At 33.9% G+C, this 105431-nt stretch overlaps 10 protein-coding genes, 2 long non-coding RNA genes, 1 other non-coding gene and 2 pseudogenes across 21 annotated transcripts; 4 read left to right on the top strand and 11 right to left on the bottom strand.

The window, feature by feature from the left end:
* Positions 1-6265: 6265 nt before the first annotated feature.
* On the bottom strand, positions 6266-7097 carry LOC118052190 (zinc finger protein ZAT12). Its single transcript, XM_035063052.2, has one exon. The coding sequence runs from the start codon at positions 6976-6978 to the stop codon at positions 6445-6447; it is 534 nt and encodes a 177-aa protein (XP_034918943.1). The 5' UTR covers positions 6979-7097; the 3' UTR covers positions 6266-6444.
* A 7938-nt stretch (positions 7098-15035) lies between these two features.
* On the bottom strand, positions 15036-15801 carry LOC118052191 (uncharacterized). Its single transcript, XM_035063054.2, has 2 exons — positions 15575-15801; positions 15036-15438 (listed from the first exon to the last, which is right to left on the bottom strand). The coding sequence occupies exons 1-2, from the start codon at positions 15662-15664 to the stop codon at positions 15349-15351; spliced, it is 180 nt and encodes a 59-aa protein (XP_034918945.1). The 5' UTR covers positions 15665-15801; the 3' UTR covers positions 15036-15348.
* A 614-nt stretch (positions 15802-16415) lies between these two features.
* LOC118052192 (protein ALP1-like) lies at positions 16416-20966 on the bottom strand. The gene is made up of 2 exons (XM_035063055.2): positions 20316-20966; positions 16416-17729 (listed from the first exon to the last, which is right to left on the bottom strand). Exons 1-2 carry the CDS (start codon positions 20473-20475, stop codon positions 16672-16674), a joined length of 1218 nt encoding a protein of 405 aa, XP_034918946.1. The 5' UTR covers positions 20476-20966; the 3' UTR covers positions 16416-16671.
* Positions 20967-24600: 3634 nt separating this feature from the next.
* On the bottom strand, positions 24601-26133 carry LOC118052193 (protein SOSEKI 5). Its single transcript, XM_035063056.2, has 3 exons — positions 25675-26133; positions 25437-25506; positions 24601-25288 (listed from the first exon to the last, which is right to left on the bottom strand). The coding sequence occupies exons 1-3, from the start codon at positions 25892-25894 to the stop codon at positions 24685-24687; spliced, it is 894 nt and encodes a 297-aa protein (XP_034918947.1). The 5' UTR covers positions 25895-26133; the 3' UTR covers positions 24601-24684.
* A 5844-nt stretch (positions 26134-31977) lies between these two features.
* Positions 31978-35666, top strand: LOC118052194 (F-box protein At2g39490). Its single transcript, XM_035063057.2, has 4 exons — positions 31978-32194; positions 33628-34438; positions 34548-34709; positions 35119-35666. The coding sequence occupies exons 2-4, from the start codon at positions 33650-33652 to the stop codon at positions 35479-35481; spliced, it is 1314 nt and encodes a 437-aa protein (XP_034918948.1). The 5' UTR covers positions 31978-32194; positions 33628-33649; the 3' UTR covers positions 35482-35666.
* A 2044-nt stretch (positions 35667-37710) lies between these two features.
* Positions 37711-39170, bottom strand: LOC118052196 (aquaporin TIP1-2). Of its 2 annotated transcripts, XM_035063059.2 has the most exons (4): positions 38933-39170; positions 38408-38658; positions 37945-38281; positions 37711-37781 (listed from the first exon to the last, which is right to left on the bottom strand). In XM_035063059.2, exons 1-4 carry the CDS (start codon positions 39063-39065, stop codon positions 37714-37716), a joined length of 789 nt encoding a protein of 262 aa, XP_034918950.1. In that variant the 5' UTR covers positions 39066-39170; the 3' UTR covers positions 37711-37713. The 2 variants fall into 2 exon arrangements, with proteins under 2 accessions (XP_034918950.1, XP_034918949.1); XM_035063058.2 differs by having other exon boundaries at positions 37711-38281; positions 38933-39169.
* A 1065-nt stretch (positions 39171-40235) lies between these two features.
* Positions 40236-45427, top strand: LOC118052198 (uncharacterized). The gene is made up of 4 exons (XR_004688148.1): positions 40236-40491; positions 43673-43756; positions 43852-44671; positions 44872-45427. It is a non-coding gene; the product is annotated as an uncharacterized lncRNA (long non-coding RNA).
* A 3-nt stretch (positions 45428-45430) lies between these two features.
* LOC118052197 (ABC transporter B family member 20) lies at positions 45431-54209 on the bottom strand. Its single transcript, XM_035063060.2, has 11 exons — positions 53334-54209; positions 52091-52145; positions 51809-51984; positions 51514-51714; positions 50499-50758; positions 50112-50422; positions 49792-50012; positions 49356-49696; positions 48407-49191; positions 48037-48278; positions 45431-47416 (listed from the first exon to the last, which is right to left on the bottom strand). Exons 1-11 carry the CDS (start codon positions 53715-53717, stop codon positions 46187-46189), a joined length of 4206 nt encoding a protein of 1401 aa, XP_034918951.1. The 5' UTR covers positions 53718-54209; the 3' UTR covers positions 45431-46186.
* Positions 54210-54758: 549 nt separating this feature from the next.
* Positions 54759-57876, top strand: LOC118052391 (uncharacterized). Of its 4 annotated transcripts, XR_012170583.1 has the most exons (8): positions 54763-55315; positions 55523-55860; positions 55945-56048; positions 56521-56601; positions 56758-56830; positions 56991-57092; positions 57220-57271; positions 57487-57876. It is a non-coding gene; the product is annotated as an uncharacterized lncRNA (long non-coding RNA). The 4 variants fall into 4 exon arrangements; XR_012170584.1 differs by having other exon boundaries at positions 54759-55020; positions 56991-57876; XR_012170585.1 differs by having other exon boundaries at positions 54759-55315; positions 56525-56601; positions 56991-57876.
* A 673-nt stretch (positions 57877-58549) lies between these two features.
* Positions 58550-60561, bottom strand: LOC118052200 (large ribosomal subunit protein uL23). Its single transcript, XM_035063061.2, has 4 exons — positions 60462-60561; positions 60141-60187; positions 59136-59496; positions 58550-58769 (listed from the first exon to the last, which is right to left on the bottom strand). Exons 2-4 carry the CDS (start codon positions 60154-60156, stop codon positions 58685-58687), a joined length of 462 nt encoding a protein of 153 aa, XP_034918952.1. The 5' UTR covers positions 60157-60187; positions 60462-60561; the 3' UTR covers positions 58550-58684.
* Positions 60562-63068: 2507 nt separating this feature from the next.
* Positions 63069-64390, bottom strand: LOC118052201 (uncharacterized; annotated as a pseudogene).
* A 613-nt stretch (positions 64391-65003) lies between these two features.
* LOC118052392 (uncharacterized) lies at positions 65004-65934 on the bottom strand (annotated as a pseudogene).
* Positions 65935-69243: 3309 nt separating this feature from the next.
* On the bottom strand, positions 69244-73919 carry LOC118052202 (protein-tyrosine-phosphatase MKP1). 2 transcript variants are annotated; one of them, XM_073410916.1, is made up of 4 exons: positions 73677-73919; positions 70903-73547; positions 69869-70051; positions 69244-69445 (listed from the first exon to the last, which is right to left on the bottom strand). In XM_073410916.1, exons 2-3 carry the CDS (start codon positions 73390-73392, stop codon positions 69995-69997), a joined length of 2547 nt encoding a protein of 848 aa, XP_073267017.1. In that variant the 5' UTR covers positions 73393-73547; positions 73677-73919; the 3' UTR covers positions 69244-69445; positions 69869-69994. The 2 variants fall into 2 exon arrangements, with proteins under 2 accessions (XP_073267017.1, XP_034918953.1); XM_035063062.2 differs by having other exon boundaries at positions 73748-73919.
* A 9587-nt stretch (positions 73920-83506) lies between these two features.
* Positions 83507-83578, top strand: TRNAH-GUG (transfer RNA histidin (anticodon GUG)). Its single transcript has one exon. It is a non-coding gene; the product is annotated as a tRNA-His (tRNA).
* Positions 83579-84570: 992 nt separating this feature from the next.
* LOC118052203 (protein transport protein SEC24 A) lies at positions 84571-95065 on the bottom strand. 4 transcript variants are annotated; one of them, XM_073410852.1, is made up of 14 exons: positions 94803-95065; positions 91944-93076; positions 91697-91835; positions 90772-90962; positions 89954-90061; positions 89652-89855; positions 88886-89117; positions 88094-88243; positions 87793-87949; positions 87108-87235; positions 86686-87008; positions 86415-86603; positions 85816-86090; positions 84571-84978 (listed from the first exon to the last, which is right to left on the bottom strand). In XM_073410852.1, the coding sequence occupies exons 2-13, from the start codon at positions 93018-93020 to the stop codon at positions 85857-85859; spliced, it is 3132 nt and encodes a 1043-aa protein (XP_073266953.1). In that variant the 5' UTR covers positions 93021-93076; positions 94803-95065; the 3' UTR covers positions 84571-84978; positions 85816-85856. The 4 variants fall into 4 exon arrangements, with proteins under 4 accessions (XP_073266953.1, XP_073266951.1, XP_034918955.1 ...); XM_073410850.1 differs by having other exon boundaries at positions 84571-84970; XM_035063064.2 differs by lacking the exon at positions 84571-84978 and adding an exon at positions 85062-85519.
* Positions 95066-105431: the final 10366 nt, after the last annotated feature.

Raw genomic sequence — 105431 nt, 5'->3', positions numbered from 1 at the left:
AATAATGACTTGTAAGGAATAAAATCTCTTTGTTGGATACCCAAAACAGTTGATTCACTCACCTCACCTGGCTGTGTATTTAGATAGTCTTTGATTATTAATGCAGGATAAGATAAAAGAGATAAAGATTAAAAAAACAAATATTTTTATATTTTATATTTTTAAAATATAAAAGTTTATTTAAAATTAATTACAAAAATATATTTCTTTTATATATTTATTTTTTAATTAAATTTATTTTCATTTTTGCCGTTTTTATCTTTTTTATAATTAGAGTTGTTTTTAGATTATAATGAATTTGTTTGTATTAATTAACGAGGGGCACTATATAAGTTTTATGGATTATAATGAATTTGTCTTGTATTAGTCAATGAATGGCACCATATACCGTGGCAGGTAGTCAATTTGGTTAAATTCTAACCGAGTATAAACCACGTGTTTTTATTGATAATTGAGTTTGAGTCACTTTAATTATTATTATTATTATTATATTAATATAGATATTTGGATTATTTTGTGTGCATTTTAATTAATTTTTTAAATTTTAAAATTAATGATAATGTAAGTTTTTAGTGACCTTGAAATTTATAAACTCAAATTAATAATCTCTAAAAATTAAACTTAAAACATAATTAATTGAGTTACATTCTTGAGAATTTACTTTAACTATTATTAATTAATAGGATGAATGTGTTTTCACATAAAAACAAACAAATAAATAAAAGTATCTAGTATTATTTCTTTTGGCTCCAATGGTTAAAAAATCACTACTCCGATCACTTTCTTATGCTCATGCCAGCTCTTTTCTTTTATTTTTTTACACGAGCTCTGCGATTTCAATGTGCTGCCATGTTTTCGAAGAGACTTATCTAAGTATAATCAGAGGACATGTTTATCACCCTCCATGGCGTTGAAATAATATATTTCCAGATGCTGTTGAGATAAGTTTTTCTTTATGGCATGATTAATTATTTTTTGAATTTCACTACCCATCAATTTTATGAATCCCGTTGTCCAGACCAGGAAAGAGATAAATAAGTAACTCAACTGTGATGTTTATGGATATTCTTTAACATTTGAATAGGAAGATGTTTATTTTTTGCACAAACCAGACATTGTTTGGCATTGTGTTTGTACCTGCGTTTCATCAAAATTTTGAAATATATTTTTTTTTTTTTTTGCTAAAATTGAGTGCAGTTTGTACTTTTTGAATCGTTTTGATGTGCTGATATCAAAAATGATTTTTAAAAAATAAAAAAACATCATTTGCATGTATTTCAACACAAAAAACTATTTAAAAAGCAACCGTTATTACATTACCAAACACGCTCTAGATGTGATTTGAGCTCAGGTAATGTATCTGAACCCAAGTGTAGGGTAAGTATCCATTATATCATGCGCTCAAGCTTTGCTCCCAAACCCAGTGCTGGGCGAGTGCCGAGAACTGTGGGCTCTGTCTTGATTTTAAACCCAATAACATGGCCCAAGTTTTACGAGTCCACAGAGTGTTTCAAGCCCAGTCACTTTCCCCTCATTAGTATGTATAAGGAATATATATCATCATGAGTAATAAATACCTTCTTAAACTATCTAGGCAAGCGGTGAAAGATTTCACATTAAAAAACACGTTTATATTTAATACAAAACAATATGATTCTTAGAATTTCATGTTCTCTAACATATTTATTATTTTTTATATATAAAAACTATTGACTTTATTGCATTATTAAATCCTAAAAAAAAGGATTTTTTTTATAGGTATTTAAAGATTTTCATTAAAATATATATTTTTTATTTGAATGAATATTTAATTAATTCATAATCCAATCACCAATATAATCTTATTTTATAGCTGATCGAATTGTCAAAACATCATCAAATTGCTGCCAATCGCGTGTTAAAATCACGCACATTCATTTGAATTTAGTAATATAAATTTTAGAAATATAATCAAACATGACAAGACTTCGGATAGTAATTAGTATATATTGAAAGACAAAATTGCTGTATATGTTTACCAAGAGGTTATTTCTCGGTTTTGATATATTTCACTATTTTGGATAATATTTCAAGGAAAGAATTCGAGAAAGATTTTATTTTTTTTCACTAATGCACCGAGTAAATTTGGACGGTCTATCTAAAACTAGCTGGAAAACAAAAACAGTTTTATACACGAAAGTTGATCACAAAATATTTTGACTAGTAAAATAAAAAAAAATATATTGGTTAGGAAAATGTTTATGTTTTTTTTTCTTTACATTACCAGGTTCGGTTCAAGGTCTAGGTTCTAGGTTTTAATTAGGTTACCAGATTGTCTTGGTTAATTTTTTTTTTAAATCAATACAATGTTTTAGTTAAAAAACAAATAAAAATCAACGAATTGCAACCGGGTTTTAACAGGGTATTGTCAACTCAACCCGTTGAGTAACACCAAATTTTTTCTTTTCATATTATTTTTTCAATTCAATTTAATTCCAGTTCTAGATATCATTTCAACTCACCAGACCATATTTTAAAATTATACATTGAACATATCATCCGGTCACTTTCCAGGCAGCAATTTCATGCTTGTTATCAAGGGTACAATTAACCATTTTTTATGTTTTGAAAAGAAAAGTAAAAAAAAAAAAAACTCACCCTCATATTTAGTTATCAAAACTAGGCGTGGGATCTTCATAGATCCAAGTACAAGAAACCTAATAATTAGTTTATTTGAAAAATCTATTTCTTGTTCCTATTTTTAGCATCTGCTTTACCGTCTTTTCTATCCAGATTTATTTTCAAAACCACCACTACATCTAAGCTTCAGCTATAACCAAATTCATAATTCGATCTTTAAGTTAAAACTGAACCCTAAGAATGATATGCTTCATGGGCCTCCCAAATTCAATTTTTTTTTGTTAATTTCATAATCATATCTACCTGGCAAAAATCTAAGATAATATTTACCAATCTCAATTAAAAAATTAAAAGCTTATCTCACTTGTCATGCCTTTGATTTGTGCGTTGAGGTTTGTTCAATGATAAAACTACAAGCAACGTAAACTGCTATATAAAAATAATAAATGTATTTATTTTTATAATTGAAATCGAGGTTGAGTATCACTTAATTATGTATAAAATTCAACCATAAAAAAACTATTTTTTATTTAATTTATTTTGGTGCATAAACCTTAATTTAAATTACAGTAAATCAATAATTAAAGGAAGAGTTGATATGGGACTTTAACCACCCAAAAAATCTCATTAAATTTGATGTTGAAGTAGTAGTTTCTCAAAAAGTATTATTTTTTTTCCTTAGACTTTCTAATATTAACTTATAGCTTCTAAACTAAAAACAAATAAGAAATAATTATATCTTAAAAGCAGCAAAGCCAATCAGACAACATTTCTATGCTATATACGCATCCCAAACATTATAGTTACTTTTTTTCAAAAGCTTGCTGAATTTAAAAGAAGATGACAACCATCAAGACACGGATTATGGAGTCGAGCGTAAAACTTTTTTTTTAAAAAAAAAAAAAAAATCCCATCTAATTGGAGGGGAGTATCATATTTTTCTTCAAATCCTGTTCTCAAGTTTTATTCGGACTTTTTTTTTTTCAATTAATATAGATATTTGAGTTAACTTGTGTATATCTCGACTAATTTCACGAGTCTTAAAATTAACAATCATATAAATTTTTAATTACTTTGAGATTTATAAAATTTAAATTAATAATTTTTTAAAAAATAAATTTAAAAACTGATCAATTAAATTATATTTTTCTAAAATTATTAAGATAGTATCTTGTCCTCTCGTCTGGTTGTTGATGCGAAAAGAAAAATGTTATAGAAGTCGCATTTAAACTCCAGATTACTCAGCAAATGAGAGCCTGCTTAAAAAACATGTGGATCGGTAACGTTTGACTACTGATGGAAAGCCACAAGGTCGTATCTAAATCTAATATCTTCGCTGTTACACGTCTAGGGCTTAATGATTTGGAATCTCGAACATGGTCAAGCCCATCCATTACGGTCTTCTTTAGATGCTGGCATGGAGTCCGGGACATCCCTCAATGACAGAGTCTTTTTCTTTTTTTTAAATGACAATCAAATGGAGATTAAGATTCGATGAACCGCTCTCCATGTGCAAGACACGGCGCAATAGGCGCTGGTTTTTGTTATTTTCCGACATAAATATTGTTTGATGATTTCTCTATTTAATTTCAGAAACTCGTTTTAAAACAAGGTTGAAAACAATTACGTGAAATTCATTTTAATGGTGAATTATGCTACAGGCTTTTTAAAAAAAATTGTATTTAATGATTATTTATGGAGAGTTGATGAAACTTATTTCCTTCCTATATTTTTTATTGAAAAAAATATTTAATTCGCATCTTCTAAAAAAAAAATATCGTCCATTGCCAGACGAGTGACGACTCTCGAGCTTTTAAGCATCGGTTTTATATATTTATGACTGCAGCATGTCTCAAGCCAATAATATTCAACAGCATGCTGCCTTTCGATGGAGGGATCCCAGAATCATTTATTGTTGCACACCAAATTGGCCTTTGATAGGATATAACGAAGTTAAAGCTTAGCTTTTTATAAAATTAGATTCGTGTCATTATTATATAATAATAATAATAATAATAATAATAATAATAATAAACAATTGCAGCTTATGAACTGACAGCTATATGAATTGAGACTTAATTAATCTTCTGATGAATCCATTCATCATATCAATTAATTAAAAGTAGAATATGAAACAAGCCATCATATAGGCTCCAAGGCCATAAAATCAGATCACTAGACCAATTGCAAAGATTAAAAAGTCCATTACGGAATAACAGTTATATTTAAATTGAATTGAAAATAGATGATGATTAAAATGAGCTTTTATTGGTGATCACCTTTGAAGTCGTGTTTTAAAGTGTATTAGTGATTGTTTTTTAAAATATTTTTTATTTAAAAATATATAAAAATAATATTTTTTATTTATTAAAAATTATTTTTAATATCAGCATATCAAAACGATTAAAAAACATTAAAAAAAACAATCTCAAGCAAATTTTTTTCATAAGTTATTAAATACAATTTCAACCGTAAAAAACAAACCGCTTATAAATAACTCTAGCGAAATAATGTTTAAATTTTTGCCATCTTAAATATTTCCTTAAAAAGTTTATTGTAGAAGCCAACTACTCATTTGGTAAATATATTATGTGATTGGATTTTTTATTCGGGTCCTATTTCTTTTGCGTTTCAAAAGCTCTTTTGAAAAAATTTGAATTTTTTTATTTTTTTTTTTGTGTTTTTAGATTATTTTAATTTACTAATTTCAAAAAATATTTTTAAAAAATATATTATTTTAATATATTTTTAAATAAAAAACATTATAAAAAGTAACCGCAACCATATTCTAGAATATACTCTTTTAACCTAATCTAGACAATCAATCATGATGAATCATTGACACGATTTTGTGGTAATGATTCACTACGAAAAGGAAGTTTTAGGGAAGCTACACATACACATTGAATCTATGCATTTTAGATATACATGAATGGACTTCAAGTTAAGTTTATCAGGCTATCAAGAAAAGTTCCCAGCTGACTCTTCAATATAGACAATCAATGCCATAAAAATCGCATAGCAAGAGAAAGAAATTTAATCAACAACAAGACAATCTCTCAGCTCCCTTTCTGTATCTTCCTCTTCTTTTTCAATTTTGAGAACTACAATTTTACATATGCAAGATGGATTTTCCTTCTCCCCCTTTTTTTCTCCTTAAAATACTCATAAAAAAAAATTTATGTACCAAAACCTAATTTAATTATCTAATATACAATCACCAACGAAGGGTATCTGCACTTCTGTTTATGTGCGGTTATGTTTTCCTAAAGGCATCGGATTTGAGAGCTTCATTTTAGGTTACAAATTAAAATCACCCCCATAACTAAACGTACGTCCTCTCATTTTTCCAGATAATTAAATTTGAGTTTTCCTAATCTGAAATCTCAAACTAATTTTAGCCACTGGACCAGCTCTTTGAGAGAGTGATCATCACTTCTCATCTGTAAAGTTTTCCTCTTTCCAATTAATTAGGAACATGTAAGAACGAAAGCTATATCTCTTAATCAATTATAGTAATAATGCTTGACAATTAATTATAATCACCACTCATCAGAAGTTTAATTATCACGGTACACATCATCCTTGCCTCATGATGACGTAGTAATAAAGCTTGATTATTTAGAGTAATTGAGTGGAAAGGAGGTTAATACCATGAGCTAGCTTCTCATTGCAGGTCTATGAACAAATGAACAAATATAAATACAAGATGGCAAGTATGTTCCTATATTCAGAGGGAAAAAAAAGGAAGCAGAAAATGAGAAAACCTATAGGTCTAGCATATCATGATGAGACTACACATGCAAGATCTAAAAGAAACAATAATCAACTATATATAGGAGCTGCCTTTCCTAGCTTGAACAACTCCATATCATTCTCATTAGGAGTCAAATTCAAATCCAAACACAAAAACCTCCTACTGTTAGATTTCTTCACGATAGGAACTACTTGCTGATGATCAGAACTAGGAGGGCTCAAAGGACCCGCCAGCTGGTTTTGATCATTCAAGGCAGCTCTATGTCTCCTCATATGACCACCCAAAGCTTGCCCTATTGCAAACTCTAGCCCACAAATAGAGCACTCGTGTGTTTTAGGCTTCGCCGGCGATGGAGACTCGAAGCTCCCTTCTCCGCCCATCAACTTAGGCTTCTTGTGACTTGCACGGTGACCACCCAAGGCTTGAAATGATGGGAATTTCCTGTTGCATGTTTTGCACTCAAAAACACGACTCGGAGAATTATTGTTGATGGCGTGATCAAAGGAAGGGAAAGAATACGATTCCCTTCCTTTAGATAGAAACACCAAGCAATTTGCCATGGTTATGCTATCAATCTCTCTCGCATACAAACTTCTCTTCATGGTTACCCAGATATAGAAATGTGAGCTATGAGGATTTTGCTGCTATGGTTTCAAATGTGAAAAGGATATTGGATCGCTTTGGGAGAAAGTAATGGAACTATGTAGGTGTCTTATCGGTGTCGTATTTATAAGGTGGTTTGGTTCGTGTAACTAATTGTGTGAGCTGTACAACTATACATGCTTTGACTTTTATAGTTGACTTTCATTTGAATGACATTTGTGCCCTTGACTCGACGGATACGAAAGTGAAAGAGGGATGGGGTTTCGGGGGATAAAAAAAAAACTCAATCGACTCAGAGGAGGACTAATTAATTGTGAAAATGAGCCGGCTAGGGGAACGTAAGCATGACTGAGAGGCTGAGCCAACAGCCCAGAGAACGAGTCATGAGTAAGTGAGTCATCCCTGGAATCTTCAGTTTTCTAGAAGATTCTCAAGGTTTTGGTCTTGGTCTCTGCTAGTAGTGTGAAGGAGGAAGCAACAGAGCTAGTGAGTAGATAAAAAATTGGGCTGTACTTTTTGGACCAATACAAAAATTTCGGCAAGTGGTAATCATATTTTTTTTAAAATTATTGGGTGGTGGGTATATATAGGCATCCAGTAAGAAGGAAATTTCACTACATGCATTGCTTTATCTATGTACAATAAAATTTCCAATTTTATCATGTATAAGAAATTAAGTGCTTATTTTTTTTTAAGATCATTGATTAATATATACATATTCATTTTATTTTAGTTATAAACCAAGGGTTTTAAGTTAAAGTCATGTGAGTTGATACAATTATTTTTGTGTATAGCATGCATTGTGTTAATTTTTACCGTTATGATTTACAAAACATAGATTTAAGAAAAACATTTTTTGTTGTCATTTTAAAAAACTAGACTAAAAAATAAACGTGGGTTAAAACTAATGTGTTGTATATTTTTTTTTTATATAAAATAAATGAAAAGTCGTATCTTTATGAATAAAAAATATGTTATTTTAGATTCTATAAAGTTAAGGCTTGAAACGCATTTATATGTATGAAGCCGGTGCAATTAAAAAACATAAGCCATTCGGCTATTCAAACCATTTTTTTTTATGATAATAAATGTGAAACTGTATAAAAGAAGAAAAAGAAGAAGAAGAAAAGATATATATATATTGACGTGTTTTTCTTCATTTTTTTGTGCGTGTAATTAATATAGTGATTTTATTAGAGAATTTTGGAGAAATATACGGGTCTGCGCACATAAAGTCTTATATATAATGATGCAATGTCTTCAATCTAAAAATCTAAACTAATAATTTACAAGTTGGTATTATTTATAAACATTTTATTTATTTAATATGAGATATTTAACATTTACATGCACACTCAATAATTTCCAATTATAATATTTACGATAATCTGGTACACGTGTTAAGTAACAGGCAGAAGTCACGCAAGCCGTCCCTAGCAAGTAAATAGGGACCATAACAGTAATCACTTTGTAGTGGACTTTTAACTTTGAAGTAGGAGATACGAAGGGTTATTTTATATATGTATATATATATATATATATTATGTTTTAATATCTAGATTATTACATAGAAATCTGTTAGAAAAATAATATGAATGATATTTTTGAATCTTATTTAACACTTTGAGTTATTGAATTAAGATAATTTTTTAATATGATATCAAAGCCTTGATTATCAAATGATCACGAGTTCAAATCTCATTATTTCTATTTATTAGATAAAAAATAAGCATAAAATAATGTAGATTTGTACAAGTTTCAAGCGCAAAGAGCTTTCAATTGAGAAAATATGTTACAGAAATAATATAAATCATATATTGAGACTTCATCTAATAGTTTAAATTATTGAGTTGAGGTGATTTTTTTTTGATAAATTCTATATAAATTTCTCTTTTTATCAACACCAATACAAAGTAGTTGTGGGTTGTTAGCTAGTTTATATGAACTAGACTTTTTGCTGGAAAAGAAAATTTAAAAGGGATGATGCATGTACGTACGTTTGGTATTTTTTTGATGTTGGAATATTGATTATTTCTTCTTCTTCTTCGGGGTTTGGTGTACGGTAGTTCAACAATGTTGCTATAGTCAAACACTGTTTCATTCGCTATGAAACTTGGGATTTGTTATTAATTAGCTTCTTCTTTTTTTTAAATTACTTTGCATTAATTAGTTTTCAAAAGCACAAAAAAATTGACTTTTCTAGAGGCCAGCTAGAGCCACTGCAAACCAGCTGCACTTCTTGAACAAGTTTTGAATTCATAGTATTTCTTCATTTTAATTTTTGTCAAACTTTATACCGTGCGTATTTTCTCTTTTATTTTCCAAGAGAGGAAAAATAATCATGATCACATATAGCGCTCATCTCATGAAGGGTTTCGTACTCCTTAATTCTTTATATGACGAAAATACATGGGACTTCAATACCACCCAACATTCCCCCCTTCAATTATCATTTTATTTTTTAAATAAAAAAATATAATTTTGAAATAATTTTTATTTTAAAAAATAAATTAATCAAGTCGAGTCTTATTTGAGTTTGACCAAGTTATGTATTAATTGAAATTAATTAAAATTTGATTTGAATTAATCCATTCCATGAAATGGATTATCATGTTAACCATATATTTAATAACTGTATTTGTTTTTAATTTATAATCTATTGCTTCTTCACGTAGCCCATACGTTTGTCGCATAGAAAATGCACTATTTTTTTTTTTTTTTTCATTCTAGGAATAATAATGGAGGTATTCCGACATGTGAAGCAGATACGGAAACAAAAACAATTTGCGTCTTGAACCGGATACGGAAACAAAGACTTGTCACAGAGGTAGAAAGCGTGGCTTGTATGGTTAATTAACGTCATGAAAGCACTTCTTCTGCCCGCTGGTGTGACTATAATACACGTCAAGCGTGTTTCTTCTAGACCACGGTTCTAGATGTGATTTCCGATTTGCACTGCCGTGCGGTTCAAGACACAGTACTTTTTCCCCTTTCATAGGAAAGTGTTATTTATAATTTTCAGACAACTACATGTTCTTATAGAAAAGATTAATTTTGCAGCAATTTCAAACGGTATTTTACTTGGTGTTCATAGTATAGTAATTATTGTTTTTTAAGGTATGTTTTATATAAAAATACATTAAAATAATATATTTTATATTTTTAAAATTATTTTTAACATTAATATATTAAAATGATCAAAACACACTAAAAAAATATTAATTTAAAACAAAAAAAAAATATAAAAACAAACAAGTTCCTCAATTTTATTCAAGTTTTGACCACTGATAAAATTAGCTAGTTAACCCTAAACCCACCAACAAATTAATTAATCAATTGGGTGGACTGGGAAAAGTTCATAGAAATCATTTATTGAACAAAATATTATCATTTTTTTGGTCCTAAATGGGAAAGCGACTTCTCTTCTTGTTTACTACTGCTAGCCAGATGGACGGCTGGCTAGCTTAGAAAATATGATACAATTAACTAGTACTGACTTTGTTGAATACTAACGGGATTAAAATCAGATTTATTGCCATCAGCAGCGACGTCAATTTTAGCCGTCAGGATCGTCATTACTCACACTACTCAAGATTCGAAATCTTGCAGCGTGCATGGAAAGCTTACCGCTCGTGTCCAACCATGGCTCGGCTCATAGGAAATCAGAGTTCAGTAAACTTGAGCCGTGATCTTAAGCACTCTACTCTGCTTCATGCTGTCTTGTAGTCTCGAAAGGGACAGCGCAGTAATTAAAAATTGAAATTCATAAAAGTATTATTTATACATGGTGATGGATTTTTTTTTAGTTATCCCTTTAAACAAATAAATAAAGATTAGGAGGATAACCCATTATATTTATACTCAGTCAAATATTAAGTTCAAATTATGATGAGTTAGACAACCAATTAAATTTATTATCTCTGAATTAAGTTAAATGCTGAGTTTATATTTATATGAATCTCGTAAATTGTCAAATTTATGACAGATATTTGATTGATATAAAATATTTTTTTATTTTATAAAGGGGAGGGATCTTATGAGCTATAAAAGTGACCAATATAAGCCTTTAGAGGGAGAGAGAGCTTTTTTTTATAAGCCAAACAACTTTTCTCTCCTATGACATTGAATTAACTATTGAAGAGTCCCAAACTAAAAAAAAAATAAGCCTTTTTATAGGTATGAGTATAATCCACCAACCATTTCATTAAAAAAAATAGACCAAATTATTAGAATAAAAAAATTAATAATTTAATAATCCGAATTATCTGGATTATTCAAGCCCATGATATAAAATTAGGTTTCATCCCATGGTTTAGCCAATTATAAAATTTTGCACAAAACCACAAAGTGTACTATATAAATATATAATTGGATGTCTAACGCTTATCAACAATGATAAAGGTTTTCATCCCCCCCCCCCCCAAAAAAAAAAAAAAAAAATAAAAAAGAAAAAAAGAAAGAAAGAGGATAAAGTTTATATATCTATTCAAACAAAAGGTCGGTTTACAATTTTAATGTGCTGGTGAAAACTTGATTGTCACCCAAATTGTTAGGGATTAGTATAAAAAAAATTCGATTTTAATGGTAAGATGATGAATTTTGTTGGGTTACTTTGAGATCTAATTACACTAATTTAATTACTGGATCAAGTTCTGGTTGGTTTTTGATAATATCGATTTTAATGTCTAACCGATCAATTTTGTTGGCTAAGCTGGCGAAGAAACTCTATCTGCCTCGACTCTGTTTCTTATCGTGTGACTAGATCCAACACACACACACTTGCCGGAAAGGTTGGCCATTAATTATTTCTAGAGATATTTCTGACAGAAAAGTATTAAGATAGCAACTAAATAACTACTACTAAATGTCTATGTATGGGACCGGTTCCCGGTTCCCTGACCCAAAAACTGGTTGAAATTGACTGCAACTCCTGTGGTTCGATAGGTTCACTACAGGAAATTACACCGCGATTTGCACAAAGACTTGCCTCGTAGCGTTAAAGCAGGCAAAGCTCTCTTTCAAACAACACTCATTTTCAGGATATGGAGGTAGGTGGGGAGAATTGGCCAGCTGAGAGCGTTTGCAATCTGGAACGCACGGAAAATTCTTGGTTTTTTGGTTTGAAATTTTCCCGGAAAAAGATTCCTTGCGCCAGTTTATCCTTAATGAATTCAAAGGTGTGCGTTCAGACATTACGAATGTCGCTAATTTATTCTGCGTCAGCTCAAGAAATTCCGTTTTTCTCATCCTTAGAATGGAAGAAATTGAGGGGGGTTTCTTAGAACTTCGCCTAACTCTGCTTAAACTTTTGGGTAACATGGTTACTTAACATTTCTCTCCTTTTTGTTAACCAGCCATTAGAAAAACTAATCACGTCAATACAGAGTATATATATATATAAAAGTAGAAGCAAGCATCAGTATTCCCAGTAAAGCTGATTAATTAAATACCATAATCTGAAATGCGCGCTCCAATATTTTCTGAAGAAAAACAACACGATATGTGTTACACGAAAATACAAATACATGATGTGTGAAAGGAAGAAATAATTGCAAAATATGACAAAAGTCATACCATGCGAACTCCAAGTTCAAAACTTGATTATCGTTTCGATCATGAATGTACAAGTCAGTGCTTACACCTACCTTGAAGGGATATGATAGGATTAAACAACGCAGCAGCGTACGAGATCAAGTAAGTGGTGACGTTTAGAATTTAGATAGAGAATTTCTGTTAGTTGCCAAGGCCGCAAGAAACCCAGCTGGGGGTGTGGGCGTGTAAACACACCGCCACTGCACATCCTGTCATTGTCTAGAGCAATTTCTTTTCAATTTCACGTTCGAATTGTACCACAGAATCAAAAACGAAAAAAGAGACTTAAAAGCATATCAAGAAATCATTTGAGAAGTCAAAGAAATGCCTTTAAAGTCAGTACAATGTTCAACGAAAGTGCTACCAGGAATGATCGGGCTGGTTCTAATTTCAGACTGTTGGTTAGAGGATTATTGACTTGGAATAGGATGGTGACTAGATAGCAACCAAGAGTAAATTAGAGTGTTGTTGTTTTTTTAATCAGGGCGATTCACAATTTTCATTGTTTAATCATAACTTTATTCACTGGACTGACTATATTGGCAATTTGCAAGCAGCAACCACAATATATATTTACTACCATGGGTTTTCAGGTGCCTCATGAATCACATTTTCACGATAGAAACAAAGCGGGGTTGCGTTCATGAACCACGAAGTCAAACATGGAAGAAGAGCACTAAAATAATTTTAAAAAATCATCATACCTATTGCCATAAATGATATTTAAATCAGCAGCCACCCAGCTGCATGTTCAAACAAGTTTTTCCTTTAATTTTTGGTGCTCATATTCAAAACAGTTGAGCTGGGACTAGAAGGGTCAAATTTAGTGGTAGCAATTTGGTTTATAAGAACATACCCGCGATAATATTTTTCTACTTGCTCCTTGCACAGGTTTCTTCACAAGCAGCTCTGGCTTTCCACAGTTCCACCACACCTCAAGCAATTGTCTGTCAATAAGAAAATAACTTCTAAATAATGAAGAAATATTTTAACTGAAAATCCTGCTTCGATCTAGGATTTTCATGAGCATATTGCCTCCAGAAGGTCCCTAAGCTTTGAAAATTACAACGTACATGGTATACGCAAAACAGCAGCCTAAAGAGGCTGGACACAATAAATTACAAAGCAAATCTTGGTCCAATTTATGGTCTTCAAGACAAAACTTGCCTTGTTAATGCGAACAGCATAGTAATCATGATACATGGATTTCAGTCTTTTAAGCATGTGTGGGTAAACGAAGCTTGGCTCTGAACAAAATAAAACAGAGAAAAAGAGTTCAGGTAACCGACCCCAACTATCTAGTTATAAAGACGTAAAGCATATTCACCAGCCTCGAGTGAAACAACAGGTTACCTGATGAAATTCCTCATGTAACTTCCAATTTGGTCGGGACTCATAAATTAAGACCCCTTTGCTGCATTAAGATACATCAGAACTATGCTAATTCTAGAATTCTAATACCCTATTCTCCTATTTGACTCTGGCTTAAAATGACAAAACAAAAGGTAATGTTAGGCTGCCAAATCACGGTAATAAACAAGGCTTACGTGTGCTAATGGTACATGATTTTCCATAAGTAGAAACTAAAACTTTGAACTTCCTGTCAAAAATTAATGGCCTTTTTCGGCTGGCAGTTCTGAAAAGCCCGCTAACCTTATCTTCTTCATACCCAAATACCTTTGACACTCGACCATAATTGTGCCTGAAGTTTGATTAATATTATATTATAAGGCAGCTCCTACCAGTTCCAGCGCTGTAGAGAGTCAGAGACTATTTTCCAAGAATTTGATAACTGGGAAAAAAACATGAAATCATGAGCTAGTCTTAGTGAGTGCTAGTACCTTTGTAGCAACACCAGAGCACTGTTATATTTTAATAATTATCCACCTTTTGTAATCACTCCTGTATTAGAAAGCAATCAAAGAAGATCATTCCAAGCAGTTGAAGGGAAAGAAAATAAAAGCTAATACACCACAGACAGCAACCTTGGACCCAGACAGTCGCATGCCTATGTCAATCCAAGAAAACCACACAGTCTCACAGATCACCTTGTGAACACTCCAATTAGAAGGAAAACAACCATATAGTTTAATCAAAATGCCCATCTATTAATTCAACTTAAAAACAACTCAAGATTCTACTTGTGACGTAACAAGCAAGGAGCTCAAAGACAACAAAACTGTGAACTGCAACCATGCAATTTCCTCCAGCCAATTAAAGCACTTCTTTGAAGAAAAAGCATAATCCACTAAACTCAAAATACTTATTAGCAGCTTGATCACCCCTTCAAAATCTACGAAACGACTTCTATTGAATCAAAATTCCATGTCAATTACGGCAACTACTTTGACTATGCAGTTTCCTAAACCCACTGAATGAAATTAATGTCAAAAGAAAATCATAGCAATACAAAACCTACAAAGAATGCAATCAGAAAAAAAAGAATACTAAAAGGACAGAGAACTCAATCAACTTTTAAGTCATCAAATTGCTTCTGAGTACCAATCAAGATACATGATGTTGTAATTTCCTTGATCTATATTCCCTCCCACTCAGAAAGAAGAGTCCTCTAATTTGAAAAATTACAACACAACTTACCACAAGTTCATCTATATCATTGTTATTCAACAATCAGATAACCTAAGCCACGAACTACATTGCCATTTGCCAACCCACTCAAGCAAAATCCGGAATCCAAAGATCTCGTTTCTTTACAAGCACGAAATATTTAATCTTCAAATTTCTAAAAGCAAATTTGAAAACCAACTAATCGTGGGTCACTCTTGGGCAACATCACTATTATCTTCGTTTAATGTTCCAAACTTCTGCTTGAAAGAGTCCTGTCTCTGCAACCACATCATGTGACCCTTCAAAACTCAAAAGAACGGGAACCGATTAATAAAATGAATCCATAAAGCAAACTAAAAACCCAAAAGCAAAAAAAAAAAACGTGTTTCTATGTTTATGCCAGTATGCGTCTGTATGCAAACGTTGTTTATTTACCTGGAGAGCAGCAGCCCAGGCAATCAAAAAAGAAGCAAACCATAATCTCTTGTCCTTGAGGAGTTTCTTTGCTTCCAATTTGTTAATCATTTTACCAAATAACTTAAACCCTAGAGGTTCTTCAGGGGTTTTGATTCGGGTAGGAGGGGGGAGGGGGTTTGTAGTTGGTGTTGGGGTTCTGGTTTTCTCCGATTTGTTATCCCTACAGTGTTTTACAGTTCAAATTGAACCGTGATTAGGGTCGGATCTATTTTGGGCTTTTGGCCCAAACTCCATCGATCTAACGTTCTAAGCTCTAACTCGAAAATTTAATTTGCTTTATGAAGTTTTTTTGTTTACATTTTTCCTTACTCTTCCCTTCCATTCCCCTTCATTGGTTTTCCTCGAAAGAGAAACAAGACTCTTGGACCTTGATCCTTAATAATTATTTAGCACAACTATTATTTAAACATTGCATGATGAATACGGTGCAATACATGTTTATATTTATGAAAAGACAGAATCTCGTATAACTTATGTAAATAAATTCAAAATGAGTCAGATTCATGTAATAATTTCTTATCAATGCATCATTGAGTTGCAATCAATTCAGATGAGGTTTCTAATTATAGTTTTATAGTTTTTTTTGAAAGTGTGATTATAAAGTAATTTTTATTTAGAAACAAATGACTTAAATCACCTTTCAACACAAGATAGCAAAATCCATACACTTTCAGGAGCTCCAAGAGATGGTTTGCAATTCAGGGAATTTTGTCTCCTACAGAACAATAGGCTGTTACATACCACATAAGCACATAAGATGTCTTTGACGAGGCAAACATAATGTAAAAAAGATCAGGAATGCAGCAATTCAACTTGTATTATCAATGGTTGTTAATCATACTATGCAAGCTAAGAGAAACTATCTGAGACATGGTTTCACGAGAATCAAAACTGTTTATGTAAATAATTATTCGAACTTATTAACTTCTGAATACAACTCGAACTGGTTACCCTATAGGAATAAACATCACAGGATTCACAAGAGCTTTTGTTAAACAAATTAGGCAAAGGGCATCCAGCTCTGTCTACATGGGCCAGTAAATAATAACCACTATTTAGGAAGAAAGAGTAGAAGGTGATAATTTTCCTGAAAAGAAGAGAGAAAGGTTATCTCTCACAGCAATGCCTGTCTTGTTGACAGTCTCACAAATTTGTTGCCGGTAATCTGTGTCATGTTGATGAGACGAAGGAAGCTCATCAACCCCTTTATCCTCCATGTCAATAACAATATTGTGCAACAAGCAGCAAACAAAAATAATCCTTGGCAATCTATTCTTATCAGGCAGCCACATTACTCCATGGATTATCCTCCACATTTCCTTCAGCCTTGCTAATGCAATCTGTGCTACAACTTGAGTTTCAGAATGTCGCTTGTTGAACTCAGCCTGATGGTCTGAGAGTGCATTTTGATAAGGAGTAAGAAGCCACGACAATAGGGGAAAACCTGAATCCCCAATTATATACTCCCCCAATTCCATTCCTTCCTGAAGCTCTATTTTCTTCCCATTTAGCCTTTTCCCTTCCTCGGATAGCTTGAAGAAACTTGAGTTCTGAAGCACAAGTGCATCACTTAAACTTCCTGGGTACCCAACAATTACATCACGGAATCTCATGTCAGGGTCCACTATTGCTTGCAAGAGCATGCTATGGTTCTTCTCACGATCAATCCATACATCATTTGATCGGTCCACTGTAGGCAGAGTCATGACGATATGGGTAGTGTCGATTGAACCACAGCAATTAGGCAGGCCACATATTTTCTCAAAATTGGACTTAATCTCTTCCATCTCTGCTTCAGTGGAAGGCCAACAAAGATGGTGCAGGCCTCTTTCTTCCATTGCTTCCACAAATCGCCAGGTTATTTGAGAAACAGTTGATTGGTTGATCCCCAACAAATCGCCGATGTTTGACAATGATTCGCCAGAGCTGAGCCTCCTAAGAGCCACAGCTACTTGGTCAGTTACAGACAATGGCTTCCCATTTGAACCAGTGAAATTTGATTGCCTGGCCTTCAGGTCTTCCTTCACAAGGGAGCAGATATAGTTGAACGTCTTTCTCGATATTTTGAAAAAAGATTCAAATTTCTTCGAGTTATTTGATTCAGAAGAGGGACCTAAAAGTGGAGATAGAGAAATCAGTTATCCAAGTGATTTTCCAATCATCATGCATCAAAATTTCCAAAAGAACAATAAACTCATGAGATTTTTAGGCCAATTTGCCAAATGAACAGATGTTCCAACTGTAGCATGCTCAAGAAGTACTGAATCAAACACATGGTAAAGCAATAAACTCAGATAAATGGAGAACACATCTACAGTCAGAAGAGCAAGTTGAACGTAATTTTGTCCATGTGCAAGAAGCTTCACGTGCACAAGTATCATGTCTGCCAAAAATTAAACTTCTTGTAAATTAATTGATCTCACCTATTCAACTCTGGGCATTTCAGGGTTACAAGTATTTAAAATTACCGAATCCCTGACATCATGCTGAAAAACTTATAATGACATATTGAGGCTTATGGTGGACGTGAACACCCCTAACAAAAATGCATAGTGCCAAATGCCAAGTGCTGAGCAACTTTTGAACATAGACTGGAATTCACGTAATTTCAAAGTGCTTGTAAAACATCAGGTGCAACCATCTTGATATGTTAAGAGGATAAAGATATTGTTAATATCCATCTAGAGGCTAGACATAAATACATATCCTTTAACTACAGATTTAGGATTATGTTGGTGATAAACTTCATAATCTTCTCTGCCTCGTCAGATCACTTTTAGCAGCACCCCTTCCTATGAGGCTGGTTTTAATGATATCTTTAGCAGAAAGTCGGTGAAATAATAATAAATGTTTCAGAAAAAGATACAGGCATAGAACTTATGAACTCCGGTCGGGATATTCCACTGAAAACATCGTGATAGTTGTTGAAGGGCACCCTCTCATAAAACATCTGAACAGAAAAATCACAGATCATGTTCATGTGTATGCAGTAAGCAAAGGTTTTCTTGGTTGGGTTGTTGTTGTACCCTTAACAAGGGCTTCAATCAACTTTCTTGTTCCATGTTTTTTTTTTGCAAACATGAACTCAGGATTACTAGAAGAGGTACTTTTCACTGTAAATCATCGCATTTTATGAGGGCAGTACATGCCATGGCTCATTTGATATTTCACAGTAATTTCTCCCACTTAAGGATGTATTCATGATACAAGAGACACCATATAATGATTTTATAGCATTGCATCATCTAAAATCATCTTCTTCCTTGAGGATCAAGAATGTGGTTGTAAGTGTGGAATGCACAACTATATGGTTAATTGCCGACTACCTTATTTACCGCACCTCAAATTCGCAGTTTAGCTCTATCCAGCCTGTGTCCTAACATAGAGAATTTCTCTCTATGGTTTGCATCACAATTTTAACATAGATTTGCTTTTGGCCTTTTTTATTTCTAAAATGCAGTCATTTACAAAGTCAACCCCTCGGTTCTAACAGCTCAGGCTAGTGTAGGGGCTGGGATTGGACAAGTTTTAAATTAAAAAATCATTAAGCAAGTAAAATAGGTTCACTTATTGATACGGATCATTCTTGGTACATGAAATAAACCAAGTAGCATCAGACTTTCAAAATGCCCTTTCTAAGTAGACCCAAAAAGAAGTCGATAATCTGCATTTCACGTGGAAGCAAGTTGTTATAGACTGTATGATACCCAAGCAAGTACATAGAACGGAATTCCTACTTTGGGAAAATTATGAATAGCATTTCAACAGATACAAGAAATAAAAATGAAGACGAAGAAGCATGAGCATCATCACAAACTAGAGCATTCACATTAGCAGCTTAGCTATGCAGCCTGGATGAATAAAGTTTGGGTTGATTGGGAAAGATCCTAGGTTCTTGTTGTTTAATAACGAAAGAGGGTGCATATGCACACGCGAATATTGGAATTAATCTCATCCCTATATACTGGATCGACCCATTTCCAGTGATCCTACCAAAAGCAGATAAACCTAACCTCCAAAACGCTAAAACCCAGCTCACACCTTGAGACTGCAAGCATTGCATAGACTAAACTGAGGCTCAATAGGAATCACATTGAAGGAGAATTGCACGATAGTAAATGTGTGTGTGTTTTCCAGCAACTCACTTAAAGAAGAGAGTATTTCATCTTCATTACAAGAACCCTTTTAAATTGTCACTCGTCCAACTAACAATCAAATCATTGAGAACTGGACATGATCAATGAACTAAAATTCTCGCAAAAACAGCGAGCAACCTAAATATTATACTTAGAGACACCAGTACATCCAGAACAAGCAACATCAACGTCAGAACAACAAAAGCTTAACACAGCAAGTAATCTATACAAGGAAATAACAGTAAAACACATATTTAGTAGCAATACATTCTAAACAAAATACAAGCACACCAATTAGTAAAATAATGCACAATACATACATCCATCAGTGGGCAACATTATTATCAGCCAAATTACCTTAAACTAAATTTGACCCATGTCATAAAAATTCAGAAATGCAATAAAACCTGAACAGCAAACCCATAAACAGCACCCTGATATACCAATGAATAGATAGATATATGAAAAGCTACATACGGAAACAATCACGATAAATAAACGAAGGTGAAAGGAAAGGAATAAGAAAAAACATAGCAAAAATATAAAGAATGTGTTGTGTGTACCAGTAATCCTTTTAGAGAAATCGTCATCCCACCAATCTAAAGGGCGTTGAGATTGGGGCTGCAGTGAAGACAAAGCAGAAGCAGAAGCAGCATCGAAGACATTCTGGTCAACCTTCTTCTCTGCTTTCTTTCTTCTCTTGAAGCCTCTAATGGGTCCCATTAAGAAAACCAAACAAGGAATAATAAAGAAAAGAAGAAGCAAAGTTTCAAAGAATTAACATAAGGGATTATACAGATGGATGCTGAAAACAAAAACAAAACAAAAAAAAGGTTTGTTCAAAGCATGCAATATTGATATATTGAAGAGAAGGAAAGGGAAAAAAGAAAAGATGGTGGTGAAAACACAAGGAAATAGGCTTTCGATGAAAGAAAGGCAGCCCGGCCAATCTGAGTATAGAGTGACAGACGTGGGGGCTGAATCTTTTTTGGTTTTGGTTTTGGGTTTTGGTTTTAGAGGAAAGACAATGTAGCAAACAGCAATACAAGTTACAAGGCGTCCCTCACTGCTTTCTCTCCTCTCTGTCTCCCTCTCCCTCCCTCTCTCTCTCTCTCTCCGCTTCTATTTTCTTTTCTTTTCTTTTCCTTTCCTAATATTTATTCTTTACGATTCTCTTTTTATAGTCCATTGTATTTTCGGTTTGATTGATTTTACCACCTCGGCATTGATTAAATATTCTATGTATTGGGTTTTGGACAAAACATAGTATTTCGGGCACTGCTTATTTAATGTTGTTTCGACTTTCAAACCCAATTCTATAACAGAAATGTTTGAGTCGACATTTTTTTCTTAAAATAATAATAAAAAAAAAGCTCTTCATCCTTTGTGGCAGATGATCAAAATAGGCATCTGCTCATGATAATCTCCCCAATAATTGGTGAATCAAGATATAGGGCTTTTTTTTTTATATATCTTTTATGAAGAAAAATATTTGTATTATTATTATTATTGAAAGGGTTATTTGTAACTCAAACCGTAAAATAGCACCGTTATTAGTTCCTTAATGAAGTTACTAATCTATATATTTTTTATTTTTTTCGGAGAAAAGGTTCGAACACAGAATCTTTTGAAAGGAAAGAATTCTATTGCGAGTCAAGGCACACATACTGGCTACCAATCTACATTTAATTAGTAGATTTACACGGAAATCTAAATCTTTTTGGCCAAATATCTAAATAGACTGTGATATCAAACGTATTATCTCCGGCCATGTGTACGTCCAACTTATCCAGACCTCCACTTCATAGATATCATGACAGCTAACTTCATCGACCGAGTTAGATTAGGATCATAAATAAACACGAGTTGATCGCCATGAAGAAAAGCGAGTAAAATAGAATTCGGACAGAGGTTAGTTTGGTAAACTCGATCCATAAAAATTTAATTCTATTATCTGTGAATTTGGATCCATTAACCGTAGCATCGAGCTGTTGATAGGAAACATAAATCACTTCTGCCTCTGGCGGCTTGTTCTGTGTTAAAACACGAAGTCACAGTGATATGGTCGATGAGTTATGCAGATGTAAACAATGAAACATTGAAATGTCGGGACAAAAACTAATCGAAGAAAAAAGAGCACCATGAGAGGTCCACCGAGCTAGTTTATATAATTGACGGAGTTTGTCATTCGAAGACATTTCAAAGAGAGCGACTGATCGGACTTGCCCGTTTGGCATTGCGGCCAAACCGGTTTTTTGAAAAAATTTAAATTTTTCTTTTTTTTGCTAAAATTGAGTGTGGTTTGTACTTTTTTGTTTTTGATGTGTTGATGTCAAAAATAATTTTTAAAAAATGAAAAAATATTATTGACATGCTTTTCGGCATGAAAAGCTATTTGAAAAGCAATCGTTACCACACTCCCAAACACCCTATAAAATGATACTGGCCACAGCCCGCGGGAGACGACGAGGGACATTTCTAGTTTTTTATTTTCTACTTTCTCGAACCACTTGACCTTTCTCTCGGGTTGTGACTTTTATATGTTGTTTGGAAAATCAAGATTCCATTAGAAAATGAAATGATTTTAACGTTATTTACATAAATTTAGTATTTCAAAAGCATTAAGTAATATAAATAAATTATATAACTAAATGGGTAATTTATTTTAGATTTTTACCTCTTAAAAATTGATCTCCCTAGCTGCCTTATTTCACTCTTAGCTTGAAATAAGTTTTTTTTTTTTTTTTTGAAAAAAAAAATACGAGGACAAGTTGGATAGATGATATATTTTTATTAATTTAAGTCAAGTGAATTATATAATTTTAAAACTTGTCTCCAATATGTAAAAGAATTCAATTAACAGATCAAATAAATTCAATCTACTTAAATAGTTTAAATTATTTTTAGTATAAAATTAGTCCCAACAAGTTGTTAGCCAAATGATTTCAACCGGGGAAAAAAAACCAAGAAATACACTTGACTATATACAAAAAGGGAAGTACTTCTAAAAAGACAGTATTTTTTTTTTTTTTGTCTTTAAACTTCGAGAAGAACATAGTTTTCTAGAAAGCATGGTCAAATTAAATTGAGTTTGATAAAACCATTCGAGGTAACTAGCCGTATGAGACTAGATAGTTTAATATATTTTTTCTTGATTTAGGCCGTGATTATTTTTGTATTAGTATTTTTGAAGAAAAAAATTTATTTTTTTTATTTTAAATTAATATTTTCTTGGTATTTTCAAATTATTTTGATATGCTGATGTCAAAAATAATTTTTAAAAATAAAAAAATAAATATTATTTTAATGCATTTCCGAATAAAAAATACTTTGAAAAGCAACTACATTCTCAAACACGCTATAGGTGGTTAAGTTACATTATAAGCCAAATTAAATTTTTTTTTAATATTAAAAAGGAATATTCAATCAAATAATAATCTAATATAACTCGAATTAAATTTACTAAAACACATTCTAAAATTTAAGACTGCAACAACTCGCAAAAAGAACAGTAAAGATAAATTGTAAAGCTCAAGACTTATTAATCTAATGTCAAGGATGAAAACAAAAAAATTAATGTCAAAGAAGAAAATTAGGGTCAACTCGGGTTAATTTGATGAACTCACAACACATAATATGAGACCAGGATAAAAAATAATTCAAAAGAAGGACCAGGTAAGAAAAGACCAAAGCTCAATTAAAAAAAAAAAAACATGAAAAAAACTTGAGTTAACTTTACTAACCCACCCTCAGAATAACCAGACATGAAGAAAAGTGAATAAAAATAACAAAACTCAAGGTCAACTTATTTAATGCAAAAAGATGAAAATGAAAAAAAATAAAAGTCATGAAAAAATAAAGGAAAACAAAAATATGATTCAATTCGTGTTAACTCGACTAATCTATTATTCATGACATGAAACTAGAAAAAAAAATAAATTTTCAAAAGAAAAACCTAATAAAAAAGATCAAAGTTAAATAAAAAAAAAAAAAAATACAAGTTAATTCAAGCTAACTTGATTAATTTGTATACTCGAGATAACCCAGTAAAAAAAAAGTAAAAAATTATATATCTTAAGAGTAAACTTAACATTCAATAATGAAATTTTATAAAAATATTAAAAAACTATAATTAGCTGGAATAACTTTTATTAGAAATATAAAATCAGGATAACTAAAAAAAGGGGGGGGGGGATAAGGCAGGTGCCTCGATTATTATTTGGTTAAGAGAAGGCCAATGTTCTGCAATTATTTTAGAAAAAAACATTTATCTCTGGCCAGTCAAGAGCCAGTAAGTAATTTGATGGGAAAGGAATGACCATAAGAAAAAATAAAATAAAAATTGCCACTTGCATATGGAAATTGCCGAAATTTAGTTGGAAGGTATAATCTGTGGATACTGCCTGCCTCTTCGCGAGTAAAGCATGAAAGAAATGGGAAAACTGGGCATCAAAAATCAAGAATTCACGTGAATACCCCATGTGGAAAAGGAGTGTATAGATCCTCACACGTTCTTAATGATTAAGGAAGTATATGTTCTTTTTTTTAAAAAAAAAAAAATTTTCATGCTTAGAATTTAGAATTAATATTAAAAAATTATTAAATCCATATGAACATATCGTATCAATTATTATGAGATGTGCAATTTTAAAATTTGACAGAAATTCCCTTCCCTTCCCTCTCCAGTCCATTCAATTCCTCTTGCTGAGAAAATAAAAATAAAAATAAAAATAAAAACCAATTCCTCTAAATTTGAACAATTTAATTGTTTGGATTTATCATTTATCTGTAAGATCTACCTTTTCGACGTATGAGATTATTTGGAAAATGAATTTGAAAAACTGGTCGTACAAATTTAGCATTTCTTTACTTTAAATAGATGAAAATTGAATCGGAAATATCTCCATAAAAAGGGGAAAAAATTACAAGCCATTAATTCTTATTTGAGAACCTCTTTGATCCGCATCCCACCAACTTCATCAGAACCACAGATGGCTTCATTCTTCCACTCGGACAATCATTTCCTGCTTTCTCATTTTTAATAGTCGCCGCCGGCCCATTTTCCTCCACAGACCTTACTTCCAAACTCTCGACGGCTTTTGAACTAGATTTGAGTGATGGTTTAGAAGCCTCCTCCTTACTTCCCAACATGGTGCTAGGCCCTCTGTGCCCTATTTCTCTAGTACCATCAATTTTCACTCTTCTATTATCATCTGTCTGTGTTGACACGTTATGAGTACCCTCGCTAGCAATTTCTCCAGTGATTTTGGCCTTGTAAACTTTGTATTCTTCAAGGTCATCGAATGTAGTCCATGAACGGTTTTTCCGTCTAATGGCTGGAGGATTCGAGTCCTCGCTTGAGCTGCTAACAATGTCCGAGAAAACTTTGGAGGTTCTTGATGATGTTGTATCGTAACGAAAGCTCTGAGAGGTTTCTAAGAGTAATGATCCTTTGAGAATGTATTCATGACCACCACAAGGGTGTATAGAGTCGGTTTCGGACAAGTCCTGCCACACAAATCCATTTTTGTACCTCCTAAAAATGAATCAGCACAAGCATGCATTATTGCTGGGAAAATGAATGCGACCAAGCGAACCAGAAGTCTTAACACATCGATATAGTTGTTTTATTAGTTTTCTTACAATTAACTAACCGAGAATGTTTGAAAGAACGATCAAGTTACCTTTTGGAGGACCAGGAATACATCCTAGCCATGCCTTGACCTCGGAGATGGTTTAGCCTATCTGTCACATCTGAAAAATTGGGCTGGAATTAATTCATACAACACACACGTAGCAGTATACGTTCAACATTAATGTGCTAAAGGGATCTTCAACTTTCAAAATTCCAAGAAAAAATCTTTTCATAAACACAAACACAAACACACACTGTGTGTGCTTTTCTATGAATGGATATACCACCTTTGAGTTGAAGTCCTTGGGGAGAAGACAGAGGGACTTCCATGAAATGAGGATGCTCAAATTGGCCATTCCGTGTGAGATAGTAAACCACAGCTACTTTCAGCTCAGATTTTGATTTTGGCAGGATCGTCATCTTGGTTCTGTCAGGACTTGTTTCCCTGTCTCGATACTTGTTTGCCATTGATAACTCTCCTCTATCTGTGGGATTGGTGGCAGCCATTACGGGGATCAAGAGAAGCAACTCTGACAGTTGAAAGGTTTAGGCAACAACAGAATCTGATATAAGATGGAGAAGAGTTATTGATCAGTGTAAGGTATTCAATGGTTTTTACTTTCGAGTACTAGAGGCTTCGAAAATCTTGAGCTGGGAAAGAGAGACGTAGAAGTCTTGTTCAATTGAGGGAACAGATTGGAGGAAAGAATGGAAGTTTGTATAGCTCGAAGGTCTTCGAAGTTTGGATGGAGACAATTTGACCACCTTGCTAGCAAACAGAGATGGGAATATCATTAATGCTGTCCTATTATATGTAGATGAGGCAATGAGTACATGCCACTAGAATTAGGAAAAGTCTCTGGATAATAAATGAAAATAGTATAGAGCGATTTCACGAGACAATTAGTCATTAAATTTAGGGCCCAGTGTAAAAATGTTTCCTAAGAGCACTATCCCTAGCAATCTGGTCACGGACGACGTTGAACTTTACAAGATCCTATTTTCGATATTCACAAGTCAAAGCCTAGCCCGTGAAAACATGAAATGCTTAACAGGGGGACAAAACTTAACAGTTTACTACAAGTTCCAAACCGAAAGCCTGGACATACGGAGGCCAGTATAGAATCTTCTAGCTTCAAGCAAGAAATATACCCTGACTTGCAAGTCACTCTCACCTCAGCCTCACATATTATATCTACAGTTCATCCTATGTAGTTGAAGGTCCTTAGAGACCACATGCTAGATTTGTGCTGGAAATGCCATGGTTTGTGCTTCAAGATCAGGATGCTCCAACCATACCTGGTTTTCCCAAATATGCTGGAGGGATTTGGGAAGCCAGACCTGCAGGAGGCAGGGTGCCGCAGGTCGCTTCTGTAGAACTTGATTACGCACAATAAATAGAAGCCTGTTTTAAGACACCAGAGTAAAGATGTTCACATTGTCCGCAGTTTCAAACACAAGACAGAGAACTGCTCGTGCATCAACAAAATGAACCTGCCGTGTATTGCAGATCAAGCTGGAGTTTCTGATGCGCTTCCTGCTAGTCGACAGCAATGCTAAGGATCTTTACTCTTGAACCAGGCGGCATTCAACTGACATTAGATCTGACTATTTCCAATCTTGTTGGGAGTTGAGACAGAGAAAGGACTTTCCATGCAGTTAAGAAAAGAGAAACGAATTTTGATTTTGAATTAATAAAAATATCCAAGTTATGATCCAGTGCATTCAATTCAACTGATTTAACAGATTAACTTGGAATACAACAATATAACAACTAGTGCCTGTGACTGGTCCAAGACAGATTATACTGGAATTCATAGAGACTCCAACAGAAATATAAAGTAAGCAAATCTCTCTGCCTAGGTGAGTAAATCAGAAAAGAAAAACAAATTTAGAAAACCACTTATTTAACTTGTATTGGAATCTCTTGGATCAGTAGTTTGCTTCTTTGGGCAAGCCGTAGAAACGTGCCCCTTTTCAGTTTTCACCACATTCATAGCAGGTCCTCCTCTTCATCTTGCCACTGCTAATGCTCGGACACCATCATTGACTTCATCACACTCGTAGCCATAGGCAGAGCACCTGATTTGATGTTTGCTTCTGCAACTAATAGGCTTTCGACTCCCTGGAGTTTTGCTCCCTTTAAGGAACCACACAACTTATCTTGATGGGTCTCCCACAGAAAATCTGCTGATCCAACTTTAGTGCCTTCATCAATGAGGCATTTTTAGAAAAATCAACATGAACATAACCACGGAACGCCCCCTGTTTCCAAAACGTATAGATGATATTTTGCAATCCGAGAAACATTTCCTCTGGCCATCTTCAGTTATATCCCATGACAAGTTTCCAACATAGATCCTGTTGAAACCCTCCACAATTCCTGGGGAAAATTTGGCACCTTTGTTGGCTCTAGTTTTCCTGCAAGGCTGAATTTTCAGATAAAATCCGCCCCTGAGAAGTATTACAAGTTTTATAAGCATGTTGAGGGGGTAGGCCGTGGGCGAACACAAATAATTGACAGGTTAGTAAAATGTTGTTTTTTAGTTACTCGCATGTCAAATCCATCAAAAGCCAAGGCCCGTTTGGCAGCAGCTTCAGTCTGCATGGAAGAATTGCAGTAGAATCAATAAAAGAAATCAACCTAGTTAGGAGAGAAGTTTCAAATTTTCACAGTTCAAAATATTGGAACTTCATTTCAGTACATCTTAACATCTATGTGCCTCTCCTAGAATCAACTTAATCAAAGAGTTATCTTAGCATTGCTCTGATTCTATCCATGTTTTATGCTTTAGCAGTGACTCCTTCACAGTAACCCACCAGTTCCTTTTTTTTTTTTTTTATCAATTTCCAGCATTTTGGCCAGCGACTATGATAAATCGGACAAAATTTGATTCATGGTAATCGCTTAGTTTTATAGGGAAGCAGATTTTCCTGCCATCAAATTTTCAGCTTTTCAAACCCAGAAAAGAAGTGAAGATCTTTTATTGAAGAACAGTGCTAAGATTTTAGTGTTGTTTAAATCTTGATAATTGTAGATACCTTGAAACTAATGATGGCAATTACTCTAAATTTTCCACTGTCGGGAAATGGGTCTAATTTTTGGCCCATTTCTATACAATTTTGGGCTTATGTAGAGCACATGGGCCCAGATATCAGGGTGGGCTCATGTTGACGCCCGAACCCGTCACAGTGCAACAACCATTTGTTCAGATATGGTTTGTGAAAATAAGTTATGGTATTATTATGTCTTTAATTTCAAGGTCCACAAATCATAGTACAAGAAGCTGTAGAAATCCAAGCGGATTCAAAGCCTAGCCAGACACGAGATTCTGAGCAAAGTTTTGATGAATCTCATTATATTTTCGCCCTGCAATTTGATCACCTTGAGGAGCACTTGACATGTTCTTGGGACGTGTTATGCCATGGTCATATAATTTTTTTAACCTTGAGAAAAATAAGATATTAGAAAGTATAAAATTTGATATACACTGATTTTTCAAATATTAAACTAGAGATATGTTGAGAGATTATTTAAAAAAAAAATATTGAGACAAAACATCTTAGCTTGACACAGGCTAATTATTATCAACCTACATAACTAGTAGTCTAATGTATGAGACCGTAATAATATTATGAAACTCAAATTAAAATAAATAAATAAAAAGAATCTAATTCTAACCAGCCAAATATTAAAGGCTAAAAATAAAAAGAAAAAACATTCCTTTAAAAAAAAGGACAAAAAATGGTATTTTTAAGCGAAAAAAAATATCATGAAGTGAACATAACACATTTATATTTAAAAAATTGATTTAATTTTTTAAAAAAGCTCGATTTAACAAAAAACAATAAATATAAAGACTTGAGATAACTCGAGTTATTTTTAAAATTAGTAGAAAATCTTATAAAAAACAAAAAATAAACAATGGAGCTTAGTCTCCAATTAAATAAAACGCTAAATGATAAAATTAAAAAACACACAAGCTTAAAAAAATGGTAAAAAAAAAAAAAACAAATGAACTCGGGCAAATTGCAACCCGTTAAATCTCTAACCTAATCTCAATCAAAAAACTTAATTCATTGTTGAATGATTAAATCTAGAAAGAAAATATATCAATTTTTTTTTTAAAAAAAAAAATGAAAGTAAGGAAATAGCAAGAAAAAATGGAGAATGGAATCACAAAAAAAAAAAATCAATTTTAAAAATGATTTCAAGTAAAATAAATAGAAATAAAAAACTAAATACGATTGATTAAAAAAAAATTAAAGAATGATGAAATTAAAAACAAATTTTAATTGTATGAAATAATTAAAAAACTATCATTAAAATAACAAGGATTAGATTCAAAGGAAAAATAAATTGAAGGGCTGTTGTGAATTTTTGAAAAGTAAAACATGAAAATTGAGGATAAAAGATAAGGAAAAAAAAAAAAACAAATCGGTGCCAAGCTAGAAGGAATTATGTTACATGTGCCGTCTAAAGAGGTAAACCCCGTTATGACAAATCGAAAAACACTAAAAATGCCTATGTTTTTGCAACTAAAGCAAATTAGTAAGGATTTTTTTTTTATTTTAAGGGAAATAAAATCATTTTTTTGTATATTGTGGAAAGTCAAATATCAAAAAAAGCCCCCTAGATCCTTCTTTTTTTTGTTTTTAAAAAACAATTAAGTAATTATATTGTTCAAAGAAAAATATAGAAAGGCAAAGTTACTTCCAATCAGCATGAATAAGTCTAAGAGACAAAAAGTAAGGAAATCTTAATTTTAAGGGTTATGAGGTCATTTTATTATGTTGTGAAAAGTAAAATATTAAAAAAGCTCTTAGATCCAAGTGAAATATTTTTTTTTAAAGTAATTCATTAATTATATTTTATAAAATACATGAAAAGACCGAGTTGCTCCTGATAAGTACGAATAAGCTCTCGAAGGCAAAGTAAGGAAATCTTGATTTTAAGGACAACAAATCCATTTTATTGTGTTGTAAAAAGTGAAATATTGAGAAATCTTCCAAACCCAAGTTAAATAATATTTTAATTTTAAAAATAATTAAGTAATTATACTGTAAAAAAAGAGAGAGAGAGAGATGGAAGTCTAAAGACTAATTGGCTATGTAAAAATATTCAATTACCTCTAAAAAAAAACTTAATTTTTTTAAAACAACAAATTAACAATCCCATTATTTTAATCCATAATGAATCAAGATATTTCTACACTACTTTTTCCACGTGCTTTAGATTTTTGTTAATGTGAAAATGAACAATTAACCTCAAAATACTCTGTAAAAAAAGAAAGACGAATAAAAAAAATCAAAGTCACGTGGCCTTTCATCTCAAATGTCTCCTTTCTAACTTGAGTAATTTCTATGAAATCTTCTCCTGAACAGAGCTGGAATAATTTTACTCAATATTTTCAATTTTATTTTGTTTTGTTTGAAATAGCTGAAACATTCCATACCAATTCAAAAAACAAAATAAAATAAAATAATTTTCATTTCATTTTAAATTTGAGTTCGTTCTGGATTTTTCGGCTAAATTTCGACCGAAATGTTCCGGTTTCATTCCACATGTTTCGTTCCGTTCTTCAAAAGTCATTAAATCAAATTGAACCTTATTCAATTTAATTAATTAAACACCCAAGTATTTTTAATAACAATGATATTAATAATAATATTAAAAATTATTGTTACTATTTTCATTAACAATGATATTAATTTTTTAAAATTAGATTTATCATTAATATATATGGTTTATATTTGTGTTGTTTTTTTTCATGTTTATACTTTGTAGGAATTTAAGCAAAACAAGAGATGCTTTAGATTCCATTAACCTTGATAATATTGACCTAACTTTATATTTAAAATATTTGTATTAAAAATTTTTATTTTTATAATATTTTGATATTTTTATTTAAATTAAATTACTTGAAGTTAAAGATCTGTTTAATCTTGACTATTTATAAATATTTTAAATTTTAAAATTATATTTATTTGGCATTATGTTTGTATTGTATTATTTATAATTAATTTATCTTGAATTTAAATTATGTTTGTTATATATATATATATATATATATATATATATATGAATAATACAACTCCAAAACAATATACCAAAATATTTTGAAATTAAAATATTTTATTCTAATTAAAAAATTAAAAAAAATAAAACACATCTCAAACGGAATTGATAGCCTTGGTTCTACTAGATTTGGATATGGAGATGGGATGGGTATTGCTTGACTTTTCTATCCAGGGTGTTTGGCATTGTGGTGGAAAATTGTTTTTTAAAAAATTTAAATTTTTTTTTTTTTAAATTAATATATTTTTGATGTTTTTAAATCATTTTAATGTGCTGATCTTAAAAATAATTTTTAAAAAATAAAAAAATATTATTGCATACTTTTTCTGAATAAAAATACTTTAAAAAGTAACACCAACTACACTCTCAAAAAAGTAAGCTGATGTGTCGTTGAGGGTCATACTCCTCGAGCCCCAATACCATGTTCAAAAATCACAAGGAAACAAAACAAACCTGTCTTTCTGCACGTAGTTGATAGATCTGTAATAAATGCATTTGGATTGGAATCGAACGGACACCCCTTTGTCTCATTCACTGTAAGTAGCTATATCATTAATATAAAGTACAGTAATGGACGCCATTGTTTCTGTCTGAACTACTTCCAGTTCAACCAAAAAGTAAGGAAAATTCGGCATGTTCAGCTCGGAGAGAACCAGATGGGTCTTCTTTTCTTCTAGATATGTTCAACCAGTGGCATCTTCAAGAAACCTTTGACAAACCATTTTAAGGTATAATCACTTACTGTTTCTTTCTTTTTACGTTTCTGTTTGTTTACGAGGCGCACCCGTCTCCAAAGTTCAAAGCATGTAATGGATCACTGTCAACTCTCTTTGTGGCCTTGTTTATTGAGCGAACTGGAGTGCTGGGTTTTCTTCATTTTTCCATGATACCAGGGATCTTGCATTTTTTAATAATTCTCCCCCTTTTCTTTTTTATCCTATTGACTATCTAAACGGACAAAAAGCATGTAAAATACTTGCACAACTAGTCATATTATTAAATAAAAACTTGTAAAGGTAGATGACGGTTTGTATAAAACTATAAATAAAAAATGAAACTATACCGATTCTTTTATAAATTGTTATGCAAAATACTTTTTAATTTAACTATTTTAAATTCAACTATTTATATTGAAATTGAATTCAATAATTGAATTTAATTTCAAAATTCTATTCGATTCAAGTGGACTCAAGTGGAGTAATTTATTTTATGAATAATATTTGAATAATACCCCTTTAATCATAGTCAAATGAATATTTTAATGATTCTAGTGTTCATTTTTCAAAAGTAAAAAGAATACAGAGAATAGGAAAGTTACTCTTTAGTTTCATCACTACTCAATCTAGGTTTTTTTTTTTGAAGTATATTCAGAACACGAAACCCTTTATTTAGAACTTTTATTTTATTTATAAAATCGTTACTTAGGTTTTTTTTTTTTCAAAGCTAGTGCCATTGCTCTTTCTATGAGTTGGCTACTATCAATGGTAGAGCTAAAAAAAAATGTAGTTATGGTCTTTTGTTAAGTGTGACTAATTTTATTTCATAAAAAATAATTAATGAAATATATTTTATTTATTCTTAAAATCTTTTGCCAAGTGTAGATCTTGAGTTCTATCGGTTCATTTGGATTAGGAAGCAGGGCTGGATTTTCTTACTAGCTCTATTTATCTCATCGAATACTTGATCAATCACTGCTTAATTCTATTTGTATGAATTAGGGATCGAGTATATTATCATTGACTTGTTCGAACCTCTAGAAACAATTAAATAATATTATGTCAAGCTCATTCTGAGATGGTCAGAGGAAGCTATTCCACTAGACAACGATAACTTGACTCGAGTCGAATTTCACTTGTGTCGAGTAACGGGTTTTCGTGGAAGATGGTATGCGTTGACCATATAATAGGACAATAATTGATGAACAACTTGCAACCTCAACGAGGCTTTATACATACATCCTACATAGTAGATGGCTAACATGTATAATATTTGCAATCTGCCTATGCGAGTGATCTTCTGCCTTCTGCCACAGGAGCTTACTGTTCTGTTCTACTGGATTTTGCATGTACTAGTTAGCTATGTTGTTTGCGCTACTATTGTTAAAGCAGTCTGGTTAAAATGAACTGAAACAGGACTGATTTTGATTCTTATTTTTGAACAGGACCCTTCTTACAGAAGCCAATATGGATGATTTGATCAGTGGTTTGCCAGATGAGATCCTTTTCCGCATCTTTTCTTCGCTCCCCTTTGAATCCGCCGTACAAACAATTTTTCTTTCGAACCGATGGAGGCTTCTGTGGGAGACTGCTTTAGTGCAACATGGCACTGAAGAGGATGTTGCTAATGCAATGTCTGGCTTCCTTGCCAATTTTGATGAGAAAGATCCATCGAAGAATACCAGGAAGCTTCGGTTCCACTTCTGCAATGGTAGTGCCCTCTTGGTTATCATTGCACGTAATGGCAGCCTTCGTCTCCATTTCTCTACCGGGAAACAAGAGTTTCCTCGGGAATTTGGCTTGCAATTAGAGTTCAATCATCAAAACCTAGCCAGTCAGCCATCTCCGTCTTCCTTTTATGTTAAAAGTGTTCATCTGATGTCAGTGACCTATCTTACTAATGAGGTAGTTTCTTCCATGATGACAAACTTTCAGATTCTTGAGACCTTGAAAATCACTTGCTGCAACTGTTTGCAGTCTTTAAGTATTGGCTCTGATACAAAGCTTTTAAGCTTAACCATTTTCGACTGTCCACAACTAAAATCTCTCCACATCAGATCTTATAAGCTTCGCACTTTCCGCTATCGAGGACCGCTACCTTGGTTTAGGCCTGAATATCACTTTAACCTGGCTGATGCCTTGCTTGATTCCAGACAAGGCCCTGGCTACAGCAGCTTCTCTGGCCGTGACTTTGACTCGGTTCTATTGACTATAAAGAACGTAAAAGTGCTTACTCTATGCAAATGGACATTTGAGGTACACTCTAATCTTGGTTTTGATCTTTAGTCTTTCTTGTTATGCAAGTTGTGAAATGTTATTTTGACTGTTATTGTAAGAAAGTAAGCTCCAGGACTCCTTGCTGCAGGCGTTGATCTGCCCATCGCTATCCACATTACTTGCAGATTTCCAATTCTATAATTTAAAAGAATTGTGGTGGATTGATAATTCAAACGAAAGATATGACGACGGCGAAGCTTTAATCTCTTTCCTGAAATTATGTCCTTCATTACAGCAACTCTTCGTGACAGTAAGTGTTTTAAGTAAATACAGAGGTCAGACTTTTTATTTCCTTCTTTATGACGATTTCCAGTTGAGTATACCACAGCAACTTCTTTTATGAATGTCTTTTTGATATACATTTGGACAAGCTTCTAGACAGCACTATCAAGGCTTGTGATCTCCGAGACATATTGTTCATTGACAGGTTCTATTTATTTATTTTAAAAAAAAAAACCAAAAATTTTGACAGAGATTTTACTAGTTCCTAAGAACTGCAAAATTTCCGATATGAACTCAGCTTTATTCCAATACCAAAAAAAAGCATATCTAATAGATTAAAACCTTGATGAACTTGTGTCCAAGGGAATTAAATTATTTTCTGAAAATTGTTTTTCATATCTTAAACTACGATTAAGAGGTTTTATATCGCTGTGCAGATTGATCCTAAAAGCTACTTCATGAAAAGCAGCAGTAAATATTCTATACGAGCGGGCAGGAATACGCAACTGCATCATCTAAAACTGGTTAAATTAGACGGATTTGAAAATCAAGCAGATGAAGTACTCTTGGCAGAACGTATAGGAAAGGTTGTCACTACCGAGCCACTTATCCTAACATCATCAGATCTGATTTGCTTGCGAAAATTTGTTGAGGTAAGCTCAAACCAATCAAAGCAGAACAGTACAGACAAATTGGAAGAGGTAGCGCCCCAGTCATGTGAAAGGAAGTGTTCTTATAAATTTGTGGAAGTTCAGGATGCGAAGGAACTGCATCCTAAACATGTTCATATGGGTCTGTGAACTCGGATTCTGTGCATAAATCATATTCTGTTACTTACACTTATTTTCAAGTTAGCCACCTCTTTTTCGTCCATGAGGCCCTGCAAAATCTATAATGCAGAGGTTTCGTTCTTGTAAACAATGAGGACGCCAGTTTGTTTGAACAGCACTTTATGACATGTTTCCACCATGTTGTCAGAGTTTCAGTTTCTCACGAGTTAAAAAATTAGAAAGGAAAAATGCACTGATTTGGATGTTCTTAATTAAGAAAAGGTTTGCTTCTTTAAAGCCTGGCTTCTATCTGTCTGTATCAGTGATTGTTATCCGTTCTTGTTTCACTTTCAGAGTTCTAGGATAGGTTTCTTACTTATTTAACTTGAACAAATCTTGATATGACATCTAGTATTTATGTCAGCCAACAAAAGAAAGAAACTTTCGGGCTGGATGGTTGCAGAGCAAACAAAATAGTCCCATTGATTCAACAAGTAAAAGACAACATGGTCTTAGCCTACTGACACCGAATTAGTGGAAATAAGAAGAATACAAAACCTTTAACAAAACTACAAAAATTCGAAAATTCATCTCTCTTTCATCTGAAAGCGGAGATATAATTATCTCTTTCATCTCTCTTAACAAGGGATGCAATTCTTAGAAATCGTTAGTGGGAAGTCACGATATCATTCAAGGGCAGCCATGGCGGCAACGATCACCGGACTGAAAAGTAGACACAGTGGAGAATCCAATTCTATCTTGCCGCAGCAGGACCCAACGAGACTGCTAAAATGTTGGCACCAGCTATGAAATCATTTCAATAGGTGCAGTGATGCCCAAACCTCCTTTCTTTGGATCCTCTGCTGTGGCAAACACGGCGAAGACAAGTCCAGAGGTCGCCACAATCACAAAACACATTCCATCGCTCACAACTGATGATAGAGAAAATGCTGATACGTCCTGCAGTAAACAAAGTTTAAATTGGAATCAGGGATTAGTCTATTAAATAAATCAGAAAAAACGTAAATTGTGTGCTATGCTACTTCTGGCCATCGCATCAAAATCAGCCCTTAAAAACCAGTAGCTAAACCGCAGTACCATTTCCAGACTAATCATCATCGTCTGTTATAAACCCATTGATACAGACAATGAGACCACGCTGTAGGTGATTGTTGGTACGAGCTTTAGGACAAACAAGAAGATAGCTGCTGTGGTGGTGATGGCAGTAGTGGTAGCTGAGGAGCTGACATCGGTAGTGTTTGGTGGCAAGGAACAGAATGTGGATTGTGAAGGAACATTTAGATACTATAATGCGTGTATTTAGACAGAGAAGAAGTATATATATCGGGGAGAAAGTAAGGGAAGGACATGCAGGGTAATTCTGTTCGAAGAGTTCTTTGTTTTGTTAGCTTGCTGGATTTCTGAGAGAGGACTTGGTAAGAGAGGGCAAAATCCATTAAAGGCTTAACTGATAAGAAGCTACGTGTTAGGCCTAGAGAGTGCTTTGTCTTGCTAAGATCCACAAAATGTGATCGACTTGGTTTGCATTGACCAAGCTTATACGGGAATCCTTCATTATAATCCTGACGTGATGAGCAAAACAGTAACAGAAATAGCTACAGTACAGCTAAAAAATGTTCTTGTTACTGTGTTATTATACCACCTGTGAAACACGGCAATCCTCACATCACATCCAAACGAGAGACTCTTTTGTACACAGACAAGCCTGTCTTTATTGTTCCAACTTTGATAGATGAAATATTGAGATCATAAGACATGTAGATATCATAGGAACCAATGCTAGTTAAATATTTCGAAACTCATCCTCAATGTTATGAACATCTGAAGAATTAGTCCTTGGAATGAGAAAATTTGAAAATGAGCCTGTAAAATCCAACTCAAAAACCTGAATGGTAATTGCTTGCGAAGTTTGATTTAGGCATCCTCAATCCAGCCAAATCAGAGCAGAAAAGACCACTTGGAAGTGACAGCACTCAGCCATATGAACATAAATGTTCTTATACATTTGATGAAATACAGGATAAGGAGTGATGTCTAGGGTTTGGTGCTTGAAACCTTGTCCTGGGCTTCTTTCTGTTAATATTAATGCTTATGATCTGCTTCTTCTTTTTTTCACTCTCGGAGTTTTGGTATTGCTTTATTACTCCTTTCACTTGAACAACTTTTCTGTTATGCCCTGATATGATTAAATGTGTCCAAGAATGGCAGTCATCGAAAGAAGAGCTTTCAGACTAAATGTTTTCAAAGAAAACAGAACATTTCCATTGATTCAACAGGTAAAACACAATTAAACAAGGCACCATCCACCGCTGTAAAATAAGTGGAAACAACAACAACGCAAAAATCAACAACAGCCAAACTACCAGGAATCCCAACCTTATCCCTCCCTGGTCTAAAAGGGGAGAAATTTAAATTTCAACAAGGGATGCAATGCTTAGAAATCAGTGGTGGGAAGGGGCTCATGTGCACCACTGCCAATGAAAATGTTGTCATAGACAAGGGCAGCAATGCCAGCACCGACGAATGGACCAAGCCAGTAAACCCAGTGGTTAGTCCAGGTCCAGCTCACGACAGCAGGACCAAAAGAGACAGCCGGGTTCATTGATGCACCATCAAAAGCACCACCAGCTAAGATGTTGGCACCAACTATGAAACCAATTGCAATAGGAGCAATAATTCCCAAATTTCCCTTCTTCGGATCCACCGCTGTGGCATACACGGTGTATACTAGTCCAAAGGTCATCACAATCTCAAAAACTACAGCGTTCCATGCCCCCACCCCTGATGATAGCCCAAAAGCTGGTGTTTCCTGCAGCAGAAAATAAATAAATAAATCAGAATGGTAACAAAACCGACTTAGGCCTGCTATCATGTTGGTATTCTAGATTGGCATTAAGCTGTTAAACAGATTTGTACGCTTAAGTTGATGTCTTACCAATCCACCGGTGCAAAACTTAAGAAGCAAGCAAGCAACAACAGATCCTAGCAACTGTGCAATCCAATACAAAATGCTCCTCAACAGGGTGATGTGTCCTCCAATAAGGGCACCAAAGGTCACAGCAGGATTCACATGACCTCCAGAAATGTTAGCACCAACCGAAACAGCCACAAAGAGTGCAAATGCGTGTGCCAACGCTGCAGCAACCAGTCCAGCAGGAGTAGTCGAAGCACTGTCTGTCAATTTGTCTGCCAAAACATCACGCCAATTAGGAAAAAATAAAATGCTGTCTATTGTTTTCAAAAGGTAAAATTGCATTTCTTTTCCATTTTATCATTTGACTTTTGCGGGTCAAGTTCTCTAACGATGGAATCGCTTGTCAGTATCAGTATATTACCAAGTATTTCTTGCCTGGAAATTCAATGCACAGAGTTATATGATACTATGATCTAATCAATCCACCCTGTAATCAAATACCATGAAAAGTGAAACAAAAAAGAGCAACTAGAATTGATATCTTACTAAAAGCCATGCCAGATCCTGAACCGGCAAATACAAAAATAAGCATGGAGATGAACTCTGCCAAAGCAGCCCTCAGTGAATCTGGATGGCTTGCCTCTCCAGGTGTTCCAACTGCAATTCTATTGATAGGCATTTCGTTGAATCTGAGCTTAGTTTCTACTTTTGTTCAAGCTCTATATTTGTTTTGGAAGCTCTCTTGTCGATTTTCTTTCCTAGTTATAGCTCGTCTTCAGGGACACTAACCCTTTATATATACCTGAAATAACGGCTAAAGAACTGGTCCAACCGGTTACCTGGTAAAACATCAAGATCACTAGGGAGTGGCATTTTATTAAGGCGACATGACGGTGACTTTACAGCTAGTAAATAGGACTTGTGGGTTAATAAGGTGGTGACACGTTTGTGGTGGAGATTGAATTTAGCTTGGCGAGGAGGAGATTTGCGATCGCCGACCAAGTGAGGTGTCGGGCCCGCTAGCGCTATTGTGTACCAGGCCAGTCCTTGTCACTAATTAATTGAGTAAACTATAACTTAGTCCTTGTTGTTTAACAAAACTAATAATTAGTACCTATACTTTTATGAATTTACATTTAATACGTATATTTTTTTAAATTTGATTATAAATCAGTGATTTTGCTAATCTCACGTTTTTCTATTTTTTTTATTTCTTAAAAAATAGAGCAAGTAAAAAAGAATTATGATTAAATTCATAGTCATGATACCTAACCCAACCTAAAACTTTGATTATAGCATGGCAACTCTTTTTTTTTTTTTTACTAAGAATAAAGTTATTTTATTTTTAAAAATAAAATAAATTTGTTTTTGTTTTTTTTTAATCTAAAACAATAATATTTTAGTAAAAATAAATTATATTTAAAATGAAAACCCGTTCGAACCATGCTCCAGATCAACAAGTCATTGGATTGATATATGTTAATCGGGCTGGATTTGATAATTATGATTTGACTATGAAAAAACTATGTTTTTGGAATAAAAACTATGGCTTTAGTTATAATACTATAGGAACTCATTAGTTGGATTTCATAAATTAAAGGGACTAGCTTATAATTATTAGCTCCTAAAAAATATTTTCTGGTGTTGCTGTTGTACAAGAGATGGGCGGCGAGTTCTTGGACTTGGACAGGGACCGCCGACCTTTGAATATTCAAAATCAAACGTGTTTGTTTTAGGTGATAAGCTCGAGGGATCACTTAGCTGGCGGTTTAATCTCGTCGACTCTTGAAAAAAAAATTAAAAATATATATATATATATATGTGAATTATTATCGGTAGAAATAGAATGTTACGAATTTATGTAGACGGATAGTTTCGAACTGATCATGGAAGATGATGGAGCCGAAGGAACACAGTAGGTTCTAGTTGGTTCGGAGGTAATTAACAAGGCGAACAACAAGAAGATTTATACACGCAGAGATGGTTTCTTTTGTAAGCTTCGATATTAGCTAGCAACTAGGATGAACATAAATTCTTGGACCCTACGTTGAAAATCCATATGGTTGCTTGTAGTCGGAGATGGAGGACTCGAACTTCTTAACACGGTAAAATATAATTATTGCCAGAAGCACTGCCTAAGAATCGAATGATTGGCTCTGGGATTAAATCAAGCTTAAAAGATAGTAATAAAATGTGGTTGCCCTTGAATTATTGTTTTATAGTTTTTTTATTTATTTTATTTAAAATTAATATTTTTATGTTTTTAGATTGTTTTGACGTGTTTATATTAAAAATATTTTTTATAAATAAAAAATTTTATTTTAATATATTTTTTTAAAAATACTTTTAAAAAATAATTATTACTATGCTCTAAAATACTTTTTAAATTTTCTACATATTAACTTCTAATTTCTCTCAATTTTAGATACTAGCATAAAGTGAACTCTAGTTTGAACTTGAGATATCAACTAGACGATGATTCATACTTTCTTTCAAGTTCGTGTTAGAGATTTGATTATTTTCTCTGTATGCATCGTGAAGGGGAGGTGCATGGGACGCATTAATCTCTGTGATGGAGTAGTTTTATTTATTTTAATTTTTAAAAGCCAATCACGGGTCTTTGTATTAAAGGAGTAGGTAAGGTACTTTGTTGGAGCCATGGAGTGTTTATGCTAATCCATGACTTAATTAGTTATATAAATCCAAAATAAAACTTAATGATTCAAAGTCCATGGTGCCAATGAACCTCGAGGCACAAATCCCATATTAGGTAGAGGCTATGGTGGGGAGGGTTTGCCCTCTGATTAATATCTTTAATTCTCATTATCTGAAGAATCCAAGCACCTAAATATTTAAACAATTCAATGGGGTTAGGCTGATCGAACTTATAAAATTATTCGGCAGAATTTTCACTTTAAGATTTGTCCTTACACCATGCAATTATGCAAGAGGCCCAGCAAACTTGTTATTAAATGGATACAAATTTAATCTGATAAGTTTTATTTTTTGTTAATTAGAAAAAAGAAATCTTTCCGAGGCCCCCATTGTGACACGAGGTGAAGGCAGCTCTCAATTTCTTTTTATTTTTTTTGCATATCACTCTCGTTGACTGATTTTATCATGTGATAAATTAAATCTACGAGCTCCCTTCAAATTATTATTCTTTGTTTGCTGCCGGCAAAGGACATCATCATCATCAATTCTCATAATTGGACCGACCATTTCTTCCATGCCCACAAATCCACTTTCCCCCTCATCACCTCACGTCACTTGCCATGATTGAGAACTGTCCTCTTTTTTATTTTTTTAATAATCCTTGGTACACTTCTCGAATAATCGTAGAAGATACTAAAATTACCAAGTAGACAAATTTTTAATAATTGAGATCACTAAAAACAAATTAAAGAACTTGCATTCCCATTATCATTTTATTCCATGAACATCATTATATAATCATTGAGAACTGTTTTTTTCTTTTATATATATATATATAATCATGATGTTCTCGATTAATTTAAAAAAAAATCTAAAATTAATAATTAAATAAAATTTTAGTAATAAAGATTCAAACTTGCGATTACCCAATAACAAATTAAAAACCTTGCATTTACACCGTTGTATGCTATGAATAAACACTTTAAATCTATATGGCCTAGCTGCAGACTTAACGGGCTAAATTTTTAATTAGAAACTTTGCAATTTTGAACCAATAGGAACCTTAGAAGTTATTAACTTGATATCCAGCTATGTGATGAGATACGGGGAATAAATTACATTAATCAATCTATAATTTTATCAACTGGCTATTCTTCTCCTTCTCCTTCCTTTTATTTCACATATTCACATAAATGCCAAGTGTACATCGATAGAATTGTGGAGGAAAAAACGACAATGATGTTAAGGGAAGCCATGGAATAGATTTGACAGGTGGAGATGCTTACTTTCAGAAAGTAAATTTTACTGTTTAAAACTTAAAAAAAAAAAAAAATAAGATTATCAAATCCACGCAGGCCAGCAAGTAGCCGAATACCAAGGCCCAAGGCAAACAAAGCCTTGTCGCCTATCCTTGTCCAATATCACAAAAATCCTGGAGGCTCAGAAAAATGTATATTCGCGTGGACAAACTCTACTCCCGCATTGGCTAATCTGTTTGCAGTTAGCTCCCTGCCGTAAAACAATGAAAAACATCCACGACTTGCCATTCCTTGCCTAAACCAGGCCAAAGTCAATCCTATCTTGACTGCCCATAGCTCTGCAGTAACGGCATCAATCCATTAGACTCCAGCAGTAGATCCATGCAATTATTTTTTTTTAAAAAAAATTATTATAATTTTTTCTCATGTTTTATCCATCTAGATTTAAATAAGTTATAAGTCTTCCCCGGTTTTTTACTAACCAAGTTAGATTGAGTTAATCATTTTCTTTAGTTTTATTTTTTTAAAAAAATTCAGATTAATCTATATCTCAGACTGATTGGATGACCTGTTATGTTAGTCCCGGTTCTATAAATATAATTATTATACAGTTATTAATTTTAAAATTCAATATAAACCAAATAAAAAAATAATATCTAATTATTATTTTTAATTATATAAGTTCAACAATAATAAATATTAAAAATAACATAATTTTTTATTTTATTTTATTATATTTTATCCACCATAGATAAATATAATATAGAAATAATCATTCTGTCTTATATTTATTTCTTTTTATATTTTGTATCTGATATTTTTATTGTTTCTTTCTCTTTTGTTCTAACATAGTAACAAAATGTTACTTATTTCAACATATTATACTTATAAGTTAAGAAGTTTTTATTCAATTTTAAGACGTGCTTGATAAAGAATTTTCTTATAGAAAAATAAAGAAGCATATGAAGGTAGGGCAGGTCTTATCCCACTTCTCTTATATATATATATATAAACACAATAAGCCTAAAGTCATCAAACAGACCTCTCGGATCTCCTTTTAAGAATTATGGGCTAGGGTGGCCTCATTTCGCCTCACCAACCCCAGGGAAACTCTGAATACAGGCCTTGATCGTTTGTACAGACAGACGTTTGGGGTGCTAAGATCCAAGGTCGAGAGGGAAACAGCCCTAGAATTAGGACATTTTGCGAGGACAATGAGAATTATCTACAAATCTTCTTGTTACATGAACCCTGTCATGTCCTGCGATTTTGGAACAATTACTAAATAACTTTGGTCTTATATTACTAGCTCATCGTACTCTATATGACCATCTTATGTTCCTTGTTGCTCATAGCTATCAATGCTTTCTAGGCAACTGCAAGAGGCGCCTCCTACTGCTAGGAGTTAGAGCAATGACCACAAGTTCACTCCCAGCAAATCTCCTTTTAGCTGAAGGTAATTATAGATTGGTAGTCATCTCTATATATTCGTAGCTACTTTACATAGAAATGAATTCTTGTTAAACTTCTCTCTATTCTGGAATTGTGTAGAGATACCAAAAAACTATCCATCTTCTGTGAACTTTGAAGATTGGATAGTAAGTTATGCAGTCATATTACGGTGTGGAAGCTTGAAGTTTAGCTCTCAAGACTCGACAACTTGTCGTCTATTTCCAAGAATTTTGACTTCAGGGGACATTATTCTGCTTTTAAGGACAGAACGAGGCAATCGCAGAATGTTAGGGTGAGATTTATACCACCGGAGAAAAAGGAAATTCATGAATTGGGGTCCAATAGAAGAGGCAGAAAGATTGTAGTTTCGTTCCCTTTTCAGGTCATTAAAGCCTAAATATGGTACTTCACAAGCTTTTCTCCTTGTCAGGTTATTTACCAATTGGTGAAGTACAGGTATGCAACACCAGATCAAATGCCAACCATATATAGCATGCAGGAGGTTGTATCATTGCCTATCCTTTCAGTTTATCGGTTCCTCTTAGCTAAGAACACTTCTTTCAAATCCGGCGATTTTCAGACCCTCCTATGCTTGCTGATTTCCTTCTTCCTGACGAAAGATTTAACTTGCTCTTTGCTCGGTAAATAGTTTACGAAGTATGACAATCACAGGCAGCAAGAAAATAAGAATTTTTCTTGAAAATTATGTTTATAAGCCCATGATTGCTGAATCATTCTTGTGATGGATTTTAGTTTGACAAAAGTTTCACCTTTTGGCAAATGAAAGCATTATCTCTTGGCATACTGAATTTCTTTGACGGGTTTCTTCTGAATGCAGAAAACTGTAGACGGAAAAAAACTATTTCACTGTTGAGTACGGACTTGCATCTCCAAACTGCAACCATAGCTATTGCTAATGGTAAGCATCATATCTCTTGAATCGTCACCATCATATATGTTGCCACTATATGCCAACAGAAGCGAACAGCAGGTGATACTGTGTTAACATGGATACAAGCAAATAAAATAGTCCATATGAACGCCTGTAAGAATAGGGAAAGATAAAGATGAGACTGCTTTTCAGAATCTGGATTGTTCAATGGTTGTATTTCTGTGTAGGGAGATCTTGCACACTGACTGTGACGGTGGAGAAGATTTCGCAGTCAGCTTAAAGTGGAAGCCGACTCTTTCAAGGTGCGTGAAATGCTAAACGGGTTAACGTTGGTTGAATGACAAAAATACTCGTGTAACACATATAATTAGTTGACAATTTTTTTCGATGAAATTGCTTTTACCTTGGACGGGCTTGGTTTGGCAATAAAAACTGAATGATGCTGCTTTCGAGCACAACTGCACATTTCTTGTGAATAAACTAAGTTGCAATTGACATAGACAAAGGCGAAGCTGTAGCCTCCATGAACACCGGATGATTGATATAAAACTGCGGAAAATGAAAGGTCGAATAGTGGGTTCAGGGCGGGGTGGCCATTTTAAGAATCAAGTCAGTCCCCCCACCTGAAACATGACATGCCTTTTTTTCTTGACCATGCAAGAACAAGGCTTTCGTAGCAAAACATTCCTCACGATGTAAAGAGGTGGATGTAAAGTTGAAATTCCTCCCATGGTATGATAGTATAGTTTCAAGGCATCGGAAACATATCCATCCTTGTAATAATAATAAAGCATCAAACATCATACTGCCTTGTCTATAATAAAGCATTAAACATCATACCGCCTTGTTTCCAGCAAAAACATAACAATGGCGCTGATCTAACTGACAAAAACATCAATCCGATTGTGAGTGCGCCTGTTGATTCGTACTAGTAAAAGTTATCAGGTTATAAATTAACCGCGTGGTTATTTACAAAGATTGCAACAAATTCTCTCACCTCTTATCCTATTCTGAACTTTCTATCAAGTTCACAAATATAAAATTTACAGTAAACACACCCAAGCTAGTCAGTCGCATAAATTCATGTAAGGGAGGAAAATACTCACAAAAGAGAACAAAAACCAGGAAACACACCCCATTAGGACTAGAATTATCTCCTCCACCCGATCCCTGACTAATGAAAAAATCAATCATGGAGACAAAGCAACAACGTAATGCTTCCCTCCAAAAGAATATGGTGGCATCTAGCCTCTCTCGAGAGCATTTCCTCGCCAGCCAAACAAAATCCAAGATCCCTATTTCTAAATCCTACATCTGAACAACATAGCTATCACTGCCACCACTGCTCCATCTCATCTTAGCCATACAAAACGTGTCAAAAGCTTCATCATTCTCATTAGCTTCTTGTGTAATCTGGAAACTCCAACCTACTGATATTTCTAGAAGCACTAGCAGGTATACATGTTTCAAGAAGTTCAAGATGGCCCAGAATAAGAACTATACAGGTGAACCAGATGGAAATTTCAACACTGTAGCCTGACCTTAAATCAACCGATGTTGTCGCAAACCCTTTCCAAAGTGGGGTTGCATCAGACGGACATACAAACCATTCTTTGCCATCAAAGAATCATGGGCCCCTTCCTCGACAATTCGTCCTCCATTTAGAACCACAATGCTGTCAACATGCCTCATCATTGCAGTTCTATGAGCTATCAAAATGGTAGTTTTGTTTCCCATAATAAGAGTATCTAGTGCCTCTTGTACCACTCGACTTGATTCAGATTCGATGGATGAGCTGGCTTCATCCAATAACAAGATGGGTGCATTCTTCAAAACCACTCGAGCAATTGCGATTCTCTGCTTCTGCCCTGGGGTAAGGTCCACGCCCCTCATTCCCACATGTGTGTCATAACCATGAGGCAGACTACTGATGAAATGGTGAGCATTAGCAATTCTTGCAGCCTCTTTCATCTCAGCCTCGCTGGCATTGTGCCTAGCATATATAATATTTTCTCTTATAGTTGTTGAGAAGATAATCGGTTCCTGCTGAACAAGACCAAGATGGTTCCTCAACCATCTCAAATTATAAAGTTTTAAATCCCGGCCATCCAGTAGGACCTGACCGGCAACTGGATCATAAAATCTTTCAATTAAAGAAATTATAGTGCTTTTTCCAGACCCTGAAACTCCCACCACAGCTACAGTTTGTCCTCCATTCACCTTAAGACTGAAATTACTCAATACCAACATTTCTGGACGAGTTGGATAACAGAAATCCACATTCTTCAACTCAATGCTTCCATAAACATTAGGAGGCTTCAGTGCTGAGTTATCATCTGGGTCAATCTTAGGTTCTCGATCTATAATTTCAAATACTGAAATAAGAGATTTTCGCCGCTTAAGAATGTAGGGAGCCAATCCAAAAGGCTCCACCAGTGCAAATGTTGCAAAAGAAAAAACCATATACTCCTTGAGAGCCGTATGAAGATTCACATTGTGATGCTTTACAGAGTATGCAGTGTACCAGAGAAGAAGGGCATTGCAGGCGAAAAGAAGAAACTGAGAAAAACCAAATCCAAAACCAATGGCCATTCCAAGGACAAAACTCTGCTTGAATATTTTCTGCAGTTGCAATCTGTAGAGCTCCATTACTTTATTACCCGCACAGAATGCCACAACTGTATAAATGTTTCTAACAGAATCTTCAAGGACCAATGATGCCTTTCTGTGCATCTCCTGGATGCCCCTAGAAAATCCAGCAAGCCACAACTTCTGCAATTTTTAAGTTGGCAGCCATTCAGGGTTTTGGCACAACAAACTATAAATAATGTAGTGTTTATAATTCAACTGTTAAAAGTGAAAAAATGCTTGATGGGATGGAATTAAAGCTCAGTCACTGAACATATCCAAGGGGAAATTGAAAATAGTTGGATTTGCAAGGTTACATGCATGTGTGTGCTTGTGGTAAGACCATAGACCATCCCAATAAAACTGGTATTGAAAAATTGGTCTTATACAGTTTGTACCAAATCCAAACAAAAGCTAAAAACATAAGCAAGAAACTATTAAGGAAAAGCACGCAACAATCTAAAAGGCAGTGTTCACTTTTCACAGGTTGACACTGACTGCCATATGGCTGATGCTTGATGGTTAATAGCTCCCTAATCAAAAGAAAAGAATGAAAAAGGAAATTGACTCATAAAAGAAACTCCTAGAAACTTTAATTATTGATCGGTAAGTGGTAACACAAGATTTATTCTGTTTCATTCAAATATGTAACATAAAAATCAGATCAAAAAATGTTTTTTGCAAAATTAAGTCATCAATACTTACAGAAAACTTCTGATGATAACATGATGTCAGGTTAAAAAGCATGCAGAAACTGTTCAAACCTGTGCAATTGCAGAGACAGTGAGAACTGGCAAGGTTGCCAGTGCTACAAGAGCCAATCGCCACTGAAGCAGCATCCCAATGACAACAGCCACAATAACTGCAGCACTGTCCTGTATAAATATTGAAAGTCGGTTGCTGAATGCAGCTCTTACAAAAGTAGCATCATTTGCCAAGCGCATTGATAATGTGTCAGCACCATTATCCTCTTCATCAAACCATCCGACTTCATTCCGCAGCATTGCTGTGAGATGATGGCCATTAATAAGTCACCGTCCACACAAATAACTCTATAAATCATGGAAATAACAGCTGTGTCGGGTGTGACACCTGGCACCTAAAGAAACTAACAGAGATATTAAAGCTATTTACCTGAAAACATCATTCTGCGGACACGTTCAGTCATTTTCTCTCCCATGATACCAAAATAGAAGTGCTGCAAGAAATTGGCAACAACAGTCACCATACCCATGATGGCAATCATCAAGCACCACCTGTTTACATCCTGCTGCAAGTGTTCTCCTCCTCGTCCATAATAAGCAGTCACTATCAGTGAAATAACATAAGCAAGTAGTGGATTGAAAGAACCAAAAATAGCAGCACCAATGCTTCCTAAAACAGCATAAAGCCACTCTGCCAAACTAAGCTCTGCTAGTCTCCAGAATGATGGTTCTTCCAGATGCTTTGTATCCTTTGATTCCTTCACTTTAATTGGAAAATCATCTGAGTGACTGTGGGGCCGACTGAAAGTCTGTGAGTGGGAACGCTCATTTTTAGGATCAGATGTCAAAAGCGGAGAAACAGGGGATTCAGGGTCTGAACCATTTGATGTCTGTCTATGTGCAGACTGGACATCAATCTTGGGTAATTCAGGTAGTCTCATTTCAAAACTATCCTGCCTTCTTATTGATGGTTCCTTATCAGCTCCATCCAAGGGAAGGCCGTTTTCCATCATCTTCTCTGGTGGTGGGCTGAGAACTTTTGGTGATTCTTGTGAATTAAACATGCTATCTGGAGGTCGAAATATACCAGGAGCTCTCTGAAGTGATGGTGACCTGGCTATTTTAGGGGAGGATGGTTCTTGATAGCTGTGGCCTGTGGAAGGATCCTTTTCAACCTGGAAAGCAGCATTCTCCTTGTAGTTTCTAACTGGCATCCTGGATAAAGGTGCGTATCTCAGAAACATAGTATCATAATGGCATGCAATTTAACTGTTTAGGAAAAGTTTGTATCAAGTGTTTTAATTCTGCCAACAGAAGTTACACAATTCAAACACGAAAATTTCACTATAATGCACAACACCGTTGTTCTCATACTATACCTCCTTGGAAGTTTTGCTGCTTCTTCGCATTTGAGAAGCTCTGCATATAGACCATTTAAGGTTAATAATTCGTCATGTGTACCCATTTCAACAAGCTGACCCTCCTCCATTACAGCTATATAATCAGCATTCCTAATTAGACTAAGACGTCTAGCTATTATAATGGTTGAACGTCCCAACATGAGAAGATCTAGTGCCTCTTGAACTGCTCTCTCAGCTTCAAAATCAAGTCCACCAGTAACCTCATCAAGCAGAAGAATTGTTGGATTTAAAAGCACTGCCCTGGCAATAGAAAGTTTAATTTTCTGCTCCTCAGTCAATGCTAAACCAGCCCTACCGACCTGAAATGTACAGCAATTAATTTCCAGAAGGATAGCCAAGAGAAAAGCAATAAAAATAAACAGGTCTAATAAATATCCTGTCCTTTAAATATTACCTGTGTCTCGTAGCCTTTCTCAAGTGAACTGATAAATGTGTGTGCATGTGCTATTTTGGCAGCTTCCTCAATCTGATCCAAAGTAGCATCTCGTCCATATACAATATTATCTCTAATACTCAAACTCAGCAAGGCCGGTTCCTGGGTGACCAGCCCTATTTGGCTTCTGAGCCATTCCAATTTCAGGTTTTTAATATTCTCTCCATCAAGAAGGACTTCTCCTGAATGAATTGACCAAAATGTGGGAATAAACATGTGGACATGGCTAAGGATATAGCATTAGCTCAAAAGGAAACATAAAAATAAAATGGCCATAATACCTAAGTTAGGATCATAAAAGCGCTCCATGAGTGGGATAATGCTGCTCTTTCCAGAACCATTTCTTCCAACAAGAGCCACCGTCTTTTTAGCTGGTACAGTGAGGTAAAATCCACTCAAGATGGGAATCTCAGGACGAGACAGATAGCTAAAATAAACATTTCGAAACTCGATATTTCCTTGCACTGCCACTAGGTTGTTCCCATCCTGATTAACTGTGGAGGATGACCGACTTATCATCTCAAAGAGTCTATATGCAGCAATTCGTCCTTGGTCAAATGAATAGAAATTGGTTGCAGCTTGATTCAGCCCACTGTAAACACAAGGGAGACAAGAAAACCATAAAATATTGTTTACAGCGCTGAGAAAGAGGAGAGCAAGACACTTACAGGCCACTTAAAATTATAGCAAACAGGGCTGTTACTATTTCACCACCATGAGCTTTATGACTTGTAACCAGAAACCTTCCAACCCAAAGTTGCAAGGCACAAGAACATATTGCAAGCCCATATGTAAAACCAAGCCCAAGTCCTTGAACAAGGCTAATCAAAATACCATATCTCAAAGTTGCTTGTAGTGATGTTGCATATGAATACTTTGCCAGAGTTTCATTTGTGAATGCATACAAGGTCCTACTATAAGAGACTGCCTGCACAGTTTATAAAATTACTAGTATTCAGTATCAATAGCATGTGATGAATCACTACAATAGCGGTATCACAAGTAAATTTAGAACTTGCAATATTTTAATTTTATATCTGTAATCCAAAGAACAGTCTAAAAAAGGGTTACACCTACATTGCACGGGCATATGCTGACACTACAAAGCCCAGACAGGCAAGAATATGCTTTCTATTCATGCATAACTGACAATCTGTTTGGTGCTTGAAGAGCCTCTCAAAATAGTTTGACTACCCCTCCCAACAATATGGTCCATCAAAAAATTAAATCTAAATTAAAGGTACAGACAGCCAACATATACAACATTAGAAATACAAAGCAAAGATTTGCAGAGGTACATTTCAGTTTAATAAAACCCTCTCTCAAATAAATCATCAACAAAATATATTAACAGCATTAAGAGTACGGCACTGGAAACACATATCTTCATTTGCCAGTCATATCCCCATGGATATATAACTCCTTATTCCTAATTTTTCAGGATTATGATTCTGCTCAATTGCAGAGAAACAATAAAAAAATATAAGCAATTACAATGCCCACCATGGTGAGTAATAGAAACATGATATATATAGTACTTATTTCTAATTTTTCAGGATTATGATTCTGCCCAATAGCAGAGAAACAATAAAAAAATATAAGCAATTACAACGCCCACCATGGTGAGTAATAGAAACATGCATCTTCACATGATTGCGTAATAGAAGTTTAAAGGGGGGGAACCTGTTCAGCAATGCTAGCAGCTTCAGCATATGCATCTTGAATGCTCTCGGCAAGCCTATGAAGAAATATATTTGAGATACCTCCAGCAGCAACAATGAATGGGCCAGTGGCTAACGTTATTAGAGCAATTTGCCAGCAGTTGACAAATCCAATAGCAAGACCACTAAAAAATGTAGCCATATTATGAATATAATTCCCAACCTGCATCATCAAGCGCCTCTGTCATCAGTTTACAGAAAACATTTGCACAGAATAGAAGTAGAGGGGGGAAGCGGTTGATTTAGATTTAACATACCTTTTCACTCAATGCAGATTGAATGAGGAGCACGTCACTCAATACTTGGCTAACAATATCCCCGTTATTCCCATATGTATCAAAAAAGCTCATGTCCTGATTGAGTAATACCTGAACATACTTTGACCTGATGACCGCCGTCTGACGTTCCCCGGTTAAAATCCAGCAGGAAACCTCTATTACAGATAAAAAGTTAGAATTGATGGCTCTAAAGAGGCCATTATTCATGACCTGATAACAAAAATACAATAAAGCTCATTATGGTGAATATATGAATTTTACCAATCCAGCCAGCAGCAAAAACTCCCACGGCTAAATAAACAATGTGCATAGCAAGCTGCAGACAAAGCATAACATGGTCAAATAAGAAAAAAGGTACATATTTGCAACTTCAACTGGACAAATAGATTTTAGAGAACATGAAACTCAGGACCCCCGCCCCCCTTGGAAACCAACACATTAGAAACAGTGAATCAGTAAGGAATAATTAAAGCCTTAGATGGTCACATATACAGCAAATGAAGTTCCAACTGGGCAACATGTATGAACACATACAGCTATGTCTCCAAGATTGAGATATGACTTGTCAAAGATCAAGTTCTCAGCTGTGAAAATCGACTCCTATCCAAACTTCAATAGGTACAGGATCCTGGTACTTAAAATGCATTTTATTCATATGCTCCTGCCTAACAGTCAACCTCGGATCCAGCTTGGCTTCACAAATTTCATATATTGACCAAAAAGTAAAAAATGAGCAATCCGTGTGATTGTAGTTTTTGGTTAATGCTAGAGAATGAGAGAGGGAAAGGGGGAATTGAAACTCAGGGGTGTATGGTGTACTTAGTTGCTTTATTTGGAAAACCCTTAATTTGTTGCTCAAATTGGAAAAAAAATGAAGACCTGATTGTATAGCGCTCTTAGTAGTCTATTCATTATACAACCTTTTCTTCCTCCAGAATTACCAGTATTCCTTTACTGATTACAAGGACAAAAAAAAACGTGTATTACTAACATTTTCTATCGGGGTAGAAGAATTTTTTTTGAAACAGAAACAGAAAACCGTGGGAAACTACAATTAGACTATATGTTCAGTTTCTTTACACAAAAATTGCAATATTAAAAACAGTAAATCGCAGTTGCTTCCCAAACAGAACCCTCTCTCTCTTATTGCCTCCAGTAGTATAACGCTGCACTTTCATTTCTTAACTAAACTAAGTGGCAATAAGCTAAACACGACTAATTAAACAACGCTTAAGCATGTTTAACAACTAAAACATATCAAGTCCCAAAAAATTGAAACTTTCTCAAAATAGAACAAATTACAAGCATAATTAACCAAACCCAGCAAACTTAAACTAAAAAAAAACTATTCAACTTCAGATTTTAACTAATTTTCCAATTCCTAATAACCCTCGTTACTAACTAAATTCACCTAGCCACCCCAGCAAAACAACAGATTTTGAATCATTTTTCACTCAAAACTCCGGAAAATTAAAAACGATTAGGGTTTGCAAAAATAACTCACATCAGTAAACCTGTCAAATCGCTCTTCCGGCAAAGTCCTCAAAACCCCAATAATCTTCCCAAAGTAATGCAAGTAAACAACAAGAGCAGTCCCATGCGCAGCCGCTGCAAGCGACCCAACGATCATGAGCCCCCAATCTAACCTATCAGCACAAGCAAACAACCTGGAGAAAGGAACAGCAGCTGGCGGCGGCTCCATCTCCTCGGCCTCCTCGATCTCCTCCTCTGCTTCCGCTTGAGCCGCGGCCGCAGCAGCCGCGGCCGCCTCCGCACTGGCATCTACGTACGGAGACGGACTCTCCGGCGGCTCGGAAACCTCGGAGACCGGCGTCAACGGTTGTATATGCGGCGGGGACCATCCGAATAATCCCCTGGAGATCATCATCTTGGGCAGATGACTATCTGTTTGTTCTGTCTTTGAAAAACCCTAATCGACTCTTTTTACCTCTAAATTTAGCAGCAGATCTGTGCTAAATTTAGAGGCCAAAATTCGATTTTTTGTGCGTTTTGAGGAGCTGAAAATAAAAATTAAGAAAAAAAATAAAAATGGGATCTTTTTCTTTTGGGTGACCGGACCGGGTCAAAAAGGAGGATTTCTTAGAGAGAGAGAGGGGGGGGGGTGGAGGGGAAAATGTTGACTCTCACGAGCTGAGGTACCAGACTGGAAATGACTGTAAGGAATACTGCCCTCTAAAACTTCTTTCTTTTCTTCCCTTACTTGGCTTTTTGCATGTGATTGTTTTTGTTAGGTTAACGGTCATCTCCCGCCTCCTCTATTTTGTTTACAATATCAGTAAACTCTGGGGATTTTTGTCCTTTAAACTTTAGAATATTTTTTTGACTAGACAATCGTTTTGTGCAATTTTTTTTCTCTCCAGTTCCCTGAGTCATGGCAGTAGAAACAATTCATGTTATTTATGAGTGTATTAGGATGTGTTTTAAAATATTTTTTATTTAAAAATATATTAAAATGATATTGTTTTATTTTTAAAATTTATTTTTAATGTTAAAATATTAAAATAATAAAAAACAAAAAATATTTAAAGAAAAACTAAATGACAGCTCAAATAAACTCTAAATTTCATGCTAGTAAATCTATCATGATATTCCAATCAATTGATTGAATTATGGACTCTGTATAAACATCGGATTAACATATTCTATATATTAATTTATTGATAGTCACATTTAAACACTTTATAATATGGATTTTCTATGGGAAATTACTATTTTATTGGTCATGGTTTCTTTATTCTAAACAAATTTTAATGGTAAGAACTCAAACTACAAATCAAATTATAAAAAAAGCGATTTTTTCATGGATTAGCTGATTTTGATTTTTACCCAGATGACTTGTGTTTGATTGCAAAGAACAGGAAGGCTTATTCTAGTGTATTATCAAAAAATGATTCCAAATACCACTCTGGAATAAAAAGTTTTTCTAGTGTTGCACGGGCTTTACAGCAGGCGTGTTTTGCAGGGGCATGTCTGGGAATCGAAAGCAAAAACATTTTGTGCTGGTCACTGTGAAAGACAGCTGTTTTGAGCTGTTAAGAGGCGACACGTGGGAGTGTTGGATGAATGTTTGGTGAGGTTAGTGTGGCTTTGAAAATAAAGAGAGAGAGAGAAAAGGTTTGTGGGGATGGCATAAGGGAAGACCGGAAGCGGCAGCATCATTGGGGGGGATGGTGGGTTGTGTTGCAGAGAGCTTTTTTCTGTGTTGCCAGTGCATCTGCTCTGTTCCATCTGCCCCTTCTTTCTTCTTCTTTTTTTTGAATCCCATGCTTTTGTGCGTTTGATTTGGACGCAACTTGTTTGTCCTTTTTTTTTCCTTCATTGATACTGAAAAACAAACAAGTTCCTAAGTTGTCTCCTTGTAATATATATATATATATATGAAGGGGTTCTTAATTACTTTCTTAACATGATGCTGTGGGCAGTACACCCAACAAGAACGATGTATTCTCGGTGTCGTCAATTATGGTGAAGTTTCAGCATAACAATGTTTAGCGTTAATTAATAATAGTTTAGCTTTTTAAGGCCACGTAATTAGTTGATAGATTGATTATATGGATTTAATCTTGATATGAAAGGGTACTTAATTTCAATAATTGAATATTTTTTGTGCCTGGATTTCACTGGACCGTGAAATTACATGATTGTTAATTTAAGGTATTGTTTCACGTCCAGGTATTCTTAGCTTTTTGCATGGAGATTTTGTGTATTGACACGATGGGATGTACGAAGCTAGTTATTTAACTAATAGAAGCCGTTCTGGTCAGAAAGGAGCACCGACGAGACAAGAGGGCCATGACTAAAAGAAGGCACCTACACAGGTGGCTGTGAGGAGTGAGGCCCGAAGGCAACTAATAACGGATAAGCAGCGGGGGAGCTGGAAAGAAGACAACCTCTCCACCACAAAAACATCATAGAAGTCCGAAGGACAAGACTGTCTCGTCACAGTCACAGATCAATGGCTCTCGACATCATCAGTACATCATAAATTATCTTAAAATTCTTTCTCTCAGGTCCTCCCTCTCTGTAAACAAACAATATATCTACGTGGATGCTTGATATCACATTAATTATGGGTTTCTTGTTTACGTGTACAGGTAGGAGTACAAAAGAGTCATGGAATGTTCTTTCTGTAGAAGAGGCCTTTCTTTTCTTGTTAGGGCTGAGCAGTCGACAGCGTCTTCAGCTTCTCATTCTCAAGGTGAGTTTTCTTCTTGTCTTTTCTTCAGTTAAGTTGCTATAATTTTCTTGATGGAATGAACAATGTCCTTGCCACTACTTCATCATGGCACTCATCTCGGTAGATGTTACTGTAAATTGCAATTCTGATGGATTTGATAAAGCATTTCTTCCTTGGAAATTCAGTGGTTACTGATAAAAAAATGGAACTAGAATCTCATAATACAAGGAAAATACTGCAGTATTTAAAATGTGTTCCTGTGAGAATCTCTTCTGGCAATTTGGTTATGAGGGCGCACTTGACAGATGCCAATGAAATAAGATTTTGCTGAATTCGAAGTTTAACCACCTTTAGATTACTGGATAAAAGGCCAGAACCAAACCCCGTAGAGAATTGAACTTAAAAGGGTTTTCTTCAAGTTGAACGAAGCAGTGTCGAAGAGAAAGAGACCTTGTGTTTTGGTTTGTTTAATTGCGCTCTTATCTCTTTGCAGTTAGATCTGGGAGACGCGAATTGATTGCTGCGAGTGTCATTGCTCCGTGGGTATCCATGGTTAACCAAACTTCTCCATCGTGTAAGCAACCTTTTTTCGATGTTTTTGTTCTGATTAGCTAATGCAGTTCAGCAAAGCAATAAACTTATAGCTTAGAATCAACTTTGTCAGTCCCTCGGGATATTATGATTGCTGATATCCTAAGAAGACATCCTTGATATGGTTCCGTTGCTGCAGAAACTAAAAAGGGATTTCTGCTAGCCACGGACAGGAGGATGGATACTCATTTCTCTTCCCATTTGGGTGGCAGGTATGGTTGGTTTCCCAAAGTTTTTCTTATTTGTTCCTCTTCTCGTGTTCATAGCTCATGCATTCTTCTCTTTTGTTGATATATCCGTTAGCCACACACAACAAAGACTTGATACAACGTTTTCAGATCGGTTCTTCATGTTTACCGTTGTCTGTGGCAGGAAGTTGTCATTGAAGGTCAAGACAAGGTATTAGAAAGTGTTGGTGTGAACATGAGCCCTACCGTCAAACAAGATCTTCGAGACAATGGTCCTCCACAACAGGTTTTCCATGTATACTTTATTACAGAGGCGGAACAGTGTTTTCCTTAATGCGCTTTCGCCAGTTTATAATTTGAGTTCATATCTCCAAGTGATGCAAGATGCTAATGCTTGTTTGCATTTATCCCAGGTTGCTGAAACGTTGATCAAAAAAGTTTCAGCACCTAGTCGAGGCAAAAGAGGTTTGATTTCTTGCATCTCCTCATTTATTTCTACCAGAGTTCATGCATGCTTATGAGCAGCATGTTCTCATAATGTGCAATTGACATTAGACCACATCTATCCCCTTCTTAGTACTTAATTAGATGACTATTTAATCTTGCTTATGTAAATTTACCATTAAGGTTTGTTGAAAAAGGAACAGTTAGCTGATATATATTGTGCAATTATGGTGCAGCACGATGCTGACGGGAAAGTTTATTACGCAATCGAGTCTGTTGCTCAGGCTCCAAATTTTACCTGCCATGCTCTCCATTGGCAATGGCATTATGTAATTTCTTGCACCCATCCCATCATTCAAAGCTTACTCCTGTGGTTCCACAACGATATCATTAAAGAGATTTGGAAATACTGGTTTGCAGTGATGTTGCTATCATCACCTTCTCCTTTATTCTTTTCAATTTTTCCCATCTTTACTCAGTGCTGTCGCATTTGCCTTGTAAGACCAGAATGCTTGTGAAACTTCAGGTAAAACACGTTAGGATTTTCAAAGTCTGAGATGATCAACTGGACAAGTTTCCATGGTCATCATGATGAAGGATAAATTGCAGACGGTTGTTGATTCCTTTGAAATTTTCAATGTTTGATGTGGTTGTTCAGTTTTCACTTTTCTGCCTAGGAACAAGCCTCTTTCAGAGCTGTCTGAGGCACGTTTCTTTTCACCATGTATCCCTCCCCGTTTCGTTCTTTGTTCTCCTTTTCCCCTTTCCTTTTGTAGAGGAGCATCTGATATCCGAAGCTCTACGGATGTAGATATGAAATGAACTTCCCTACATTGTTCTTCAGTGTCATGATTATAATACAGGCACCATCCATCAGGTTAAATGCCTGTTCCAATGTTACCATTTATCCGGTGCCCACCTCGTTCAGGGTTGGGAGGTGAGGCAGTAAATACCTGTACCTTCACATCCAACTTAAGATTGGAAAACAGTTCAAAAACAAAAAACGAAAAATGAGGAAAGAAAATATAAACCCAAAGGTTGGAATTTAGATTCATTTCCCTTCCCAGAAAATCATAGCCACAAGATAAATATGATCATTACTGAGACGGGAAATTGAATTTGCTGTTTCCTCCAAGAGTGTAGTTCTAAGAACTATTGATTGTCATACAGAATTTGAACAGCGAACTGGCATCAAGTGTGTGTTCTAGACCGGTAAAGTCTTTGCCAAGGCCAAAACAATAGAGATGGTCATTCACACATTCAAGCTGGCAGCATAAACACCACCACCAGAAAATGGTATAAGAGGAAAACAGTTCTCGGCATATATTGAAAAAAAATAAACATAACATTGGAGTGCTATCAGACTGCATTGCTCCTAACAAAACTGTCAACAGTACATTGCTCATCAAATCAAATAACTACAAAACCATAAATTTATATGATGCCAATCTTGCTTGCCACATCCAATGCATCATAATCAGGAGTCAACCTGACATATGCCTTCTTAGTTCCATCAGGCCTGCATTAAAATGGATACAGTTAAGACTCCATTGGAAGAGTACATTGAATCATGCAATGAGCTTAAAACACAAGTTAAAGATAAAGGCAAAATCTCAATCATGAAACATGAAACATGAACTCTAGATGAACTTGTATAAGATGATTCACTTGTCTAAAATACAGTTGCCTCTCGTTAGTAAACATGAACTCTACATTGGAATTACTAATTAACAAGATTAGAGTGTCATGTATCTTGTCAAGTTGGACACGCCTCTTGCCACAGTTATATCATGCATTAATATTCACCAGGATCAGACAAGAAATCATCCCCTTATCATAAATGTAAAACATCAAAATGTCTTGGCTTCAAGTAACTATGGTTTACCTGATCAAAGTGTTCACTTTCTTGGTCTGAATGTCATACATCTTCTTGACTGCAGCTTTGATTTTCTTCTTGTCAGCACGAATGTCAACAATGAACACCAGGGTATTGTTGTCCTCAATCTTTTTCATTGCAGACTCAGTAGTAAGTGGGTACTTCAGAATCTGATAGTGGTCCAACTTATTTCTAGGAGTTGCACTGATGCGTGGATACTTGGGGTTTCTCTCCTTTTTCAATGTCCGGGGACGGTGAAATGTAACCTTTGTCCGGATCTTCTTTGTTTTCTTAAATGTTGGCCCTGATTTCACAGCCCTGGCAGCCTTCTGGGCTTGTGCCTTTGGATCAGGCTTTTTGGAAGCATCAGCTGGTAGAAGAAACGAGATCAAGAAAACAAAATCAAATGAATAAACTGTTTGTTTGAGAAGCGGGATGAGACTACAAGATATGTAAAATAGACAACACTTCTAGTTTACACAACACAAATTCAGTCGTAACATATAAATTATGGCTTTTATCTACAAGCACACAGCCCAATTTCTTGATTGAACCATGATTTCAACACAATCAGAAAAGCAATGCAGTTTCAAAACAAAAATGGAACAGCTGGAAAATCATCCAAATTAAATTGAAAAATTATATGAACCAAGAACAACATAAAATCACACGAAGCCAAAAGCTACTGCTATCACACAAATCAGTTGTGCTCACTACAACCAACGCCACTTTTTTTTAAAGAAGGCAAGTGCAGGTAGTCTGTAAAATTAGGAAGAAAAATCCCTTTTTCTAACTGACCGGTACAGCACAGATCGTAGTTAAACTCAATATAAAGCATGAACTAATCGCATAAATTTACCAGCTGCAACAACTATGGAAGAATAACCATTTGTAAGAAAAAAAGACCCAGCAAACCGATTATGCATATATTCAAGACCATTTAATGGTACGTAAAAAATAAACGATCAACGCATGTTCAAAATTTAAAAAAGTAAGAGAAAGAAACAGGCGTACCTCTAGCTGGAGACATTGTAGCAACCACTTCCTAAGCACCACTAAACCTGATATCAAAAGCCCAAAACCAAAACCTTAGTAACAAAAACAATAATCGCACAGCTATAACCTTATAAAAGAAAAAGCCAAAGGAGCATAATAAGTCAAGATCAAGTGTAATTTTAGTTCATTTCAAGACGAAAAGCAGATTTACAATCGGGGTTTTGGATTTGATAAAACCTACACGTAGATGACAGAAAAGAAATCTTCTGAAAAACCGTCCTATAGAGAACAAGAAATAAAAGTGAGGGTAGAGAGTAAACAGAGATAGGATGTACAGACCTTAGCTGCTGCTGCTGCTGCTGCGGCTGTGAACTAGGGTTTTTCCCAGGCGGGGAAGACTTGGGGTGGTATATATAAGATATCTAAATTACTAATTTAACCTCGAAGTTGGCTGTGAGCTGGGCCAGGTGTTGATCAGAAGCGTTGAGTTTGGGCTCCGCTTAAGATTTGTTACTTTGGGCTTTAAATTCGGCGGCTCACAAACAGGCGTTATTTGTTGATTGTTCCCGTGGAAGTATTATACTTTTACTTCGTTGAAAATATCTCATTGAAAAGTTAGAAGGTTTTGACTTTTAGTTAAATAAAAAAAAATTATTCAGTTTTTTAAAAAACCTATTATTTAAATTAAAATTTATTTATGACCAAATATATATTTATAAATGTTTTATAGGTCAGAAGTTAAAAATGCAAACATAATCTAAATTTAGGTATTTTTTTACATGAATCTCTTTTAAAACTTAAAACACACATTACACAGACATGCTTGAAACTACAATTCCTAACCGGGGTAAATTTGTTCTTATGTGGAACTCTTGCCCAGCTAGGTCGACATGGGTAAGAGTTGTTTTTGATCGCATCAAAGCCTTCAGTGATTCCATGACCTTAAAGGTTAAAGCATCTCCAATGAAAAATGCTATATTGTTGAGTCAAATGAAAAAAAATAGTTTTTTGAATAATATAAATATAGTTTTTTTGATTATGTGTATTCCAATGGTAAAAACTATTTAAAAAAAACATTTATATTTTAACATATTTCATGTTAAATTAATTTTAATATAACTATATAACTAATTTATATATTTTATATATACTATAATTATGATGTTATTAATTATATAATTAATATGAGTAATTTATAAAAGTAATATAAAATTAATGAAGTAATATGAAAGTTAAAAGATATAATTTAAAATTTATTTATATGAATATTTTTAATTCTATGTTTTACATGTTATTATTAAAAATTTAATTTTTTAAAAGTAAATTCAAATTTAAAACTAAAAGTTTTTTATTCATGCATTTAAAGAAAATTTCTTTTATATTTAAAGAAAAAAAAAAAGTTGTTAGCCAATGGCTAAAAAAATAGCCGTTAGCCAACAACTATTATTTTGGCCATTTCTACAGTTAAATGTAGAAATGGCTGCCAAGGAAACTAATAGCCAAAATAACTATTTGTTTAGCTGTCCCGTTAGAATGTAAAAAGAAAAAAAATAAAAGGTAAATGACATTTGTCTTCTCATTTAGCTGTTCGTTAGAGTTGCTTTAATAAAAAAACATGAAAAGAAAGCATGCTAGTATAAAAATTGAGCAATGAAAACCAAAAATTTCAATCATCAACTCAAAACTCAACTATCTTTTCTTGAAAGTTGTCATTTTACATGTGTTTGACATTGTAATAATAATAATAGTTTAAAATATATTTTTTTAGAAAATGCATCAAAATAAGATTTTTTATTTTTTAAAAAATTATTTATAACATTAACACATCAAAATGATATGAAACTATAAAAAAAATTATATTAAATAAAAAAAATTTAAAATTTTAAAAAACACGGTGGAGACAATACATTCAGAATCCAATCTTATTTTACCAAATCTAGATATCATAGACATGGGCGACACCGATAAATCATCAGTTACCATGTACCCTCCCTCCCTCTAAAAGTGCTGAAGGCAGAATGTTTTGCATCGATGAACTGAACTTCTTTAGACATCTGAAAGTCGTAATGACCACAAGTAGTGTTTTGCAGGTCTATGATACGCCGGCGGTGAATCTTTTTAACAAATGTATGATTTTTTTATTGTCAGGGATTGCCTGAGCCCAAGCCCATACTGTGTTTTTTTTTTTTTTTTTAGACAAGCAGCCACCACAGGAATTGATTATTCATAGCCGGGTAATTTCTTGGATAAGATCTAAAAATTAAGACTCTTAGTCTTGATTTTGTGTTATAATCATGAAATGCAATAAAGTTGATTAGAACGCGCTGCTTTTTATTTACTGGGGAAAATCTTGGAGGTGATTTTTGTGACCGCCGATTCCAATTTCGGGAACGAGATTTTTAAGTTGGAGCCAATATTAGACGACATGTCATCTACGAAGGAGATAAGCGGTCCACCGTGGCGGGTTTTTATGGGCTGTTGCTTTCGTCATCTTTAGCGGGCTGGCTCTCGGTTCCTACTTGATTATTTTCTTGTTTGTTTGTTTCTACATTGCAATTTCTTGTGACAAATAAATCATTTGAAAAACTTAGATTTCTCAAGCCCTAGACACAGGCGAGCTCGGTCGCTCACCTGAACTTTTTTCGGGGAAAACTTGCAAAGACATATTTTGCCTTGAAAGAGAGAACGACGACGGCGTTTCATCATATCCTCAGCAAGCAAATAGAACTGTATGCTATCAAGCACATTCACCGTCATGGCATCAACGTTCATATGGTAATTCTTTGCAGCATCATCGCCAGCGCCAATGCCAAGAAAAAAAAATAAAAAATAAAAATCAATTTCTTCTCTCCATCTCTCCCTTCCCTTTTATTGGTTTTTTCTTTTTCTTCTCCAATCCGCTGGATTGATCAATGTACTAAAAAGATGCTCTTACTCGAGGAAAAATTAATGTAGCCGAGCTAATATTTTCATTTCCATCGTATTCTCATTTCTCAACAACGAAAGTTAAATGAAAATGTAAAGCATAAATCTTGCAGAGGAAGGATAAGGGCAGCCCAAAAGCAAAAGCAGAATTCTCAAAAACTTCAGGGAGACAGAATTAGCAAAATCTAACTTCCTCCTTGACGCTTTGGAAATTAAGACCTCGTGAACAGCTTATTTTCTACCTCTTTTACGTCTTGACGCAACATCTCTGACCTTCTTCTTTAGAAAAACAGCAGTCGGAGCATCCTTTGACAAAAGATAAGCCTTCAATAATTCAATCCCCTGAAATATATAAAATAACAAGGACCGAAGAAGCCACATAGAAATATGTTAAAATGATCAGTAAAAATAGTTAAAAATGAACAGTAGAAGGCGGAGGAGAGAATATCACCTCATCAATCCCAAAGCCAAGAACCTTCTCCTCAAGCACACCAAAATCCTTGATATTGAACTTGCTTAGCAGACCAACACCAGACACCATTGACATTGGAGACACGGACAAATCATCTGTTACCATATATGTAATCAAGCCCTTCACGTAACCTCCCTCACCATTTGGTTTCGCCGAGGAAGTGGTAGAATCACTCGTACCAATAAACTTCACTTCTTGATTTCTATAACGAGGATAGCCTGGTGATACGCAGTGACTACAAAGAGAGTTAAAAACATCTGACACGTACCCTGGATGCTTTGAGCAATAGTATAACTTCTGGTTTTCAGGTTTATTATTGGAGTGAGGAAGCATGAAGTTGGAATTGGTGACTTTAGTTACTATAACGGGACACAAAAGAGAATCCTTGTTTTGCTTAGGCTGCAGGTACGATTTATTTCAGGCTTTCAAGACTCTCATAGAGATTTGCTATGCAGCCAGTCATGGCTGATTTTTTGATGAGCCTAACAACTCTACCCACAGGCAAGGAGAGGAGGTGAAGCAGAAAATCCACGAAGTCTTTTCCTGCTTCAGCGAAGACGACCTGGTTACGGTTTGTGTCAATAAGAAGCTTCAAGCTCATTTTGGAGTTTGCCATGGCTGCTCCACCTTCAGTGATGCGCCAAAAAAACTTGGCGAATTTACGGCTTTAATTTATGTTTCCTGACGAATTTGCTGAGCTATCTAACCGTATATATAGCAGGGAGCAGATCAATCGCCTCGTGGGGAAGAGGAAAGGTTTAAGTGACTATTATTGTATGCCATTATTGAATTCCATTCATTATCATTATTTACTACTCTTTATGCATGTATTTTCACATTCCTGACAGGAAAAGAAAAGGGACATTCACTGAAATAATTGCACTCCCGGTTTGATGATCAGATCCAATGATTTGCACTTTATAAATGCAATATATTATCCTAGCCAAGCCTAGAGAACTTACAATTCATTTGTTTTTCGTATTACTCATGTTATAAAGTATGAACACATCCTTCCTTCCCATATAACAAGAGGACAAGCATTTTTTGCAGAAGATATATATATATATGATGAGCAGGTGCAAGGAACGCAAGGGATCATGACTTTTGTGCGTTTGAGCTATCGTTGAAGCCTTAGTTTCAGGAGAGAAATGAGAACAGTTTTCCCAACGGCTGATACTAGGTTGGAAAGCAGAGGGGCGAATAGGACACGAACAAATGCATCGCTTCATATGGAATGATTACACCAAGAAATGTGCATGGGAAGATACCAAAAGATGTGTCTAAATAGAACAAAAGGGAAACGATGGGCTGATTAATTCCATTACCTTTCCATCATGCAAATAAACCAGCCATGAAAATATAACGTTTCTCACCATACATTAATGAAAGAATTCGTTGTAATCTAACAACCAGGGCAGCACCAAACAAAATGTGCATGCTCCAATAATCGTACAAGGAATCAGAACATGTAATTTCTTGCGAAATTAGAGTTGAGAAAGATCACCCCCCGCAATGAAATCCACCTTGACCTCCTGCTTTGAAAGGAAGACTGCGGTAAGTGCTGCCTTGGACTGCAGAGAAGCCTTCAACACTTACAGACCCTACAAGATGCAAAAACACAGAGTAAATCGATAGTGCTTAGTATCCACATCACAAAAACATTAATTGCAGAGCCACTGGTATTAACTATTAATATCAGAGGTCCAGACAAAGTTTCGTGCTGTTAACCACCAACTTTAAAAACAACAAAATTCAGAGCGTAAATTCTTACCCCATTGATCCCAAACTCAGCCATCCTTTCCTCAAGAGCGCCAAAATCCCTAACATTGAACTTGTTTAGCTGAGCAACACCGGATATCATTGACATTGGTGACACTGACAAATCATCAGTCACCATGTATGTAACCACCAATACCTTCACCTATCCTCCCTCACTGGTTGAATCAGCAGTAGAATTATTCTCACCAGCAAACTTCACCTCATAACACATTGGATTTCTGCAAGTGGCACAAATGGTGTCTTTACAGTCTGTGGTACACCGGCATTGCTTCACACACATGTACAGCTTTCTCTCGGCTTGTTTAGTGTCAGGCACATTAGCAACATGGTTTGGCACATGGGGCTTTAAAAGCAAATCAGTATTTTGATTAGGCTGCATGTAAGTTTGATCGAGGTTTTCAATGCTCTAGTAAAGATTTCCGATGCAGCCAACCATGGTTGCGTTTGTGATAAGCCTAATCACGGTACCCACAGGCAAGGAAAGGAGGGTGAACAGAAATCCACAAAATCTTTTCCAGCTTCTGCAAAAAGGACTTTGTTGGCTTTCTTGTCAACCAATAACTTCAAGCTCAGTTTAGTATCTGGCTCTATATATTTATGAAGTAATTTCAGCACAATACATTGCTTTAGCTGCATTTTCACACATCCTTTTGGAATAAAAAATTGAAAGATTTCATTGAAATTGTTCGTTTGAAAATTTCTCGAAAAGTTAATTATAGGTTTTCTTTTCATCAGAATATTAGAATCATTATACTTGTTACTAAACTTGTTGAGGAAATAAAATATAACCAAAGTATATCTTTTTGATCAGAGGTTGAATTGATCATCAAAAAAAGAATTAGACCAAAAATTAGGATATATTTGGGAAAATAAAACTTGCATGGAAGGATCTCAAAAGGAATGAAATGGTAAAAAAGGTCAAGACTTTAACTTGAGGAGCATTTATGGTAACCACTATTCTCTTTTTATAGCAAGAAAAACATGAAAACGCATCAAAATTTTACAGCAAAATCTTGACTGACTATTATAAACTGCTTTCTAAACTAGCTGTGTCCGAGACACAACTCGGTTAGAAAAAATTCCCCACGCCAGAAATTCCTCACGCAAAGAGACAACAACAACGATGTTGTAAGACAAAACATCACAATCTAAAAGAAAGAAAAGAGTAAATTCGATGACATGATAGCTAAATTAATACGAACAAAACGCATATATCAATACAAAATATCTCTTATCTCTTCAAGAAAAAAAACGAACCTTTTCTCAATAACCCCACCCCTAGGAGAACCTTTTCATATATTTTAATAGGAAATATAAAGAGAAAAGGAAACGAAGAAATATAGCTCGCTCATTAATACAAAAGGACTCACTGTAATATTTTCATAAATATTTCCGTTTTATGACTAACCAAGGCCGTTTGTTTTTCGTGGTTACAAATGTTTTTTAGAAAATCATTTTTTTATTTTTATATTATTTTAATTTGTTGATATAAAAAATAAAATTTTAAAAATAAAAAAATATTATTTTAATATATTTCTAAACAAAAAAACATTTTAAAAACTATTCACTACTTAATTTAAAATGAACTCTGTCATCTTATTAAAACACATTGGGTGGCCGATGGACCAATAAGATTTACTCAATTTCTATATCTACTAAATCTTAAGTTAAATTTAGAAAAATTATACATTATATTAAATTGGTCTAAGTGAGTGAGTATTTAGTGGTATTTTAGTAGTTATTTTAAGTTTACTTTTAAAGAAAAAATAGATATTAATAAATAAATAAATAATAGATTGAAATATTTTTATTATTTTTTGTGCGTCATGAGTTTCTAATTATAAAGATTTTATAATATAAAAAGTAATTTATAAAATATCACTAGTCTTAAGAACCATAAAATTTTTCAATTAAATCAATATGAAATGTAATTTTTAAAATTATATAAAATTGTTTAATTTTTTAATTAATACATATATTAGTTAAAGGATACCCCCATTGAATGTCGGGATAAAAAAAAAAATCAGCACCTTATAATTTTATTTTTATTTTTTTAAAAAGAAGAGTCTATAATGTTTATACCTTGAACATCAGTACCAAATATAGATGATCAGTAGTGCTGTTAGATTTAAAACAAGAAAAATTCAATGGTCAGTATTACTTCATTCTGATAATGAAATATCGTAAAGTTAATTTTTTTTTTTTCAACTATCTTGAAAGCGCACACCTCATACCAACTCATAGCATTAAAGGAAATGCTTCTTGAATATTTGATCATAAAATTCAAATAGAGAGATTACATGAGAAAATAAATCTTTTTAACCACTTTATCTGATATTTTAGTTCAAAATTCAACTTAAAAAACGTAGAAAAGTTTGAAAAAAAATGGAACTTATAATAATGGAGCTATTTAGCAGCTCAAAATACCATTAGATGCCAGTCATGCTATGAAGCACATTATCAAGGTCATGTCAGTATTGTCCTGTAACTTATCCATTGCTTCATTAGTCTGTCATTGTGATGCGTTTTTGCCCAAAAACATATAATTTAGATTAATTTTTTAAATATTTTTAGATTATTGTAATATGATATTGTCAAAAATATTTTTTAAAAAAATGATTATTTCAATAAATTTTTAAATAAGATCATGATATATCAAACATATTAATAGTAATAATAATAATAATATAAATTATATATATTGAAATTTTTATTCAACATATACAACACGTCATGATGATCATGATACTCTGGCATCAGGGATCCAACATTTATGTTTTATTACTGGGCGACATATTCCAAGTGACAGTAGTATCTCCCCTTCATTTTTTGCTTGATAATGCCTCCTACTTTCTGCAACAATGTCTGCCTTTTCGGGCTTGATAAAATCTGACAAGTTGCGAATTATTCAACTTTGCCGACTAAAACATCCTTGAAATGTTGGATTTTTGTACATTTGTCCACTCAAAAAGGCAACGTCCCGTGTCTAAACCGAAGACCTTCGTAGCAAGAATTATTAAGGCCTGTCTTTATCAAGTTCACATCTATTTTCCTTTCCTTTTACCCTCGAACGGAGCATAACAACACGATAAAAGAAGAAAAACCAACATGACATTAACGGGCACTCAAGTTCAGTGATTTTCGAGCCCGGGGGGGATGTCAAAGATGAGAGGTTAAATAATGAGAGAGGTGGAAGTCCCTGTCAATCCATCTGGGTCCGTATCAGCTTGTCAGACTACCTAATATCATCACAACAGTTTTCGCGGATGATGGAGACTACGAAGACAATGGCTTAGTTATCTGGTTGCTTGTCTCTTATCCTTTGTTTATTAAAAATAATAAACATTCATAAAACGACATGAGAGGATAGGGAAAACAAAAAAGAAAGAACCGCTGCGTGGTTGGCCAATTGGCCAATAGCTGGGCGTCTATGTCAAAACAAAACTCCAAGGAGCAAGGATGAAAACATGCTGTGTTGTAATCGCAAAGGCATATGATTGATGCGCGTTAGGGGGTGGTACCTGTTATCATATGAATGGTCTCCACTATTAGAACCATCGATGTTGTAAGCACCAGGAGACAATGATTCAAGCATCAGTGAAATCTCTAGTTGTCTCTGGTAACCGGAGCAGCAAAATGACAAGCATTCAAAAGCAAAGTTATTATCAGAAGAGCATTTCCTACTAATGAATACCGGGTCAACACCACTTATTATGGTGCAAAAGCCGTTCGAGGTTGATTTCGCTCATGATTGCTAATCCTTCCAGCAACTTACCCTGCATACCCTCAGATGAGATAAGCTTGCCCATCCGACCTGAGAGACAGCAGTCGGTGTAAAAAAAGGATGCCTAGTTTTAACAACAGCAATCAGGGCAGCCCATTCAAAACAATTTCAACAAGCATATGCATGGAGGAAGCATATCTTACCATCTAAACAAAAAGAAATTCAGAAGTAGGAAAGCAAATTAACCTCGGAAGAGAAATTTCAATGTATCTATTTTGCCTGAAAAAGCCTTCAGGAATTTGTTTCTGGTAATAATTGAATATACAAGAACATTCAATTGGTCGACAAAATGATTCAGTTATGAAGTATTACGGCACTGTACACCCAGGTGAATAGCCACAAAGAAGCTTAGAGAGCAGCCACCTGTAAATAGTATGAGAAAAAAAAGACTCAGAAGAAGAAAGAAGTAAATTGTTTATAATAAAACAAAAACATGCAGATTCAGGTACCATAAGCTCAAGTTTAAGATTATAATATTTCCCTAAACCAGCAGAATCAACTAAACAACCCCCCCCCCCAAAGGAAATGCCCGTGGCCATCATATTTCGGATCAAGCTACTATCTAACAACCTGAGATGTCATAAGCAAGCAGGGGATTGATGTACCTCACATAACACACACGGTTCTTATTTCAAAAGGATGTCATAGAAGGTCACTAATTAGCTAACAGTTTGCAGTCTAGCCTAAACAACCCCCAAAAAGATACCATCCCTATTGCAGAACCACATAAAACATAACTCATAGATACATGCTAGCATGTGAGTTCACAGAAGGTCATTAATTTACCTCACTGGTTTTGCTGTGAGAATTGATTTCAATGCCTAAATACACGTGTTGAAAATTAGGGCAGCTGAAGGAATTGGAAGAAGGTCTAAGCCATTGCATTACAGAGTCCTCCATTCTTCAGTGTTGCTACAATGCACTTAGCAATGCAAGAAATTCTGCTGGTTCTTCATCTTCATTGACCACCTGTCAATACCATGCAGTTATGACAAAACTATTAGCATGGTTCTGCTGTCTCAGATCTGAGAAAATAAACACGTAATAATTTTTTGCAAAAATGCATGGTAAGGAATTGTAGCGATGGTTGACAGAAGAGGAGAGGCGTGGAAAAAAAAATGGAGGTGCAGAAACAGTAAATAACCACCAACTTGAGCAACAGGGATAACATATAAATGGGTGATGCTAAGGCAGAGACAAGAAGCTTCAATGGAAGAATAAAACCAAGGAAATCAAAATTTCATTGAGATTTTCCGATTAGAGTGAAAGCATTCCTTGCATTTTTCATTTGTTCTTCCTATCAAAGTTTCATCAAAAAAGTAAAATTTCTTGACTCATGAATCAGCACAACATTCTGTTCTAATCACTCTAATCTGTCCATACCCAAACACTTGCAAAGTCTCTATAGGAAATAATCAAATCAAGGCACACATAAAGATTATAGGATAGAAACCAATGGGAAAAGAGATGGGAAAAGGAAGGAAAGATAGGATATAATTTTAGGAGATTTATTGGTTGTGCCACTTGCTTAGTCCCTCAACCAAAAAATAGGATACTTAGAACTAGTCATTTACATTCTTTCCCTAAATCACCAACTTTCATGTTTGGTAACCTAATTTTGAGCAATTGTGCGAACAACTTAAGAAAAAAAGGGGGGGGGGGATTATGAATAAAAGATTTTGTTAGACAGCAATTCTATTTTTCTTCTTAATATTAATGGCAAATAGACAACCACGCAACTAAAGTGCACAAATTATAGGGCGTTGCAAAAGTTGCAACAAAAGGTGATGCTGCCTGAGAGATCAAATATAACCCCATACCTTAATGGTAAGGTCCTTCGGAAGACCCATTTGAGTTAGAACATAATAACCAGCTTGACTCCAGTAAATATGTTCAGAATCTGCTAATAGTCTGTTGTTATCTAACTGAATTATGCTTTTCTCATCGGAAAATGATTTTCCTACCCAAAAGTAGAGAATCCTAGTCTCATCTCTGCCTACACCTCTGGTTGGCACTAAAATGGCAAAGGCGGTTTTAGAATCTAAATCACTGATACCCAATGCTGCAATCCTTTCTAGACTGGGCCAACGGCATACCAGAGGTTGCATTACTTTACAACTTTCTTCAACACTTTCCTCCATCCCATTTGACACATAACACCCCGAACTTTCTCCCACAGGGCAATTTTTACCCAGTTCATCAAAATTATTTACAGTGGAGGCTTCCTTGTGATGTAAGTCAGGACTAGCTACTCTGACCAGAGAGATGTTTGGCTTGCACTGTTGAATTGAATGTCTACCTCCTTTAACATCATCCTTGGACTCTAAAACAATGTCTATACTATCTGAATTGCACCAAGAGAAACTTTTCTCGTTTATCTTAGCACCCTGTTCCTGGCTGGCAAGAGAACTTGGAGGTGTATTGTTCACCCTCATATTATCAGTCACCATCGGCAGCTTCAAAGACTTTGACAAGCTACCTCTGCGCTCGGCAAGTGAAAGTGAAGATTTTTTGGATAGTGAGGAAGCTGCTGGAAAATGTTGCTGGGACGTATTGACACCATAAATACTTGATAATGGTTGGGAAGAAGATTTAGATGAGAGAGACAAGTTGGATAAATTAGACAAGGTTGAAGATACTGGAAGAGAACATGAAGTTGCTGAAGGAGAATCTAGCGAGGATTCTGAAAAGTACTTTGAGTTAGTGCTAGAATCAGAAGAGATAGAATCTGGAGAGAGATAGGCAGGCGACGAGGAGGAAGATGACGACAGCGAAGATGAAGACGGTGATGATGAGTGCACTATCATCATAGAGTCTGAATAGACCCTGGAAAGCAATATCTTCGGTGCTGAGACAAACTCCTTCATATCACCCGGGGCAAACTTCCGCCTTAGCACGCTCCAACTGCTTTCTCTAGCAGGAAGATGGGTTTCAAGCTCATTCTCTGATGATGCAAATGGAGGCACAAAACCCCCCTTAATAGCTTTTTGGAAAATCTCAAAATCAACATCATATGTATCTACTTTCCTCTCACCAGGGCAAATCTTAGCTCTGGATCCCCCGCTATCTCCTCCATTAGCAGATTTATCCATCAAAGGTAAATAATAAGAGAAAGCATCCCAAAAGTAAGCTGGTTCTTCGCATTCTTTAACCACTCTTATTGGTCCTTGAACTCTTTCATACCGAACAATCTGGCAAACTGCCCCTCTCGCATCCCTTTCCATAATGGCCTCACAATTTTTACCGATCCAGACATATATTGAAGAAGGTATGTGAACAATAAAGGCACCTCTAGAATCCAGAGCAGATGGCGAAGGGTCATTCAGCATCCTTGGGACAAGATGCAAAGGGTCATAGGGTGAGTGTGGGGCAATTCTATACATCCTCAACAATGAACTAGGGCTAAGAGGGAAGGCATGAACCCTCTTTTGGCACTGTAATAACTGGCAGGCAAAACCCATGTTGGGATCTGCAATCCCTCTTGCTGCCTTCACATACTGAAACGCGTCATCAAAACTCTGGCCCTCTCTCCACATGAGATATGCTATCACTAATGACGTGGACCGTGAAACCCCTTGGCAGCAATGAACAAAAACCCTCCCGCCCTGTTCCCTAACATCTTCAAAATAATCGAAAACATCATATAGAATACTCGTTATATCCTCTGATGGACTATCCTGCAACCACAGAGTCCTATACACAAAATCTGCCTTGAAATACTCCAGACAAACAAAACCCACACAATTTAACACATGGGTAATCCCATTCTGCTTCAAAATCTCCCTATCTCTAGCAACAGCATCCCCACCTAGATACACGTGTTCAGCAACTTTGGAGCATTCCTTATCAAAGAAAGCAATCCTATCCTTCTTCACCAACCCACCGTTCCTATCAGGGGTCCTTTGAATCGAAGATAAATCAAGTTTCAACCTTTCACCGCTGTTGTTCCCACTCGGAGTAGGAGGCTGCGGCCACTCTCCCAAATCATCAGAACCTGCTTTTGGCCACTCGTCTAGACTTCTCCGAGCAATCGACAAAGGTGGCAAGCACGACCGTGCTTTGCAATTCTGTTGAGACCGCGGAGTTAAAGGAGCAGGATACCTCCTGTTTTGCCCATTACCACTATTATTACCAGCAGGATTCCCATTCGGATCTATAACGCAATCTTTCTCTTCTGTTCCAGGGTGCTGTAGAGCAGTCCTGGAAGAGGACCAGGACGCAGAACGCCAGAAGACTTTGCGAGACCCGCCGGCAGAAGGAAGCTGGCACGGAGCCAGAGGATTATTAGAGGCATCTTCTTTGCCCACCATGCCCACTCCGCACTTGAACAAAAAGGTTATAACGACCTAGGATTTGAACCAAACCCAGAAATCCTAAGAACCCTGTATTTCTTTGATCTTCTACTTCAATATTCAAGACTAAACATGCTGAGGTTAGCTAGATCAAGCAGGGTGTTCCAGTGATACTGCAATCAAATAATTATCAGCAAATCAACATCAACTTAATCAATAACACAAGAAACATAACAATAATCAATGATTTAAAGAAACCCACAAATCCAAAACAAGAACCAAAAAAAAATCTAGGGTTTTACCAGTTACTTGATGCAAATGACCACAGAAATAGAAAGAGACAGAAAGGGAAGGGATTGGATTCAAGACTTACAGTATGATGTGAAGGGTGAAGGCGTGTAGAGAGAGAGAGTATTGGATTTATGAGGAAAGAGCGGAGAGTTGGGGATGTAAAAGGGTAAATGAAGAGAAGGAGAAAGGTAACAGTCTTATTTCTTTTCTTTTTTTGCTTGAGTTTTATTTTCAGCTGAGACTTGTAATGTTTCTTTATTTGATTATATATAGAGGGGGGGGGGGGGGAGCAGTCTTCTCGTTGCTTTTTCTTTTTTATTCACAACATAGCGATACCAGGAGCCTGAAAGTTTATTGTAATTCTGGAATTTTTTTTTTTTTTATTTTAATGTTTTAATATTCAAAATAAAAAATATTATTTTAATATATTTTTAAAATAAAATAATTTTAAAACACAAATTCTATTTCACTAGCATTAACTAGGATTGGATTCAAGACTTACAGCATGATTGGAAGGGTGATTAAATTACACTTTTAAAAAATTTTGAAATTTTTTATTTTAAATTAATATTATTTTTAGTTTTTATTATTTTAATGTATAAATATTTAAAAAATATTATTTTAATATATTTTAAAATAAAAATATTTTAAAACACAATTTTTACATAATTCTCAAACACTCCAAGTTCAGTACCAGCCAGCCTTCATTTTTTATGGCTCATTACCATCCATGATCCGCGACGTTGTTTTATTTTCTTTTTTGAATTGGGGGCATGAAATTAAATGATGAGAAATGTTGTTCATCACCAAAAAATTCATCAATGATAAACATTTTAAAAATATATAAATCATTTGATGATGGTTGTTGTTTATACCCATCAATCTTGCTAGTAATTTATTTTATTTGAAGATTTTGTCTATGATGATGTTTGGGGGTGAACATTGTTTTCTCTTAGGTGATTGCTTTGATTTTAAGGATGAAAACAACAGTAATTATTATTGATATAATTATATTAGAATTCACGAGTGCTTATATATATATATATATATATATATATATATATATATATATATATATATATATATATATATATATATATATATAGTTCACTTCTATTAAATTTAAAACATGATTGCGCGCCACAAATTTAATAATTATTTAACTAATTACTGTATAAGGACTGAAATTAAAAAAAATAAAAATGAATGAGCTTAACAATTATATCGTGTAATTAGTAAATTACTTTCCTTTACTTCCTTCACTTGGATTTCGAGAAAAAACAATTGGATTACATGGTCAAAAAAACTCTTTGAAGCCTTGGGTTATGGGTATTGCAATGTCATTAAATTTTTAAGTTATTTGTTTTTATATTTTAAAAAATAATTTTTTATTTTTATATTTTAAATTAATATATATTAATGTTTTTAGATTATTTTAATATGTTTATATCAAAAAATAATTTTTAAAAAATAAAAAAAATTATTTTGATATATTTCTGAATGAAAAGTATTTTAAAAAACAAGAGTAATTATACTTTCAAATAATTTATTTTTATAAAAGGCTTGTATGTAACTTAAAAATATTTTTTAATATAAGTATATCAAGATTATTAAAAAAATAATTAAAAATATATATCTTAACACAAAAATAAAATACTCTCAGTTAAAAAACAAGTGTATCGTTGAACATTCCATTTAAAACGTAACCACCTCAGCCCACTTGCTTACCTGCCTGGCTAATGCAGGGAAAACTGACTTAGAAGAAATGCTTGCGTGTCACGGTTATCATCTTCCAGTCGACGTGCAATATATTTATTTATTTATAAGCAACGTTGTGTAAGCAAAATCTTTCCATACAAAATACACATGGTAATTGTCTCTATTACATGAGAGTTCGGTCGTGTAAAAATTATATAACCCATGATTAATATTTATATACAAATATATGTGAAAATTTCACATCAAAAATTTATTTTTAAAAGTTTTTTTAAAATATATTAAAATAATATATATATTTTTTATTTTTAAAATTTATATTTGATATCAATACATCAAAATAATCTAAAAAACACTAAAAATATAATTTGAAAAAAATAAAATATATTTAATTTTTTCAAAAACATTTCATGAAAAAAAAATAAACAAGTTTTTAAAACGTCAAAATGCATTTTTCGTGAAAGTTTAATTATTATTTTTTGCTTAAAATTATATTTTTTTATGTTTTTTTATATAGTTTTAATGTAACGATGCAAATAATAATTTTTATAAAATTTTAAAAATACTATTTTGATATATATTTTTTAAAAAAATTATATTTAAAATCAACATAAATAATGGTCACGTTTATTGAGTGAACAAGTTATATTCTTTCTTTTTTATTCCCCCGAAAGGTGGTAAATGCTAGCATACAGAGAATTAATTCCGAAACAAATGCTAAGGAATATAGGATTTCATTTTTATTTTTATTTTTTAAAATTGGAGACCTTTTGAAAGAAAATTAAGGCGAAAATAAATAGACTGCACGTACCTCGACTGTAAAAACTTCATCAGGTATAATTTGCAGGTTTTTAAAAATCAACTCTTAATCATGTGACGATAGTCGATCTACGACAAAAGTACAGGTATACTAGCAAAATCACAAATATATTTGTTTTTATGTTTTAAAAATATTAAAAAATAATAATTTTATTATTATTTTTTATTTGTATTAAATCATTCTTCATATATTTTTAAATCATTTCAATATATTAATATTATTAAAAATAATTTTTTAAATATCACCGTACTTTTTTAAAAAAAAAAGGCTAATGCTCTGAAGCCAGTGAGTGAGGTTCATGCAGTGGTGGAACCTGCAAAGTTACAGACTGGACAGCAAATCCATGTGAGATGAGATCAGGAATGCCGGTGCACCAGTGAGAATGGGAATTATGGGATCGTCACACTCTAACCTCTCTATTTTTTATTTATTTATTTATTTTGTTAATATAGATTTTCAGATTAACCTTGAACAGGTTAATTTTATAAATCTTTAAAATTAATAATTATATAAGTTTTTAATAATTCCCTAAAATAATTGTATTCATGATTATTAAAGAGCAAACTCCAAGATTTAACCAGTTAAATTACTTTGAAGATTAACTTTTTTATTTATTTTATTTTTTATTTATTTTTATTAATATAAATGTTCGGATCAACTTGTGTGTACCTCAATTAATTTTATAGATTTTAAAATTAATGAAAATGCAATATTTAGTAGCCGGAAGTTTGCGGAAACCTCTATTTTTGTCACTATATGTGTGTCAGTATTTGTCACTGTTAAATCTCTCACCCCACGCAACTTTATTCCACGGGATACTGTATGGCCCTGAATTTGTAGTTTCTCAGTTCGACCACCTGATTTGGCCATGCCAGTGGCCAGGAGGAGCTGGGGAAATTAAAAGGAGTGACTAGAAAAGCAAAATATACCAAGTAAATAAATGCGGGATGCCAGTGGACGGGCAGAAAAAGGAGGGAGTAGTAATTAACGTCACGAGGAAATGTTTGTGGAGTTGCTGCTGTGATTTAATAATCGTTCAAGAATTCATGAGGATTCGTACGAGAAAGTTTGCATAATGTTCCTATCATCACCTTCAGGCGTTTTGCCAGCATTCTGTTCTGCTGTATCGAACACCAGCCCAATTCTGCAGAAATCAAAGCCATCTGCACTTCATCAACGTTTAACCATAGCTCTGATAAAACCCTAGTCGTCAAATAAAAGGAACTGGTAGTATATTTTTGGAGTCCTTTATGCTTTCCCATGGACGAAGGCAAGAGATGAGGCCTGCTTGAAGCAAAGGTTTGCTCGGTAATCAAGTATTCCACTTATGTTCACCTGCTTTTCGACGTGCTGCCATGGCTTGTGGATGTGAAATTACTTTAAAAGGAAGAAGTCGAATGATTCTTGACTGGAAAGGTAGTCAATCATATATCTCGAGTAGAAGGACTAGATGGGAAATCGGGAATCAGAGGAAAACCAACCACAGATTGGTCCTGAAACAGGAAAAAATGGCAGATGGGATAAGCTTTACCAACTTATGAGCAAATCTTGCCACTGTTATGTGAAAACTACACTTTGGTAAAATATATATATATATATATTTGTTATAGTTTGGATCCTAATCGTGAAATTTATCCTGAATCATCATACAACAAAATGGTAGGACCCAGTAGTCCTGTTACAATATCATGACAACTTTCGAAGTTTCATTTCATTACCCTGTGCAGCAAGCAAGGTGGTTGTTGCACATGGATAAAGATGAAAAGCTCAGGCCCAGTGGTTCAGTTCAGGCAACAGTGATGCATCGCATCCATGACTTCTTGTTTTGTTGAATCAAGTTGTTCTCCTCGAGCAAGACCGCTGTTAGACTTTGATTTCTAACCTAGGACGGTATCCAGAAACTTGGGTTTTACTTCAGAGGTTGGACAACCTCACGGTATCAGAGCCTTGGTCGACGACATGTAAGGAAGAAGCTGATGCCAACGTGTGGATTTCAAACTAAGAATCAATACCATGTTGAATAACGGGACCGTTCATTTTTTTCAAAAGAGTTGTTGCTATTTTTCAATTTTTATGGAGCATTTGACCAGTTAGCTAATAATTCAATTGACCATCCTGTTTGATAGTAATTATTTTCAAAGTTTCTCTTCATTTTTCTTTTTTGCTGACAAGGACAGAAAGACTTTACTTGCTGTCGCTCAGACCTAGTTCCAGACAGCTGAAATCTCTGAAAGCTTTGGATGCGGGAATCATAAGAAAAATATTTTCCATTCATAAGAAAACTTGAACCAGGAATAAAGAAATCAATTGCGTATGACACACCCATAATTCTGAAAAGCCGGTTGCAGAAGGGACGTGCTGTCCCTGTAAAAAGCCAAGCACAATGTAGGCAATATTTGCAGGAAAACCAATCACTGTTGAAGATGTATAGGAATCCGAGGGAGCTTATTGGCTTCAGATTGACATGCTCAGGAACCTGAACATAAAACAGCAGGAAATGGATCAGATTCATAAATAGAAATGGTAATTTCTCCCTTGCACACACACACGGATGTTGTTACAGATCATCCAAACATAACAAAATTGATTTAGTACAAGCAAGGAATTAAGGCTTACTTTCAAACACAAACCATTGACTCATGTAAAAAACTGCATATTACCACAATGAATTGATTCAATCATCTGCAAAACTGTAGATCATCTCCGAAAAATCACTAATTTATTAAAACTCTGAAGTAGCCATCCATTTTAATGTGCCCTTAATCGAAGGGAAAAGGCTTTTCAGTTGACAAAGTTTGCACCTCCTATTCTTTCGTGTGGATATGGGACATCTATTGTAAATTTTAGAAGCTCAGCAACTTAATCAGAGGTTCTTGAAAATATGTTGAAAAACTCCATATTAGACTTCTTTTTTTTAACATCACTCTTGACGATGACGTATTTGACTATAGGTGTACCTGCTGCTGCTCGAGGCCATACTGTTTGGTGAACAACTGAAGCATCAGCTGTCTCTGCCCACATGCAAAACTTCTCCCCCAATCACGAGCTCTTGCATAGAAGTTTCATTTTTTCCTTCAAGTAGCTCAGCTGTGTAAACATCATCCCGAGGGGCATCTAGACGGTCCAGATACCAAAAACCCTGATTGCTGAAGACGCATCTGAAACCTTTTGCAACAGCCTTTGCTCAGACCCAACCACCCAACCTGCCACACCAGAAAGAGAAGCCCATTATTGAAAAATCAAAATTGTTATCTTGGCATGATACTAGAATGGATGTGTCTGGAAACAAAAACGCACCACTTATGCACTGTAGTCCTTGGATTAAGGTTTGATGCAAATGCATTGAATGTTTCTTCCCTGAAAAAATGAAATAAAGATCTGTCAAATGTCTAGCACTAAACATCTCTAATTTGGGGAACAAATAACATGGATAATAAATCTGTTTCAACAGGTCATCTTGTCATGATGGGTCCATAGAAAGAAAATCCAAGAGCAAAACCAATTCTGAAGTGCTGGTATAATTTTATATGATGTGGATTCAAACAGTTCTTATTAAAAGAACATTAATAGGATACAGTTACACAACATAATTTTTATTAAAAGCATCAAAATACTGAGCAGAGCCAACCACTTTGTTTAATATTTTCATCTTCCATGCAAGTCAGTTGAACTCAGGACCCTGCAACTTTCAAGTTTCTGCAATAAATGGTTATCAAACAGGGCAAAGAAAACGCCAGATGTTGGAAACAAAAATTCTATAAAAGCCAGGAGGACGTGATTAAACATCCCGCCCAACCAATTTCCAGAGCACGCCTATCTTTTATGAGATTCTTTTCGTGTAGTAAAAACTACAATCAGTACGGAATGTCCAGGACTAGCTGTATTGGAGCTCAACGATCATTTGGGACTCCCGTCATTTGACGTGTCTACTTTCTTTAACTTATATGAGATTTATTTCTTATGTGAAAACCTAAAACGATAAGCCATAGAGATGGTATTGGACTTCTCCAAGTACAAGACGTAGGCAAAACAAATATTTTTGCCTAAGAACTTCCTACACAAGAGCACTAGTACGTGCTTGCATCAGAAATTGAAACTAATAACTTCACATGAGAATGGTCAAACAATGTCACCTTTAAGGTAAATTTTAAAGGTCATGTTTTTACCCATGTCCTTTCAACCTATACTCTAGTGAGATATATTTAAAAGCTGAATTTTTGGAGCAGGCTAGTTTGGAAATATGCATCATCACATATCAACTAATAAAGTGAAGAAAATGTTAAAGCAAATGAGTTCAGGAACGTACCATTGCTTCACATGCGATGTAGAGATCCAGCAATCTGTCAGATATTGAACCATTTAGTGTGACTTAACATCATCAGCATGAAAATACAGACACACACATAGTGCAAGCAGTTAGAAGCCAAGTTTTCCTGATTTCTAAAGCAGATATAAGTGATTATACTGGTAATGAACAGGTTTTTGAAACTGAAAGTTCTTGAATGGGTAATAGAAATCTTACTTCACAATTTCATATATATGCATCCTCAACAGTGTATCGTTCCCATTTTGTATATGAACCTTTCCACAAATTCGGAAAGGAAGGTACTTCTAAAGGAAATGACTGTTCATCTACGATGTGCCAGTGGAGGACATTCTACTGGCTGTAATATCCAATATCAGATAACGATAAAATAACAGAAGGAGAAAAGAATGGCAATGTAAGAAAAGCTCTCGGACAACAACATCACTTACAAGTTTAGCATATGACATTGATTCATTTATCTGCTTTATGACATTAATCGGCAGATAGTGCCTTGACGTATCTGCAACAGTGTACTTGAGAAGGGAACTGAGCAACATTTTAATTGAAAAACTAAGTTAGGAAACAATATTGCAGTTTGCTCTCTCACTCAACAAAAGAAATAATTCTCACCTGGCAAGAGCCCACGACATGCAAAACTCGGTTTGTCTACGTTATTGTACCATGGGGCTTTGCATATTTGTACTGTTTTTGGTCTCATAATCAGATGCACAGAGTTGGCTGAACTTCTGAAAGATCACAGCAGAGAAAATAGAAGGGAGGGTTAGTGTACACAACTCCGACCACTCATAAGCACATCATTCTTTTCTAGCAGTTAGTTAAATATTTAGAAGGCAGACACAATTCATACACTCAGTCAAATCACAAGCACGCAGCTTCATGGAAAAGCCACGCAATAAAGAGGAGCTCGAGATGGCACTAACTTAATACTAGATTTTAATATTCACTCAATGGCAAATAGATTTTCCGAGGTCATATTGAGCACAACAAGGGCATTTACTTAGTGTGTGGGCGATTTTAAGTGAAAATGTAGCTATTCTCTACCTCCTTATCCCCCATCCCCAGCCCCGCTGCATCGCCATTCTCTCTCTCTCTGGTCAACTAGGAAGCGCCATCGAACTTATGATCAAAAGCAAAATTCTGACAGGCCACCATTATATGCATGTGAAAACAATTATTTATCGCGAAATTTGATGGAATTATATTTCATATTAACAAAATAAATACAAAATAAATAATAAATTTCATATAAAAAACAATTTATTTTGTTAGATTTAGATGCAATAATAGCCTCATTATCAATTATCTAGCTCAACCTATTAGTTGGTTGATCTAGTTATATCAATTGGCCGACTAATTTATTTAAAAAATATAATTTTATGAACCGTAATCCAATTAAAATATCAAAAATTAATGTTCACCTAGTAGCTTACCTTGCATTTTTAGTGTCGATCAGCGTTAATTTAACTGATTATTATGAAATGGTTGGTGGACTAACCAAAAAAATTTAATAGTTTTAAAATATAATATTTAATTAAATATCATGTTTCTAGATTATAAAATTAATAAAATATTATTGTTCTAAAACATGATATTCAAAAAATATATTATTTCTTCTAAATTTTTTGCTTTTATGCTAATTGACTGTCCTTTTTTTTTTTTTTTTTTTGCTAATTGCACAGTTTATCCTTTAAATTCAGAATATTTTTTATTTAATATTAAGTAATTAATTCATTGTGACTTCTTGTTGTTGTGGATAATTACCTTTTAGCAGTAGTGTAATGATTGCAGGGTGGGTTGACATGGCAGACCTTAAAAACAACCTAAAGAATCAGGAGGAACCTGGATCAGTACCGTGTTTAAAATTGCAGTAAAAAGTATTTTTATTTATTTTTATTTTTTATTTTTTACATTAATATATTAAAATGATAAAAAAACACATTTTTTTTAAAAAAATAAACACAATTAAAATATAAAAATAAGCACAGCCTAGTTTTATAAAAGTGAGTGTTGCAAGTGGGGGTAAGTTATGTTTTTTATGCATTTTTAAAGTATTTTAATTGAAAAAATATAAATTAATGATGTTAAAAATAAATAAAAAAATATCTTAATAAATTTTTAAATAAAAACTATTTTTAAAAATATTATACACCACAATTTCAAGCATTGGATCAATGACATATGATATCAATATATTCTCAACCATATCCTTCAGTTAATTTCAATTTATTTAATTATTATGTAATTAATTTAAACTAAATTTGTTTATTTTTTTCATGAAAAAATTAATTATTTACTAGTACTTTTTTCATCATTTAACAAAATAAATCTTATAAATAATTATAAGTGATTAGTGTTTTTTTATAGATTCGGATCCATCAAATGATACAGTGAAATCATAAATTATTTTTTAATTTTATGTGAGAAAACAATTATGTGCATGTTATATAAATATTTGAGAGTTATATATCAATTAAAATTGATTGATTAAAATATTAAGAATGTAATTGGGACAATAAATAAATTGAGAATTTAGAAGATGTTAGATAGAGTTTTTTTAGATTTTTTTTTTTATTTTTAATAAAAAATTTAAATTAAATATTTTAATATTGTCCGAAAATAATAACCAAAAACAATATGTTGAGTTGTATACAAGACGTGTCATTCTTGCCTTTTCGAAGGACAATCTCATCTAGTACATTTAATATTTGCTGGACATAATGGATATAAATGCCGCATATCAAACATGTATTGAATAAAATACATAAATAAAAAGCCAAAGACTGCTCCTTAAAAAAAAAAAATAGAAAAAGGTCTGAAAATTGCATCGATTTCAATCTTCAATCTACAAACTATGAATTATATAGAAAAAAAATCCAAAATCAAAGAATTGAAAGTTTTGAGGGTTATCAGATCTTCAGGGAGGGAATTAAAATAATAAATAGAACTAATATATAATTCTGATAAACAGCTAGCATCCCGTGGCTGTAGTTTAGTGGTAAGAATTCCACGTTGTGGCCGTGGAGACCTGGGCTCGAATCCCAGCAGCCACACTACTACTTTTTGTCTCCTTTGCCAGGCTAAAAATCTCAAGAAGACCTCAGTACTTCCCATCAAGTAATTTTTATATTGACTTTACTCCTGAGTTTTTAAAAACTTTCATTCATCAGAAGACCTGACACCGTTGGAAAAGAATTCCTATTTTTGGCCAGGACTTTTATCCATTTTAAAAACATCAGATCCATATTTCCATCAAAATTATACTTTTATTTTGTTAAAAAGATATCATTTTATAGATAATTTAACTGTTTTCATCAAGAAATTCTAACGAAATTCATAATTAAGAAATTAAAATAGTCTGAAAGTAAATTTAATTAAAAAATAGTTCAGATGCAGAATTAACATCACTCTAATATTTTGAGGATGTATTTGATATTTTCCCAATCTTGAATGGTAAGAAAAAATGTCAATTGATAAAAAAAAAAAAAAAAGGAAAAAAAAAAAACTACAGCGTGCATGCTAAGAAATGGTTAGGATTTATTCATTATCGAAAAACATTTTTCACTTTCCAACTTCAATTTGTCTATCTCATTTCTTCATAAAAATTAGAAAATATACTTATTTGTTATAAAATGTTATTTATTTGATGTTTGTTTATTTTCTAATTGGTCCCTCTATTTCATTTTTATCATATAATTATATGCCTTTTCACACCTTTTTTCTTGCACTCAAATAATTACATTTTGCCCAAATTCAATTAATTATTTGCCTACTGCAAAGCATGGGCACCCAAACTACTAATATTCAAGCGAGAATCTTACCGGGAAATGAAAACGACATTTCGTATGAAGGATTAATCTTTCTCTATATAAACGGCAATGAAAAAGATGCAATTATTTAACAATGAAGGATACATGTGAGTCCTTAGATAAACCACTTTTACTAAAATAATGTGATTTTACTTTTTTGTAATTCTTGATTTTGATTGGTCAGGTTTGGACTGAGACAATTAAGCCATTTAAAAAACTCAATCAAGTCAATTAGATGTTATTATTTTGATATCTTATTCAATTCAATTAAAATCTAGCTTGTGTCAAGTTTTGAATCCTTATTCAATTCAAAAAAAGAAAAAACTACAGCGTGCATGCTAAGGTGGTTTTTCTAACACTTTGAATGATATTATTGGCTTCCAAAAAAAACAAAGAAAAAAAAAAGGCATGTGCTGTTCTTCTCATTACCTTTGAAGAACATCTTCAGAAGCACGTAACTTCACAATTTCTTGAGCTTCTCCAGAATTTAAAAACTCCTGTTCTGAGTACGATCATCAGCCTCTTCTGAAGCTGAAAGCAAATTTCATAACTGTCCACTTGATTTACACTTGGGACGAATTGTAAAATTTCGATGACAACACCTTCCCTTGGATCTGATCACGCTCCGAATCCATTCTGGTTTCCTTGCACGAAGAGGACATATGGCCGGAGTGAGGGGTATTATCTTGCAATTCTAAAATAGATCGATCCATAAACAGACAGTAACTATAGGAACAAGCATTGCTTTTAAAACACAAAATAATAAAATTGTTCTGAAGCACGAGTTACAGTTCTTTAAGCAAACATAAAACATCTCTCAGAATAAATAAATGCCTAATGGACATTCAAAACTTTGAGTGCAGAAAAAACTGGGGATATAACACCACTATAACAGTTGCTGATGATAGTTACGTCATCAAATACCAAAAAAAAAGGGATACTGTTTTGCTTTTCAACATGAAAACTGGGGCTACAAACTAATCACTGTAGTAAATCTCCTCTAATTATTGAATATTGTGAAAGGCCAAACAAATGGTAGCTCTAGAGTCTATCAGGCGACCAGTCCAACTCAACCATCCACAATACTGACGGGAAGCCATGGTCATGTGCTGATTAATTATGCTTTTCGAACAAAAGATTTCATTTCTCTAGAGGTGTGGCACAGGCAAACCAACAATAAAACCCCTGCATAACGAAAGCTGTCAAGTTTTTGCAGGAAAGAATGAACGTCAAATTTAGAAACCATGCACCTAAGAATTCCAAGACCTCGAAGAAGAAGAGTGGAAAATGTAAAGCAGTAATTCCCCTTGGTAGAAAGTGGATGACATTACGCACCAAAACAACTGCACAATTTACGTCTTATCTTTTGCCATATTGAACAAGCACACGTGTAGCCACTATTTTCATGCATGTCCTAAATAAGAACTGTTGTGCACTGGTGGGTAAATCATGTCAAAATAATTTCAAAGAAGTGACCTTACAATGAAATTAGCAGAAAACAGAAAACACCACTGGCTGCAATTTATGCATTTTGTTGGACCTGCCGATGTATTTGCACCATCCACTCACTATAACCACTGGTACCCCCAATCTGGTCCTCCACAAAATTTGTGAGAAGAAAGAAACCTTCTCTGGGCTGTTCACCTTGTCTCACAAGATTGCAAAGCTGATAATATGAAGGATCACTCTCTCTTAATTTCCTAAGCACCCCCATTAACTTTCTTGACATTTCAGTATCATGCTTACCGAAAGAAACCTGATCAGCACACAGCATAAAAGGAGGTTAGTTACAGTCCCGTGATGAAGCAGCTAAGCAAATGAAAGGTTAACTAAAGAACATTAAATGAATTAATCTACAAACTACTATGTAGTTTATTGCCCACTCTTGACTTTTGATGGACATTTTTTGGATATGCATACACTCAATGGAGCTCAAGTAAAACAAGGTCATGTTAGACCCTCAAACCAATGTTGAAGAGCAACAGCATCCTTTTTACACAAAATGGTAAATGATGCAAGCTCAGAATGATTGTGAAAAGGGCCTTGATGTAACCTAGAATAGGATAGAGACAGTGCACACCTTGGAGAACTCAGCAGCAGCATCTTGCCCAAGTAAATTCATTGCTAAATCAGGTGAAAGCATTCTACCAAACCATACAACAAAGCGAAAACCATCATCATAGACATAAAGGCCTCTGGAGTCTAAGCTCTCGGCTGTCAATGGTAACCTTTTCATGATGTTTTTGAATTCGTCAGTTTGTGCAGATGGCTGCATTAATGCAATGGGAGATCCACCATTAGCGTTATGCAAAAATATCAACAGTACTGCAGGATACAGGAAATACTTTTACCTTCAGAAGATATTCATCTACTCGTATCAAGCTAGGGTATAAAAGCTTCAACAATTTTTTTACAGGTAAGGCCATCATAGTGAATCCTGCTGCACAGCGATCATCAAGTTGAACATCAGCGTAACCTCCCCGGAGAGCCGCTGATTTACTAAGTGCTAATCCATACAAAGGCAATAACTTCAGAGATTCTGGATATATCATTCTGCCTCCCAAGCGATGTTGAACAGCATATAGATTTCGAAATTCTCTAAGAGCTTTCACAATCCTCAACTGTACAGAGCTTCGTGCATCTTCCAGCTTGTGGGACAATGATTTCTCGATTGCTGCAAATTAATTAACTTCGTTAGAAGAATCATAATGGTCACCTTATCCCAATTTCTAAAATCAGAGTCATCAATGAAATATGTCCAGATCAAACCCACCTAGCCTGGCAAACAAAGACACGATAGCACCAGTATCAGCCTGGCGGTACATCTCCCCCAAATCTGTAACCACAGGCACTGCTGCTGTGTGTACTCTGATACGCCTCTCTCCACATGAAGCAGTGTATCTTTTGACAGTTAAGAGAACTTCTGTAAACCTGTTCTTTCATACTCAATAATTCTACTGTACCATATTTGACTTAGAAGACTAATATAACCCAATGTGAATAGAGATGGCTAATCCTTGCAAAATGCTAAAGTGAAAAGAAGGATTGAACATACCATGAGTTCAGCATAGGATCCTACAGCTAAAACTAAAAAATTTCAATAAATTGTCTCGCAATGACGAGGAAACTTAATCTCACTGAGAAATAATGAGATTAATACTGCATATACCTTTAAAAAATGAGCCCCATGGTTTTAGTGTCAAAAACTATTGCAAAGATAAATGCAATCCCATTAACAGTAGATGGTTATGACACTTGTATAGAAATCTCCTTTTCTCATAATTTTGACCAACTTGGATGAATCAGCAAACAGCTCAGAAAGAATTGACTTTCGGGTGATATAGGAAACAATCTATGCATGATGACTCGATTTCTTATGGGAGTTCATAGTAAACATGTGCAGATGTATGAAACTCTAATGCAAAATTAGCTTCACATAATTCTGCTCAAAAGGATACAGCAAAGCAACTTGGAAATATACCGTCTGACTTGTAAGTAATGTCTCTTCAAGTGACAATTGCGCCCCATATGCTTTGTCACAATCAACAGCTGGAAGCGCTAACAAATCAGTGGACCTTAGCATGAAGTTCCCATGGTAAGATGTAAACCGAATACCTGGAAGCACATAGCAACAGAAGAAGGGTGTGGAATCAACTTTCCATCCATCGACAAGACCATACAACAACCAAAGATGTATTCATATGCTAGTATGTGTGCTCTAAAATATAGAAGGTTTTGAAAGAAACGTCAAGGACAAACCTTTTCCACATCTTATGCGCATGACAGCTTCCCAAGCAGTTTCTCTTGTAAGATCTCTAGCCAACTCGTGTCTCAACTTCTCTCCATGAGAGGCTGACTGGAAACTTGGATAGTAATATACCTGCCCTCCAGAATATTTTGCTAGAGCTCCTGTGAAGGGAGATGAAAATAATTTAAAACAATTGTCAATATTTAACTGACATTGATAAAACTGTTAAAAGCATCATTTAAGAACAAATGACCAGATGAATGGGGACAGTTATAATGTTATATAGCAAGAAACAATCAACAAAACAGTCAGAATTACAAATGTAAAGATCTACTTTTAAATCAATTAATAAATGTTTCCTTACATAAGCCCAAGACACTCACAGCATAGCTAAGCACACGTGCAAGGCCTATCAAATAAAATAAAAATTGAGACTCTCGGTATAGCAAGAATCAACGCTAACTAAACAACCCATATATGCACTGCTCTAAGTGTGTGTTTGGTAATGCAGTTGAAAGTGCATTTGTAAAGTGCTTTTTGTCCGAAAAAGCATCAAATTGATGCTTTTGAAGTGCTTTTTGATAATTTTAACATCCTTGTATCAAAACCACTGAAAAGCACCTTAAAAGGCATCAATTTTGTGTTTTTTCATACAAATAACACTTCGAAAAGATTAATTTTCTAAGAGATGGAAAAGTTCTGTTGGCCTGTTAAAGTAAATCATAGAAACAAGCAAGATTAATTTTATTTTCATTTCATTATTGCTTTGGCTGATAACAAGCAAGCTAAGATAAATATTGTACCTAAGGAGGCTATGTCGATATATTTATCACTGAAGGCATACACATTAACTCCTATCTGGTACTTGGTACATTCAGCAGCCATGTTTTTATAGAATGGATCTTCTGGAGTTCTTAAAGCATGCTCTTTATCAGTTCCATAAACACGAAGATCATCTCCACGCAACTTTAAACGGCCTACACCAAGAGATGGCATTGTATTCTGAAAAATAAGCAGTTTCCCACCAAGCTGGCTCTGCAGAGAGAGGGAGGTGTTGATGAAAAATTAAATGGATGGCCAAAAAACTTGAGAAAGGAAAAGCAATCAACAGTTATATTCCCAGCAGCAGCAAACTACACAGAATCCTGATAAATATCTAGCAAAGGTAACCAAAACGAGGGATGAGCACAAATGTCCAGTCAAATTCTATTTTAAAAATTAAGACTGGCACCTATTTGAGATTTAATCAAAATCGTTTCTAGAATGAAAACAAATTCATTCCTGCAAAAAACCACTACATTGTGCCTCCATTAATAGACCAAATGAGAAAAAAAAAAAAGGGAGAGGAATAAATGATATCAAAAGGCCAAAAAATTATAACCGGTGTCAGGTTCTGTCATCGCGAATCATTGGTGAACCTCATTACCCTCATCATCAACTCGTTTCCAACACCCTTTTCAAGCAATTTCTTACCCAATAGGAAATTATATTTGAGCAGCATGTAGGAATATTTAATCAAACCAATAAATGTATAAATGAAGTTAGGAACAGTGAAACAGAATAACACACCATAACCATGAAAGCTGCTTTTACAGCAGGGCCAAGAGCAGACTCCATATTCATATTGTCCTGAAACATGGAGGGTAAGCTATCGAGAAAAGCTTCCACCACAGGCCTTGACTCGGACAAGTTAACGAGGAGATCATCTGGCAAGGGAACAAATATGTCATCCAGATCTGAGACCACCATCATCTGAGGCTGTGTCAATGATGACTGCACTCAAAAATCCCACAATACATTCAGCTAATTGTTAGTGGAAAGAAAAGAAAACCTCAATAGCATAAGCTTCCATCTGATTATACAGAACTGACCTTCATGTTGTAAAAATGTATCGTGCTGTCAAAGGTGATAAACCCAACCTGTGTTCTGGGAAAGCCTGGTAACTCATCCAAACAGGACTTGATAGTTTGGGCCACAACCTGCATAAGGAACCCAAATGTAAGTTTTAATTAAGAAATGCAAGAATACACATGGGCACAAACGCTGCACAATGGTGGCCCTAGTTCTCAGGTCAGATGCCTTCCTCAAAATTACCCCAAAGAGTAAAGGTGAATAGACCTAAAGAACTTTTGAATATATCAATTAGAAGAATAAATACAAAATGGCCAAGACTTATCAATCAATCATCCTTTGAAATCACCATTTTTAATAGGAATCTAGCAAGCCTTACTTTTACATTTTTTTCTCCGCTTTTCATTTCTCTGACAGTAACCATATGCAAATCATTCTCTTTTATATAGTGCCACCTACTGACCCAGTTTTTGGATCATTCCCTTTTCTCAACCATATTTAGGAGAGCACGCATCAAACCACTTTCAATAAGTGTGTGGCCCCACTACACAAATTCTAGAATCTGCAAAGAGGGTGTTGGCGGTGATCTGGTAGCTGACCAATAAATGGACTGCATACCACTCAAATAATAATCCTCATATGTTGTATATCATGTATTAGACAGAACATCCTCCACATTTACTGTTCGAATTTAAGAATAGACAAGTGCTCTGAAACAAGAAGCCATGGGGCAAATCTGGAAGAATTGGCTTCAACAATACCACTTCTATCTCCAAGCGTGGAGACATCAATCAGAAAGAAATAAAGATGTATTAGAGCATTAGCTGGAAGAACTTACCTCAATCATACCACTTCTAACAGCAGATACTGAAACATCAATGAGAAAGAAATATAATGGTGGCATTGGAGGCCGCACCATATATTCAGTTGGTGCAACAAAATCCACACTACCCTTTATAAGCTCAGGTCTCTGGTTCAGATCAACTCTCCTGCCAGTGGCATCTAGCTGAGCAAAATAGTCTCCAGGAACTGAATATGAGTGCTAAACCATGTCAGCAAATACATTGGCAAAAACAATGAATGGAGAATCTAGAAAGAAAACATGTGCACCTATTTATCAGAATTGAAAGGAAACAGTCTCATGCCCAGAAAAAGGGGGGAATAAATAAAAAAGAAATCCACAAAAAAAGATGAAGAAAACCAATTAAACATGGGCATTTTTTTTCATTTTCTGCAATTACAGCCAGTCTCCAAAGGCAAAGAAAAAAAACGTTGAGGAGAGAGTGCAAAAGCCACAGTAAAGAGTTCCATACACAGAAATATTAATGCACGTAGCTAGTGCAGCTTTTCAATTCCCAGTCTTGGAATTCATGGCATTTTACTTGTACATATTGAAGAATACTCCAAGCAAATGAGCACCTAAACATCATTCAACAGCAAGCAGTTGGGTGAGGTGAACCCAACAATAAGCTGGGAAAGCTAAAACACTCAGCAATTATTATGCCAATTGAACCAAAAAGAGTAGTTTTCCTTTTGCATTACAAATCAGCAACAAGTTGTCCAAAGTTTGAATGTAGAATTCATTGCCCATAATTTGTTTTCATACTACTTGCAAAAAGAAGACTAAAATCTTAAAGCATATATTCAGTATCAACTTTTAGCAATAGGCAAGATCCAACAGAATACTCAAGGACACGGATTGCAAACATGTTCCCTTAGTAGGGTCCCTAATCAGCATCCTTTAGAAGGTACTTCAGATTTACCGTCATTAAGCAGAGCACAGATGTTGCATCGCCACTTTCTTCCAGAATCTGTAAATGTCACATAGGGATTTACATACGTGCGACATCTTCTACAACGAATAATGCCAGTTGAGACAAAATTAATTACTGGTACCTCCTCCTGTATAAAGGAACAACAATGGCCAAGACAGATTAGAGGAATTATCAAACAAGCAGTAAACAAAGAATATCCAGATTGCCATTTGACTTCAATTTCACAGACACTAACCCCATCTGGTGCTTCTGCAAGAGGGCAAACAACTGCTCCAAGAGGACAATGCCACCTTGAGAGCAAAGATTGAGAACTTGGAATAGCAGAAGTGGTAAGCCGAAGATATCTAGGATTGCAATTCATGGAGTATGCTTCTCCCAGTGAATTTGGCTCCACATCACCATCCAATGGCCTCGGCAATGCTTTTGGATCAAGCCCTGAATCTATTGTGCCAGGAACAGATCCGATAGAAAGTGATCCGAAATCTTCAGCCAACCCTTGGATGCCACCTATAGGAGGTGCAGAGCCAGGGTGTTGGATTTGATCCCTGGAATGCAATCCAAAAGGGGCAGCTATTGGTGGAGGTTGAGCAAAACCTCCTTGCTGAGGATGAAAAGTGGGAGGTGGTGTTGGTGTGGGTGCTGCATAACTTCCTTGTTGAGCTTGAAAGAGGGCCATTGGAGGAGCTTGTGAAACTACATTTGCCTGCTTTGCATATCCTGGCAAGGGTGGCTGCAAATTGGCCCTGGAAGCAGAATAAGATGAATCCACAGAGGAGAAAGGTGGCTGAAAATTTGCCCTGGAGCCAAAAGATGATGAATCTGATGGCAATTGAGGATCATTTGCTCTTGATGGCGGAGATCCCATTGGCACAGAATGTACTTGTGGCTGAGGATGAAAGGAAGCCGGAGATGGCACTTGACCTACAGGAGGTTGAAATGGTGGTTGGCCAATGGGTGGAGCTCGGGGAGGTGGAGCTTGATGAGCAGAGGGAAAATGTGGTGTTGGATAACGCTGGAAGGGGGGTCCCCCGATGGGTGGGACATATGCTGTTGGTGGAGAAATCACAGGAGGATCATTAAACCTAGCAGGGAGATTGTTAGGCCTGTACCCGGAGGCCTGTGGTCCAACTACAGGTCCAGATGACACAGAAGGCATGGCGTTTTGGGGAGGTTGAGCTGGGGGTCTAAAGCCTGAGGCCTCTGATCCCACCACTGGGCCAGATGCTGAAAATGGTGTTGTTGTAGGAGGAGCAGCAGCAAAAGGTGAACCGGTCAAAGGGAAATTTGGACGACCAGGATTTTCAGTCCCCATGGTTTTCAACAAAACAATTTTATCTGCTCAGGATGATTACGCTTCCATAGCTAAACCTGCCAGAAAAAGCAATATAAAAGTTGTGATACTCTTAGACATAATCACAAAAAGCAGTACAGCTAAACTAGAAATAGATAGCACTTTAGAAATGTTGAAGTACAAGCAATTCAGTTGATGAACTCAGGATGCATCAATCAAAGTCAAACAAAACCAGAAGACATAACATTTATGTTGAGCAGCACAAGGGACCCTGTAAAGAGTTATTCGAAATACTGTAACCACTGCAGAAGAGAAGAAAAGATAACGACTGCAAATGACAATTTTTAGACAAATAATTTTGCAAAGAATTGATTGGACCAATTTTTAAATTTTATTGACATGGATGTGAGCTGTGTTTTATTTTGTAGACTAAAGAGAATGAATAGGACTTCCTTCTTTGTGTTTCAGCAATTCAGACCATTGAAAGTATAGTGCTTTCTCCAACTAGCATTTCATTAACTTTATTGGTGTGAAGCTAGAAGAGCTTAATGATTGTTGATTCATATTTTACAAGTTTATATCTGCATTTCAATTCATGAATCCCCAAACCCCTTGAATCCTACAGCCCTAAACCTGAGAAATCCCTGCGTCAAAAAGAGCACAGCAATCCTGCATAATATGAACTAAAAACGCTCCTATTAACACAACCAAACTGAAGCGTGATAAAGAAACCAAAAAATTTACCCTATTACCTGCAACTACTATGACAAGCAGTAAGTTTTCACTATTAACTTACTGTCAAATTCCACTCCACCCAAATGCTCCAGTGCCACTTCTACATAAGATATCACGGTCTTGTCCCATCCCAAACTCACTAAATGCATCATCAATAAATCCTCCTACATGATTAGGGATAACAAAGCTCTCTGGAAATTGTCAAAGACAAAAACCCCTATCCAAATGTCCCAACCATCAAACAACATGCACATGACTGTGGTAGATTTAAGTAGTTTTTACAGTACAATCTCTTTGTCTCACGTGTATTCCACCGACCTAGTTTGTATTAAACATAATAATCATTTATTCTCGTTGCTTTCATCTCTTTACCGCAATTCTTTCTCCTCTTTATTCTTTTTTTGCTGAATAAATGGAAACTCTGTGCAAACATAAATCACGTGATAAGTTACTCAATAGTAACTAATAAGATCAAGATATCTCAAGATGAAAAATCTATTTCCAACAAGGATCACCTTTCCATTAGACAGCCCATTAGCTACATCTTCGAGTTGGGCCAGACTCTTGCAATGTAAGTCATAAATAATCTTGTACCTCATGAAATATTAGAAAAGACATCAAACAATCAATACTATTTCAAAGGCAATACTCCCATCGCCCACTTAATTAATAATTAAGATAAATCCTTAAGGATTAAAACCCTGATATTTGCTCAAGCTTCGTAATTCGGACTTCAAATACATAATAACAAAAGAAAATATATTGAGCCCGGCTACATTAAGACATCGATAAAGCACATGCAATTGAAAACTCAGCAAGAATTGCCTGTCTTTTCTCAATTGAAACAACAGCACAGTTGACAAATCAGAGCAAGAATCGCAAGTTTTTTCTTTGTAATTCAATTCAATATCACAATAACACACACTTGCAACAACAAAACAAATTGATAAATTGCTATTAACGGTCAATTATTTCACATCTTTCAAAAGATCCAATGGCAGATACAGTTCCTTCCCTATTCCTCTATAAAATTCATCAAAATTGAGATGCAGCAATATAGATCCTTACCGAAAAGTTCAAGCTCTCGAATCGCGCGGGGGACCGTACTAGCAATCGAGCAAGATTCAAACACCAAATCCGCGATGCTAAAGAGAGAGACAGGTAGAGAAGGTGAAGGAGAAATAGAGATTGATTTGATTGAGAGATTGTGAAAAGGAACCCTAGATAGATCCAATCAGAGGAGAGGAGAGGAGAGGAGAGGACAGAGAAGACAAGAATTAATTTGGTGTAAGAGAGAGTGGTATCAAAACACAAAACTCTTGCGATAGTGTGGTATTAGGAATTCGTTTTACTGTGTTTGTGTTTTTGTTTTAAAGTATTTTCGAAGAAATTTTTAAAAAATTATTTTTTATTTTAAATTAATATTTTTTATTTTCATATTATTTTAATTTGATAAATTAATATTATAATTTTAAAAAATATGTATATTATTTTAATATATTTCTAAATAAAATAACACTTAAAAAACCAAATGCTACTCTACTCTGAAAACATCATATAATACTTACTAATCCCATTTCTGATTTTTTTTCCTTGAAAAAAATAATTTTGAGTACTATTTATTTATGCTTAAATGGATCTCAAATCTATATTTATTTTCAATTGAGTTCTTTATGTATTGACACTTCTTGATCGAGTCTTATGTGGAAATGAAAACAGTGTATATTGTGCAATAAAAACACCTTTCGGGGATGATCTGATATTTTACATTAAAATATTGGGAATGTTTTAAATGAAGAGACCTAAATGAGGAGTGCAGAGTGCTTTAGGGACTAAATTGAGGTTTAATTCGTAAATCGAGGCACTGTTGAGGTTTGCGCACAAATTTTCTGTAGTTTTTCCTTTTAAGAATTTTGCGAGTGCTGATTTTTCAGCCAGCATGGCGCCGGTGAATGCTTTTTAACAAAAAAAAAAATATTAAAATCAAAGAAAATGGAACTGCTGCAGATAGAAAATATTTGTTATTGTTTTCGATATATTGATGTTAAAGTAAATTTAAAAAAAAATATATTTTAATTTATTTTTAAGTTAAAAATACTTTAAAAAATAATTATTACTATATTTAGTGACCGAGCTATAGTTAAATCTATTTTTTATTAAAATTTAATTTTTCTTCTTAAAAATAAATTTATTTAGTTTTTTTTTGTTGTTTTAATATAATAATAATAAAAATATATTTAAAAAATATATATTATTTTAATATATTTTTTAAACAAAAAAATATACTTTAAAAAACAATTATTAACTCACTCTCAAACACCATTTTAACCACACAAATGCACACTACAGCAAGAGATTTTCATAAAGTATACAATATACATTACCCCACACATTAAAGAAAAACCTGGCTTTCTTTATGGACCATCACTGTAATATCAATAACATGGAGATGGTTTTTTTTTTTTTTTTTTTCATTGATTTTTTATTAATTTTATTTTCAACATTTACTGGGTAATAAATTTATATTTATAAATTATTTTGATTTATTTTTTATACAACTATCAAAATCTCTAGATAATATATTGACATTTGATTTTGTTTGATTCATACTCGATTTTTACAAGTATTTATTTTTATTATCATATAATTACATAAAAAATATCTTTTAAAAAAAATTAAATACAATGAAATCTATCATCCAGATCACAGGTTTAGCCATTGAGTCCGTATAAATCAAATATATTATCATTTCAAGATTTAAAAATATTTTTTTAAATAATTATTTAAAAAATCAAATTTTATTTTTTATCAATTGTTTAAATTAACTCTGGACTTTTAAGATTGATTGAGTTGCATCTAATTAATTATTATATTGTTTAATTTAAAATCTGAACTAAACACACAAGAAGTTGAGTAAGAAATTTAAATGTTAATTTGATGGGTTGAATTTAATAATAATATCATATGATTTCATATAAATTAAATATATATTTTTTACATTTATTTATATTCCATAAATTCCGATTATTCAAGACATAGTACAGCACAACATAGTAAACTAGTAACACACTAAAAATGATATACTATTTTAATATAGTTTTAAATAAAAAAATTATTTTAAAAATTAATTATTACCACGTGAAAAAACCATTATAACCCAGTGATCTCGTTGGATCAACCTGAATCGTGGGACGGGCTTCGGCCTTCAATGCCGCAAAATTCTCTCCGCGACGAACCAGGCCTCCCAGGTTTGGGTCGCAGTCAAAGAATTATACAACCAGGTCCTCGACGCTAACAAGTGCCAGCCCAAGACACGCATGTCCAGCAATCATTTCACGTCACTGATTGTTTGAAAGACAGCATAATCAGGTTATGTTTAAAAAAAAAACAATTTAAATTTTTTTATTTTAAAAAATATTTTTTTTTTAATATTTTCAAATCATTTTAATGTACGATTTAAAAATAATTTTTAAAAAATAAAAAATATTATTTTAATTTATTTTTAAATAAAAAATACTTTAAAAAACAACTACAATCACATATTTTTATTTTTATTTTTTTATAAACGATGTTTCTCGACAGAAAAGAAAAGACACCAAATTGGAACTGAATCTAGACCATGCATGACGATGCGTAAAGAAATCACAGATAAATCTTGTCATGTCTTCACATATATACTGCCCACGAAAAGTTTTTAAACTCATCTTCAAAAAGGTGTCTTGGCTCTTGTCCGCATTTTCTAGCTTTCCATTATGTTTTTATTAAATTTTTATTTTTATATTTTACTTTAAATTAATTTTTTTTAAAAAAATTATATCAATATATCAAAATTAAAAATAATTTTTATTATTTTAATATATTTTTAAATAAAAAATACTTTTAAAAACAGTCATCACCAAATAATCAAACATCCTCAAAAAGTTCTAGCATCATGCAAATTAATTAAACTTTTTATTAAAAAATCAGGTGTGATGACCATCCTGCCTGTTAATTAAATTTATTTTTTTCAGCGTGATTTTTAAAAGATGCAGCTTCTTAATTTCACATTGAATTTTAAATTTAAACTATCTGAATTAATATACTCATAAGAAATCTTTTTCTCACGATCTGTTAATTTAAGACCTCATATTTAATATTCCTGTGAATGTCAATCTTAACCCCTGTTCTTCTAATTTAGTTTCTTACCGTTGCTAAAATTTATCTAGTGTAAAACTGATGTCATTTAACCTTGAAGCAATACCCGACACTTGAACACGCAATTACATGCAAATTGGATACAATGAAAAAACACAAGACAAGCAACAAACAACAGAACTTTCAATGACCAAATTAAAAGAAACTACATTGGATGGTCAAATTGAGATAATTCTAAAATTTGTGGGGCCGAGAAGGAAGTTTGTACAGGGAATAGTGTTGCAAGTGGTGAAATGTGAGATTATGAAGTTTGTGGGGCCGAGAAGGAAGTTTGTACAGGGAATAGACGTTAGTAAAGTGGATTGACGATCGACCTAGTGGTCAGGGCCGGAGCAGAGAGTATTTTATAAGAGAGGGTAAAAATAATATAATAAGATATACTATTTAAAAAGTTAATTTATTTAAAATAAAAATATTATATTATTTTAAATTTAAATACTAAATAAAATAAAATAAAATATTTTGCTGGCCAGGCCCTGCTTGCCTCGCCTAGTTCCGTCCCTGCTAGCGGTCATGATAGCTATTTGAGATGATGAATAGTTTCAACACATTTGACCACCACCCTTTTTTAATACATGTGCTCAGGTTAATAATGAAATGGCTAGTATTTTCAATTTATTTCCTCGAGTATTTAGTTTTCTCGGTCGATCTCATAAAATTTGGTGCAGAGTATGAACCGAGTATTATTATGACTATGTTAGAAAGTGTGATCATATAAAAACGTAGTTAAAATTAATTTTTTATTATTTTGAGATGTTGATATAATAAATGAATTTTAAAAAATATTATCTTGATGTATTTTTAAATAAAAAATATTTTAAAAATAATTATTATCACACTCACAAACACCACCTACCCAATACTATATATATATGTCAAGATGGATTTAAACATTGCTTGATATTATATTTTGAGTGTTTTTTTTTTTTTTCCAAGTTTTCGAGCTTTCTTAGCAATGTGGTTGTGGTTGTCTTTCAAATAATTTTTCGTGTTAAAATACATGTCAATGATTTTTTTTTTGTTTTTTAAATTATTTTGATATCAACACATTAAAATGATTCGTAAACACTAAAAACATATTAATTTAAAGTAAATAAAAAATTAATTTTTTTAAAAATACTTTTAAAATATAGAAACAGACTTAAAAAAAAAAAAAAAAAAAAAAGGAGGGTTTTCGAAGACACGAGTCGCATGTCTCCCACAATTGCTGCCATCTTTTGTGATCATGGTGTGTTTCAGGAAGCATACATTGTCACAGCTTACAATACATGTATTTTAGTGTAGGCAATACAAAGTTAAAAACTCCACGTTTGAAATTCCTACATCTCCACATGTATTTTTGTATATATAAAAAAGGAAGCCTTTTAGTTTTTTTTTTTTTTCATTCTCTTCGTTTAACGTTCCCAGTCATTAGCATTTTTTTTCTTTCTTTCCCTGTTTTTTTTTTTTCAAAAAAAAGAGAGAAAAGATCCCTTTAGCCAGCTTACTTCCCAATTTTTTTTTAACTCTGCCACTGAGTATATCATAAAATGGAATCACAAATATAACAACTATAATCTCAAAAAAAAAAATCAAAGAAATTTCAGGAAGCATACAAATTTATTTTTTTAATGATAAAATTGCAATGTTTATGATAAAGTGGATTGACAATCGACCTAATGGTCATGATAGCTATTTTTCCAAACCGTCAACGGAGGCGAAAATTTGAATACAAGAAAAGGAAGTTAATGAGGCACGATTATAACTACTAAAAAAAAATTAGCAATGTAAGAAAAAAAAATTACATGGACAAACCAAAACTATAAAAGAACAGTAAAGTAGTATTAATTTAATATTTTTTTAAAACCCATCGAAATATAATTTCAAATGCAAAAAAAAAAAAAAAAAAAAAAAGGGACCCCCCATCCTCGCGGTGTGGACCACCCCTCGATTTCTTTAGTGTCTCGAAAAGAGGGTGAGTTGTGATTTCTAGTCTCTCTCCACGTTGCTTCTTTTGTTTTTTCTCTCTGATCGGAATAGAATATTGCATCAACTCTCTCTCCCTTTCATAAACCCAATCCTGGAAATCCGAAAACAAGGCAGCAATATAAAAACAAGACAGGAAATCCCTTTCATCAACTCTCTCTCCCTCTCCACGTGGTGTGGACCTCCCCTCGAATTTGATTCGATTTTGGTTTTAAGTTTCAGAAATAAAAAAAAAAAACAAACTGAATTAAATTAGTATGAAAATACTCACTGCAATATAAAAATTAACTATCAACTAAATACTCATTTAATCAAGGTCTATAGAAATAGTTTATTAAAAATTTCATGGATTAAATTGAATTTATTTAATTAAAATTTTGATTATTTCATTTAATGTTGTCAATTTTTTTTAAAATGTTTTAATTACATATTTTATTAAAATTAAACTTTTGAACCAGCACGCGTTGCCTTTTGAAAAAAACAAGCTTTGAAAAAAAAGGAAAGGAATCCTGTTATTTCAAATTGCCACGAGAATTGCAACTTGCAACAGCAGAGATTTCCTTATCTTTTTTATTTTCATCGTCATATCATGCTTCTTGATATTTTGCAATCAAAAACAAAGTTTTCATTTTCAAGTCATAATGGCAGAGATAGAGGTGATGTTACAAGGAGTGGCTGAGATTATAATGTAAGGTCATTTTTAAAATAATTTTAAATTAGAAAAATATGTCAACATTTATTTTTTTTTAGCATAAAAATTAAAAAATTCATAATAAAAAACTTAAAAAATTATAAAATAATTTTAAAAAATTATTAAAAACAAAAACAAAAATAATATCAAACACCTCTTAAACCATCACGCCCACTTGCTCCTTCGACGACCCTAGAATTCAAAAGGGTCAAAATAAAAAATCCAACACCCGATCCAAAATATCAAACTCGGACCCAACAACGCTACAAGCTTCCAGGAGGAGATCATCATTGGTCAAGGACCCAATCTTGATTCATTCTGACTCGTTCAGGACCCTGCATGGGTAACTCACCCCCGAACGACATCCTACTCCTTCATACCACCTAACACGTGTCTTACCTACAACACCAATAATGGACCCCTACGAAAACAACATATTTTTTCTAGAGGATATAATACTTTGAATAAATTGTTCAATTAGCATAAAAAAATTAAAAACAATGAATTGATATAAGTTGTTCTTGTAATTCATAAAGGTGATATTAATTAAATTCCATGGCCATCCAGTCAACTATTTTATAATAATCAATTAAACCAGTCAATCAAGTGACACAAAAATACAAAGATGAGTTATTGTATAAATAGTAAAATCTTGAGATATTGATTAAAATCTGTTTTCAATCTATAGGTTGGACGAAGGTGTGCATCTCAACTCACGAAATATATTAAAAAAAAAAATTAAGAATCATAGTTCTTACATGGATTGGTTAATCGGTTTATATAGCTAAATTAATAAGTTATCTAGTGAGGTTAGATGATTTGTTTTGAGATTATTGCCCCGTCTAAATATAACAAGAAAAAATATTTTTTGGATTTATTATTTACTTTGTTAATATGATATTTAATTCAATTAATTATTTTTATGGAGTTGGGCTATATCCAAAATATTGCAATAATCAAACTCAACAAATTATCATATTTTATAATCACCAGTGGACATCAATGCAAATAAGAAAACATACATGCATGCAAAAAGAATAAATTAATAAGTTATCTAGTGAGGTTAGATGATTTGTTTTGAGATTATTGCCCCGTCTAAATATAACAAGAAAAAATATTTTTTGGATTTATTATTTACTTTGTTAATATGATATTTAATTCAATTAATTATTTTTATGGAGTTGGGCTATATCCAAAATATTGCAATAATCAAACTCAACAAATTATCATATTTTATAATCACCAGTGGACATCAATGCAAATAAGAAAACATACATGCATGCAAAAAGAATCTAGAATGTTTGAATAAATCAGCATTTAAATAATTGAAATCCCATGATATATAAACATGACCTGAACATCTATATGTATCTATGTTGTCTATTAAACGAGTCTAACTCGGCAATAGCACAACTAGATTTAGCTATTGCATTCACCCAAGTAACCTTGTTTTTTTGTAAAGATGTCATCAAGAGTTAGTACTTTTCAAAAAGTTTCAAGTATGATGTAGCATATATTAAATCATCAAGATATAGAAGTGTAACTTTTGTTTACTTCATCGGTATTGCAAAGCATGGATGTGACCTCTCGACAATCCTGTCGCATGAAGCCAACATAATATTAATAAAACATTAATGTTAAATTAAAAAATCAACACATAAAACCCAATGTTTAATCCATATTTGTTATAAAGAAATTAAATTACTTACAAGATGATTATATTACTTACGATATTTTGAATTTACTTGACATGTTGCTTGTGTTGCATGTATTTAGGTGGATGAACTTGCTCGGAATCTATAGAGGGGATGACGATTTAATTTAGACTCGATGGATGTTGACCCAAATGAGTGTGCATTTTTTGGACATGATAGATAACAAGAAGGGTATGTATATTGTCAAATATGACCCAAACTTGGCGCAAAATAAATATTTATACTATAAAAATATACTGTAGAATATTTAGATTTTTTTTAATACAATATGATATACAAATGCTTTAACACTCACATAATATATATGGATATATATCATTTAATATAAATATACATGCTTCAAATATATATACATTAAACAATTTTTATTTTTATTGATTAATAAAATAAAATAGTAGACAATGTATGCTCCCTTGATACATGAAGATGGCTATCTAATGATATCGAGAAATCTGACTCGCGGGTATCTATTGTCATCCTTAATCTAGGGTAGTGACCCGACGTGTGATACCAATATCAAATCAAATACTCATCACATGTAACCACGCTATGTATTTATATAAATATTTTATTTCTCTGTATATCTCACCGTGATATATAAGTTTTACAGTGACTTAACCAGTCGTAATCATCATTTTTATCTTGATGAATTATAGCGTGTAAAACATTATTCATATCGATGCCGGCTCTCATGTCTTATTTGTACCCGAATTTAAATAGTGTAACTTAACCATCTTAAAAATTTTAGTGAGACTATTAATGTCCATATATCCATTTTGACAATACAGATAATTAGAGCAATTGCTAATCTTTCATCCCATTAAAGTATCTGCATGACCTTTATACTGATAAATTGTGTTTTTTTAATCTAAATTAGTATTGAATTATTTATTCATTCGAATAGATTCATGTGTATTTTTTTTATAAATTTGTTGTTGTTTTTCTTTTATTTAATTTATTTATTATTATTTTTTAAAATTATTTAAATTATCACTTAAATCAATAATCAAAAATTTTTTTTAACCTATTTTTTTTGTAAGAATATATTTGGCGGTGTGGTAGTGGTCGCTTTTCAAATAATTTTTCGTGTCAAATTGCATGCCAATAATTTTTTTTATTTTTAAAAAATTATTTTTGATATTAATACATTAAAAAGATCCAAAATATATAAATTATATTAAATTTTAGTAAAATTTTTTTAAAAATTATATTAAATTTTTTTATAGAAACTTGGTTCTAACTACATTTCCAAACGCTACCTAAATCTATCATTTTTTTCCATATAAAGGGCGAAGCACGGGTAATATATCCAACTAGCTTTGATACTTGCGCGATGCCGTGGGTCATTTTTTTGTATAAAAAACATTAAAAAAATAAAAAATTTAAAAATCTTGGGTTTTTCTGCAAAGTTATACCCAATAATCTTGGGTTTGGCTGCAACGCCTGACCCAAGAGTAATATTTACAATATTAATAATAAAATTAAACTTGCATGACCTAAGTTTAAGTTAGGCTGACTATAACACCGGACCCAAGAATATTGGATGTGGATCTGGCTATAAGGTCGTGTTATAAAAGTGTGATAATTTAACAGATCAATTAAAAAAAACAAAGAAAAAAAATCAACAGAAAAGAAAAAACTAATGAAGAAAAATAAAAAAAAATTGAATTAATTGGGTTAACCCTTTAAACCAGGTTATCCCGTAAAACCTAGGATTTGCGTCATGAAAGTTTGATAACTAAATAGAAAAAAAAATAACGGGTTTACCCGTAATTAATCGGGTTCACCCATCAAACCAAGTTAACATGTCAAGCCTAGGATACATGTCATGAAAGTCTAATAATTAAATAGAAAGAAAATTAACTTTAACAAACTAAACTAAATGAAAAAAATAACTCGTCAAATCAGGTTAAGCCATCAAATCCGAGATTTATATAATGAAAATATAATAACTAAATAAAAAAAATTTAACATTAACAAACTAAATCAAACAAAAACAATTCATTAAAAAAAACTAAAAAGAAAAAAACAGTCATATAATATAATACAATATAATAATAATTATAATGAAAAAAAACGTGGGGAAAGCTAAAGCTAAAGCTAATTTTTCAACTAACTCAATATTAAAAAAAAAAATTTAACAAAGATAATTTAAAAAATAAACATGTGGGGGAAACACTGCAGCCAAATAAAAATCATGTAAGGAAAACACTGTAGTAATCCATAGTATTTTTTTTTTTAAAAAAAGCTACAAAGCTAAGTTCTCAACCAGCTTAATATATATAAAAAACTAAGATCCGTGTAATGAAAGTATGATAACTAAATTAATTTTTTATTTCACATTAACAAACTAAATTAAACAAAAAAAAATCATTAAAAGAAAAAAAAACACAGAAAAAAGCAAAAAAAAAAAACCCATGGGCAAAACAAAAAAAAAAAGTCAAGTGTTTCACTGTGTGCATAGTGATACATTATATATAAAAAACAGAAGAAACAAAAGTGAGAAAAAAAAAAACAAAGCTGCTACAATGAAAAACCCACGCGTTAAAAAAAAAACATGTGAAAAAAAAAACAAAAAAAAATGCCACATAAAAAAAACAAAAAAAAATTGCAAAAAAAAAAAGCTTTAGCTACAGTGAAAAAGCTACACGTTTTAGTACATTACTTAATTATATGTAAAAAAAAAAGAAACAAAAGCGAAGAAAAAAAAATAAACAAACCTGCTACAGTGAAAAACCCACGCGTTAAAAAAAACATGTAAAACAAACAAACAAAAAAAAAAGCTGCTATAGTGAAAAAACATTTTAAAAAAAACAAAAGCAAAAGCAAAAATAAAAAAGAAAAAGAAAAAACTGCCACGAAAAAAAAACCAAAACAAAAAAAAAAATGCCACAGAAGAAAAAACTGCAAAAAAAAAAAGCTTAATTATATGTAAAAAACAAAAGAAACAAAAGCGAGGAAAAAAAAAACCTGCTATAGTGAAAAACCCATGCGTTAAAAAAAACATGTAAAAAAAACAAAAAAAAAAAAACTGCTATAGTGAAAAAACAGTTTAAAAAAACAAAAGCAAAAGCAAAAAGAAAAAAAAGAAGAAAAAACTGCCACAAAAAAGAAAACCAAAAACAAAAAAAA

The sequence above is a fragment of the Populus alba genome, chromosome 8, assembly GCF_005239225.2.
Source record: "Populus alba chromosome 8, ASM523922v2, whole genome shotgun sequence".
NCBI lineage: Eukaryota > Viridiplantae > Streptophyta > Magnoliopsida > Malpighiales > Salicaceae > Populus > Populus alba.
The sequence above is the reverse complement of the archived record's forward strand: the minus strand, read 5'-3'. Positions and strand labels throughout refer to the sequence as shown.

Bases quoted from the DNA above. Each gene is read 5' to 3' on its own strand.
- LOC118052190 (XM_035063052.2), bottom strand. From the start codon at position 6,978: ATGAAGAGAAGTTTGTATGCGAGAGAGATTGATAGCATAACCATGGCA.
- LOC118052191 (XM_035063054.2), bottom strand. From the start codon at position 15,664: ATGATTAACAAATTGGAAGCAAAGAAACTCCTCAAGGACAAGAGATTA. The intron at 15,439-15,574 runs GTAAATAAACAA...TGAGTTTTGAAG, and splicing joins CCTGGGCTGCTGCTCTCCAG to GGTCACATGATGTGGTTGCA.
- LOC118052192 (XM_035063055.2), bottom strand. From the start codon at position 20,475: ATGGGACCCATTAGAGGCTTCAAGAGAAGAAAGAAAGCAGAGAAGAAG. The intron at 17,730-20,315 runs GTACACACAACA...CTCCACTTTTAG, and splicing joins TTTCTCTAAAAGGATTACTG to GTCCCTCTTCTGAATCAAAT.
- LOC118052193 (XM_035063056.2), bottom strand. From the start codon at position 25,894: ATGGCTGCCACCAATCCCACAGATAGAGGAGAGTTATCAATGGCAAAC. The intron at 25,507-25,674 runs GTGGTATATCCA...CCAATTTTTCAG, and splicing joins CCAAGGACTTCAACTCAAAG to ATGTGACAGATAGGCTAAAC. The intron at 25,289-25,436 runs GTAACTTGATCG...ATTCATTTTTAG, and splicing joins TATTCCTGGTCCTCCAAAAG to GAGGTACAAAAATGGATTTG.
- LOC118052194 (XM_035063057.2), top strand. From the start codon at position 33,650: ATGGATGATTTGATCAGTGGTTTGCCAGATGAGATCCTTTTCCGCATC. The intron at 34,439-34,547 runs GTACACTCTAAT...TCCTTGCTGCAG, and splicing joins TATGCAAATGGACATTTGAG to GCGTTGATCTGCCCATCGCT. The intron at 34,710-35,118 runs GTAAGTGTTTTA...ATCGCTGTGCAG, and splicing joins TACAGCAACTCTTCGTGACA to ATTGATCCTAAAAGCTACTT.
- LOC118052196 (XM_035063059.2), bottom strand. From the start codon at position 39,065: ATGCCTATCAATAGAATTGCAGTTGGAACACCTGGAGAGGCAAGCCAT. The intron at 38,282-38,407 runs GTAAGACATCAA...TTTCTGCTGCAG, and splicing joins AGTTTTGCACCGGTGGATTG to GAAACACCAGCTTTTGGGCT. The intron at 37,782-37,944 runs GTGGTGCACATG...CTTATTTTACAG, and splicing joins TGACAACATTTTCATTGGCA to CGGTGGATGGTGCCTTGTTT.
- LOC118052197 (XM_035063060.2), bottom strand. From the start codon at position 53,717: ATGATGATCTCCAGGGGATTATTCGGATGGTCCCCGCCGCATATACAA. The intron at 50,423-50,498 runs GTAAGTGTCTTG...TTGTGTTTACAG, and splicing joins GCTATAATTTTAAGTGGCCT to TGGGCTGAATCAAGCTGCAA. The intron at 49,697-49,791 runs GTAATATTTAAA...TGTACATTTCAG, and splicing joins AGAAAGGCTACGAGACACAG to GTCGGTAGGGCTGGTTTAGC.
- LOC118052200 (XM_035063061.2), bottom strand. The intron at 58,770-59,135 runs GTAAACCATAGT...ATTTTAATGCAG, and splicing joins AAAGTGAACACTTTGATCAG to GCCTGATGGAACTAAGAAGG.
- LOC118052202 (XM_073410916.1), bottom strand. From the start codon at position 73,392: ATGGTGGGCAAAGAAGATGCCTCTAATAATCCTCTGGCTCCGTGCCAG. The intron at 70,052-70,902 runs GTATGGGGTTAT...TGGTATTGACAG, and splicing joins CGAAGGACCTTACCATTAAG to GTGGTCAATGAAGATGAAGA.
- LOC118052203 (XM_073410852.1), bottom strand. From the start codon at position 93,020: ATGGGGACTGAAAATCCTGGTCGTCCAAATTTCCCTTTGACCGGTTCA. The intron at 89,856-89,953 runs GTCAGTTCTGTA...TTTTGAGTGCAG, and splicing joins TACATTTTTACAACATGAAG to TCATCATTGACACAGCCTCA. The intron at 86,604-86,685 runs GTAAAAGTATTT...GCATTAATGCAG, and splicing joins TAGATGAATATCTTCTGAAG to CCATCTGCACAAACTGACGA.